Raw genomic sequence first — 104419 nt, forward strand, 5'->3', positions numbered from 1 at the left:
GTGGTACTGTTGGGTCTCTGTAAATAATGTTATAAAGAGTTCGGTCTAGACCTGCTCTATTTGAAAAGTGTCCTGAGATAACTTCTGTTATGAATTGGCGCTATACAAATAAAATTGAATTGAATTGAACTTCCACCACAGAGGTTATGATTTTGCCCATTTTGAAATAAAAAGGAACAAAAATACATTCTTTACCAATGACTACTTTTATAATCGTTTATAACATTCAGTTACAAATGAGAAAAATTCAGCTACATGTTTATTTACAAAATTGCTTTTCCACTTCTACGTAACATCCAAGCAGCAGCAGAGTGAAAACTGACACTGACATAGATAAGTGGTGTAAATATTTGATAAAAATAAAAAAACATTTTAGGCAAGGTTTCTCAAAAACAAAGCACATTGCAATTCTGTAATATTTGGAATCAGCCAGTTCGCAAAAGTTTGCCTTGAAAAATAAACACACGACTCTGGTGCAGGAGAAGGCTTATGATGACATATACTATGGATAACGATGGCTTAATGTTTTGTAATGTGTATTAAATGTGTAGCGTAAATGTTCAAGATCCTAGATAAGACATCGGGTCCAGTGTAGGAAGAACCTATAAATACTGTATAAGGCAGAAAGATACACACAAAAACAACTTTTTGCTCGTCACATCTTGATTTTCAATTACAGCTGTGTGCTCAGTAGATGGTGCTGCTCATCTCTGGAGATTGAAGGGTCCCTGTCTTCCCCCATGTTCATTTCAAAACAATAAAAAACAAACAAACCTTGACGCCACAGAGATATGTGACATTTTGTTTTAGAAATTGAGATAAGCCCACAACCACAGATTTATGTTTTTTTTATTCAATAGATGCAAATAAGCTGTCAACTGCAGCACAGTGTCTACTCACAAATATCATAACTGAATCACCCTAATAAAATATTAGAGATGTGAAAAGCTGTGTTGAATTAGAACCAGATGGAAAAACAGTCTGCAGAGTATTCATATACAGCCGAGCATAAACAGCACACTTTGCATATGATGCCAGCATATTACATAACAAGTAGACAATTGAGTTGCAGAGGTCTTTTCTACAGGATTGGCACTCTGGCGGCTTAATGATTAAGGATCCTCAAATCACACATCATACACTCGAGACATCCACATCTTATTTTAAACAGGGACTTCAGAAAAAACACCCAGCATTCACTCGGCCCTAGATAAACTCTTTTCATTCTGTGGCGAAACATAAAAAAATACATTTATATGCACTGTAGTGCACATCAAAAGGAAGGCTTTTTAGCTTTGTTGTCATTTTGTTATTTTTCATTTTAAGAAAAGCAAACCAAAAACCATAAGCGGTAAGTTTCTATTTTAATTAATTTCTTCCACTGACGGCACAGCGACACTCGGATACAAAAATTGCTGATGTGTACTTTGTTAAGAAACACTTGAAGGATGCCATCTAGCTCACTAAAGAGAGACAGGCAACATTTGGGGCTGCCTTGCTGTCCCACAGCTGCTGAACGCAGTCAAATCTGTCAGCCAGAATTAAAGTGCTCAAGTTTAATGATTCATTGTGACTCATAAAACAGTTTGTGAATCAACATACCGGTGTGTGTGTTTGTGTGTGTGTGTGTGTGTGGTGAGCTCTTCAGGAATGTGTATGCCTGCATCAGTGTATTAACAAAGCTTCTGTTTTAGCGGAGTGTGCAGGGGACAGTATGAGAGTCATGTAACCGGGAAAGGTGGGTGAGGTTCAGGGGTTGTGGCTGGGTTGTGGCTCAGTACTGGACTCTACTGTGGCCTCGCCATCGTGATGCATTTGGCTGAGCTGTTTGACAAGGCTCTCGAGTTGAGGGTTGCCCCCAAACTCCCTGATGAGGCGGTAGGCCTCCACCTCCAGGTCCCGCAGAGTCTGACGAGTGTAGGCAAACGAGCCAACCTTCTCCAGGTAGTCCACACAGTATCGTTTGATGTCCATGTTCTCTGTGCGCTGCCTCAGGATGTTCTGCACCTGGGTGCTCTCTGGCCGCGACCATATGGCATGAATGGTGGGGAAAGAGAACTTGCCCTCGGTTAGATCCTCACAGAAGCTCTTGTTCTCGCTGTACTCGCGAGAGCTGAGGTTGGCGTAGTCATCGCGGATCTGGAAGAAGAGGCCCAGTGTGTCCAGCAGTGGTTTTAAGTCCTGTTTCCAATCTGAGAAGAGCTGCATCAGACCCACAGCCAGGCCAAAGAGCCCTCCAGTTTTCTGCAGCACCATGTTGCGGTACTCCTGCTCAGTGGGACAGGTGTATGTGTCCCTCCAGTGGATGTCCAGGCCCTGACCGCGATGCAGCTCTAGCAGCTGCCGGGTAAACACTCGTACAGCCTCGGGGTGCTCCAGGGTCAGAACCTTTTCCAACCCTAAGAAGTAGACGTAGTTGGCTGAGTTGATGACTGAGGGGATGCCGTAGATGCTGTGGGTCACAGGGAAGCCTCGCCGCAGCTTGGAGTTGTCTTCGATGTCATCTATGAGCAAGCTGGCATTATGCAGCATCTCAGTCACCTCGATGATCACCTGACAATGACACAAACAATACATAGTTTGTTTTGCTGTAGACTAACGTTCAGTAACTGTTACAATGATGCTCATGCTGAGAGAACTTTCTCTAACCTTACTCTACTCTTCTTGACTAGTAACACAGACAGTGACAGGTTCTCAGGAGCGCTGTTTGAATTATGCATTACAAATTGTATACAGTAGAGGGTGCCATGTCTACACTCTTGCCTGCATTGCTCCACTAGTGAGAGTCTTCATCAGCAGACAAAATAGATGTTGCTGAGACAAACCAGGCAGTCAGCCAGAAGGAATGAGGAGTTCAGCAAAGACACTCCAGACTGGAGAGGTTTCAGATTCAGAGATTGATAAGACTGCTGTCCATTTGATCTGGTCTGCTCTAAAACTCAGATGTTCTGACCAAGAGCGAGAAACAGTGGCTTTAAGAGATTAGAGGAGATGTAGTCACATGGTTGAGCAGCTATATCTGACACTACAAGGCTCAGCACATTTTCACTTCAGTATTTAACCTCCGACATAGATGAGGAGTATGGTGACTAACTCCAACAGCGTTACAGTATGACCCTGTCAACATTCAGACACATGCACTGCTGTGGTGAGTCATGTGGACGATGGATAAAATCTTTAGATTCTTTCATCAAGATGAGGCAGCACACAGATACTGTGCTTGCTTAAGCAAATAATTGCAGTAGTCATTTATCAGTGGAACACATAGTAAACATCCCTCGGGCAGATCCTCAACATGATAACCAAAAAGGACTTTGTTTCAGGTCCATGTTTGACACAAAACTTTAAGTTACTTGCGTAACCCTGGTTCTCAAAGTAGTGAGATATCACTACCCTTAAATAGCTTGTGCTATGATACAGCATCTTTATAAATAAGCACCTCTAGCTTTGCCTCAGCAAGAAGGGCCCAGGATGTAGCCAGGCCACGGGTAGCAATCAAGAAAGAGAGCCTAACTTTGTCCATATTTTTGATTGTCCATATGGATATTATCCCAGGATACAAAGAGTTGGACACTCCGAAACCCCTTAGTTCAGTCAATATAGATGTGCAAGGCACGAACAGGACACATCATTTGCCACCGCTGTTCTTCACAAGAAGAACAAGGCATTGAAGAGAATGCCATAAGGTCAATGGGAGAGCATTACCCAACCACCTTGGACACAAAGGCAGGGTTAGCCTTAAGCAGGTACACCTTACCCCGCAGAAAAGGCTTTTTGTACGTCAATCAAGTCCAAAATCAAACCAACAGGACACTAAAAAGAGCAGTGCAATTATACATTCCACAGTGACCATCAACCTCCCTCCGCCATGATGTCTTCAGTCTGAGGCAGGCCACCCAGCGCTTGGCTTGCTAGCATCATCAGAGACTCTTCACAGTTAATACAGGCACAGTGCCTGTATTAACCACAGCCTTCGATGACCAACCAGAGGCAGCACGAGCAGACCTGTTGTGTGTCCTTACTTGAGATTCCATTTCCACAAATGCAGAGTTGAGCCCCAGAGTTAAATGCTCCACTGCTCATGGGCGTCGCTCACGTGGCGAGCCCATCACTCCACCATCTCTCTCCCTGTTGCATGTCCACAAGTGCCATGAAGTGTGTATTTCAGCCTGTGTGTGTGAATAAAAGAGTGAAAAGAATTTCCCCAATAGGGGATTAATAAAGTCTCTCTCTCTCTCTCTCTCTCTCTCTCTCTCTCTCTCTCTCTCTCTCTCTCTCTCTCTCTCTCTCTCTCTCTCTCTCTCTCTCTCTCTCTCTCTCTCTCTCTCTCTCTCTCTCTCTCTCTCTCTCTCTCTCTCTCTCAGCGCCCGGCAACAGATGTTAAGCTAGCCAGCTGACGGGTTGAGATATGCTCCAAAGCAAGAAGTGTTTGAATGATGCTGCGTCATAGTGCAAGCTATTTAAGGACAAGTGATTCTGCCCGGCGCAGATGTCGCAATCACCAGCCATTCAGGATTGCTGCAATGAGATACATGCTTCTGAAGAATACGCAGGGAGGCATATCCCATAGTAAAACACTGAAACAAATGATGTTTGTATGGGACTGGGGACCACAAAGAGGCTCAGTGGGTCCGGCAGATGATCGAGGCTGAGTCAGTTGGGCAGTTTATCCACCAAACACAACCTTTCTTTTTGCAAGGTCCCAACACTCGCTCTCCTGCAACCTGAGTGAACCTTACACGAGAGGCAAGTTGAGGGTAAATGAACACACACATGAACAAGACAATGGAACATTACTTGGCCAAAAACATACTCAAGGATTCAAAGGTTCATTGCAAAAAGAGTGTGGTCTTTGTGAATTCAAATTCCCTGTCAAGATAAAGGAAAAAGGGCACAAAAATCACATCAACAACAGCCTCAGCCTCAACAGCAGCTATCAAACCCCAAACACAAGCACCAACAATTTTCAAGTGTTGGACTTCGAGTGTCTCCAAGGAATCCAACTAGACAGGCTGTTGCTGTGAAATACTGTAGTGCTGAAAGCCCTCACAGCTCCACAACACTTCATTGATTATCACCAGAGGTTACTTACTCAGAAACTCACTTTTTGTCAAAGCCATAACCAGTGGTCCATTATCAATGCACACTATTTCACAACAAAGGAGTACACTGAGTCCAATATATTGAGGGGAAATAACTCTGAAGTTGCCAAGTAAGATATGTGCTCACATAAACTTGTCTAACTAGAGGGACTACAGTTGACACCTGAGTCAGACTGCAGGACTGTAAGTCTGGCCAAGCTTTTAACATATTCATCCCACACAATGACACACCACACCTACTGGATTGTGTCATTCAGAAATGTTCTCTCATTCATTTAGAAAATACTCACAAAGCCAGAGTATAATCTTTATGCAGGATTCATGCTGTTTTTTTGTTAATCATAGTGTTTGTTGATGCCGTTTCCCTCCTGTTTTATATTGTTTATTTTTAAAAAGAAAGAAATAAGATAACCTGTAGTTTATGCCCACCTGAGGACATTACTATTGTTATAATGAGAAGAAATAATAGTTCTGACTTTGACAGGAAGCCTATCAAACGATTGGCTTAAGAACTGAAAATATATTCTTATTTTTATTGACTTATAATTTATCAGCTATAAATTCATTATCAGAATAATATATAATACAAGTTTCCCCACCGTCAACCAATAATTCAATCTGCCTCAAACTGACATGAATATGGTATCAGTGTAAGAGGTGTTTACAAATTGAGCAGGTGCAGGTGCATTTAATACCCAATGCAATAGGTTAGCTCAATTCATTGTTGTCTGTAATATGCATGTTGTATTATACATTATTCTTTGTATTGTGATTTACTATGATGTGCAATAAAGTTGATTATTATTAAACATTGACAGGAAGAGAAAAAAAGACCGAGAACAAGAGAAAGCCAGTCAGCTGAAGGTTACAAAGCAACTGGTGTGTACAGAGGGAATTTCCCAAACCTCAACAACCTGTGCTGTACTACACTGTAGAGACGCACATATGGGGTCTTGATAAAAAATTCATTGGCAAATGAGTGAGACAGTGTGCCACAGTCACTGCCTCTATCTATCTGAAGGCACGGTTGTTTCCATGGCGGCGACTTCTTGGCAGCAGTGTGCTAATGATGACGAGAGGACTCTGCATGATGGGTTCAGCAGGAGTTTACAGAGCCGCTATCCAGAGAGAGCGAAGAGGGGAGGGGGGAGACAGAGGGAGTCAAAGGGGGAGATAGTGCTTTGATATGTGTGGTAAATTTAAACCTCACCTACCCGCTGTACCAAAACAAGGAAGTCTGAAGTGGAACTATCAGGAGAACAAATGTAGATTCGGTTACAATCTGAATGTAAATGTCGGCCATATGAACTGACAACTAATTCACATCAAAAACTGATCAGTCAAACTCTAAGGTAACATGTCAGTGAAGCCTCAAGGAGCAGATGTGCTCCTGAAGTGAAAACATCAGCCCTTCAGTCAACAGACGTAGCGTGTAATGTGAAAATAATCAAAAATGCCACACTGAATGTTGAGTCGTTCCTTTTATTCATTTTGGATCTGAATTCATTCATTTGAAGACATGCAGCCCACTGTAAGAGTAGTAGTGTGAAAACTGTGATTAAATATATCTCCACTGATACAAAGTGTGAGATGGATGCTGTAGCAGGAGGAGGGCTGACATAACAGGATTGATCTATAATATTCAATAATTCCTCAGACGAGACTGACAACTTTATTACTTGTTCACACACATGCACCCAGGGCTGAAACTAGTCATCACATCGGGGGGTGACTTTTATTATGCACTGGAAGATGAAATGACCACAGGAAACAGTGCGACCTCTGAGGTTTGCTGCAGGAGGAGGATTCCTGTATTTGGGAAGGATTTATAAAACATTCAGGACAAAGGAAGACCTGTTGAACAGCAAACCTAATGAGACCTGACAGACTCCGCATTCTGCAATGTGAAAGGCATGTAGATTCAGGAAAACACTGATTGGTCTCCATATCTTCATCACTGGACACAGGACCAGTGTTCAGCCACAACAATGCTAATGCTATCAGTATAATAAGGTCAATGGCCTGATCTCCCTAAGTGGACAGTGGGGAGGGTCCTGTTCAATAAAACCAATCATTCTTAAATGGCTAATTTGATATTATCTGAGAAGAAGCATGAATGCCAACAAGCCTGCTATCTGTATGTGTGACTCAATATGCCATCCAACCAGGCAAGCCAAGAATATGTAACACTGTAATGGATGAGTGGAGGTGTACGCTTGCCTGGGAAGCTGTCTGTGACTTGAATCATGCTAATCCTTTGCTCACAGAGGTGATCAGGGGCACAAGGAGCTAAAAAAGAAGCAGTCTCTCACTGGAGATTAATGTGGATGCAGTATGTCTTAAAATGCATAAACAAACAATCCCTAAATTCTGCCAAATATTCGTTTCTTTAGATATATCATCTGGAATATACTGTATAGTAAAACAATTATCTACCATTATGACCCATTTTCATTCAAAAAGCATAAACTAACACCGATGTCAAGGCTTTCTTTACGGATATACAGGGCTGCCTGCCATCATCCTCCACTGTAGCACCATTTATTCCATTTTTATCATGCATACAAAAAACAGAATATTCTGGTAGCTCGCCCTATCATATTCCGGGAAACCCCTTGATTATAAACTACAGCTATTACAACTGTGCTCAGAATCAATTTGGTTCCTTTTTCCATCCAACTTTGAAGAGAGAGAGAGAGATAAATCTAATGTGACTAGGGGGAAAACACAATGCTTTAGAGTTTTGGAATCATACTGATTGGCTTTTTTCAGACTCTGTAGAGGAATATTAAAAGGAGGTAAGACAGCAGATGACAAATCTGCCTAACTTGGCAAGGGTGAGTAATCAAGAGAAAAAAGCTGAACTTGAGGTGGTCGTCTGAGTACTAGTTAGAAGGGTTGGTTGTCACATGACCAGCATGCACAGAAACACACTGAACTGAACGTGAGCACCATAACAAGAAACCGTTATGAATGATACCGTGAAGTGGATTCAGTACACATTATTTGCACAGTCAAAACTAACTAAAGTCATTCTTTTAGGTATGGACACCGTCAAAACAATTGACTACAGTTAAAAACCATGATGACTGAAGCTGGAAGCAAGCTGCAACTCTATGCATGATTTAAAAGCAGAAGTGGGAGAGGATGGAAAACCTATTATCTGGCAAAGATCCTCTTTTACATCAAAATGTTATTAATCTTCATGGAAATGCTAAAAATATAGTTTTAGTACGCAGGTTCCCATCCTCTTGGATTCATGAAAACTTAATTTGAAAGCTTTTGATGTCTGTATTATGTTTCAGTTGAAGAGCACATAATTTTTGCGGTATTGTAGCCATCAATAGCTCGTTAGCTGGCATTGTTCTACTTTCTTTTAAACATAATTTTGAGATGTTTGTTTAATATTGATGTGCCACCACTGAGCGATTTGAAAGCTCTGAAATGAAACAGTAGCTGTAACAAAGTGCCTTTTGAAAAGGAAGAATAGAGAGCAAGACAGTTCAAGTTTGAATGATAATGATTTAGGAAGCACAATACAATCAGTCATTATTTAGACAATAGGCAGGTATTTTTACATATTTCATTTATTCAAGGCTGCATTTGTTCCTCCATTATTCTTTATTTTTATATATTATCAAAGGGTTAAAACAAGCTCTGCTGTGCTGTTCTGGAGGTAGTAACTGTAGTCTTAACCCCTGCTGTTCCTTAAAGTGACACATTCACCAGAGCTACACCAGATCCTTTTTGATCGCTCCACAAAATGTGTGATGTGGGCGGAAATCCAAAGGTCTGGAAACAGGGTAATGGACTGTGCCTCTGAGCAGCCAAACCTCGAAATAATCTCTTATAAAAACAGTTAATCGATGGACTATATGTAACGTAGACGAGGTCCATAATAGCGACAACCCCACAACGAATTACTGTATCACAGCTTTTTGCTCTTGTGGCTTCTCATTTTAGTTTTAGGCCCCACAACTTAACTATGTGGTTTGGTTTCACTTCGGTTTTAAACTCATTTGCAACAGCTCCGATAAACTCAGCGTACCTCAAACAAATGTAACAACTGGCTGATGAAGAGAGACGAACATTCAGCAAAATTAAGATCCAGATATTTTTCTCAACAGCTGATGGAGGCCAAACAAAAACTAAAACGACTAAATACTGGGTCTAGACTTTTATAATGTTGGTCTGTGTCTGCTAGATGTTTAACTAAACAACTGTCTTCTACCAATCAACTTGTTTTAGAGTTCATCTGCCCAAATGGTATCTTAAAATTGCTTAACGTAGCTGTAGCATCTGGGCTATACTTTACTTTTTAAAAGTCCAGTGTGTAACATTTAGGAGGATTTATTGGCAGAAATGGAATACAATATACATAATATGCATGTATTCTTGGAAATAAGAATAGTTACCAAAGAATAATGACAGATCTCGCTGGTTGCCTTCCATACAGACCGCCATGTATCTAGAGTAGCCCAGATTGGACAAACCAAACACAGACTCTAGATGGAGCCACATTATTCGGGCCTTTTGCGGCCACCGTAGTTCCTCATTTGCACTTGGAAATGGAGGATGAAGCAAGTGAGCTGCGATCTTCAACTCCACCGCAAGATGCCACTAACTTCTACACACGACACCTTTAAAAAAGTGACTAAACACATTATCTACATGGGAAACAAAATGTATCCGACTGTATTTTTCACCCGGATCAGGCAAATATTGAAAAGGGGTAACTGTTCTGTTTTTAAACCGTTGCTACACCTTTTTCATTTCATTCCACTTGATCCCCAGCTGCATTAACAACCTCCTGTAATAAATCATGGATGCTCAAGGCTCTACACCCAACTTTACATTTATATTCAGTTAGGAACAACTCAACTGACAGAACACTCTGGTTGCATTACAAAATAAATTGCCTTTCCGGAACAAGCAAAGCATCATTTCACCTTCGTGGATCCGTCATCAACAATAAACCTCTGAATGTTGAGAGAATAGAAATGGCTGATTTCTCACCTGCAGTTTGTCCTCTGGAACATTAAGCCAGTGGTTAAATGCTTGGGATAGTTTAGTCCTCACTTGCTTTCCTGAGGAGAGAGTGGAAAACAAATGTTCAGTTGTTTTAATAGTCAAAAGACATATGTGTTGTAGTACGAAAAGGAAAAGAAACAAGATAACCTGTAATTGCACCCTTCACAATGACTGCACAATGTTACAAATCAGCAGCACATTCTACGTTTAAAAAAAAAAAAAAAAAAAAAATGAGGTCTTACTGCTCAGGCTTTGCTGACATGAGTATTTTTAGTCCTTATGTTGCAAATATTGTGAAAGCACATTTTGTTGAGGTGTATAGTAACACAGCTGGTGGGTGGGAACTACACATTGCCAGAGAAGCTGAACTTTAAAAAAGGATTATATTGTTTTAGAACCCATTTGTCATAATTTCAGTCAATATAAAAGATAAACATGACACGGATCTTACCCTCACTGTTGCTCTGCAGGGAAAAGCTTTACAACAACACATCAAATGAGACCAAAAAATAATATTTCTAACTAACTGAGACTTTCTTAGGACTTAGGTCATATTTACTAAAATAAAGTTCTGGCATTAGGTCAGTCACTGACAAAAAGTGACCAGTCAAAACTGAAGAAACAAATAAAGTCTGTCTCCTAAACAGCAGTGAGTGAGTGATCAGTCAATATAAATTAAACTCAACAAAGCCGGGATGTTAAACATGCACACAACTCTGCACAGTTTGCTGTCTTCTGTGTTATTTCTCAAACTGTCCCATTTTATTACCATTTGGAGTCATCAATGAATGTAAAAGACAGCCTCAAAATATGAGTACAAGACATCATAAGACATTAAATCTGTTCATGTTCAAACTGAACAAAACATCTTTAACACAGTGAGACCATATGCTGCTGCCAAAATACAGATTGGAAATTTAAGTAGCATATGAGTCAGTTGTCATGATTGTGCTCTAAATGCAAAACAAAGTAAAACAAAATGTTACAATGGATTAATTTAATCTGCTTTAAGAAATTGAATATAATATTCACAATATGTTTTCATTAGTGTATAATCACCTGAATATAGAAACATTTTCATTTGTTTTTATCTACTTTTAATCTTTTAGCAATCATGTCCTCTGTTTGTACACTAGAGCCTTTTATCGCATTCATAATTTTAGGACATTTTGCTGAAGCTAAGGTCCAATGTGACTCACACGTGAGCGGGTCAGGGCTCAGTGTAGCTCAAGGACTCATCAGCGGTATACGAGGCTTCTGATGACCTTTTCACCAGCACGTCTCCACCTCTTCCACCACCCTACAGTCACTGACATGGAAAAAGACTCACCTGGCAGCTGCAACAAGTACTTGTATGGTTCCAGCAGAATTCGCTCAGAGGCGGCTTGTGAGTCACTGTCCATTGCCTAAGGTTTACACAAGTCTCTATAAAAAAAGGACAGAGAACAGTAAGTACGTGAGGAAAACCAAAATGCAGTTGTTGAAGAAGTCGCCATTTTTAAAAGATTAAAAAGCATTTCTATGTAATCCGATTACAATCAATCCAATACACTTTTTTGTCAAATTAAGCAAATATCTGCTAACTTTCCGCTCTGTATTTGTGCTGAAAATAAACAAACACTGTAAATGAAAAACAAACAAAGCTGACCGAGCCACACAACACTAAACAGGGAAGGCTAAATTACTTAATGTACATTCAGCTTACTTTCTAGCTTGCCAAGATATGTTGTTGTTGTAATGTTAGCAGCAGGAGTGTATCGCTGTCTGGAGCTGGTGTGCTGAAACTGAGACAGCAGCAACTGCAGCAACAGTTTACGAGGCCACAACACAGCTAACGTCAGTGACATTACTTGTTGTTTGCACTATATCATGGCGTTTGATTTCTCCAGAATGGCTTACCCCACTCTCTCCAAAAAGAGATGACTTCTTCAGAGATTAGATTATTTAAGAGATTCTGATCTGGTGTAGCAGCGGTTTCAAGCCACAAAAGTCTGTCATGCCTTACATCTGCGGTTGATTGAGAGCTGGCTGATATTACCGAGCTCTGAAAGTTAAAAGGCTTTGTGAAAGTCCACAATCACTCTAAAAACAAAAACAAAAGCAGTGAGGTGTATAATTCTAATTGGTTATATCCTGCGGTGTGTTCATGTTAGATGACTTGTATCAGTTATTTCCCAGCACCGGGCTTAAAGCTGACTCTTAACTGGCAGGTTGGGGAACCGGTGAACTGTAGTTGAAGAAATTGCAGAGAGCAATCTGTTGGCATGACAAGATCAGCGTCAGACTTGAAGACTGACATCAGATGCATAACTGCACAATCATACATGGGAACTGTGTGGGTATCGTTTGTGAGTGACACTTGCAGGTCTTTTGTAATGATACATTTCTAGGACTTTTCAAGCAATTTTCAAAGAAAAACATTTTAAAATGAAGGGCCAATAATTCACACAAATGAATGTAGCACAGTACTATACAAGGCTTGAATGGTTTGCCATAATTAGATGGCAGTAGAAATTTTACAGACACTGAGAATAGGGCTGGGCGATATAGCTGAAAAATGTATCACCATTTTTTTTTTTAATATCGATAATCATTGATAATTTGTAATTGCTTTGAATTTAACCATTTTATTTATCAAGGCACACAAATGAACAACTAACATCTTGCATAAAAAACTAAAAACACTTTATAAACTATATTGATTTTCTGGGTTTGCTGCAAAGACTTAACACAGTCCGGAAATCAGTACAACCCCCATCCCCCGCTATGAAGTACTATACCGTCTGACTGAAGATAGTGAAGCTTGGTCCAGTCAACGGGATGTATAACAGTTGCATCATAGCTTAGAGTACTGATCTGGTAGGCTAAATCCAAGCACTTTTAAAAAGATCTTTTCAGGTACTTTTCTGACCCTCTCTAACCCTACTTTAAATAAGCAAATAACTGAGATGCAGAAAATGCAAAAACTAATACGCCGTTTGTAAAGTTTTACATTAAAAATGAAAGGTTTCGACAAATCGGATTAAATATTTTCATGATGTAATGCACTGTGTCCCAGATGCATGTGTGCAGAGCCATGAAATCCCCGAGTGCAAGGTGACACACTGATCACATGGACAAGTTAAAACAATCACATTACTGTTGAATCACTCAAACTGCTCACGTGTGACGTAGCAATAAAAACAGAAAAACTAATCTGTCTGTGACGGATTGTGATCCTCACCAAAAAAAATTTATTCTTACACAAGATTGGCAGTTCAGGTTTAATTTAATTTTTTTTAAAAAGCCCAGACTACACAAGACGCATCCGGTCACATCATATAGATCTATAAGCCAGTATATTATTTATATATATATATATAAAATTCAGTTCAAGAGGGAAAACATTCACTGCTGCTCCGCTTGTGAAGTCAATGCACAGCCTCACAGCTACTCATTATAAATTACATTATCAGACCGCCACAACATTTTATATCAAATAACACAATGATGCATTCCATTTCCCCCGAGAGACGGCACAATATTATATTAGGGAAGAGCGGCTCTTCTTCGTCAGGTAATATTATTTACCGCGTCATCGTTGCTTTTGAGAAGTTGACATCCGAGCTGCGAGACTTTCAGCTCTCCACCGAACGCTAGAGCCGACCATATGAGCCATATAGGAGTTGCTAGTTTTATAGGTACAAATTCAATCTAACACAGACCTGGTATAGACCTTTCTCACAGCAGCCAGTTGGATATGAAATAATAGGGTAAACACAGGTGTCACCAATGATACTAATTAAGGTTTGGTTCTATTAAGGTCAAATAGAGTCAGGGTGCTGCTGTTGTGCATATTGGCTCACTGGAGAGGCTCTGATACTCTAAATGATACAGGAAACCTAATTAGTATCATTCTTAACAACTGTGTTTACCCTACTATTTCATGTCAAAATGGCTGCTGTGAGAAAGGTCTATAAACTTGATAAACTGGTAATTCAGTGTACAGTAAAATTCCACAATTTAAACTGCACACTTGACATTATAAGTGGAAAACAAATACATAATACACATTTTTATCCTCATCTCTTCTGCAGCAAGTGCAGCCATTTCTCAGTTCAACTGTATCTATTCCATATTTACACACTCTGAAATGTTAATGATTTTGACATTCAACCAAACAGCAAGACACACCAAGATCCCTCTAATGCCACTGGCAGGTAGTGGCCCACCGGAGAGAAGTGTGCATGGTTTGTTGTTACGACATGTCAGCAGCCGTAAATCTGTTTTAGGATGTTACTGAGAAAGCAAGCAAGTATTGTTTTTCATTCATTTAACTTTTGCCACGGAGGTTATGATCTTTCCCATTTAAATAAAAACCCTAAACACTATTTTTTTTAAAGAGCAGCAGAGTGACAACTGACACTGACATAGTTAAGTTGCAGAAAATATTAAAATACCAATAAAAAAGAGTCACAATTGTGAAAATAACTTAATATTTGCCACAGGAATGACACTCCTAGTGGAGGGAAGTCAGTCCCATGAAATCTATAATCAGAACGGCATCAATAGAAACACAATCTGCTGGATTTCATGATTAATTAAACAGAATCGAACTAAAAGACTATAAAATGGACAAATTAAGATTCATGGACGGTTACTGCTTGTGACATCGAACATGTGGCGGATGTGAGTTAGTGATTCATGCAGCCCGAGTCAGACCTTCAGCTCAGGGCAGGGGGCGGGCTCAGGGCCTGATGGAGTAATTAACATGATACCTTTCCACAAATAAAATCAATATAAGAGTTTCAGTAGCAGGTAGGAGAGGAAATTCAGTGAGTGAGTTAGTGGAGATTGTGACAAGGGCTTAGGGGATGGGACAGTGTACAATATTTACACACTTAATTCCAACTGAATCGTGAATATGTTCAAGATTTGTAGGTCAGGTAGGTGTAATGTTATTTTATGATGCATTTGAGCTTTATACAAGCCTGATATTGCACCTGCACATCACAATATCGATAATATTTCGATTAATTGCGCAGCCCTGTTTGTGACTCCTTTGAATGGGTCACTGGCACATCACTACCTGCTACTTACCAGTGAAACTAGGAGGATTTTGCTCCTGCTGGAGGGTGCAAAAACCCAAAATAGAAAATATAGAGAAGTGTTCATGTTGGCATTAAACTTCCTTACCTTAAAACAACTTAAACAGAAATATTAATGAATGGAAAAATCACACTGAGCCCAAACTACATATACAAAACAAAAAAAACAGCTGTGACACAGTTTTGCTCCAGCCCCCGCCCCCCCCTGTGCTCTTAACTCCACCCACCTTGGCTGCTGTCTGTCAGTCCGCTGATTGCCGGTCTTGTAGTCCTGTTAGCCACACACTGCTAGTTAGCCAGCGTTAGCAAGCTGACAATCTCTACTCTACCGCCGCTGAGTGTTTCTCTCTCTCTTTCTCAGAGTTAAAACTTCCACTTCAACGCTGGTCGACTGAGGCCACAGCCACAGTGTCATATGATCTTTAGGTTCCCTGTGTTTCTGGCCACTTCACCACATGCTATGCTACGCTAGTTCCGCTACCAGCATGCACTCTGCTTCACAAGACAAACTGGTGATGAGCTACCTATATATGTTTCGGTTCCGTTACTGCGCAGGCGCACAGTAGGTGGGGATTTTTTTTTTTTTTTTAATTTGTTTTTTTTTTAACTTTATTAAACGTCTTTAATTAAAAACAATCACACAATCAATGGACGTTATACCTAACAATTAATCAAAGCAGCTTATATTAACAGGATGTTTTTTTAAAATATAAGCTACATTAAATTAACTTTAAATGGGGTTTAATCAAGATATAACTTAAATAAATATTTTATTATTATTTATAAGTGCCAAAAAGCCTATAAGCAAAATATAATTTAAAAAATAAAATAAAAAATAATAAATTGAACGTCTTTATTTTACGTAAAATGTACGTTGGGAATGTAACATGGGCGCCTCAGTTACGTTGCCACAGTTACGTTGCTACATTTCCCGGTTAAAGCTTCCGACACGTCACCGCGCTGTCGGGACACTCTGTAATACATATCGAACGCACAACGCGTTCCAAATCTGGGAGTTGTAGTTTTTTTACAGCGTGTTTTTATCCCCCCCCCCCTTTATCTCTCTCTGTATTGTGAAAGCCACCCAGTAGGATTACTCCATACACCTTACCATGGATATTTTTCTCCCGCATCAGCCAATCACAGGCTGCTAAGGCGGGTCCCCTTCGCGGTGCCAGCCAATAGGCGACCGAGATGCGAAAGAGGCGGGCTTTAAACCGCCCGTCAATCACTCTCAGGAGGCGGAGGGGAGGGGAGGGGAGTAGAGAGGGGGGGGGGGCTGAGCGGATCACAGAAAGAGCTAGGCTAGAGGAGCTACTCAACAAGGCAAACAGCAGCGCGCTGCGAAAACGACTTTTCCCCATCCGCATCCAGCACCGACCGGCGGCCAACGGACGATTTAAAACCGGTCAGATTCCTCACATAAATGTTCCAATGGATTACTAATACACTTTCGTCGAAAAGCAGAAGTGTTTCTCAACTTGACAGCATAGGTGAGCCTGCTTTTGTTCGGCCAAAGCCATCGCTATTTTGAACATTTCTTTTTTTTTTTTTTTTTTTGTGTGTGTGTGTGTTACCAGCCTTGCTTGCTTCCCCCTTGCTTTGCTAACCAAGCCAACCTTGACGTTAGGTTAACTTGTGAACTAATAATGCTGCGCTGTGTTCAAGATGGGGGGGTTGGATTTTATGGAATGAATGAATTAGGGACGACTGGGACAGTAACACACACACACACACACACAAAAAAAAAAAAAAAAAAAAAGCTGACGGTCGAGAATAGAGGAGGAGGAGAAAAAAAAAAAACTTGGGTCAGCTCGATAACAAAGTTATGCTGTAGCCAGCCGAATTAAGCTGATGAGCACGGTGAAAGGTTATGCTACTCCGCGGGGGTTGAATAGTTTCGGGGGGCCAGGCTTTTCGGACAAGCCACCGGGAGTGTTGTGTTTGTTGAGCGGAGGAATCCTCGGAGAGATTTTTTTTTTCTCTCCCTCTCTCCTCTGGTCGTCGAGCAGCGGCTGTCATGGTTGTTCCCTCATAAGCCGTCAAAAGTGAGTCCTTTTTTTCCAACCGTTGGCGACCTGCGTTAGCTCGAGCTCGCTGCGGTTGATGTGATTTGTGCGACCAACGGCTAAAATTTTTTTTTATTTTTATTTAAAAACAAAAAACAGGTATTGGTTTGTCCTTTTTTTTTTTTGTGCTACCTCACTCCCCGGTCGACTTGCACCCGAGTGTAGGTTTTTTTTTGGGAGCTAACCGAGTAACGTTTATCAAGGAAGTCGCCCGTTTTAATCAGTTGTGGCTGTATTAGCAGATGCGAGGTGGACTATTTTCCCACTGCTATACGGTGGTGGTGGTTGGAAGGGGGGAGAGAGAAAGAAAGAGAGACAAGAAGGGGGGAGACTTGTGTTATTCTCAATGCTGCGTGTGCGTGACTAGTATTTTGCACTATTTCCGTAACTCACCACAAACTGACCGGGCAGGAATCGTTTACCGGAGAGGTTTAAATGGACTCGACACGGCTGAAGCTGTGTGTGTATGTGTACATTATTGTGTTTTAGTGGTGGTCAGTCACTCACTTGCAAGCGGCTTGGTCTAACGCAAATTGTCTGGGGCGCGGATGACATTGTATCCTCCGCGACCAAAGAGCCCCAGCACAAATGAGGGCTGCGACCTTGGCTTGCGCTATAACAATAATAATAATGATAATATAAAACAATAATGATGTTGTAGGTGTTTAAATGCGATGCGTTTACAAGTCTTGACCTTGTTTCTTTGTCAGGAGCTAACCTCACTCTGAGAAAAATGCCAGACCGAGTCGATATGGAGAAACATTATGTGAAGAAAAGAAAGTGACTTTTTATTTAAATAGGGCCGCACAGCCGAGTCTCACTTTGTGTAACTTACAGCTGTTATTGCGACACAGCTTTTTTTATTTTCTTATTTTAATGTGACATTTCTGCCAAAGGTCTGCTTCGGTAGCGGTGTTGTCTGCCCCCATAAGCTGTGTTATTATCGGTCTATTTTTTTTAATATAATTTGCTGTCGAGTGTACTCTGCGCAGAGAGAGAGAGAGAGAGAGGCGCACCGAGACAAGGGAGAGAAGCGAAAATGAAAATGAACGGTGTCGGGGTAGTTTTTCCTCTAAAACCCCAGAGATTGGTGTCGGAGGGAGACTGGCTCTGGCAGGGGCAGGTGAATTGCGGCCACCGTTTCCCGCATTTTCCAGTGTTTGTGAGCTGAAGTGTTCTCCTTTTTTTTTTTTTTAGCCGACTGTCAGCTACAGAAATGGCGTCATCCTCTGCTGTAGTGTTGGTATAGTCAGTGCAGTGCAGACAGCAGGCACACAGCCACGCTGCCGTGCTCAGAAAGAACCGAGCACCGTGCTGCTTTTACTGTATCTATCACTTCACCCTTTAAAACCCATTTATCCGTGCATTTGTGCAGACAGGAGGAGGAGGAGGAGGAGGTCGCCTCTCCACCCCTGCGACTAGTTACTTTGTGTTTGCTCGCCCTTCGTAGCCACAAGCCAAGTCTGGGCTGCTGACTGACTACACACAGCACACTGGGCATTACATAAACGGCTTACAGGGCTCTGCGAATGAGAGTGATCAGCCTGCCACGGTTTTACTTATTTGTTTGGTATAAAAGCCCGAGATGCACATATATTATTTAGCGTATTGCATTAGTTAGGATTAATTTAAGCAAATGCACCTTTTTAAACTTTTTTTCTTAAATCAATCACACGAGTCTCCCACCCTCCTGAACCCTACAATTTCATGTGCAGATGTGTTTTTTTTTCTAAGCTGTGTAAAGTGTGCTGTCTACCGCCCAGTCTTCATGGCATCCAGCAGTAAAGCAGAATAAGTGATGTCATCATAACACAACCGTGTCTTGTTGTGGCAGACTGAAGTTGGCACTGTCTGTAATGCCTAACAGCTTCTCCAACCTCTGTTTTCAGCCTCTGATTCGTTGCACTGGTCACCCAGAGGACTCATAGAGAGATGAAGGTAATGTTCATTCATTTTTCTTGCGTGTGTTTTAATGCCACGGGGGAAACTCAATTAGATCACTGCTACTTCTGCATCAACAGTCTTGGCTCAATTTAGTTTAAGTCCTGTATAAACACGTCTCAACCAGGCACATCAAACATAAAATGTTAAATGTAATATCAATATTTTAAATGCATGGCCTCATCCTTTTGTTCTCATGAATATAGCGGGTGTGAACTTTTGCTAAATGTCAATTTTGGTCTTGTTCAAACACAGCAAGGCCAAGTGTCTTGGACATAAGCCAAAGTAATATATTTATTTGATAAGCATGATATTGAGTTTCCAGTGGCTTCAGCTGCATTTGCAAACACAAATTGGGATCTGTTATTTTGATGTTATGCTTTGTATTACAATGTTATTGAATTACATGCTGAGATAGGGCCTGGACATGTAGAGATGTATGTGGATGTAACATTCAATTGCTTTCATAGTGAGTGTCTAACCAAAATCAATGCTGACACTATTGGTGCATAATAAGAAACGAATAACAGAATAAATGAGCTGAGGAATTTAGAGAATATTTAAAAACCTCTGGTATTGGTTTTTTCCCCAGCTCTTTTCAATCTCAGTCACAACTGTCATTGTTTGGGAACTAGGCTGTGATGCAAGCTATTTCATCTTTCATATTTTCAATGGATCTGATTTGTGGCTGTTGTTATGCCTGCCGGCTGTTGTGTCTTAGCTTGTCATTTGTTGCCATGCGAGCCATCACAACATAATCCAACCCGCAGAGGTGTTTCCCTTTTAAATTAATTGGTTGGACATACGGAAACTTTAGCAAGAGTCTGGATGTTTACTTACATCTTATGTGGCACACGTAATATGAAGTGTAACAGGATGATGGGCAAAGAATAAAGAAAGTAGAAGGTGTGAGCACTTTGATTGGCTTTGCAACTGGAGAGTTAGTGGTGGACAATTTAAAATCTGCTCTAGTGATTATTTGTAGTCACTTTGTACCTAATTAAGGTTTCTTATTGTGGTTAATCAAACTATACCACCATCCTCTAATAGACATGTTAGCAGTCTATCAAAGTATCCAATTAAACTGAAACCTAAAGCATCAGGTTATATATATGAAAATAGTTACCAGCACAAATGTTTTTGTTTGCATTATTATTAAGGCCTCGTATGGGAGATGAGGAAAATTATTTTGTCCGGGTACAAAGGTTTACATTTTTATCGTCAGCAACCATCTCTGCTGCCTGCATTCATACTTGTCCCACCAGTAATGCTGACTTGAACTGCATCATGATTTGTGGTTATGTAATGAATTGTTTTTGTCAGAGGAAGACAATGGGTTTCCGATTGTCATGACTAGAAACTCACTCCAGTGAACAGGGAGCATCTTGGCACAGATGATCTAGAAACAAAAAGGGGTTAGCACCTAATTTACTCCTTAGGCGAGCTTTGCTGCTTAAAAAAAAAAAAAAAAAAGTGTCTCCTGGAGTAAAGCTTTAATATGTGAGCGTTCATTTAACTGTTGCCGTTAGTGCTCATGACCATGTTGCAGTTATTACTCTCTCCAGCTGGATAGCAGTAGGCTGTTATTAGGTGATTATTATGCTTACACTTTTTTACTTTCACAACTGCTGACAGGAGTGATGTTTCCACATTGACATTTTCTGGTTAATGTTGCAGCATTAGTTGTTTTCATAGCGCTCTGAGTCATCTGGCTCTGCTGACGCTTGAGGAGTGCTCACTTATTTTACTGCTCTCTATAGTAGGAGCATCTGCTCCATGCCTAAACTGTAAATTGCTCTGTAACTAGGACAACTTTTCATTATGCTCGCTTAGCATTTCATGTCACTTTGGCTTATGGTCTGCAGCCTTTCTTCATCAGCTGCAGACACTGCTGTAACACGGTGTTCTGGATAAAAGTCCTTTAACAGTAGACATCCCAAAAGAGGACTAATGTGTAATGCAATTGTTTGAATTCTCAATTCATTTAATCTTTAAAAATCTTGTAAATTCCTTAAACGGGATTTTGGTAGTTGTACTCGGCTATTGCACTTTGTCTGTGACCTTAATAACCTAGACAAGATGTAATAAAAACGTTCAAGCATCAATAGCAGTGATGCGAGCACATGCTAAATATTTAACTTCAGATTTAAGCACTGTCTCGTAATGGCCACGGCCACGCCATCTATACACTCCCGTCAACTCATTAATAACTTAATGGTGTAGTCTACATGCTTGTAACTGTGTATGTTGTTAGGACAGCGGCGCTTCTAAAAAAATGCCCCAGACTTTACCTTTTACACTACAACAACCAAAACTCTTGCACACTTTCACTTTCACTCACTCAGTATATGTAGTATATGTAGTTTAGTTGACTTGTCCTGAGACGTTCTACTCAGCCTGTTTATAACGAGAAATAACTCCGCTTGAACTCGAGACTTCGTGTGACATAAAGCATACGTTACAAACTGAAGGCATTTAGGAGGCCGGGTAGGTCTAATGAAAGATGCTATTGATGCATTATGGGAAATGTAGGATTCAGTCTTTTTAGAGCCTGACCTATGCGAGAGAGTGAAACCTTAAAATTTGACCATTCTGTTTCAAATCTGTCTCTTGTGAGTCACGCAGCTTTGTGGAAGCACAATACTAAATTGCTGGGTTACTGCAATTGGCAGTCCAAAGTTGTTCTATTGTGTGAGAACAGTAACCATTCAGACAGATCGAAGCTGTTAGTAAGACATTTACTGTACTGTGGGAGTGAAAAGTCCAGTTATTCCTGCATGTAGATGAGTTAACAGCATGTGACGCTGTTGTGATACGGTACATACTGAAGCATTTGGGAAAAGACCCTTCAGCAGGTCAGGTGCAGTAGGTTGAAGGTGTCCCTGCTTGGCAAGTATTGAAACACCCACTGAGGCCAAATACGAGACTGCTACTACTCATTCAGATGGCTTATGCAAAAATGGGCTATTTGCATTTTGAGTTTGAGATACTTTAGAGTTCACATGTTTGGTAAGTGGTCAGGACATGTGTTGCTTTAAGAGTATAAGCATCAGTAATTCCTCAAAAGTGGTATAAAAGCTGCTGTCAGGTTTCTATATTCAAATGCAGAGTTGTTGTTTTTTTAAATGTTTAAAGTTTATTTAGTGTGTATGTGAAGCTGCAGGTGGAGTAGACTTATAGGACTGCTCAAAATTGTAGGGAATAAGTCCGTAAACAAAATATATTAAGATTGTTATTTTATTCTAGTTTAGGGCTGCCATGGCATTGCCAAGGCAACTCCTGCTGAAGCACCAGTCACTGGAATTGTGGTGACTCTGGTTTGGACAAAGAGGTGATTCACAGCAGGATTATTGTACGTGTGAGCTTGGCAGAGACTGAGCTTAATTCTTTCCTGCATGACTCTTGCATGTTCCTTTGTTTGGCCTACAAGCCTATTCATTACAGCACAATATAATGGGTCAAAAACAATTGTTCATAATATTACAGTAACGCCGCTTAGTGTCTGAATGGTATGTTTAAAAAGTGCAGTTTATACAGACAATCAATATGCTAAAATCTAGTTAACTTGATTTAACTAAGACCTCTGTTATGATTTCCTGTTTCCACCACCCTCACCTGATGCAAAGGCTGAATATAAACCAGCTTATGAGCCTAACATCATCTTGCACTGTTGTGTAACACGAAACATACCAACATACCGTAGTGACACATTCATCCTAACAATAATTTCTGCCTTGAGAGGTGCACAGTCTAGAGTAAATTCAGGGCAGTGGCAACAGTGGTGACCTAAAAACTCAGGTTGTCTTTTAAAATTAAAAATGCAGTGCCAGTGAGGTGAATCGTTGGTGTGAAAAGAAGGCACAAACTGAAACTCTGATCTGAAGTGGAAGTCACACACACACGATAATATAATTTGATCTCCAATGCCTGAACAGGAAATTCACAAGAAACAATTAGATGATGCACTCATGCACACGGTTGGTGGATGATGGTGGGAAGGTTGACATCAAGGTGTAGATGGAAGCGAGCTTTGCCTTTTTATTTCAGTTATATGTACATCATATCTGAGTTACACTAATAAGTAGTTATTGGCAGCAATAAGTACTGTTGCAAGTAAAAGCCCTGTATTCAAAATATCACTTGAGTACATGTATGTATTTTCAGAAAAATGTACTTAAAGTATTAAAAATAAAATAATATAAATGTATTTTAATATGTAATTAATTTGTTAGTACTGATGCTTAAAATAAATGTAATAAACACCTTTCTAAGTAAATGTTGCAGCAGCAAATTCTAACTAGTTTCTATACCCTTATAGTATAGAAACTATCAATATTCAATAATATTATATTCTATTTTATGAATTGATCATGTATTTTGTGTATAAAATCTTTTAATTAGACCTCTTCTCGGCCAGTGTCTGTGTTGGTGTGTACAAATGGTGCTTGATAAACACATTCCTAAGCCTCCTTTACTTATTTTTGTTGTAACTTACTTTTAGTCAGTTGAAATCATGTAATTCTCAGCACAGCTCCACCAAACTTACACTTGACTAGACTTGTCTAATCTGCCAGAGTAATTGAAAACACCCATGTGAGTGCAGAGCGCATTTCATTTGCAAAGTAATAGCAATAGCTATCAAGTAAATGTAGTAGAATTTAAAAAAAAAAAAAAAAAGAAAGCACAACATTCCCCTCTAAAATGTAGTAAAGTAGAAATACATAATGTTGCATAACATGGAAATACTAAAGCCCTTATTAGACATTTTGTGTTGATTCTGTTGGCTCCTGTGGATAAAAGTAGTAGTGTTTCTACCAACTCGTTTAATTGATTTCAATGGGAATCCGACGCTGTGGCAGGCATTAGGAGCAACTACATAAAAACATATAAATAGCCAATCTTCTCACTGGTGGTCTTGTTTGTTTATGTAGGTCAGTATTGAATTGAGACTGTTTCATAACCAGTTTTAAAAACTCCATGTAGTATGTTTAGGTAAATTGTACTACATTCAACCACTGGTTATAAGTCTGTAATAATGTGAATGGAGTAGTTGACATTTCCAGTAAGGCTTGTGTTGAAAATATGGGTCCGTCAGTCTTGGATTCAGTGTAGAAAAATTGTCCTGCACTCCACACCAAAGGGGGGATTTAATGGGTCTGCTGCAGATAATCTTGAAATAATTATCTGAGCAATCATCGGCTGTAAACTGTGGACAAAATGGAGCTAGAATAATTGACTCCTCCACTAACGCGTCTCCAAACACAAGACTCCTCGTGACAACATCGTCACTATTGGCTGACCCTGCAAAGTCGCAGGTAGAAGTTCAATAAAGGTGAACTTTGACACTTGTCTGTAACACATGGTGCACATTGAAGGTGACAGATCTTCAGAGACCGGTGTGAGTGTGGGACAGTCTCACAAGTACAGCAGTGGTCTGTTGAGCAAATGACCAGGGATTCATTGAGCCCCTCCCTGATGACTGACACCATATGTAAATGAAAGTCCACAGTTTACACGTATCACTCCACAACTGTGCCACCAGTATTTATATTTTTTTGCAGCTTTTAGCTTTTGATAGCTGCCAGGAAGCTTCTTTTTACTGAGTTGTAGAATGAAAATGCTACAGTCACTCAGGCTGTCCGAGAAATGCACTATAAGCAGCAGCAGCCTTTTTTTCAACCGGCGCTCTGTGGAGTTGGCTGTTAAATTTTTCATGACCTGAGAGTCTTTATTGAGCAGAAACTGATCTCATTCTGCTGTTGCCAGTGTCACTCCAGTATATTTTGTTTTTTTCCCAAAGCTGGAGCGATTTTAAAGCTCTGACTTAATGTAGCATCAATGCCTGTTTTACTAGAAAGGCTTAAACACTGAGTAGACTTGAGATCACTCGTAATCAGTGAGGTGCTAGGTGTTTAAATATCTGTGTGATTCAACAGCCAGGACAGAAGTAATTTATGACCAGTAACACTGGTGCACCATCACCTCTAGGATTTGTTTTAGATGGTTCCTTTGTGGACTGAAAAAAGCTTTTATGGGAGGAATAAATTTAAGTTGTTATCCAATGTGATATCTGTGCTTGTCTGAAAATAATCCGGGTAGATCATCCTGATAATTACTACCTGTAAATGCCTTTCCTAGTTGTGAGTGGTATTTTAAGTTTAACTACACACACTCAATTCTGCCAGCTCGCTCCTTCTCAGCAAATTAAAAAAAATACATGTCGGCTGTGTCGTAGCTAAGCTAATGGCTCAGAGAGACTAACTCTCTTAAGTGTGTGTGTGTGTGGGTGTCTGTGGGGGGGCATGTCACTGCGTGGGATCAAGGTAGAGATTGCAGAGCGGTGTAGGGTTGGGCGACATGTTTGAAATCTTCCCACCGTCAGTCCAACAGTCTGCCATTGCTGATATATTCGCCCATGCGTGCGTGCCTCCTTGTAACTGTATTTCTTAATTCACTGCAGCTGGATGTGAAAATACACTGGCTCTACAGCTGTTTTTCCTCTCACTCGTTCTTTGGCTCAGCGTCTGTAATGCGCTGAGCGGAGGCAGACCATTAAATTAGCAAAACAAAATGACAAAAATGTGCTTAAAAAACAGCAGATATGTTGTCCAATAGCCCACTATGGTGCTTTTATAGTCATCTAAAACACAAAGTCTGTATCATTGCATCTAAATAGAAAAATACTAAATAGCGGGCTAGCAAAAACTAGCACAAACTCCTCAATCAGTATACATCTGAAAATGAGTGCAGCTGTCTTACAGACTCCTACAGGAGGTGGGCCACCCTCCATTCAGTGTTAATAGCCTTTTTATATATATATATATATATAATATAAATGTCACGACGTAAAATCGCCCCAAAAGGTCGACTTTATGTCAGCATTGGCCTCAGAAGGTTAAGGATGATTTAAAACTGTAGATGCTGTACTGAGACACTTTCAATATGAATTTTTCATAAACGAGAATGTCAATATTAACACCAGCACTGATAGACTCATTACCTCATATTATATTATTTAATTTACAGCTCGACAAACATGTTTAAGTGCAGAGTACCTCTTTAAGTAAAGTCAAACTACAGTAGTTTTTCGAGCAGTTTAGGTTTGTTTCTTTCCATCCCAGCCACAGGTGCGTTCTGTCGCTCCGTGCCAAGTCACATTTGTAGTTGTTTAATCAAGCACACGTTCCTGGAGAGTATTTTCCACATCAGCGGCTCTAGGTGAATAGCCAGAGAGCTGTTCTTGATTGTACCCACTGCTATTACCATTACGTTGACTTTTTGCATGCAGAAGCTGAAGTGGCGCTTGAGGCTCATGATAAATACTACTCTTTTTTTTTTTTTTTTATGAAAGCATCTCAGATGAGAGCGGCTCTTGTGTGGTGTGTAGCGTTTTAGCTCATTTTAACTTGGTGAGAGGATGTTACACCTCCTGAAGGCGCAGGAATTCCGCCTCTCTGAGCTTAGTCATCTTGATTGGTTGATCTTCTGAGCGGGGGAAATGTTGTCTGCCGTTCAGCACTGGCAGGAGCGATGAAATTAAAGAAAAGGAGTCAGTGTTTTTTTTTCTCCAGACAGCTGAAGGCTAAACGGCAATCTTATCCAAGGAATGGAATTTTCTTTCATAGTTTTAACTGGAAGCAGGGGGGCGGGGCATTATTAGTGGAAACAACAAACTGTCCTCTATTTATTTTTTTGGCATGTGAGCATGACAAATGTAGATCTGCCCTCAGTAGTCTGTTTATCACCCCTGCCTTGTTAAGTTGGCAGCCACAGCTGTCAAGCTGCCCTCTCTGACTCAGTAGTCTGACTCTTCCTCTAAGAAGAAGAAAGGAGCAGGCTTAGTGCAAAGGGAGCAAAAGGAGACAAGTATTAGTATGACAGAGAAGCTTGAACAGCACACAGTAGCAGTCCAGCTTTGTGTTGCAGCCACGACTGACAAAAGGGTTGGTTAGCTAGTGGAAATGGCCTCTGCGTCATATAAACCTGGTGTTGGCAAGGGCAGCTGGTGCTGAGGCCAGACTGCACTAAAGACTAATGAGGTGTTTATCGGAGAGGTGGGGAGGCTGAAGTGCACTGGACTCTGCCCCTGAATCCCATCTGTCAGAATCCCAGAGACATTGGAGAAGAGGCAACTTGTCCTGGCTTGACTGTGACAGGCTCATGGCCCTCTTAACACAGATGATGTAATTTGTCCATCTGTTAGCTAACGTGTTTCTGTCATTTTCTTTCTATTTGCAGGCAGTTTCAGTTAGTTTTTGATGGATGATTGATGGTGTTTGATTTATTATTCAGGGCTGTTGCGGTGAAGGAATTTCCCCTGCTGTGATTTAGAGTGGCTCAACAGCGCGGTACGAAGCATTACTGCCATTTTTGTTATTTTTGCAAATTACTTTGTGAGGGGTACAACAGGATAATGTTTAATTTCAGTACCTGCTTGTACTAATCACCTGCATCCTGCCTCCTGGGTTTGTGACCCTGTTAACTGGCGACTTTCCGCTGAATGAAGTCACCAGTTAGTTAACATTTGGCTGAAAGTTGCCAGTTAACAAGGTCACTCATTAAACCGAAACACTGGTGAGCCGCGGGACGGAGAATTGGGATAATTAGTGGACCAGTTGGCATTTTCTACTAAAAAGACTGCTGGTGTTTTCAGCTAAGAGTTTTTCCAGAGTGAGTGAGTATTGTAATCTCTGGCTGTGAATTGAGGGGTACTGGGTAGCATTTCAGACTCTCTGGCTGCCTTTCTGTCTTAAAATAACAAATACTGAACGTGACCTGATGATGTGACACCACATATTATCATTTATTAGGAATTATTATTTTTGCAATTTCTAAAAAATGTGTTTGTCCTTCAATTGCACGTTTGCATCCTAGACATGCATTAGCACTATTTTTAACCTCAGTTCATTGAAAACCTCCTTCAGTAAGAGTTTTGTGTACAAAGACTCTTAATAGCACAAGATTAAAAAAAACCTAGTGTAATTTTTAAAAGACTACTTCTAAGCTGAAATAATTATTTTTCATTACAGTTGGCAAGCCACTCATTTTATTATAAGTACTCTATCTTTTTCTATCCTTTTGATATCAGTCAGGTTGTTCTGCATGATAATGTCACGTTAATGTCACGTTAATGTCACACCATGTTTGAATGCAAAGGGGGTGTTCTCTAGTCAGGTAACCAGTCTACTGATAATCTTCAGTTAATATCTCATAAATCAGTGTGTGGTCCACAAGTCCAGACATGTTTTAGCTGTCTGCCAGATAAGATAATGAAGAATTTAGCCTCAGGTCACAAATAGATTAATAAGGGATATTAAAACTCACGTTCATTTCAGTGGATTTTTCAAATCATATTGCTGTTTTACCTGTTACTCCGATTTCATGTGTATGAGCAGCATTTGTGCAGCTTCTGACTCTTGATTGAACAAAATACACAAGTTCAAAGGCAGTATTCAACCCATGCTAGAAGAGATGTGGTGCACCTGCACAACGTTGCTGAAATAGAGGCACAGCAGCTGTTTTTCTTTGTTTTTTCTCCCCCAAAGCTGCTGTGCTCACTTCTGCTAAAGCAGTCTGTCAATGTGGAAGTCCTCTATAAAACGTGTCATGGTACTCAAGGGTTTTGGTGGAACAGGTTCAAGTGCTCACACGAAGGCTGTAGGTAATTTTTAACGCCCGGTGAGCCCAAAACAAAGGATCTGTCTTGTATCAGGATTTATAATTTGATAAAAACCAGTTACCACAAAATTCCTAAAGAAATGTCAACCTGCAAACAGTTAACAGACATTAAAGGTCTCTAACTCACAGATGTGGACTTTAAACATTTAAACAAAAGTATGTGCCACAGAGGACTGCAGCAGCTGGTTTCAGTGATTAGATCCTACACTAGTGCCGTAGTTTTTAGTTGGAATGGCAACCTGTACCCTAGTTGCCCTCCCGGTGGTAACAATGAACAGCTGTTGTGATCTTAGTCACAGACCCTTAGATTTATGTATTTGATTTGTATTAAATTGTGTAAGAAAACAAAGATGAAAGGAAAGAAATTGGAGTTGAGCCTTACACATAAATAACTTGTAGTATGGAATTTAATATGCATAACTGGGTTGGAGAAATGTATTTTGCTAAGTGAATCATGTTTCTGTGGTGGTAGGGAGCTTGTTCAGTCGAAGTATTAGTATACTTTATTCATAAAAGAAGAAGGTGTGTTTTCTTGTTCAAAGTACTGCCAAAAAAAGGTACATTCGTTGTTTTGCACTTGAGTCCGAACCTGCTGTCAGAAGTGTTGTTCAAGAGCATATATGACATGCTGCAATTGGTCTTGATGTGTCCTGTCAGCAGGAAGTGTGGCCCACTTTGGGTCTTATTCTGGAAAGATGTCTAAATATACTACTGTTAGGTTAGGCCTTTTCCCCGAGCCTTAGTGAAACACCCTCAGTAAATTCATCTCTTACACTACACGAACCACAAACACCATCTGATCTGCCCTCATCCACACACAGAAAGTCTGTTTTCTCTGTGTACTCTACCCTCCGCAAATCTGTTCTTGAGGGGGGAAAAAAAAAGGTTTGATAAACATCCAATGATGACACAAGATGGTGCTATGTGTTTCGGATAGCTTCTTCTTTGTAGTCATCAAAGCAGTAGTGAAGTGGCCTTTTTGTTTGCTCCCTCAGAGGCTTGTTTTCCAATACCCAGAGCAGATGGTATGTGTTTTCCATGGATGAATCACTGAGCCGGGTGGGTTTTCACATAGCTGGCCTAGACTATGTGAAGCTTGTATGCGTGTCCTCCTGGCTTAGCTGTGAGAATACACCTGTGTCAGTGAGCTATATATATAAAAAAGGCTTTGAATTCACGGGTTTCTTGTTTTGTTTTTTCCCCTCAGACTCTGGAGGAGCCCCCCTACTTGACAGTAGGGACGGATGTGAGTGCCAAGTACAGAGGGGCTTTCTGTGAGGCCAAGATTAAGACTGCCAAGAGGCTAGTCAAGGCCAAGGTAAGTCACATTTCAAAAGTGCTCATGATCCAAAATTAAAAATGTATTGTCTGTCTGTGTCTGCGTGTGAAGTGGAATGCAGCAGGGCTAGGGTCTCTTGTCTTTGTGTGAACGGGCTGCAATCGAGATCACTCACCGCTCGGCTTTAATGTACGTCCAGCAGCTAGATTGAAGATTTAAAAAGACATTGTCCAAAAACATCCCTTGTTGTTGGGACGATTATATTGATTCTGAGGAATGTGCATTTAAATTATTGCTTGTTTCTGATGTTGCCAAAAAACTCCAGCTGTGCTGCTTACATGCTAGAGCTCTACCACCTGGTTGAGGTTGTTAGTACTGCTCATACAGTTGAAACGCTGATCAGGGGCCCCAGCTGTGACAGATGCAGGGTCTGGCCTAGCCCACCAGGTACCCATCACGTCCTCAGGCATCTCTCTCGCCCGCGGTTTGCACACGTTTTTGTGGCGGGGAACGGTGCGACTGCCATTTCCCCGTTGGTTTAATGCCTTGCTGATGAAGGCATTGCATGATGCTTGTACTACAGTATCTCATTTCCCAGTGGGGCTGGAGCATCTGGATAATACAATAGAGACAGATCGCTTGTCTCTCGTTCTGCGAGAGTGTGTGGGAGGAACAAAGATTGGATGCTGGGTTTTTTTTTTTTTACTGTGTCAATGCACTGTAGTTCCCCTGTAGAGACAAAAGAGCAGCGACGTTCTGCCATTCTAGCACAAATCATCAAATGACGTGCCTTTTTGTCTTATGAACGGGGACAAATAACATGACTAAGTAGACCATGTGACGTTCTCAGTTTAAATATTGTGGACTAAAATGAAGCTAATAGGACGGTCTCAGCTCATAAATTAATTACCATTCTAATTGGCTGAGTGTGGGGTTTGTTTTTGGGTTGCTATAATGTGAATGTGAGCTCTGTTACACAAACGTTGAAACATGGCAATTATTCGGTGGTTGTTGTGAGTCTGAATATTCCTCTGTAATGAATTCCTCTTTAGCTCTTTGGTTCATTAATCTCTGTCTGCTTGTTTAACAAAGTCGATGGTTGCAACATATGGCGCTGGTGTCTTGTGAGTGATTTTTAAAACCCAAGGAAAGATCGGTGTGACATTCTTATTTATTTTGACGATCTGTACTAGAAGACCTGCAAAAAGTCAATTAGCACCATGTCAGTATCACTCACTGTGACATGTTCAGCACACATATGATCAGTCACGACTAACCTTATGGCACAGTAACAAGTTCTGTGTCCAAATGCTGCGTAATGGGTTCCACGTGCTGCGTGTTTATAGTTAATTTCTCAAGATTTCACAACAGAATGCAAATAAAAGTCTCTCTCAAAGAAAAAATGTATTTACTTTTTTCAAAATCAGGTCTCTGCTTGATTATAAAAAACATATTTCCTGATTATGATAAAGAGGAAATGTTTAAGCTTGTCCTGTTTGTAGTGTTTGTGGGGAGCAGATTGCCACTCATTGATGTTTCAGGGTACTTTGGGAGCTAGCTTACTCTGAGAGAAAGCTGTTGCTTTTCAAAAAATCTAGTCAAAAAACAGCGTACTCATATGAATTGAACCCATGTAACCTAATCGCAAACTGACATTACGTCTTAAAATGTATCTGTCAGTTTCTGACGGCTCTGCTGCATGAGGTTACGTTAATTGCATTTAGCTGTGGCACAAAACACTAATTAGAGGCAGTGTTAATGCAAACAAAGTCAATAGAAAGGCATGTACGGAGGTGAAGAGATGCAGATTTACAAGGACTCAAATTGCGATGGTGCATACGCCGGAGAAGTGTTTTAATTAGAGTAGAAACATGTACGTATTCTGAGACGAGGCACATTGATCAGCATCACTGTAAATGTGCCACTGTTGGCCAAATATTCAACTGGTGTTCCTTGGCCAAATGTTAAATTGTCCATTAAAATAACAATCAAACGGGCAACTTGTAAAATCAGAACAGCAGAAGGTTTATTAATGTGAAGAGACAGGAGAGAGAGAGGAGAGATGGTCCGGAGGAAATTGAGTGAATCAGCTGGTGCTGTTAAGTTTGATCTTTTTTGCTGTTTATGGCTAAAAGACAAAGAGTACACCTCTGCAATCCAATTATTTTCTTGAGTAAATCAAAATCAAAGTTCACTTCACATTGCTGTATCAAGGGAAATTAGTATAGTTAAACATCCTGCAGCTCAGCAACATTGTAGGCTTATTGGAAGAAAGAATTTAGTAATATAATGCGCTGCAACCTCCCGATATATCTGTTCACATCACATACATTTTCTAGACTAAGGCTGTATTTTATCAGAAATATGCTGTAATATCTTAATCCAATATTTGTTGTTAGGTCTAAGTGGTTGTACAGTTTGTGTGTACAGTTACAGACCGCTGTTGAACCACCATGCAGGGAACCAAGCTCACAGTTGTCAGGATAGTTATGTGTTGTTGACGCTCTCTAGCTGTGGCTTTGGACAGCCAGAGTCGCCCCCCTTCTGTCTGTGGAGAGAGATTCCTTTATTCCACCAGGCAACAATGTTATTATCTCCATAACTGATAAAATGCTGCCTCAGAAAGCTTTTTTTTTAATTTTATGAACTGACAATTCAACTGAATCTTACAGTGTATATTTCTTCATTCATTGTCTTGATTGGCCTTCACAGTGAGACTTTGATTGCCGTTTCTGCTGCTGTTATATGTGAATTTGTTACCTTGTTTTCTGAGACGAGTGGCGGTGGGCGGTGGGGGTTGATTCTAAACTAATTCACAGTCAATAACAGCTAAACCAGTTTTCCATTAATTTCCCTTAGGAAACAGAGAAGGAAGCGCTCAAGTATTTTTGCTATATAAAGCAGGGAGGGGCATTTGTAATACTAAACAGATTCTGTGCTTCTGGCAGCTTCGACACTTTTCACACGTGCTCCCTGGAAAATATGCGACAGTGAATGGGTGCGTGCGTGCATGCGCGTGTGTGTGTGTGTGTGCGCGTGTCTTGTGGTCTCTTCTGTCACTCAGTGTTGCCAGGTTGCCATGCAGATGCAAGATTACCACAGCGTGATCAGATTATGATCTTCCGTGGCTCACTTAGGGGAGGCTGCAAATGCAGAGAAGGGGGGGATGGTCAGGTAGTGTTGCCCTAACATTCACAACAGAAAGCCACCACAGTTGGCTCCAACAGATGCAGCGCAGTTGCCAACTGTGGGGGTCAGTCGCTCAGCGATGCCAGAAATGAGTCAGTATAGTATTAAATATTCACACATTCGCTGCTTGCCTAATGACACCAATGACAAGTCTTTACTAGTATGTTAGCTCAGCTGATTTTAAAGCAACAAACCGGTCTCATTGCCAGATACTGAAAGAAAGAGTCCATCACTGTGATCAGTGTATGGCAGTTATAAAGTCCAGCTGCGTTAGTAGGGGCTTGCTGTCTCTGTGAAGTGGAAGATTGATGTGGCCTGGTCAGACCTTTGGGGAATTGTTTGTTTGTCCTCGTTACTGATTGTCCTCCCATGTTGCCTCCCACCTTCTCCAGGTGACCTTTAAACCAGATCTGTCCACTGCTGAGGTTCATGATGAAAACATCAAAGGACCTCTAAAGGTAAGGCAGGAAAAGATGGAGGAGAATGTCCTTTAGTCAGCTTGGAACATTGTCATAACACACTTAGGCATTGATTACCCTTGATTACTTTTGTGTCCTTTGTTTTTTGCTCAGGCTACAAGACTTTAGTGAATGTAGAAAAAGCACAAGAGAATCAGTCAATGAAGCATCGCCTTTGCAATTTAATTTTAAGTCAATTACGTTTCTTGTAGCAGCAATATGGTTGCCTCGTTACTTTAAAACACATCATTAGATTTATCATTAGCAGCATATTAGGATGCCAAATAACAGCAGTGTGTCCGTCCCACAGGTGGGTGCTGTTGTGGAGGTGAAGAATCAGGATGGCGTCTACCAGGAGGCCACAATCAATAAGTTGACTGATGCTAGTATATATACTGTTGGTAAGTCAATAACAAGCCGTCTGCTTTCCCTCCCTCTTGTGCTCTCCCTGCAGCTACCTTGTAAAAAACATGTTTGTGTACTATGGAAATTCCAATGGGTTTTCCGGGTGTGAATTTGCCTTTCCCTAAGCAGTGCGTTTAAAGTTGTTGCAAGAACAAGTCGATTCCTAACAGAAGTCAGAGAATTAGGTGATTTCTTACACTGTATGGCTAAACTTTACATACATTATATTGCAATGTAAATATATTCCAAAACATTGTCCAGTCTGAAGCAACTAATGATGTATTTTTTGCTTGCAATTTGTAACTGCAAAGTCTGTCAAGAGTACACACTTACAGTGTTGGATAATCCAAAGTATACAGAGTATAGACTGCTGCTCAGATCTGTAGTCTCTCTGCAGTTGCTCGTCACTTAAGAGTGCCCATGGGGTTTTCTGTATCTCGAAACACTCTCTAACTTGGCACCATTTCATTCTTTTCATTCATCAGTGAGAAAACAAAAACACGAGTCAAGAGTAATGAACAACGACTAATGGAATTTAAGGATTTATGCATCTGGGTTTATCTGTGAGGCTGACGTGGCTGTTCAAAGTGAAAAGAAGATTGCTTGAGTTCTTTTAATATGATTTACATACTGTATAGATGATTATAATATTTAGTGTTATTTGATATGGATGCTTATTGTAAAAGTCAGATTTGAAATCAGTTAATACATCTCTTTTATTTTACCATTTGCTCCAATCTCTGTCTAGCAAAGGGTCCTTGAAGCTCTAATAACACTGTGAGCTGAAAGCGACTCAGTCACTGCCTGCTGGATGATCTATTTAAGCCTCTAAAGACGAACATAAGTTGTTTTTACATATCACAAGTGAAGCAGACATTTTGTAACTGAGACGGGAGTTTATTTGTGCTTAAGTGTGTGTGTTGTTAGACTCCTGGCCTACATAGAGCAGCCTAATAGTTTGACTCTCATCTCTGCAGTGTTTGACGATGGCGACGAGAAGACCCTGAGGCGTTCCTCTCTCTGCCTGAAAGGAGCGCGTCACTTTGCAGAGAGCGAGGCGAGTACTGTGCTGTCCTGCAGTTTTATACCAGCCTCATCTCTCAGCTTCCTCAGCAAAACCTCATTTCATAGTTTTTATTTTCTTTTTAAATGTTGTTTTATTTAATCACCAGCAATCTCACATCTCTGCTCACAGTGTTTAAATTAAAACTCTGCTCAAGAATGGTCCCATATTGGCATTTGCAGATGTGAAATATTTCCAGGAAATTCCTCCATTTGTAACTGATTAAAATCCCTTGAAGAAGTATACAAGATGAATCTTTTTGTCACCGCATTTATTGTCGGAGAAGGTGGCACTGAGCTGATGTTTGTCTCCTCTGCAGACACTCGACAGACTCCCTCTCACCAACCCCGAACACTTCGGCACACCTGTCATCGGCAAGAAGGGCAACCGCGGCCGACGATCAAATCCAATGTAAGTATCATCCTCCGCCGCTGTACATCCTCCGCCGCTGTACATCCTACAGGGCTCGTATCAAACTTAATATATCACACGTCTGTGATGCTGGTGGGGAGGGATTTTCTATACCAATCCACAGTCATCAGCAACAGGCTCACCCGTTCTGAGGGTGCTGACAGCAGTTGAAATGAAAGATTTACTCTCATCTCCATCCTCTCATAAAGAGCCCCTGAGGCCTGGAAGAGGAGAGCCTGCTCGCCTCCTCCAGCTCCTTAATCAAGCCGGGCTCCTCTGCGTGCGTGCATGCATGCTGGAGAGGCAGTGTGAGCACCGGCATTGGTCTGCTGAATATCATGTCTTTCTTACACTCCTTTGTCTCAAATGTTTCAGTGGGTGTTTTATGCTCTGATGTGCCTTCTCCTGGGAGACTGCAGAGTTTTCATCAGGGAATAGGAACTGCTGAGGGCTTTTTGGCGCTGGATATAATTGTGGCTCCTCTCTGTTATAAAGAGGACACACTCTGCTACCAAATCTCATTTTCTGACACCCTTTGCTAATGGCAGTGAGGGAAAAGTCAATATTACTCTAAACATTGATGCAATATTGACTTGGAACGGTTCCAGCTGCACATTGGCACCTTAGACCTTCCTGTGCACTAATAGTGTCTTAAATATTGAGTTACAAGGTTTGACAATACAGTAGAGATTGAGATTACTGGGGGGAAAATTCAGCTACATCACTTGTTTTCACAGACGGTGTAATTTCCTCTTCTGTCAATGGAATAGTTTGACATTTCGGGACATGCGCTTATTTGCTTTCTTGCTAGGAGTTAGATGAGAATATTGATACCTCTCTATGAGCTTAATATGAAACTAGAGCCAGGAGGTGATTAGCTTAGCTTAGTATAAAGACTGGAAACAGGGTTAACAGCTAGCCTGTCCAAAGGTAAAGAAATCCACTGACCATGGATGTATCTTCTTTGTTCCACTCTGAGCCTTCCAGGGAACCAGCAGAAAGTTACTCCAGGAGGTCACCGCTCCCGGCTAAGAAATAGTCTGGCGGATAACCACCAGTTGAACCACATTGTGCAGTGTTACACAAGGATTGTGTTACCTTTGGACAGAGTCAGGCTTGCCGTTTCCTCTTGTTTCCTGTCTTTAGGCTAAGCTAAGCTAACCGGCTGCTGACTCTAGCTTCCTATTTAGCACACAGACACGAAAGTGGTAATTACCTTCTCAGATAAGTTGCTGCAAGAAAGCGAAAAAGCGTATTTCCCCTAATTTCAAACTTTTCCTTCAATTTACTGTCTTAAAAGAAAGGCAAACAATTCCCAGCTACAATATTCATTATATGTGTAGCAAACTATTTCCTACATGAATTACAGTCTCTTGTTCATTGATTCACAGCGTAGTAGTTGTTGTTGTTGTTGTTGTTGTTGTTGTAGTAGCAGCCTGGCTGATTTACTGCTCTTGAGTTGTGCCAGACTCTGTGTGTGTGTGTGTGTGTGTGTGTATGTATGTACATAGAGTTGTGCTCAGAGCAGACCTAGTGAGGCATAAAAAGAGGACGGAGGATCTGTTTGCCTGCTGGTACTTCTAGCATGATCACTCAAGAGACATGGCTGCCTGTCATGCTGGTTGCAGTCAGGGCTTCATCCCGAGCATTAGTATGACTGTCAGACAGCAGAGAATGAGCCGGCTCGTCAATACGCTGATCCTAATGAGTGAGCTCATCAGTAGAGCGGGCCCTATGTTTCGCTGTGCTACATAATGATAACACCAGAAAGTTTGTGGAGGGTTTTGTTGTGCTATGGATTGTTAGTCTGAGACTTTTTGATGTTTTCTAGCTGAACAGCAGTTAAATGAAAAGATGATTGGTTAGCAGAAATGCTCTGCCTGGCTGTATTGAGATAGACCAGCTCACGCTATTTATTTCCCTAGCCCGTTTACATATATAGCATGGATTTAATGTGAAATGCCAGTATCTATGAGCACCCAGAATATTTAGAATTTTTTTCTACAGCATTGCTACACTGAGATTTGTTGTCCCTGTTGTTGGAGAATATATTTTAATGACATCCATCCATCCAACTATGAACTATGAGTCACTTGGCTTCATACATTATTCTGAAACCGAGAAGTTTTAAATATTTTTACTAAGGCTGCAACTAGCAGTTATTTGTCTTGTTGAACTGGTTAATACTGAAGCCCAAAGGTGATTTTTAAATCACATTAAAACAAAGAAATGCAGCAAATCCTCACAACTGAAAAGCTGTAACTAGGGAATGGTTGTCACTTTTGCTTACAAAATTACTAAGCAATTGAATATAGACTTTGTTCAGCTCTACGTTTTCACATAGTACTAGTTTGCTGTTTTAAATTCAACTGAATTTACCAGATGTAATAAATGTAAAATAATGTATTCAAAAACATCTCACTGTACCTTTCAGACATTCAGTCTGTAAACTGTCCTTTTTCTCCCTTTTTCACAGTCAAGAAGAAGAGTTGTCTTCATCCTCCAGTGAAGAAGAGGAGAGCGATCAGCGGCAGAATGAGGATCTGTTTGGCAAAGTGGTGTGTGTGGAGGGTGTCACCACCGGGGACAAAAAGAAGACCACGTGGTATCCTGCTCTGGTGAGCTCATAGTCTCCCTTCCTTCACTGCTCTCTGCTCCGTCACTGTGAACAAACCACGCTGCTGGTCTCCCAGTACACTCACAGCATTGTGTCATTTCATCTAAACGCCTGCTTGCGTTAGCATTCACCCACCATGAAATGTAGGGCATATGTTGTTGCAGTTAGCTGATTTCTATAAATAACCAAACTTCTTACAGTAGCTGCCTGACTGCTGTAGTTTGAAGAATTTCATAAGGCTAAACTCTTATTTTGGAGGGAAAAGATATGACTTGTTCTCCCTGCTGTGTGCAACAACGCAGCACAAACACTGGTTTGATGTTTTCAGTCTTTTCCAGTCAATTTCTTTCCACCCACCCTTAACTCTGAACCACCGTTCGCGTACAGTGCAATGGTGACAGGCGTTGTTTGTTTATGTAAGTGTTACAAGTAGAACTGGGAGGACGGGAGAGGGTGGGGAAAGCTGTCCCTTTAAATGTGAAGTCAGCAGGGCCCCACCTCCAGCGTTTGTTGTTCTTGGCTTGCTGTCGACTGAGCTCCATGCCGCCTCCTTCTGACAGCCCAGAGAACTACATTACACAGTAGCTTGTCATTGTTTACACTGTGACCGTATGGCAGAGGGGTGGAGCAGTACACTGGTAGATGTCTCATGCAACAGATGATACATTACTGTAACAAACTGTGTGCTCTGAACTGGCCTGGTAAAATAAAAGTCAAATGAAACAGGACACCGTGTTTGAGCTGGATACTTTCATTTGCACATTTGCAGAACAGCATATGTGTCAAAAAGGGAAATGGTATCTCAGAGCAAACATGAGTCATGGTGTTCAAGTTAAAGCATCCACCCTGCAAGTGTGTGTGCTGTTTATACAGAGAGAGCAGGAACAGAGTCCTGGTGGAAATCAAATCTGTATAACGGCAGTGCTGCCTCCTCTAGGTTAGACCCTGGCACTGAAACAACTCCCACAGTTGTGCTCCTCAACTCCAGTACACAGCAGCAGCACATGCTGCTTGTGGGCGCGCTCCCCTCACGCATCGCTCCTCATCTACTCTCGCTTGTGTGTCTTAGTTTCGTAGACAGCACATTTTGCAATCCATCAGCGTGGCCTTTTGCTGAAACTACTTTAGTCATTGACTCGTACTCTGACACCCCCCTCCCCTCTTCCACTTTACTGCCTCTCTCACTCACACACACACACACACTCACACACTCACACACACACGGTACCACTTTGTCTGACCTCTTGACTGTCTCTTGTTTCTGTGCAACAAGGTTATCTCTCCAGACTGCCATGAAGACGTGACTATGAAGAAGGACAACATCTTCGTCCGATCTTTCAAGGATGGAAAATTGTGAGTCATCACTAATGTGCTGAAAACCACTTTTGCACCACGTGTCAACTAGGGCTGCACTAATTACCAGTAGATAATAATTTACATTTTCATTGTCAATTAATACATAAATTATGTTTTCAACTAAGGCAAAATAGCTAAGAGATATTTAATTGTGTTAAGTGAAACCCAAGCAATCTTTTGAAAAGCTGTGATAAACAAATGATTGGCATTTTCACTTGATAAATTATCTAAAATGTTCTTGATTAATTTTCTCTGTTAATCAACTAATCTAGTGCTAGTGTAAAACGCCCCAATAAGGAGTCTTTGAATAAGTCTTTTAATGGGATATATGTGCAGTGAAGAAGCACATCCTCTGCTTTATACATGCAAATATTTCAAATAATATTGGTACTTTATTGTGCTTTTTCTTTCCTTTTTTATATGTTTTCATTAAATATGTATTGTAATGCGGTTTGAACTTCGTACTCATGACAAATCTCCGTCTTATCTTTCAATTTGAAGGAGGTCTGACAGATGACATTTCTATCTCTTGACTAATTAATTGTGTGAGTTTGAAAAAAAAGGAATCAAAATGTCAATGATACATCGTTTGTAGCTGTAGAAGAATACAACCTCAGATGTTGTGATCTCTCAACAAGAGTTCAGACTCTATGTGCCTTCCCTGGCAGTGCTGGGTTGTTATTTTATTTGTCCTAAGGCTGTAAGTTACTGTTGCGCTAAGGTAGTGTAGCTTCCCTGCAGCCTGCCCTCGGCGTGAAAACCACACAGCCAGATTGTTTTGTCTGTGGCAAAGAGAGGAATAAGTCCTGTCAGGAGTCTGCACTCAGCTGGTGGTTTGTTGCTGCAGTCTCTCCGTATGTGGGTTAAAACACGGCCCACACTCCCCATAAATTAATCTGGTGTTGTTCGCTGTTCCAACGTCAAGTTTTCTGTCTGTTTGAATTCCAATGATGACAGAACAGCGTTGTATCTGCATTCCTTAATGGATACCCTGTGTAACTCATTAGCATGACCCTTAATCTGCAGCAAAAGAAGCGTGAAAAGTCCTTTTTATCGCTTGTATTTCGGCTAATAGTCAGGTGAAGGGTAGAGGTGATGAGAGGGATAAGATAAGGGATGATAAATCGGAGAAGAACTGGAAGTCATACACTTGTGAAGTATTTCCTGTCTGTGCTCTGATGGCTTTTTGTTACAAATTGTATTGCTCTGTAGCAGTTTTCCTTTCTGTTCTGGAGCAATTTGATTTCACTCATTGAAATCAGCGTAGTGTATCCAGGGCTGGATGCAAGAAATAATAATGCAAGAAGTCGGAAAATCTATATCATTGTTAATGAGATTTTCAGGTTTGTTTTCCTCTGATTCTTTTGCTTTTGTGTGGGTAGAATAACAATGAAAAAAAGTGTCAAATCATTTCTGTTACACATGTGTGATGCATCAGTCTGATCCACCAGGGATGCCTCTTCTATATTATGTTAGTTTGATCTATTGCAGGTTTTGCAGGTAGTTAATACATTTTCTAAAACAGAACAAAGCTTTTTAACAGAGTTTACCATATATACTCAACTTTATAGGACCTTTAATACAAACATGCAGCCTGAAAGAGCTTCACTTAGCAAATTAAAACAATGCATAAAACCAGGATGAACCACCATGAATAAAATTGTGCAAGGAAAAAAATGAATACAATAAAAACAATAAAATGTAAAACTTCATAAAAATAACCAAACAAAAACTGAAAATTAACATTACTAACATTACTAAAGTAAAAGCCAGATTAAAAAGATTTAAAATATAAGATATAATCATTTAAATATTTCACATGTACCGACACCAGTTTCATACGGTCTATAACCTCACGTCTGTAGTTTCCTTTTGCCCTTTTTGTGCATATGTTGTTTTAAAGTTTTCCATTCTATTATAACACGCACCCTCCACTTGTCGTTGTTTGTTATTGTGCTTTTTATCATTTTTCGTCAGCCTCTTTTCGTCCATTATTGCAGAGTTATTCTAACTTTCTGCTCCCTGTGTGATTTGTTTTTTGAAGAGGGGTCACATCCATAAGCCATGTGACCTCTCTCCGGTGCAGTGCCGGGGTCAGTGTGTTCACTTTCCTCTGGAGAGTTTGTTATTGTTCGTGATAACCGTTGAACGTGCCTTTCAAAAACAATGGCTTGTGGAAAACATTTCTTTTTTTTTTTCTTTTTCTTTTTTTTTTTTTTTTTTAGGGAAAGCAAGGTCACATCCAGAGGAGAGACAGGAGTTTTTTTAGGGAGTGGTTGTTCTTATTTAGTTAAATCTGGTTACTGTAGTAACAATGGAAACAGCAGCTATTTCTATATTTTTCATGTTTGGCCAGTTTGCACAGTTGTCTGTGTGATTGATGTGCACAGAAAAAGACATTTTAATCACTGTGAGAAGGTCTTTAACTGAGACTCTCGCTACCAGCTAAACAGAACAAAAACTGGGTGTCCGTGTCATATTTAGAGCTGAAAAAATGAGTCAGTTAATCAACAGAAAATTAATCAACAGCAATGTTGACAATTAATCACTTGAATCAAAATGCAAAAACATTTGCTTGTAATGGCTCTTTAAATGCCATAATTGTCTGCTTTCCTCTGTTTTATACCATTGTAAATTGAATATATTACAGTTTTGCACTGTTCATTAGGCCTATTTTCAGCTTGGGCTTTAATTGTGATTTCCCTTTTCACAATTCTCTGACATTTTTCACACAAAACAATCAATTGGTAAAATTATCTGAAGATTAATCTATAATGACAGTAATCAGTAAGTCATGAGAATATACTGTGTATGGATATATATCTATTGCATGAGGTGGACATTTGTTGTACACGAGTGAAATATCTTGACAACTATTTAGGTTGTTTGTGTTGTTTGATGTTTGTTATGAAATGTGCTGCTTATATTTAAACTCTAGAGGATAAATTCCAATCACTTCTGTGATGTCCCTTTACTTTGATTTATGACCAAATAACTAAACCGAATGACACATCCAAAAGCAAGCATGCTAATACACTAAACTAAGATGATGAACACGGTATACATTATACCTGCTGTTAGCACGCTGTTAGCTTTTCTCTCAAAGCACTGTGTCTAAGTACAGCCTCACTGAGCTGCTTGCATGGTTGTAGGCTCTTATTCTTGTTTATCTGTTTAACTAGTGTCAATGAAGAACAATCTTTGCACATTGGTATACAGAGTACGTAGGAGAACCAGTGCCATTATAATAACATGTATAGTTATCTACTGGAAATGTCCTTAAACCGAGGTGTTTCTGTATTTTTTTAGCCGCAGTATACTGTTTTTCTTCACTCCATGACCAATCTAGTGATTGGATCAGCTCAGCTGCCTACAGATACCACAGCAAATCGTCTCTCTGGCACACTCGCCAAGTCTCTGACTGCTTTCAGCTCACAAGCTCCGCGGATCCATCTACCTGCCAAATCACCAACACCAACAGTGTCCAGCTGCTGTAGAGGTGTTGTAAGAAAGTAGGCTGAGAAGGCATGTCTGCTCAGGTTTTGAGGTTGTTACTGTTGAACTCAAGAGTGCAGTGTTTTGATGAGCAAGACTTCAGGGTGGCTATTCTTTGCTGTTTCACATTTTTAGCATCCTTGATTTGTTTGGGGAAAACAAAAATCTGCTTAGATTTTGGTCGGCTTACTACTTTCCTGGTTCCAATCCCATAGTAGAGCTGAGCCTTGATGTAGTAACACAGTACTGTCCACACTACGTCACTTCTGTGCACAAATTAATAAGAGTTGCTGTGTTTTGCAGTTACACGGTGCTGCGGAAGGACGTCCGCGAGATGAACAGCGATTGTCCTCCAAAAGCCGATGCAGGTCTCAAACCAGGTGAGTTTAAAGTAAAGCATCCATGAGGTGAATATCACAGAACTGGTGCATAGCGCGTACCTAACCCCTGACATCTGCGGGCTGGTCTGTGTGTCGACACACTTGGCAGAAAATCGCTCTCAGAGTGGGTTGCAGCGAGACAGACTGAAGAAAGAGAAGTTTTGTTTTTGTTCTGTGGAATGCAGCGGCGGAGAGCTCCTGTCACTGTCGAGTCTATTTTTATTTGAAGTCCTCACCAGGCTTTTTATATAGTGCCCCTGTTTTTCTGCTGCAGAGCTCTCGCTCTTTCATAATTACAGTTAGGAAACAGCTTTGTATTACACCAGTCTTGGTATTCACAGGTGGTTGACTCACAACTGGGATATTTTCCCGCATTAGAAAGGCGTAAAACAAGCATCTGCCAGGGTGGTTAGATGCTACTTAAACCCACCTGTGACATTGTGGCTGAATGCTTCTGCTGCTCTGCGTCACTGCAAATACTCCTGACAGATTTTCATGCTGTTTTCTTCCATGGCTGCCTCTCTTCATGTTTATGTCAAAATGTCTTTTTATGCTGTCCTATTTCTGTATATGGGTCTATTATTCTCAGCGTTAACATAGCAATAACAGTTGTATAAACAGTTTTTGTCAATATTGATTGTCAGTTATAGCATTTTGCTTGAAGGTGCTCTGGTTTCATTCAGTTTGGATTGCTTCAATGCTGGCCTTACACATACACATATACAGACACACCCAGCATCCTCGTACCCTACAAACACCCAGAGACCGATGTTATGAGGTTTAAATCAAAGAAGGAAAGTCTTACATTTAGAACATTGGCCTAGCTTTTCTATTGATTTTTCATGTACATGGTGTAAAGAACAAAGATCTGTTTATGTCTTATCTCTGTTTATTTAGCATGAAATTTGTTCTATCTCTACAAAGTGATTTAGCTCGAGTTTTGCAAGCTCTGTTTGCTAGATTACAGCTGCAGGGAATGATAGGCAGCCCTTATTGGACGTGGTTAATGTGCGATATTACTCACTCTGTGTGTGTTTGACAGCACTGGACGCGGCCTTGGAGTTCCAGCAGCAGTACGTTGTGCCCAGCACCTGGAAGACAGAGGTGAAAGAAGAAAGCTCTAGCAGCGAGGACGACGATGAGGATGAAGAGGAAGAGCAGGAAGAAGATGCCAGCGGCGAGGAGGAGGAGGTAAAGGCAAAACCCTGCACAGGCTCTTATCTCCACAACCTCGAAGTTTAAAAAAAATAAAAAGATCCTCAAACTGTCTTTGTTTCCTGTCCGCAGGAGGAAGTGGAGCCGTTCCCAGAGGAGCGGGAGAATTTTCTGCAGCAGCTGTACAAGTTCATGGAGGACAGAGGTGAGCCCAGAGTGCAAATAAAAATTATGTTTACTGGGTTTCTTCAAAACACACTTTTCTTTTTAAATGCAGTCACTAGGGCTTAGCTTTTTTTAAAGGTTCATGTGTATTTTCATCACTTTTGTCCTTTTACAACAAAAAATATTTCTATATGAGTGGCTGCTTTTTCACATTCTTTGGTAATTAAAATGTTCTGACAACATGTAACTAAATACTGTACTTGAGTACAAATTTGATACATTTACTTTACTTTTGTTTGTCTACTCCACTACATTTAAGAGGGCAATATAACTCCACTACATTTATTTGACAGTTTTAGTTCTTGATACTTTTCAGATGAAGATTTTACAGAGAAATGTATAATCAGCATAAAAAAAAGTGGATTAAACAAAGGTAGAAAAGTATGAAACATGTATCAGATTAGCTCCACCTCTACCAACAGTAAAATGCTACTTACAAATTAATGCATCAGTATTAAAAATCCAATAATGTATAAAAGTATAACACCCACAGAGACCACTGCATTGTGGATATGTTTACTTTTGATACATTATACTAATAACATGAACTTTTCTTTAATTTCCTACCATTAAATCCAGGCAGTCTCATGCTGCACAAGCCGTTTTCAGCAGATTAACGTAACTGCGTTTCTCCTCTTCAGGAACTCCCATCAACAAACGACCTGTTCTGGGCTACAGGAACCTGAACTTGTTCAAGCTCTACAGGCTGGTGCACAAACTGGGAGGCTTTGACAACGTGAGTGCCGCTTTAACAGCAACTCCTCTCAGTGTAGTTTGACTTTGGTCACACTTGTCTCGTTTGATGCCGACTGAGTCTGAATGTGTCTTCCTCTGTGTCCATGTCTGAGCAGATTGAAAGCGGCTCCATTTGGAAACAAGTCTATCAGGATCTGGGAATCCCAGTGCTCAACTCAGCCGCTGGCTACAACGTCAAATGTGCTTACCGCAAGTACGTACACAGCTCCTCAAAGCTTTTAACTGAGCAGATGCAGCTTTTGTTTGTATAGTTTTTCACTGAGACTGACAGTGCAGTGTGTACTTACTTTTTTTTTTATGTCCATCTGGATGTCAAGAATAAATTAAGCTTCTATCTTTGCAAGACTAGCTTTTAGCAGTGCCTGTTGTGATAAAATGTGTAAATCTTTGAGAGGCGTTGTAAAATTAGAATTTGGGTTTTTCTGGATATGTTTTACGAGCAATGTTTTATCATCCAGGTACTTGTATGGATTTGAGGAATACTGCACCTCCACCGCCATCACCTTTAGAATGGACCTCCCTTTGAAGCAGGCTCCCAAGGGGGAGGTGAAGTCTGAGGGGGAGGCTGGAGGAACAACTGCCACATCCTCCACCTCTGAAGAGCAGAAAGTCCAAATGGATGCAGAACCTTGTAATGTGCAGCCTGTAGCCTGCAAGGTGAATTCTCCTAGATGCTGTTTGATTAAAGTCTTTGTCCTTTTTTTATTATGTTAGGTATACATCCATTAAATTCTCCTGTGTTTGTTATAATAAAAGCATCCTTCTCTTACAGGACGAGAAACCTGATTTGACCAGAAACAAAATGGAGCCCGAACCATCAAAAACTGAGGGAAAAGACAGCGGAAATGACGACGACGATGAAGACGATGGACCCCTCAAGGGAGACGCAGATGAGGGCTCGTCAACGGCTCGCCTCGGCTCGGAGGACGTGAAGCAGGAGTGCGACGAGGAGCAGGAGAGCAAGGACAACTCTGGGTAGGTGGTCTGAAAGGATGGTCCCTCCACCAGGGCGGTAAACAAAAATCCTCATGGCACAAACAAAGGCTCCATGCAGGGCTCCTGCATGGTGAAACTGTGTTAGTGATATCCAATCTGACTTTCAAAACATACAAACTTTAAAAGTTTCTCCAGACAAAAGGACCTGAGGCATTCACTTTCCTTGGTGGCAGTAAAAACCTAAAAGACCAATAGCAGATGAGGACCCTTCTGACCTTAATGACACTAATTCCCAGTATACCCACAATCCACCTCAATCCTGCTAACCAGAGAGAGGAAAGCTCTCCTCTTTCTCTCTTCTAACTAAGCTCTTACCCACTGCCCTCTGTGCTATTATTATTTCTCGTGGCTTAGTCGGCATCAGCTGGCAGAGACATCTTAGAGCACCAAGCCTGACTGCTACCTTTCACCTGGCATGTCATGCTGTGCTCTCTGTCTCTGTCTCTCTCTCTCTCTCTCTCTCTCTCTGTCAGTCTCTCTCTCTCTCTCTCTCTCTCTCGCTCTCTGTTTGTCTCTCTCTGTCTGTCTCTCTCTTTCACTCTGGCTGGGATTGTTTGACCGTGGCCAGCCTCACTCACTCAGTGCACACAACATGGCTGTGCTCATCTTGATTTCTGCCCTTTCCTGATCTCTTATCTCTCTCTCTCTCTCTCTCTCTCTCTCTCTCTCTCTCTCTCTCTCCCTCTCTCTCATTTTTTTGGCTTTTCGATGTTCAGCTTTATTAAATGTTCCATGTGTGTGAGTGTTGTCACTGATGCATTAGCACACTAGATGCAAGACAGTGCTTTCGATGCAGAAACCCTTTAAGAGGAAAAAGTAACTTCCAGTGTTGAAAAAAGCATGTTCTGGGTAGTTGTGTGGTTTGGCTTCAGCTAGATGCCTTTCCCCTGTTGTTTCCTGCCTAGAGCATTTACATCAGTGCTCTCTGTCTAGTTTAGACCTGTGTTTGTTCCAGTTGACACACGAGGTTGTTTGGGTGACTGGGGACAGGCTAGAAAACAAAAACAGTCTTCATGCTTTGTGTACTGCAGTTTTTCTGGGATTGCAAAATTGCCCAACTTTAGGATGTTCTGATCATTAATTGTTGCTCCCAGTATCCCTCTCTCTGTAGTTTTTATCACCCGTGGCCTTTGGCACACTACAGTATGATCATGCTGATTACCATCATACATGGACTTTGTGTCAATCTGGAGGTTCTCTGATCCTTTGGCTTTGTCAGGATCAGTGGTCCTCGCAGCAGATTATGTGGTAGTGTGAGGGTTTACACATTCACACAGCAGACAACCCGCAGGCTTGATCTGATCTGAGCTTTCCTGATGATATCAAAACCTGTTTGGTGTTTACAACCCGTAATCTGGATGGGACCTGTGGTGTGTGTGTGCGTGTGTGTGTGGATCACATTTTCATTCCAGCAGCAGAGACTGCGTGTAGCTAATAAGAGCTAGTTTACATTGAGCTTAAATGGGCAAAATAGTGTTTTAATTTATATAAATGAGAGCAATAACTTCTATAGAGGGCAACTCCTGTTTTACTGTGATTGTTAAGTAACTGCTTAAGTACTGTTTACCTTTTTAACTTTATTTCCTAATGACGCCTACTCAACTACTCCATTGTAAATGTGCAGCCAACTTGGAATGACTTTTTCAGTGCCTAATAATAATAATAATAATAATAATAATAATAATAATAATACACTTTGACTGAAGCTGAATTGTGTAGATTTTGAGGAAATTAGAAGTCCAGACATAAGTGATGCTTTTGCATAATTTCTTTAGGGCTGCAACTAATGATTTTTGTTTTTCTCTTACCAGCTATTTTTTTGATTAATCAATTAACCAATTGGTCTTTAAAATGTCCATCAGATGCCTCTTTTGGTCCAAATAACAGCCCAAACCCCCCAAATATTCCATTTGCTTTAATGTAATAGTTAAAATTTGTAAATTTTCACATTTGAGAAGCTATAAACAAATGTGTCTTGAAAGAATATTTAAACTTGCTTAAAAATGATTTTCTGTCACTTGACTCACTGATTAGACTAATTGTTGCAGCTCTAAATGTGTCGGTGTTTCTCAGTGTTACCCTATCTGTGCATGTTTGTGTTTCGTGACTGTATTTATCACAGAGGGGTGGAAAAGGTCTATGAGATTGATTGTGTGCAATCTGTTTTTTAAGATCATTTGGCACTTGAAGTCTAGTGTGTCCCCAATCTTAGGGTGGTAACAGTTGTCACACCACGGCACGAGGAAGTGCATCTTCTCCATTATGGTTTGCTGAGAATTAGCTGTCATCATGAGGCACATGCTCGGAGCAGCTAGGCATGAGAGGGATTGTGTGGAGTACTGTGTTGTAGCTGCACTTCGTGGCAGCAGACCAAATTGGATGTGGTAGTCGTGCTTCCTCCCAACGCTGTAGTCTCGCTTTAAGTTGCTGTGCTGCCTGCCAAGTTGTGCTTTGCCGTGCTAACCTGCCCCTGTGGCCCCTGTGGCCCCTGCGCCTAAACCACTTACTGGCATTCCTGCACCACCCGTATACCCTCCAGCTTCGACATCTCCTGACTGTTTCCCACTAGCTCCTCCTTGTGGCTGCTTTGTTTCTTACAGCCTGTGTGTGAATGAGAATCCCAAGTATGTTGTTGTGTGTGGATATAGGGTTAGATAGCCTAACAGTAGTGTTATTTCCCATGCAAGATGATTGATTTTTGCCATGAAAGAATGATGTTTTATTTACTGAAACACTCCATGTACTGTTCTTTGACTGGCTTACTGTAAATGATTCAGTTGTTAATACTGCAGTTTGCTGTAGGTTACACTGGACTAGAGTTAAGGCAGGGCAAAAATGGGAAGTTTATGATTCTTTATAGGTAAGGGCGTAGTGTTGTAATGGGACATGGAAGGCAAGGGTGGAGCAAATTAATTAGAAAACAGGCTTCCTAGCAGCAGGCAGTGAGTTGGTTGGGTGGGCGGGTGTGGGTGGGGTTCTGTGGTGTTCAATGGGGCAGCCTAGGGCCAGGAAGTGCTGAACTGTTTTTCTTGCAGGGATGACAGCAGTCAGGAGGGGGAGGAAGGGGAGGAGTTTGAGTGTTACCCCCCGGGGATGAAGGTGCAGGTGAGGTATGGGCGAGGCCGCAATCTGAAGACGTACGAGGCCACTGTGAAAGAGGCAGACGTGGAGGGGGGAGAGGTGCTCTACCTGGTGCACTACTGTGGCTGGAACGTCAGGTAAGACAGGACCTGGGGAGAAATCACCTAACGTCTATATTCACCCTAAAAAAAAAAAAAAAAAGAAAAAAAAAGACATCTCTTAACTTTCAATTCAGCTCAAGGGATCACCACTACATGGGTATCCCCGCAGCAGTAACAGATACATCCCTTCCTCACAATTCTGCTTCACCTGATCCAGTCCCATGGTCAGCACTCTGATTATGGAGAACACTGGGCCATCTAGTGGCAGAAAAAGAATTGAGTTTTGGGTCGCTGTGGATCAATCCTCAGCTCCCCTCACTCAGTTCTGTCTGAATCCCCTGTCTGTCTGTCCCCCAGCTGTCTGTCTCTCAACAAAATCTACAGACAGGCTGAATTTGAACCAATTTTAACCCAATCAGTGGTTTTGGTTAAACAATTCTTTAAATCCTACAATATGATATTTTAAACATGAGCTACACTTTGGATCTCTGAAAGGCCAACCAAGATGCTGCTACACTCACCTCTACCTCTCAACCCTCTCCCCCCTCCCCAGTGGGTCAGGGTTAATGCAGTGTTAAGTAGAGTGTTAGGGTACCATGACACAGAGGTTAACTAGTGCAATCAGCATTTCATTGTCTCAATGTTGTTGTGTGGTCCTCTAGCACTCTATTAAAGACAGTGGGGTGTTCTCTGCATTGTGTCTGTCGTGTGCGATGTCGTGAAACTTTTCATTTTCCTCATACGACCCAAGTAGCACCCTTGGTACTGTTGGAACTTTGTTGAATATGATTTGTGTGGTGGTCGGTGTTAATATTGTTTCTTTCTTCATCGTAAAGGTTTGTCTTTTTCCACATAATACCATGGGATTTCTTCCTTTGCTGTTGAGGCTTATTTTGTCACAGCAACATGTTGGGGTCAGACAGTAGAGGTGTCTGTGTGGTGGGTGGTGTGAGAGGATATTTCTCAGCTCCTTTCAAAAATCTGAATGATGAAATTGTCTCTTGTCTTTGTACTTGATTTTTAGATATGATGAATGGATCAAAGCAGACAAGATTGTGCGCCCCGCCAATAAGAACGTACCAAAAATAAAGCACCGCAAAAAAATAAAGGTACGAGTTTGGAGAGTGGTAACTTTTCAACTTCAAGCTGGTTTGATGTCATGAAGTGAATGACTGACTGACTGACTGTGTTGAATTCTGACAGAACAAAGCGGAGAGGGAGCGAGACAGATTGGAGAGGCTCAATGACAGAGAAGTCCTCGGCCCTTCATCCAACACTAACCGAGTCCCACGCTCCAAGTGTGGCCTGGATGTCTTTCCCAAGATGGACGAGGGTGAGGACAAAGGGACTCAGCAGTCTCCAGTCAAGTCTATAGAAATTACTTCTATCCTCAATGGCCTGCAAGGTAGCAACACTCATTAGCCTGTAGCCTTCATGCACACTTACAGCAGATCAGGACTGTTTGACTCTGAAGTGGTGTATTTATGCCTGTTGATATCCTGCTGAAACTAACAGAACTTCTCTCCCGTTTGCCTCAGCCTCTGAGATGTCCACAGACGAAAGTGAGCATGAGGATGAGGAGGGAGAGCATAATGAAGAGGATCGACCAGGTTGCAGAGGCAGCCCCAGAAAGGCCCCACCAGAGCCCCCGCAAACATCCGAGCGCTGGGAGAGCGGGACCTCTCCTGAAGGATCCAAACCTTCTCCCGTCTCAGGAAAAACCCAGGATTTAGTCAGCGCAGAGAGTGCCGATGTCGGGAAGCGCAGAAGCCAACCAGAGTTAGAGGGAGAAGCGAGCACCCGGAAGAGGAAATCTGAGGGCGCAGCAGAGAGGACCCCGAAAGGCCAATCCAAAGCGAAGACCAGAAACACCAGGAGTGCGGACTGGTTGCCTGGAGGCTCTCCCAGAAAGCTGGAGGAGAGAGCGGCTGGTCCTGGGGAGGAGAGGGGGGCCTCGTCTAGCAGCAGTTCAGATGACGAAGGTGCAGCACTGCCCGAGACCCAGGCGGAGGAAAGTGAGCGAAGCCGGCCAAAAACCAAAGGTTCCCCTTCCAAGAAGTACAACGGGATGAAGGAGAAGACCAAAGGTGGCAGACAAGCTGGGTTCTGGGAGATTCCTGAAAAGAGAGCCAAAATGTCCGGGAATGCAGAGGAGAGGCCAGCTGTCCGCTCTAAAGGCCAAAAGGATGTGTGGTCCAGCATCCAGGCCCAGTGGCCGAAGAAGACTCTCAAAGAGCTGTTCTCTGACTCGGACACAGAGGCCGCCAATTCTCCTCCTCCACCTGTACCTTCATGTCTGGAGGAGCCGAGTGCCGAACAGGATGCTGGGCCCGAGGACGAAGCCTCAGAGGAGCAGATGGAGAACGACAAACTACAGGAGTTTCCAAGCAGCGGCAGTAACTCTGTACTCAACACACCACCAACAACGCCTGAGTCCCCCTCAGGAGGAGGCAGTGCTGTGGAGGACTCTGGTCAGGCGCAGCCTTCCTCCCCGCCACCGTCCATACCCCCTGCCTTGCCTTCAGAGCCGGTTTCTGACACTCTTCCCCCAGGACCCATACAGGAGGAAGTGGCAGGCGGGCGCAGTGAGACGGACAGCAGCACGGTGGAAGTAGAGAGTCTGGGTGGGGAGCTGCAAGACCTCCCTCAGGATGAGGGGGCAGGTTCCCCCTCAAAGGTGTTTGACGTCAGCCTCTCCTGCAACAGCAGCAGCAGCTGCAGCCTAGAGCTGAGCAGCAGCAGCCAACAGGAGAGTGAGCAGAAGTCCAAAGGTACAAATAACATCCAATCTACTACACCAGGTCTTGTGAATGTTTTTAAAATATATTTTTTTAAGATGGATACTAAAGACACGCTGACAACTCATTTCACAGTCTGCCTGTTCCCTCACCATCTTCTTGCGTTTTCTTTGTAGCGTCTGCAAGTCAGAAGCGGCAGAAAGAATCACAGTCAGGTGGAGCCTCAAAGAAACACAAGCCAAACCGCAAGAGCCTAGGTGTGCCTCCCAAAAAGAATAGGAAAACAGGTAAGACGAGCTGTAGATAGAATTGCTGACATCCTACTAGCCAATACTTTAATCAGCCGTAGAATTTCTGTTTCATATTTACCTGTTTCCTGATGTTAAATTACAGATTTCAGGTGGGAAAAATAAAATGGTTTTTGCTTCATTGTTGTCGTTTTTTTTTCTCCTCCAGCCAACAGCAGTGACAGTGAGGACCAGTCTGTTGTTGATGGCACTGCCAAATCAACTGCCTCTAAGAACAGCGCATCAGACGTGAAGGCTGCCACTTTGCCCAAGTGTCACGGGAGATCTCCCCCTTCGAGCCATAAGTACCACAAACAGGGTGACGCCGACCACACCCAGCACCGAGACAACCACGGAAGATCGCCACGTGTGTACAAGTGGAGCTTCCAGATGTGTAAGTGTCACACATTTGTTGTAACTAATCTGTTATTCCTCAGGGTAACTTAGCAACTATTCATTTTATTTAGTTTAGTTTTATATACATTGATGACAACAGTATACACCTGTGTCTGTTCCTTATTTACCCTAAAATCCTAAAATGCATTATTTGCGTTCCACTTAGCTGACCTGGAAAAGATGAACAGTCTGGAGAGGATTTCGTTTCTTCAGGAGAAGCTTCAGGACATCAGGAACCACTACCTCTCCCTCAAGTCTGAGGTGGCCTCTATTGACAGACGACGAAAACGCATGAAGAAGAAGGAACGTGAAAGTGAGTCACTGATGACCACGATTGGATTTCACCAGCTATTCTTAAATCCATTGTCAAGTTTGTGTGTAAAGTAGGGGTGCGCAATTAATAGCAATACAAAGGGTCTTTCATGTTTTTCATAAGTTTCATGGTCAACGTAGTTTCTCCTTAACACTTCACAGCCCGTTCTCATTCCCAGGTTATCAAATACAGACGTGAGCGGTGTCCTAAATCCTACAAACTAAATCTGTTTGCACCATTAAAAGATAATAAATAACTTAATAACGTGTGAATAGTTAGGAAAGTAAATATCCGTAGCGCTGTCCAATCAAAAGCAATTAACTATGTAAACAGTAAGTCACAATAGAGTGAAAGTGAAGTTTTAGAAAAGGAAAGAGTTTATATTAGATGAAATGCTTACTGTTTGTAATTTCAGGTATTACTTTGTTGTATTTGTGTAACAGAGGCACCTGATAGTTACTGGGTGTAAATATTTACTAGCAACTATTCACTACGTTCTCTAGATGGATAGATTGATTCTATCAAGAAGAACTAGTTTGTGTGGAGCAACGCATTTTATTTTAGTGATGTGTAAATCTCCACTTCCTTAAGATTGAACTTGGTCCCACTCCAGGAGTCTACTGTATGTTGTCTCCGCCTACCTGCTGATCATAACCTCCTCCTGTTTCTCTTCTAAAGGCACCGTTGCTGCTTCCTCTTCATCCTCCTCCTCCTCCTCCTCACCGTCCTCAAGCTCACTGACTGCGGCAGTCATGCTGACACTGGCCGACCCGCCGGTGTCATCCTCATCCTCCTCTTCTCAGAACTCTGGGGTATCAGTGGAGTGCAGGTGACAGGACGAACCAGCGACAAAGCCACCGCACTAAGCACTTAACCAGCACCCTGGGGTCACCGCCCCCCATTCCCTTCCAATAGGACGGACGAGTCAACCTACATACTGTAACTACTGGGGCACAAAAACCAGACCAGAGACAAAAAAGAAACAAGCACTATTTTCTATTGACAACTGTTTCCTTGGCAAGCTAACGGCACTTAAGTGCACTTTTATGAAGATTGCGTAGGGGGGGGGGATGAAATTTGTCAAAACAAAATATATAAAATTGTCTTTTGCGCACTCCTTAATTGAACATTTTTAAGAGTTGTTTTTGCAAGCAATAATTGTTTCCATTTGATAAAGTCGTACTGGTAAGAGATGATTTCCTTTGAAGACCCCCCCCCTTGTGCTCTGTCCTCATAGCTCAACATGGTACAGCCTGTGCTCGCCATGCTTATTGTGGGGAATTCAGAGGAACACTGCCACATTGGCATTAAAGGGCGTAGGAAATGTAACTTTGCCACGTTTCTCTGTCCACCCTCATTAAAAAAAAGGCCTTCATGTGGTTAAACCTCAAGTGGTTGACGATTGCTCTCGTCAGTACAGACATGTGGTCCTGTACATGTTTGTATTGAGTCATATAGGTGTTGATGGATAGGGTTTCAGACCATGGTAGGTCCGCTGACAACCTCAGTGGATGAATATGGAATGATACTGTAGTGCCTTTTTTGTTCTTTTCCTTGGGGCACTTTTGAGGAAGGACAGCACTTTTTTTCCTGATCCTCTCAAATCAGAGGGTCAGCTGGAATAATGTGTCCCTTACAAAAGACTGAAGAATGCTGTATGAGTGAGCAAGGCGGTGAAGGGCTGACAGATAATAATGGTTTTTATCAGTGTGTGGTAATATTTAAGAAGTATAATTGTAAAAGCAGAACTCTTATACTGGATCACCTGTAATCTACTACTGAATACTCATCCAGCTTGGGTATAACTGTTGAGTGTGGCGGTATATAAAAATGTGCAATGATGGAGGAGTTGAATCCAGTGGTCGCATTACTTCAGTTCATCAGCCTTTTAAAAGCCCATCTGCTTTATTTTATTATGTTTTCATCACCCATTTACTGCCCCCAGACCCAAATCTTCACTGAAGATTTGATGACGCACATCTGCGCAACTGGATCAAGTTAACTTGAAGGCAGCCATATATACTGTCTGTATTTGCAGCATGTACTCAGTACTACAGAACACATAAATTAAGCTGAATCCCACATTTGCAGTGTTTCAAAACAACATGAAGTTATTTAATTAAATATATTTTTTGCTTCATTACATAAAGCAACGCATATTTTTTTTTTTTGGCATTTCTTTCTATTTTTTTTTTTTACTCATGATCAATAATGACATGCCAGCTTCCTCTCATACTCATCCCTACCAAAAAATGTTTGGTTCTGTTTCCTGTACTATGACCAGATTAAAGGTAAAGATATTGTAAATGTGCATTTATATCATAAAGTGACGTATGTGTATACATTTCTGAAGACATCTCCAGTGTTTCCTTTGTACAGACCCCCTTACTGTATGATAACCTGAAGTTACATTTTGTTTGGCACTTGTATGTAATTGTATGCTTTTGTTATACATTTGTATATTGAGAAGTGTTTTGAGTCAAGCTATTTAATATCTTGCACTGTTAATAACATGTACTTTTCTGTACAGACAGTTTTACGGTTTTAACTGTAGTTCGAGTGTAAATACTGAGGGTTACAGCATGTTTGTTCTGCCCCTTTCGTCCTCATTCTTGTGTAGGAACAGATTTATTTTGAGTTCATTTATGTTGTTTTGTTCGGCCTCTTTCATCAGTTTCTATAGTTCTTTTTATTTTTCCTTTCTTCCATTTTTTTTTTTTTTTTGTTGTTGTTTTTTTTAAATTTTTATTTCATTTTTTGCTTTAATTTGTATTCTGTTTTGTTTTTCTATAGCTTGTGCTTGTAAGAGAAGAATGGTGGTTTTGGGTGCGGCTGAACTATTTTCCGACCTGTACATGGCCTGAAGCTGAAGCTGTATGAACCTGTATATGGACAAATGGATCATAGATTAAGAGAAAGTAATGGAGCTTATTGAAAAAAATGCTAAATAGTATTTATTAGGCTCATCTGATGATGGTCATTGTGTAATTTATTGTAAAAATGTAAGCAAAGCAGAAGCCTCTGTTTGAAATAAATGCCATAGTTTGTGAAGTATTCAGTGTGTCTCTTGCCATCATTGGTAGAAAGTAAATTTTACTTAAGTACAAAGTATTTCTTTTTTATTATACTTTATACTACAGGAAAGCAATTTACCTTTTTATTTATTATTTATTTGACAAATGTATGTACAAGAAAGTTAAATTAAGAAGTTATTTTGCAGATTTCTACATATAAAATTTATAAACTTTTCAAATACGATTCATTGAACTACCCAACAGTATATACCAAGTGAACTATACAACTTAAAGTAATTAAAATGATGTCCATCTTATGTTATGGCACTTAAATGCTGCTTACACATTAAAGCATTGTGCATTAATAACTACTTTATAAGTGCATTTCACACCATCTTAGGGACCCTGAAGTAACACTGAACTGGAGCTCCTTTAATCCTGTTTCTCTCCTCTCTGGACGTACATGACCACTGCAGGTTATTCTGGGTTGTTTTAGGCTTATTTCTACATCACCAAACAAAGTATTACACAGGCACATTCAACGTCTACTGATGAGCAGCGACAGAGGATAAAACGTTTCAGCTTTTAGCTAATGATGCAGTTATTTTATTGTATGAGTGGGGACGTATTTGGTCATATTTACTGGTAAATAATGTAATTGTTACTATATTAATACACAAGCCTGAGGACTCATTGATTAATAAGGTAACTGTAAAGTTACATTTAATACAAATGGGGACTATTTGCAGGATTACAATTTTAAAATAAATAAATAAACAACAATATACTAACACTTCTCGAGTTTCACCGCTCTGGTCTGAACAAAAAGACATTTTACAGTTGTTACAGGTCATTGTGAAATAAAGTGAAATAAATGCTCTCACTGGGTGGAACTTTTACCATAATTTAGTTTTTAAAGCTGAAAGAGGAACATCACTACAGTCTATGGGCTACTGCCTGAATTTGTTTAATGATAAACACGTTTTTCCTTTTTTTATTTAGCAAGTTTTCATTTGTTAGCAACTCCACTAGCTGCAGCTGTTCATCTTGTTGTTCCCCTTTCTGCTTTAAAGACAATATTGTGATAAAATAAAAAACATTTCTTTTCACTAGAGGTCATGATAATTCATTGTTAACTGTAAGATTAGTTTTAGTTCGGTTTCTCTTTATTTTACAACATTTTAATCCTGTTTATAATCCCCATTTTTACTAAATCTAACTGTAATCTGTTTACATCTTTTTGTCTGTAACTGTAATCCATTACTCTCCCAGCCTGTGTACTAATATAATAACATGTAAAAGCTTAAATACAGACAATAAATATACATAATAATTTATCTATTTAAATAAATTAATAAAAAGATGTACAGTTTTGCAACAACTAACAAAAATAAATGTTTAACAGCTTTAAAGTGGATCCAATATTTACGGAAGCGAAGCGTGCGTCGTCGACGTTACGTCTTACGTCACGCTTTACGCACTCCCTTAGTGGCGTGCTAGCTCCGGAGCTAGTGAATAGTTTCAGATATGATCAGCGGCAGGACGACGGCGGTGGTTGTCGGGGTGTGCGGAGCCGTGTTCGTCGCGTATTGTATTTATTTCGACAGGAAGCGGCGGAGTGACCCTCGCTTCAAGGAGAAACTACGTGAACGTAAGTGTTTCTGAGCTAATAACGTGATGAGGTCGAGGGAGAAGACACGCTGTTAGCTAACAGCTCAACTTCCGACCATGTGTTCACCAGCAGACCGTCTAACACACTCTCTCTCTCTCACAGGTAGGAGGAAACAAAATGCTTCTTCCGATAAGTCTGGACTGGCAAAGGTAGGGCGGCTGTGGAGTGAGGATTTAATGTAGTTTTGAGGTCTACGTGTTTCGTTTCTGACATTTTATGTTTTTGGGTCTTTTGACTTTGAAGCTGCCTGATCTGAAGGACGCGGAAGCTGTGCAGAAATTCTTCCTGGAGGAAATTCAACTGGGAGAGGAGCTCCTGGCGCAAGGTTAGTCACATGTCTGTTCATTGTTTTATTCAGACATAAAATGTGTAAGTGCATGGTACACAGTTTTATTTACTTTCAGGCAGTAAGAGCACGACTGGGCCTTCTTTCCCCCTTTTTAAAATGTCTGCAGCATCCTTAATAAACCCCCTGGTTGCCGTTTGTGGTCTCTGGGACAAGAAAGGGTGCAAGATCAACCTTAGAATCATCCAAAGCTGAGAGTTTAGTGTCAGTAGCTCTCGGTTATTTCACCTCTAAGACAGAAACAGTACAAAGAACTGGTTTAATTTCCTGTGTAAAGGTTTCTAGTGTCAGCAGTGCAAAGAATATAAACATTTTAATACCAGCATGTTACCGACTGAAGGCTTTTCTTGGTCCCACAAACATTTTAAAAAAACAAAATATTTTAAAATAGTTGTATAAAAGTATTTCAAAGGACCAGTGTGTAGTATTTAGTGGCATCTAGTGGTGTAGCTGCAGATTGCAGCTCCGTCGCCTCACCCTCAGTTTCACCAAAGTGTGAAAGAGAAGCTACGGTGGCAGCTGAACACACAAAATGTGAATGCCCCCACTCAGAGCCAGTGTTTGGTTTTCTGTTAATAGATCCTCCTAAATGTTACACACTGGAGCTTTAAGTGTTCAGAGAGAGAGATGTGTTTATATGTATGGATATCGCCCTGCACTAGTACAAAGTTTTCAATAGGTCAATCAATTGTTTCCGATCACTTTTCACAATCTTTAACCAACTTGCACATTTTTCCCAGGTGAGTTTGAGAAAGGTGTGGACCACCTGACCAATGCGATTGCGGTATGCGGTCAACCTCAGCAGCTGCTCCAGGTGCTCCAGCAGACGCTGCCGCCTCCAGTCTTCCAAATGCTGCTCACAAAACTGCCCACCATCAGCCAGGTGAGGAATTTCCCCTTCGTCCCCCATTTTAAAATGTCCGTGTGGTCGGCGTCATCGTGCAAGCATCCTTAATAAACCCCCTGGTTGCCGTTTGTGGTCTCTGGGACAAGAAAGGGTGCGAGATCAACCTTAGAATCATCCAAAGCTGAGAGTTTAGTGTCAGTAGCTCTCGGTTATTTCACCTCTAAGACAGAAACGTTACAAAGAACTGGTTGTTTCCTGTGTAAAGGTTTATAAAAGTTCAGCTGTTCTATAATTGGCGCCATACACTTCTTGGCGAAACGTCCTTTTTTAAAAAACATTTTCTTCTGTTTTTCAGCGAATCATCAGCGCTCAGTCTTTAACAGAAGATGACGTCGAATGAATGAATGTGTGTGTGTGATGGAAATCAGACACTGGTGTTTGTGCACTGTTTTGGTGTGTGTGATTATGCCAGAGCTCAACCTTTGGACATGAGATGACGATAACTCCCCCCTCTCCCCTCTGTCGTGGCACTCCGAGGTTAAAGAGCTTCCTCAAGGTTACGTTTCTGGGAAATGTTAAATCACATTCCAACCTTCTCTTCCACCGGATCCCGTGTTTTTTATCTGTAACTATATTTATTTCCCATAAAAGTAATTGTGTGTGTGTGGAGGGGGGTGCTGATATGTTATGCACTAAATGGAAAAAAAAACCAAGCGTATGTAAATGATTTGTTACATATTGCTGTGCAGTTGATTTACATGTGAAATGTGTGTACGAGTGCCTACACTAAACAGAACTTGTTTGTAGAATATTGTTTTCTGAATTATTTTTTTTGGTTACGTGTTATTTTTATATTCCAGTTTCTCATATCTGGATGTATTTTTGTGTGTAAAATCCTTAAAATAAATCATGAAAACACATTTTTGAGTTTCTGAGTTTCCATTTGCCAGTAGATGGCAGTAGCAATGCACAGGAGAAAATACCAACCTTTACAGTTTTGAGATGTTTGCAGTCAATCTAGAGGGTCGTTTTAATGAATGGAAAGTATTATGTGCATAAATCAAGGATAAATATTCCTCCATTTAAAAATATATAATACAGAAAAAAGGAAAGTTGTTCAGGAACGAAAGGAATGTAATTAAATATAATGGGACTACATTACTAGAATCCACACCTTCTAGGTATGTTTTATTTAAAAAAACAAAAGCTCGACCCTGGATGTGTTAACAAATCTTTGACGCTGGTTAATAAAATACAGCTGCTGCTAGAACAAGGATGAATTGCCATCTTGACAGTACAGTATTTCTATTTCCAGCCAGCATGGCGAGACATACTGTACAAGGTTGTGAGTACATTGACGTCTTCATTGTGAATGGCTTTATTGTGTGCGTGCAGGAGAGCGAAAGTGGAGCAGCTCGTAGGGGAAGGGTTGGAAGTGTGTCTCTTGGAAGACAAATAGAGCTGTAATTATTTTTATCCCTGTCTGCAGCTGTTTTTCTAAGGGCTCTGGCCAGAGCAGCCTCGGTCCTCGAGGTTGCCAGGAAACGAGAGCTGGGGGAAAATAGTTTTTCTACATTAGGAATGAAAAATGAAAATTGAACGACGGCCCAGAAATGTCGAGTGAAGACTAAATGGTAGACAGTGTTCCATTTTCCATGAACTCATGTGCTCACGCTGCAGTCTTCTCATCAGCACTCCTGCTATTTTGCCATTTGGTGGAAAAGGAGAAGCCTGTCAAGAGGCCTGCAGAGTCGTCTGGCTGGGCCCTGAGAGTGTGTGTGTGTGTGTGTGTGTGTATATGTGTGCAGAAGAAGTGACTCGTTGTTAATCTGTCCTTTGGGGAGGCAGAGGAGAGAAATAACAGACTGTGTTGGTGGTCACGCTGGAGCTGTGGTCTGCCACTGGCGCTGGGGGTAGGAACAGGTTCAGACCCCGTCCACATAGTGTACCACTGGCCTGCTTCTCCTGTAAATAAACATGCAGCTGCTGGCCACGTCCTCCTGCAGCCTGGAGAGAGCTGAAGGGTCACTGAAGGATACCAGACCAGTGCTGCCTGCTCTGAAAGCATCATAAAGTAAACCGAGTGAAACAGACCTTGACACGAGGCCATGCCACTGGTCCAGGATGACACAGCAAATCTTATGTTTTTATCTAAAAACAGAGCCTGCACTGCATCCTCAACCCTGACCTGATTATTAGTGTAATCAATGAGGCGTTTGTGTTATTTCTTTTGACTTAATGTCACTATTCTGACTGCATTCCTGCTCTATTTGAGTCTGTATGACTGGATTATGAGTCAGCTCTTCATATCTGATGAAGCAGACGGGGGAAAGAGAAGGGAAAATATAGAAACTCCCTTTTCTTGTGCAGTAGGGGGAACTGTTGCTCCAGGGCAGTGTTTGCTCACTTCTATGGTGTTTCCAATGAAGGACAACTGAATGGAGGGAGCTTGAGAGCACAACAGTTCCAGTTGACAGCAATAACAATGGCTGCGCCTGCAGCACAGAGACCATGTGCTCGGGAGGGGTAATTTTTTTTTTAACAGTTTGTAATGCTTTCTTCTAATGAGCTCACGTTGACAGATGCACCGTGTTCTTTCATTACAGGTGCAGAAATATAAACTGTTACTGAAGCACCATTTAAAATCCCAGGATTAGACAGACAGGCTCTAACCAGCTAGGACCAAAGCAGTCTGACTGCCATTGTGATTTGTTTGCATGGATTCCAATCATATATCAAACGTTGTATTGGGAATATTATAATCACTTGAGCTCCACAACTCATTACTGGAAATCCTGTCAGCAAATTATCCACAGCAGTAATTACCTTTCCTGTGCTATTCCAGTTTAGGAGTTTGAATGTCAAAGCTTGATTACGGCTCTGCATACTGAGGGCCATACATACACAGATTGGGTATCTGTAGGAGCAGCTGTGTTTGTGAGTTTAAGGTAGCCAGAAATAACTCTGTTGTATGCGGTTGCTATGGCAGCTTCACGTAGCTCTGCACACTCTCTGCTGCACCGGTCCACATTCGAGCGTTACCACTGAGCAGTAGCCTCCGAGGGAGGTATTTTCTGCCCGTAGCTTGCTGATCACTGACTGTTAGGTGGAGGCGCCCACAGAGGCCCGGAGTCCTCCTGCGTCTGTGTTTTGGAACATGTTTTCCCACTGATGCTTAGAGTCACACTGTCTGTGCCCTGATGCTGATGTCATGGCTGTGGTGCCGGAGTCTGCAGCCTACTGTACGTTGTCATGGAGAGAGGGCAGGCAGGGGAGAAATATGAGACATGTCCAGGCTGTGCCAGCAGCTATAATAAAGACTGCTGCTCTCTGCTGCACTGCCACTTGTGTGCACAGCAGCAACACAGTATATTAATTACCCAGCGCCTTCTCTGTGTCATTCAGTGAGGGAGAAGAAGGAGAAACATTTTCCAAGGCATGTCCTTAAAATAAAGCAGCACTGTACGTGCTCAGAGTATTAACTTCCACACAGATGACCCATTTTTCCATCTCAAAGGGTCTGAGGATGGGTGGAAAAAAAGAGAGGGGGGGAGTGAAGCGGGAGGGGAGGCAGCATTGGGGCCAATCACGTGAATTTAAAGCAGGCTACAAATCCTGGCGGATTTCTCTTCCTCTGTGTGGCAATGCCTTACTGTCATCTGTTTTTCCATTTCTCTGCTGCTCTCCCTGTGGTAATTTAACTTCTTCTGCTGCCCTTCCTCCATGTGTAGTCCCAGCCTGTCTATTCAGCCCTGTTGTTTACATTCCCGGTGTGTGTGTGAGCTGCAGGGTGTGGACAGCCCCCCCGGCGCCCCAACCACCCTGACTGCTTCTCTCTAATGTCATCCTGCCTCCCCACCACCACCACCACCCTGCCCCCCCTGAGCCTTCACCTATCTCCTCATCACTAGATCCCTGATAAGGCGGAAATTCAATAGCACCACTCTGCCTGAGAGAAGTAAGTGCATCACATGACCTGTGAATTCCTGTTTACGTCGGGTGGCTTTCATTTTTCGGTCTGAATTAGTCTTGGAGCGGAATGCGTCATGGAGGGAGACAAAGGAGATAACAGCAGCAGAGATATATGGGAGAAAAATTCTATATCGCTCCACATCGATTCTCATCCTGTCATCTGTCATCAGCATTATCTGAGCAATCTAGGCTAGTAGTGGAACTAGAAGAGGGAAGTGACATATACACTGAACAGGAGGGTGAGGAAAGGGTTAACTAAGCAGACTGTGTGCACAGTTATTCCCCCCCCCCCCCCTCTCTCTCTCTCTCTCTCTCTCTCTCTCTGATCTGCCTTCCTGTCTCACAGTGCAGTGCAGTGGCTTTGAAAATCATGAGAGAGTCAGACAGGCTTGTTTTGCATACTGTAGGTCTCCTGCATTGACTTGTAGCAAATCCCTGCCCTCGGGAGGCATGTCAGAGGGGATTAATGGGAGGGCTGGGGCCTCACAGAGTTTCCCATTGTCGCAGCCCAGCCCTGCGCTGTATTTTCATCCCGCAGAGTGAGAAAAGAGCGAGCAGGTGGGGTGGTGCTGGTGGAGGGAGGGTTGAGCTTGTGTGTGTGTGTGTGTGTGTGTGTGTCAGTGTATGGGGGAGAGGGGGAGGTTATACAGTGGTGTTATTTCCCTCTGCCCTGATTCTTTTGAGCTGAGCTGAAGGGAGGGGAGGAGAGTGTAAATAATGTATTTGGAGCGGCGGGGTAGAGGGAGCTGGAGCTTGACCGAGCTAAGAACAGGGAAGGGTTGAGTGGCCATGCTGCTGCACAGGAAGCTGGGGGCTGGAGTGGGGGCGGCGTGGGTGCAAGGAGGCACGGGAGGGCGGGGGGAGCAGAGGAGGAACTGTACGAGCTACAACAACCCTGCTGTGGTGCTCTGGGGAATGTGGGGCCTCCACAAGAATGTAGCAATCCTCCACTTCCGCTGTATCCTCAGTTTTACCGAGACAAATAGTTTGCTGCTGCACACTTCCATTAATAATGCAATATTAACAATAATGTGCTAATGTAAAGTGCTATTTCACAACAGGCCTGGAGGCTGGTAGGGATTCAAATGGTGTCTCAGGAAGAACAAAGCTTGTAAACTGGAAACCAGTCTTCCAGTTGCAGAAGAGTCAGATTCAGTCTTGGACTAATCTCCACTTAACCTTTCATAAGTCATTTTCTTTAGTGAGATATTTCTGAGAATTCTATGAGAGGATTGACACCACTCATTTCTGTAGCTACAGCCATAACACAGTGACGCAAACTTCCCCCACCCATACAGAATTTACCGTTTGTGTTTATTGTGTTCAGGAAGTTGCGATGACAACAATTATTGCATTCAACCAATAATGAATAAATTCTGCGTGACCCACTTACAGCAACTTTTCCGATCTTTATTTAACCACTCACTGTAGTTTCCCCCCGTTGAGCCATACATCACCAAACTCCTCCTGTCCAAACAGTGCGATTGTTGGCTTACACACACAGTTTTTCACTTTCTCCTGCAATTTAATTAGAATTTTAGACCGCAACATTCCCAAAAAAACACCCAGTGAAATCCTGGAGGGACTGTCTGATAGCGTCTTTCAATTGGCTTTTTATTGCACCACCTCTAAAATTGCATTCTGGCTGAACCCACCCACCTGTTGTATCTTACTGTTTACAAAAACTAAAGAGTAAAAATTAAAGTTTTTCTGGAGTTTGTGTGCAGAACTATTTTTTGACCGGTGAAGTGTCCGTTTCCATATTGATTTTCCGTTGGACTTGAGCTAGCTGGCGAGCAGTTTCCAGGCTTTACGCTTATGTAAAGCTAACTGCTGCTGGTCGAAGCTTCATGTTTGGCATACAGACATGAAAGCGGTATTGATCTTCTCACGTAACTTTCAGAAAGATGGAAAATAATATAATATTTTCCCCAAATGTCAAAATATTCCTTTAAGGCTCCCCTCTCTCAGTTTGAGCGTGATGAAACAGTTCACTCGCACCATTAAACCGCCACCGTCTTTATTTCTCTCCTTATCTCTCCGTGTCGTTCTCTTCTCACTCTCCCTTGGCATTCCGGCGCCTTTCTTTCTCCCACACCTGCTTTGTTTTATGGCAACGATAAAGGGACCTTAACCTTGAAACATGATAGAGCAACTCCCAACTCCCACAACTACAATCATCTAAAAAATAGGAAAAAATAGATTTCTCTGGCACTCCTTTACACACAATGTAACCTTGGTGTAACTTTTGTATTTTATCATATTTTCTTGGGCTCGCACAACTCTGTTGCCGTATCACCCTGTTTTGCTCGGCAGCTACAACCCACTCGTTCACCCGGGAACTACAAAGTGGGTTTGACGCCTTGCATCTTGTGTAACCACGGTCTTTGAAGACTTTGGCTTTGAGCTCTGTGTCTCATCAATTCCCTACGCAAAGCTAAATTTGAATCTGAGGCGAGCACATAAGGGGGTAGCTTATCTGCCCCACTCGTTTAATGTTATTCATTCATGCACACTATTTTTATGACAGGCTTTGCATGCAGAACTATTTTACATGTTTTGTTGTTTATGTAACCATCTTCAGTCTGCATATGGATGCTCGTATGTGTGAATGCTTAGAGATGACGGTACAGCAACTTTTTACACTTTACACGAGGGACAGAAAGCACTGGTTGCTTTTGTAGGATGCATTGGGGCCCCCTCATACTTTAAAGGCATAGTTTGTTATGTTCTGCATGAAAGCTGCCAGAGAGGGAGAGAAAAGTCCATCTGATCACGAGCCTGGCCAGTTGTGGGTCTTTCTGGGTCATGCTTTGATGTTAATTCACATCTCAACGGGAGGGAGAGCAGAAGGCAGAAAATAGAGTGACACAGATATCCCCCCATTTCCAGTCAACGAGGGAGCCGCACCATAAAGTGAGTGGTACTTATCGCAGCAAATTCCTGACTTATTTGTCATCTGGGGCCCTGGATTTGTCACATCAAATCTGCTTTTCTCAATGAACTGGGGAGGGAGATTACAGGCTCATACTCTGTGAGATAATAACGGCAAGTCGGGCTTTGACTCTCAAATGAAAGTCCTCAAGAGGGTGACACGGAGAATAGAGGCCACGTCGTACGCCGCATCTGATTCTCACGCTACGACTGAAGCTCTTTTTTGTGTCCTTCTGGAAATATGGTTTTCTTCTACCCCCCACCCCCCTACCCATTTGAAATACCGGTCAGCCTTGCAATTGTTCGGAGAACCTAAGCTGCAGAGCCACGCCACTCTTTCCTATCCTTCAGCTTTTCACTCGCCGCCAAATCCTCTTCAAGGCTGAGATGATCCACCATGCAGCTGAATTCACCATCAATATAAGATGAGAGCAGTAGCTGAAGGAACCAGTTGTTATTCTGTTCTCTCTGTCTGATCGACTTACATGCAATTCATTGAACTGTTCTCACAATTTCTCCCCATTTTATCTTATATTTCAGCCCTCAGCAGTGATTTGGTTCGATTCTAGTTGTCTCCTCCACACACTGTTGATTTATGTCAGCATAGTGCCATGTAACTGCACAGTAACACATCCCCAGTTTGCTTTGAGATTCAGCCGAGTTCCATGAATATCCTCCATCTGACCTATTTTACACTAAAGCCTTGATCTCCCTCCATGTTTGTTTGGAGTCTATTTGCAGCTACTGTGATGATTTGATATTATTGCCTAAGATATGAGTGACTTGTTATGTTTGTTTTCAAACCACGGTACTACTTTCATTAGCATATAAAAGGCTTTTTTAAAAATATCCTTATCTGGTTTGAGGTGTTTCTCTCCATAAATTATTTCACAGGGTAGGGGAGTCAATCAGACAGATAAGTTTCATTTAGTTTCCCCCAGAAAGCCTGCATTCCTGGACTTGATTTGAATTTAATGGACTTGTAGATGATTAATGAATCAATTATTGGATACAGCATCTGATGTCTGGGCGGCTGCAGCGGCGACACTGACAGCTTTTCAAATTGAAAGAAACACAATCGTTGTGGAGACTCGCATGCTGCCAACTCAATGTACTCCTGTAATTATAAATGCATGAAATAATTAACAAACAACTCCACTGCGAGGCTGTTACACGTCGGGTCATTTAGGGTCAGCAGGGACGGGTGGAGAGTGGAGCTTGCGGATGATTGCACTCTGCCTGATAAGGACGGCAACGCAGATTGAGTTAATCTTGGAGCGAGAAATGCACTGTGGGCTTTTAGTCCAGATGACGCTAAGTATGAGGCCTCACATAGCTCAGTGAAAGCACCCTCTTCTCCCCCCACCATCACCATCCACACCCTCTCAAACCCCCCCCCGCTCCATTCTTCCAGAGGGACGGCTTGTTGACATCCATTAGGAGGAGGTTTCCCAGCATTGAGCCAGGCCAGGAAAGAGGACTAATGATGTAATTCCCTGAGAGATGACATTAAAATGTCAAAGTGCTGCGGCTGACATCATCCATTTAGCACACATTTTCCAATAATATACATTTGTCTTCCTCTTTTTTTCCTTCTCTCAGCTTTCCTTCCTAGAAACTGGAGCTCCCCACCCATCCCACTGCCTGCAGGCTCTACTTAGGTGTGCAGCCACATGACTGAGGACAGCCTGAAATAAGGGGGGATATCATCAAAGCGTGTCTTCCCCTGCAGCTATAAATGCCCTGCTCCAGAAAGCAATGTTTTGAACAGGCTATGTGTGTCGCATTACATTCACCCCCCCTTTTTTTAAGCCTCAGCTAATGCTAATTCATCTTGTCTATACAACAAAGACCCTCACGCCCTCATTCCTCCACCTCTTTCACGATTCCTACCACATGTAGGAATGGCCTCTGGGTGATTTGAGGTTAGCTTTCCTTCTGAAAATGTGAAATCTGATGTGATTTTGATTGTCTTAAGATGTGTGACAGAATGAAGAGAGCTCCTCGTACAAATTGTATTTTCAACCTGCTTTCACGCCGCGGCCCTGTGCCTTTCACGCCGGTCAACGAACATGCTGTTTTTCCGAGAAAATATAGAATCTGAATGATATTTCTACGAGGGAGACTTGACAGCTCTCTATTCTTCAGCCCAGTGAGTGGGCAGGCTTAGACGTCAATAATAGATGCTTGAAGGCAGAGTAAGTAGACGTGAACTGGAAGCAGAGAAGGAGGGCTGCGCCTCACTTAATAATGAATCAATTGATCCCCCTGCAGATGATGGATCAGGTTGCTATGACGACAGATGCAGTGTTACCCAGAGCATGGAAAAGGAGGTTTGTTTCCCAAGCCGCACAATCAAGGCTGTGAGTGGATCTTGGCTTTTAAATGTATGGATGTGACCAATAAAAAGGAGGTGAAAACATAAAATATTGAGAGGCGGATTAATGCAGCCAGAGAGGATTTTCTCCAACGAGGAATCAGAAATCCATCACATTATGTTGTACAATTCGAAATCTGTTTTTCTCTTTTGGACACAGATGTAAAAACGCTGCATGTGCATGAGATTATATTGGCAATCATTCCCACACTGATTAATCTGGGCGTTCCTCCTGATGGATGTTATAGCAATGAATTTTTCTTTTTGTGTGTGTGTGTGTGTGTGTGGTGCACGTAGCGCTGGCTTCCAAAAAACCAACATGTTTACCGTGTCTGCATGTGTGCGTTCTGTTGCCGTGGCAACGCGGCTGATGCTGGGTCCAGCTGGGACCACGTTGCCAAGTAACAGCTGAGTTATGAGAGTGGAGGAGAGGAGCGTGGGCGTTGGGAGGGGAGGGGAGGGGAGGTGGGGGGGGAGGCAGGCGGGGGAGAGGGTGAAGGGAGCGCAGCGGATACGAGGGCTTCTACAAAGAGAGCGAGCAACAAAGACTGGAAGCATGAAGGGGGGAAAATATCTCTGAGGGTAAAAATAAATAAATAAAGAAAAGGCGTTTATTTGGGTTAGAGCTCTGGATTGAAAAATATGGTTTTTTTCATCTCTCCCTGCGCCTTCCTGCCAGAGAATATTAATACTTGGGTGCATCACAAAGCATCTCTACTCTCTGGAAATAGACAAACAAAATAAGCCGTGCCAGCAAACAGAAGTGATGTGCTTCATACTAAACAGCAGCCGGGAAACTCTGATAATTCCTTTCATGAACACAAAATTGGAAGTAATGAGTGCAGTGCTGTGTGTGCAGAGACCTGGCCGCACTGACCCTGCTTCTAACATGACTACACAGAGGGCTCGCTGCCTGTAATGACTCACAAGCAGGCAGAAATATCGGAAAGAGTCCAGCTCCAAAAGCCCTCGGCTGTAAATGATCATGTGTCCTTGTAGTCCAGGAGGCTCAGGCAGTGGCGCTGCAAGCGAATGACCCGTTGTTGAGTCAGCACCGGTTTAGCATACAGACAGGGAAGGTTACACTGAACTCACTCCTGAGTGTTAATGGTTCTACTGTGGAAATACGGCCTGTAATCCATTAATGAGTTAATGGTTTGTGATAACAGCAGCTGGTCTTGTTTTTCAGCTGCCATCGGGATTCTTTCAAACACAGGTTACACCCACAGAATCAAACGGATGACGATATGTTCTTAATATGCATGTACTCCTCTGACCTGCTCACTCACACAGATGCTCCCATGAATCATCTGGACCCAACCTTAAATCTGCCTCTGCCTCCGCCTCCTTCCTCATAATCACAACATGATTATGCAGTTTTGCTTTCATATCGGTATTGTCTCGGGGTTCTGGCTCAAATCCTTTTGTTCGTGCTCATTAGGAACACATTTTTCTGTCTTCCGCCGGCTGAGCAGTCTGATTTGTCGCCATGGAAACTGATCATGAAGTGCCTTGGTGCTACATTTGGGACTAATTGTCACCCCCAAACAAACACGCACGCTCTTAGACTCGCACTCGCCACTGAAATCACTGTATTTGTCGCTCTCTTTGTTATAATATTCTCATGCTCCAGTACTTCTCAACAATGAACCCCCGACACAAAGGCCCCCGAAAATCCTGCACAAGAGTGAGTGAAATAGCTGAAAACAACAAACTCCACAAAACAAAACAGCTATTGAAGTTCCTGGAGCTGTTCCCAAGCCACTTGATCCGAATATGCTTGATGAATTTTCAGCCTGGGAAATGTGAAATTTGACGCTCGGTGCACGGCTGACACATTCAGTCCTCTGCTAAAGGTTGCGCTAAGTGACATGTCAAAGATCAGAGGACACCGTGTTCGTCCAGTTCGTGCAGTTCAGGAATTACAGACAGGGCAAACCAGAAAAACAAAAACAATAGAGCCAACGTGGCCCCATCTTTATATAACAGAGCTTGTGCCTGTGGCGATTGTGCAATGCAGTGCAGTTGTCTGGGCTGATGTAAACAGAGCCTTAGTGCCTCTGGAGGCTCAGCCATGTGCCTTGATGCAGCAGTTATGGGCACATGCCCTACTTTCATAAATCAGAGATGGAAAAAAAAAGGAAACAGCGTGAGGGTAGAGGAGGGGGGGGGGGGATGCCGAGTGAGCAGGAGAGGGAGGGAGAAAGAGAGTTTTAGAGGGAAAGAGGTGGTGGGGGGGGGCGGGGGGTGCTGAACAAGGCTCATATTGATGTTCCAAACACAGCTGCAGGCGTCAGCTGACTAGCTGGCCTGGAAGCAGCCCCAAGCTCTGCCTCCTGCCTTTATCAGCTTACACTGTGACCTTTCTCTCTCTACTGGAATAGATCCCCCCACCCTTAAACCTAGCCCCCCCGCCATATCTGGCCGTTTACCACGCACTGTCCACACAGCCCGGATGAGCCCGGACCCTGTCTGTCCTCTGTGACATCTGACTTCTGCAAGGGTTTTTTGTATCTGCATGCCTCCAGAAACGCTGGCTCTCTTTTCGGCGCATCAGCACTTTCGTTTGTCTCACATGGCTCGGTTTTCAAGCCTCGCCCCGCGCTCTTACACAACTCACCATGAAGTCACTTTTACTCCTCACGTCCACACCCGATGGCGGAGGATAAAGAGAGAGTGGTGATGAAGGGCTGTTACTTGGCAAATACATGTCAATTCAGCAGGATTGTTAGGCAATGTGCAGTGTTCCTCGAAACAAAGACAGAGACAAGGATTTGGATGCCATGCTTAAGCTGACATCTCAGGTTTGGACATATTAAGTGAACCTGAAGTTAGCAACAGTTCGGGGTGAGTTTGAAGAAGCAGCTGTCGTCGAGTCTCTCCCTAAGGGGCAGTAATCAGCAGAGGTAACTGTCAATCACAGGTCTGCAGGCCTCATGGGCTTTTTCTCAGAAAGACGCCCCCACCATGCACACACACACACACAGCACACCTCCCCTTGATGACGCTCTTCAAGTGTTACTGGATAGTGTTTCTATGGGAGCTGTCCACCCACACACATACAGCAGCGCCTCCCTCACCTCCCCTCCCAACTGTTTGCAGGAAACACTCATCCTTCTCTGGAGATGTCGCTCGCGGCGGCTCATGCACTCATAAATCCTGGACTTCTTTCTGGGAAATGAAGGGCTTGAAAGATACATACATACACACGCTGAGAGTGAGGAAGAGAGGGGGGGCACAAAACACAGCTTGCCAAGTATATCTCCAATGCCTTTTTGACAGTGAAGAGGTTGGATAGAGTGTCTGCCTCCTGTGGGAGGCAAATAAGGAGCATATTCTGCGCTTCCCCGGTTACAATGTGAGAATCGGAGACACTGCGGTGTCTAGGCAGACCTCAGCGATACCAAAAACATCACAGGAATGAAAAGTGTTTGGCGGTGGAGGACAAAGAGGGACGGACGGAGGGAGCAAATAAAAGGGAAGGCGAGAGAAAGAATAGAAGCGTTTAAAGGCAACCATTGCCGGCTTCAAATGTCAGTCAGCTCCCGGTTAGACAATGGAACACAGCTGTTGCTAAGCTTTGAACTGCAGCTGCCTCTCTTTTGTTGGCACTATTTGTGTGTACATGTGGTCACGGGTTGTGTTTGAACATGGAGCTGCTATAAAGTATTATAGGAAGATTAGTGTGTACAATATTCCAATGCAAAAGGGTGGATCGAGGTCACGGGGAGTTGCAGAGAGACACATGAGTAGGTGGCGAGTATGTCAGATGTTCCTGATTTAGAAACCCTCAAGCAAGAGGCAGAGAAGAGGAGGGGTGGGGTGGCAAAGAGTCTGCAGTGCTCAGTCTGGAGTGGGCTGTAATGGTTTGGGGTTGAGGGTCAAAGAGGGGGAGGGAGATGAAGGACATGGCTGCCAAGGACATCTCACTCACTAAGAAAAAATTCTCATCTGATTGAGGGTTGAGAGACGAATCTGGAAATGAAATTAGATTGCTTTCCATGGCGGGTTCGTGACTGAGGCGGCCGCAGTGTCCGCCACGCCTGAAAACTCCTTCAAGTGCCTCATTATCAGTGTCATCTGCGGATCATCGGAGAACATCTCATCCTCATCTCGGCGGCTTTTTGATCATCCTGCAGACAATGTGCCATTAGGCCAGGGCTGATTTTCTAAAGCTCAATTACTCAAGAGGAGACTCATTAGCATATCAGAAAGCGCAGGCGTGACTCTGCAAATAAAAGAACACATTAGATCCCCCCCCCCCCCCACACACACAATATGTTTCAATTATTCATATAATGTAAGAGTGAGCAGATAGTACAAAATCGCACCTGGATTTGCATTCAGCTGAGGAAATTAACATTTTCTGAGCTTGCACTCGAGACACAACAGCTCCTATTTTGGAAGTTTTACTCGAGCCGGTGGCGTGAGTGCGTTCGCCTGCTTTGTCGCACACGGACGATTAAGCGGCCTGACAATGCGCCTTAGCGTCAATATGACTTAAATGTCACTTTTCACGCTACACCATTTTGTCATAGTAGTTAAGAGTGCCACCCTGGGTGCCTAGTCAGCGCCTGCTCAACTACACAAGGCAGGGCTCCTCAATTATTCATAAGAGGGAAAACATGTGGTTTCACTTTGCATGTGTGTGTGTGTGGGGGGGGGGGACAGATGACAGCATTCCGCAGAAATGATGCTTCTTGTTCTGGCATTTAGGGGTGATGAAATAGCATGCAGCTCAACAATGAAAATGTCAGTCAGCGCCATTCATCCTAAAAGCGCCATCGCCAGCCATCACCATCCACCCTGATGATAAATGAAGGGACCTCAGCCCGCGTGGAGCAGATGAGTCAGCAGTATGTTACAGGAATTTGGATGGAGGAAGAGCAGCCAGAATATCGACTCTCCTGTTTTTGATCGTTGCGTGCAGTGAGGTTAAAAAATGAGGCATTGTAAACTTCAGCTGGAGCAGAGAGGGAGTTTCCCTGAATAATATATCAGCCCTTTGATTCAACCTCTACCTTACTATTTTTTTGCATGCATGAGTAAATTCCTATGCGTGCTCGTCTGCGCGACTGCCTGCTGCAGTGCAGGGCTCTGCGTCGCTGTTGTACATAAAGAATGTGTGAATATGTGTGTGTGTGTGTGTGTGTGTGTCAGCCACTGACTTTGTGTTCATTCCACAGTAAATTGATCTGGCTGCTCACTAGACTGGATGGAAAAGGGCCCGGGGCGAGAAGTGCACACTCCATCAGCAGATGGGAGAGCCCACTGTGTTGCCATCACAAGGCATTCCTCCTCACTGGGCATGCTCAGTGGGCCACGCCCCACACACCACCACCCCCTTTCCTCCCAGGGCCTGTTTGAACCAGTCAGTCTGAGGTGGCGGCAGTGCTCTCTCTTCTTGTTTCTCATCTGACCTTCAAAGCCAGGCATGGGGACAGTAGGTTGACAGGGGAGGAAGGGAGGAGGGGTGTTTTTCTAGAAGCTCTTTGGGTAGCAGGTCTGATATGTCACTCATTATTTCCACTCTGTGCTTTGGCTGTGTCACAGCCCTCTGAAAGGCATGCAACAACCCAGTGCATTTTGCACGCATAGCCAGCAGAGGCTTCACAATGGTTTTGCTATCAAGAGGAGATAAAATGAATTTCACCCAATCTGTCAACATCAGCTTGTACTATCAACTCCTGGTTGTTTGATTATAAACTAACAGCTGATAAGAAATCTCTTAAATATGTATATCTTCTTGACTTTCTTAAAAAAAACACACAAATATATAAGCCGATTTTTTTTTAAAAAAAGGGGAACTTGTGTAACGTTTACCCAAACGGGTGAAATACAGAGAAGTGAAATCATCGTGTGACTGTATGCTTCACTTACGTAATACGCAAGTTGTTCAACTTTATCCAAATAAAACTGAAAATTTTATCACTTTAACTGAAGTCTCACATATTACGCTTGAATAAGAAGTGTGCAATTAGAGGTGCAATCCTTTTCTGAAAAGGTGTAAAAAAAAAAAAAAATACACAAGCTTCACAGCAGCAGGATCTCATTCACACTACTACACCTAGACACACCAATTAAGATTAAAACACAGACGATATGTAAACATATAAAGCTATAAAAAAAAAAAACCCTGCAGGGACACAATGAATATTATATGATCACAGTTTATGAGTGGCATCATTATGTGGTCTTCTCTACTGTTACCATACAAACACACTTCATTATTACTATCACTGCACACTGTCTGCTGACAATGCAGAGGACTGAATCACACGCTGAATTCCTTCATGAGTCACATGGCAGAAAGATCTTTTTTTTTTTTTTTCACTCGAGTCTAAATCCCTCAGGCTTTTACACGTTCTCTCTTTGTCTTGCCACCACATTCTGCTTGTCTCTGGTCCTTCCGCCTTTGTTCGCTACCCTCCCTGACTCGCACGGCCGGCTTCCTGTTTATGTCAGCCGAGCATCAAGCCAATCAGCTGTGAAGGCTGTGATCCTCCTCGTAGCTATTTACTACCCTGTGGTCTGTTTAAAAAAAGACTGAAAGCAAGCTAAGCTTGGTTGCAGGCTGCTGAGTAAGCAGACACGCAAAGCTCCAATCAGAGTCCACAACTGACCTATATACATCTGCCCTCCTGCTTATGAAACTGTGTGTGTGTGTGCCTGTGTATTTTTACTTTCTGAAATGTGCGGCTGCTCACTTGGTGAAGTGTTCATTTATTTGCTTATCGTGTTTCTCACAGCGCAGCAGGATCTGCACGCTGACATTTTTTGTTGCCGCTGAGGGCTGGAATGTGCTGCTTTGCAAGTTTTGAAGATAACAAAGCAGCGGCTGCGTGTAAACTTTGGATGAGGTCACGGTCCGCCAACACAGCGTGCTGTGACATGAGAGGGGATTTTGTTCTGGATTCTCCCTTGGTGGTGTCATACCTTTGCACTGTTTTTTCTGTCGACTTGTTTGCTCGGTGCACATTTCAGATTGCAGGTTATCAAAACTGCAAGGCTTAGCTAACATATGTTATTATATGGTTGGAGTAAAGTGCAGACTGCATTTGAAAACAACAAGAATAGTATACGTAGAGAGGCCTGTTCACGAGTCTGGCCAGTGCCAGCTTTCTCTTTGAGTTCACAGCGTACTATAAATCTGTTAGACAGGGAGAAAATATAATCAGGGCTTTGCCGGGGCATTTGAGTTCACTGCAGGCATTACATGAGTACTAATGCCTGATTCAACACTGGCTCTGGAAAACATGCCTGACATTCAATGTTTACACCCCTCAATGAAAGCTGCTAGTCAGACAGTCTGATGGCTCGGCCTGGAATTAGATTCAGGAAGTCATGAGATTTCCAGGTGGCTTGGCTTTCCTCGAATTGTTAAGCAGGGATTTTTCAAAGCGTTGCCAACACACATTAAACTGACACCCTTCTGTAAAGAATTACACCGATACGTGTGCAGTGCTTAGCGCACATGGCAACGTCTAAATCCAAGAAACAAACACGGAACGCTGTTTAAAAAATCCAGCCCCACTGAGCGCATAAATAAATAAACCTCCTCACAAATTCTGTTACTCTACATTTGAAAAAGAGAAAGAAAAAAAAATACAACTGAGTGAAAACAGCGGAGGAACATTTGAGCACTTGGACCTTTTCAGAGAGAAAAGAGGCTCCCCGGTGCCATCATTTGATACACAGAAAATGCATGAATAATGAATCTGTGCTGAACTCCTGCTGAACCTTCTGCACCAGCACCGAGCCAGAGATCAGCACATGGCATCCAACACACACACACACGCACCCAGTGACCTCTGCAAAGCTCCAAACATGCGAGGCAATCTGCTGTAGAGTATTGTGTCTGCTGTGTGAATCATTACACTGTGCTGCACCTGGCTGCACTTAGAGAGAGAGGACTTTTCCTTTGATAAACCTGCCGACCGTTGGGAGGTGGCGGAGGACGTGGCCAGCCAAAGTGGAAAGATAAATACAAACTGACGACCAACCGGTGCAGGAGCGGTTAAAGCTCCCGCCCTTTTGGCAACTGAAATGTGTGTGTGTGTGTGTGTGTGTGTGAGTGATTCAATGTTTAACCCTTGTGTCAACAGCGAGTATGTGTCACAACAGCATTCCTGTGAGGCACTCGTCTTGTGACAGAGTGGTTTCATAATGTGAGCACTGCTCTGACCCTCATGCATTGTTTTGCGGCAGGAGGAAGGAGCTTTGTCTTGGTGTAGGATGACTTTGTAGCCTGACAAGTTTCATGTCCCAGCATGTGGTTTGTTAATGTGCACAGTTAACTAGTTCAAACAGCAAACACAGCACCCTGTTTACCCAGAATAAGCCTCTCTCTCTCTCTTTCTCTCTCTCTCTTCTTCCTCCCCACTGTAAATGGTTAACTTGGCAAGGATCATGTGAGAGCTGGAAAGCTTTTGGCAGTTACATGGGAGGTGAACTTTGCTCGTCTTGTTGTTAGGCAACCGCATTTTTTGATCAGGGCGATTTTATCATGTGAGGAGAGACGAGAGAGAGAGCGGAACACGTCACACCGCCTCAGGAAGGAAGACAGAAATGAGTTCTCTGCAAAGATGTTTCTTGATGAGCAAAGTAGATAATGTACATGTGAAAATAAAAGTGTCGAAAAGAGGCAGGGTGGTGTGTTGTCCTTCAGGGCAACCCTGGGAGTAGCCAGACTTGTCAGTCAGTGTGAAACCATTTCCGCTTCAAGCCTGTCTGGCTCCTCCCTCCCATTGTGTGGCAACGTGGTGTAGGTGAACTTTATCCCTCTTTGTTGAGTGAGTGAGAGAGAGAGAGAGAGCGAGCTCTCAAATGATTTGCATAGAGGAAGGTCAAGTTACACATCTGTGTGCCTGCTGAACAATGCAGATCCCATCAGCTAACGTAAGGAGGGGGAGAAGTAATCACAACCTTTCATATGTTAAAACAGTTTGAAACCTGCCCAAACCTGTATGTTCACTGTGTAACAACAACCCCAATATACACCCAGTGTTACATTACCATCACAAACTAGAATCACACAGATAACAATCCACCACTCCCAGCTCGACCTGCCCTTTGGACGGGCAGGTTTTCTGCAAACAAATGGTGCAAGACGGCTCTCTATCAGCAGCGAGCTTGTAGTCGTTACAAATTTGCACAATACAAACATGCGGGTTCATATCACCTTGGGTTTATCAGGCTTCTTCAAGGGCACTGAACTTTCCCACAGCGCTCTGTCCTTTTCTGTCCCTTTGGGACTTTGCTGTTGCGTCAAGGCTCTGCTATTCATTCCGTGTACTTCCCACAGTATTATTGTACCACTGCAGCGGAGCATGTTGTGGTGACTATGACTAAACTATCCACCATGTGCCTGTTAGGAATAATGACTGTGTGTATGACAACATCTATCATTGTCTTTGTTGCAAAACGAGTTTGTCATAGATGAAGTTCAAGTTGAGGTAAGGTAATCTTAAGTTCCTAAATAAAGGTTGTCATCACTTTCGTTTTGGTACAAAACAATAAGGACTGAGAGTATTTATTAATTACTGGGTCTTACTTGGGCCATCACTCTTATGAGTAATAACATTTCCATTCATTGAATTCTTTCAACCACAAAAAAATATGTTGCAGATTCAATGTTATATTTATTTTTATTCGTGGTTTCTCTGGGACTGCCCGTTATTCCGAAATCTCAAAAGTCCCAAAATGTCCCACTGGACCGAAAGCCCATTTTTCGACGGCCCGTTATTCCCAAAACAAATTCCCATTACTCCAAAGGCCTGTTTCTCCAAAAAAAAAACACTTTCCCTGTAGTTGTTTACCCTTAAAGGTCCATTCATGAGGATCTATTGGCAGAACCCGAATACAATATTTCATAGGTATGTTTTCATTAGTGGATACTGTTCAAACACTGACTCTAGATAGGGACGTTTTGCGGCCATCATCGTTTCTCCTTCATGCTTGAAAGGAAGGGGAGAAGCGACAGTTGCGATCTGCAATTACACTGCTTGATGCCACTAAATCGACACACTGGACCTTTGTGTATTTGGACGTGCTGGAAAGGAGGAAATTGTTGGTGGTTAACGTTGTGAAAAAGGTGGCAGTTTGGTTAGTTCTAGGAAAAGATAATGGTTTGGATTAAAATAAGTAGCATTATATAAGTATTTTTTACAGGCGTCAGATTAACAGACTGCACAGCCTCACTGAAGTGACAAGCTAACTTTATTGTAAGGTACGAAGTGGCATTTTACCTTTAAATAGAATAATTTCTTACATCAGTGACATTTAATCCAAAATGCTTCTTCCCATAACTTCTTAGATTATTAGTATATTAGTGTGTTGTTATGATTATATGTTCAGCATGGTTCACTGTTTTTCTACATTTTATGTTAGTAAAGTTAACAACGCAGTGGAAATATTGTTGACTGTAATTCATACTGATCCTAGTTTGATCATTGACTGTGAAGAGGGGAGTGGATTTCCTTGGCATGAAAAAGTTTGGGAAGCCGTTGCTTAACTTGCTTATACGGCAGCAGAGCATACAATGAGTAAGGCAGATAGCGCATTTTAGGAATTTTGGAGTACGACAATAAGAGTGCGACTTTCATTTTTACCTTCTGATAAATGTTTGACTTGTTCACAGCATGTCTTACTGCTCTTTGTCACATCTCTTTTTTGAGTATATCATCACAACAGATATAATTAATTACCAAAAGTATGACAATAAGACACACATTTGTAATAAACTCTCTGTGAAGTCACAAACACACGGCTGTACTTGGCATTCCAGCTCCATTTTCTATTTCAGCTCCTCTCGGCGAGCTGTTCTCTGAGGCAAGGCTTTGAAGTGGATGAGGGAGGCGAGGCATCGTGTGCCCAGATGCCCAGACACTGTGGTTTTAAGGGGGCTTTATCACACAGACAGGGGGGACAGCAATCATCTCCTGCCCTCCCATCTTTCACCGTGGCGGGAGGCTGAATGTGACAACCAATGCTCCCCAGCTGCTCAGCGGCCAGAGTCCGCAAAACCACAGGCGGATAATGAATGCCACACCATCGTGACAACTTGCACTTTTATGGAAAGGGGAGGAAGGACAACTCTGGCACAGACACTAACGGCATATGATGAAACATCCACCATAAACCAGACAATCAAAGAGAGGGCATTGAAGCATCCGAGGAATCCAGGACGGGAACCTCGGCTGATTTATGACCACTACAAAAATAAGGGGGCTGTTTCCAAGTAAATGTGTTTAAAAAAAAAAAAGAAATATCACTTTCCAAATGTAACCACAACATCTGTAAACGATGCGTTACAGTTGCATTTATCCATGATCTTCCCTACTTTCCTGATCTGAATAAGCCACACGCTATCTATGAACAATTTCCCCCAACATTTAGAGACTTGAGGTTTTCCAATTGGGTCAGTATTTTCTATTCTTGGCTTGTCCTTCCTCTCGCAGTCACGATATTTTGTATTCTATACATCACAGAAATGTTTCAATACACCCTTTTGCTTTCAAGGCAAACATTACTAGAAAAGGAGTAGCTTTGATCTTCTTCCAATAGCAACCCTGAAATATCTTCTAAATAAAAGGCGATATAAATATGCATGTTCACTCATATTTGTATGTATTATTCACCAGGGTTTTATGCAACTGTTTGGCTGAATTAATATATGCAAAAGAGTAAATGCAAATCACTTGGGGTTTTTTTTAACCAAATGGCAGAAAAGGACAAGAGCAATGTGAAAAAGATGCCCGCACTTGAATATACGACATCCCGAGTGCTGTGCTGCGCCGGGGATGTCAGAGTCCATTTTCTAGCGAGGCTGCTCAGAAATAGACAGGAGCTCCACTAATAAATAAGCCTACTTTGGGAAAGTTTTATTTTGGCTCAGAGGAGGAGGTTACATAACACATGAAATACTCCTTCTTTCCTTTTGGCTCAACCAGAAAAAAAACTAACCTTTGTCAAGATAAGTTGCTATGTGTCCAAATATAAACGTTCCTGTAACACATATAAACACACACGCAAGCTTCACACGCCTGCTGCACATACATATTCATACTACTGTACGCACTACAAAGATCCTTGTAATGAAGCCGGATGTGTCAAGTCTCTCTGGAGTTTGTTTGAGGATCAGTCGGGGCGTAAGAACAAACCAGCTGTACAGAAACTAATGCAGTGTTTCTGTAGGAGTGGCTGTGGACGATACTGTCCTTCAGGGAATTATAAATATATGTGTGTGTGAATGCAGCAGAATGACATTTTGAAAATTTTGGCTGAGTTGGTCACAAAGCTGGAATGACTGCATGGCCTCAGTACAGCATGCTAAACATAACAACTATGAGTCAGGCGTGAAGCAGCCTTTTAAGGGCAATAAGTAAGAAGCCACTTATATGTGCAGGTTATGTTACTCATTCTGATAGCAGCTTATTAACTGGACCACCTAAGCTGAAGGAGTTCAAACTATGTGAAACTATGCTGATTCGGCTACAAGAGGCCAGGGAAAGTTTGTTTACATCAATGTCTGGTTGTGACTGAAAATGTCTGGGGGGGGGGGGGTTTCCAGTGGACAGGAAATTATGTCGTCAGCTCACAATGCATGCATGCTTACTTAAGCGCAGCATTACAGAAGCAGAGTTGAGGTCTTTCTGTTCCTGGTTGCCAAAATTAAACCTACACTTCCGCCTACTGAAACTACCTTCTGTTTTTAAAAATGGATGTGAAAACAACGCTCATTTACATTTTTCTGTGGGGATTGTTTCCTCCACTTTCCCCTCCCAGGCCCTTTTTGCTATTTACTGACTCGTCTGTCCCCTGACAAGCCCGGCAGATTAAGGGGATATGTTACCATCTTGTTTTTTTTCTAAATGGTTACACATGTGGCACATCTGGGTCCAAGCCTGACTCATTACTCACTTTTTTATGTTCCATTCTCTGCAGCCATGGCAACTGCTGCATGTTTGGCAGAAAGCTTTTGAAGGCAGTGGAAAAAGAGAGAGAGAGAGAGCCTAGGGAGGGAGCATAAAGGGAGAGCAAGAGACAGGGAGGGAGGGAGCGAGCAAGCTCTCAGTAGTTGGCCTACATCCAGTGTAATCATGCCATGGAGCCGAAATGAGGCCTTTGGCAGCACACCAGGTTTCTGAGAACAAAGATGTGAGCTTCTAATGTTGGCGGTGGGGCCTGCTTGGCATCCTTTGCCATTTCCCAGCAGCCCTTGCCTTGGCCGACCGCCAGCCCTCCCCACCCCCACCCCCACTGCAACTGCAAAGAGGATCAGAATAAAGAGAGAGACTTGTTTTTCACTCGCCTCTTGCTCTGGCCCAATGACATCACCTCTGCAGCCTCCAGCCCCCAGATTCCAGCCGCCCAGCACATTTTTCCCTTTCGCCGTCGACCCTCCATTTTATTTGAATTCCACCATTTTATACCTATATCAAAACAGACTTCCTTAAGGAATGCCTGCTTTTGTTTTTGTGTGTGTTCCCGTGCATATGCTGCACATCATTCCTCTACAACCAGGAGAGAAGCCGTTCGGAGAATCAATAAAAAATGTAAAAAAAAAAACAAAAAAAAAAAAAAAACAGGAGGCAGCTAATACGACAGACGGATGCTTTGACATTATCTTTCAAGTCTCCCTAAATTGTATCTATGGTCTAATCCTGGCTGTGCAAATCTGTGGCTAAAAATAGCACCGTAAACAGGATATATATGGTAGTTGGGGTACTGTGATAATCTCCATGGTTACCTCTCCCTGCTACAGACACAGGAACTCTGTGCAGCATGTTAGTCTTTACATTCACTCTCCTGACATTTTCCAACCTCTGCCACTCTGTGCAGCTATTAATCTACAAGGCAGGTCGCACACACAACAGCTGCTTAGCTTCAGTAATATGTCCTCTCAGTGTCCTGTTATAACCTCCTTTTATGTCTGCGCAACATGTTACAGTTTAGTTGAATGCCCACCTCAGCAGTTGTGCTGAAAAAGGGTTATATAACACGAATGTTGTTCTCATGGAGGAGAGAAAAACAGTGAGAAAACATCCAGTGAGCTGTGTGTGTGTGTGTGTGTGTGTGTGTGTGTGTGCTCTTGCTTAGGCAGAACAAAACTTCAGAGAGAATTTGTAATGATTCGCTTCCATGAATAAAAGATGGCCAATATAAAATTTAACAGGCTCAGGAAAAGCGATAGAACAAAAATAACGTCATCTTGTCGGGGCCTGCGATGCTGTCACATGCTGGGTATTCCCCTGGCCGTCACCTACCTCTCACTCTTTATTTAGCTGCTTCATGTCTCAATTTACATACCGCTTTAAAAAAAAAAAAAAAAAGTACAAGACGTTACACGTACACTTACTCCATCTGGGTTTTTAGTGGTCATACACAACGGCTGTCATCCGGGTCACACTGTGGTGATTTTGCTGTATACATGGTTCATACTGCCAATCAGAGCCATCTGTGCATGTCTGGCTTTTCCTCTCAGACCTTTTTTTGTCGCCTCTGTACAAATTCCCCCCCCCTCTCTCTGCAGCCACAGTTTTTTTTTTTTTTTTTTAATCAATGGATCTTCCTATAATAGATTCGGGGTCATTTAGGATTTAATTGAATCTCAGCATGCCTCCGTCTTGCATAACAGTGTGTAGCTATTTGCTTGCACAAACATCGACTGAGTGGAAAGTAAAAGGATCAAAGCATTAGGCAACTGTTTCCCACCAATCTTATGGAAAAGAATTTGTTTATTTTTTGCCACTCAATAACAACAGTCATTTCCTAACTGTGTCATAAAAGCCTTACCAACACTTCCTAGTGTTGTTCACCCAACATGGGCCGAGATCTGAGTGAAAGCAGAGAAGGGAAACGAGTGTCCTAAAGGGAATATTATTGTGTTGCAATGTTAGGTGTGCTCATTCACATGTTGCAGAGAAACAATAATAAAAAAAAAGAATCATACAGCAACTGCACTACAATTATATGTGATTGGTGGCAACACATCAACTTGCCTTATTTAGTCTATGGAAGCCCTTTGAAGAGACGCCTCATGCCACAGTGCGTGATCGCGGCCGCAGGCGGGAGGCCAAGTGGCCTGATGTCCCCGTAGATGGGTGAGGCGGATGAGGGTACGTGACTAAACATCTTGCTTCCTCTTTCCAAACGTCACATGGACTTGCACAAACATATCCTGCTTTGTGTCTGCAGGTTACAGACGCATTGCCTCACCCCAAAGCCCCGAGGCTAAGCTGCAACGAGTTGGAATGAGCCCAGATGAGTGTGCGAGGGAGGAATCTGAACTACTGGGACATTTACTCCAGTTCAAAACCTACACACTTTCTACTTCAGGGGGATTTTTTTGGCTGGGTTTTTGGCGTATGACTTTGTTTTATAATAGTTTGTTTTCCCTACACATCATATGTTAAACATTGAGCAGAATAGTGTAAGTCAATAATCTTGTGGTACAAATACTTCCTTTATCTTCTCAGCTTGATGGTTAACTTTAAAAAAAAAAATAAAAAAAAGTCTGAATGGCTGATTCACTCCAGTGTAATTTCATTTAGTGGTGGCAGGTCTGGATGACTGACTGTTCTGTGCACTAGAATAAAATGTGGGCTGAGCTATATTCATGCTGTAACCCCCGATCCATTCAAGTTTACAACACACTGGCTGGAAATCCCCACCTCATGACAGAGCTTCCTGGTTACTGGCTAATGGAGCCGCCTTTTTTCTCTTTCTTTTTCTATCAACACAGGCAGGAAAATAGTATCTAAAAAAAATAAAAAAGAACCCAGTCAGTGCTTGTTAATTCATACTGAGCTGTAGAGAGAGGAAAAAACAACCTAAAATATTACCTATAAATTATATTTAGCTATATAACTGCTGCACAACAAGATGTTCTGTGTATTTTTTCTATTGTTTAATTTAAAAATAAATAGTAGTACTAGTTTTGTTTTTCAAGTCTCGACCCACCTCATTCACTGCACAGCAGTAGTAGTAGCAGCTCATGGCGTCGAGGCGCTGTGCATTGAGAAAAACAAGCTGCAGCGAGCGTTTTTCAGCCTGAACCGGATAATGCTCTGAATTTAGGACAAAGCAGCAGTCAACCGGAGGAGCAGGCGACTCTCTCTCTCTCTCTCTTTCTCTCTCTCTTTATTATCGCCTGGCGGTCTGCTGCTAACATACAGCCCCACCACCACCTCCTTTAAAAAAAATAAAAATAAATATCGGTGCAGGCAAGGCTGGTATTGTCAGAGCCATGTTTCTTCTGCAGGTTTGATAATAATAATAATAATAATAATAATAGGAGCAGTGGGTTATTCTCTTGCAGTCAGTCAGGAGGCGGTGAAGCTGAACTGGGTGCAGTTTTTTTTTTTTTTTTGGCAGAGGTTCAAGTGATTAAATTAAAAAAATATATATATATAAATATATATTTTAAAAAAAAGGAGTGAGTGACAGAGGCTGCAGTAAACCGAGGGAGGAGGAGGAAGGTGGTGGTGATGGAGGGGAGGAGGTGAGGAGGAGGGGGGGGAGGAGGAGGAGGAGGAGGAGGAGGGGGTCTGTCGAAGAAATCAAGTCAATAGAAACTGAAGTGGAAGCAGGCGTTTAGAGGTCCGTGGTGACGTCACTGGTCCACATTGAGCCAGTAGTAGAGAGTCAGTGGAGATAGATAGAGGAGCGCCGTAGTAAAGTACACACCGACATGAACTTCTCCCTCTAAAAACTTCAACGTTTTTGCTGCTCTTTAAAAAAAAAAAAACCAACAACCTACTCTGGGAGAAAGAAAAAGAGTTGATATATATATTTTTGGTTTTTTTGCTTCCATCCGAGGGGGGAAACTTATCTTTTTGTTGGCTTTTTTTTTTTTTTTTTTTTTTTTTTGGGGGGTTTTTTATACCATTTTATAATTTATATATATATATCGAGCAAAAAGAAAAAAAGAAAAAGGAGCTTCGGAAGGGATAAAAAGGCGAAGGGAGAGAAGAAGGCACATTTTTTGGGGGTTTTCTTTTTTCTGGAGGGGGGAAGACGACGAGCGATATGTCCTCCGCGGCGGTCGCTGCTTCTTCCAGGAGGCAGTCGTGTTATTTATGCGACTTGCCCCGCATGCCGTGGGCCATGATCTGGGATTTTACCGAGCCCGTCTGCAGGGGATGTGTCAACTACGAAGGAGCAGACCGCATTGAGTTTGTCATCGAGACGGCCCGGCAGCTCAAGAGGGCGCACGGGTTTCAGGAAGGCAGGTCTCCCGGCCCGGTGAAGTCGCAGCTCTCCGGGAAGGAGATCCAGGCGATCAACCACGCTGCAGCGGGAGACCCGGGCTCCCGGCCGCCGCAGCCGCTGGACCGCTACCCGCTCTCCTCCGACCGCCCGCCCAGGCTGGGTCCAGAGTATCAGTCTGGAAGGCAGGCGAACGGCATCCCCGTCCCCAATGGATTTCCTAAGCCTGACGAGCCCCCGGAGCTGAACCGCCAGAGCCCCAACCCGCGCAGGAATAGCACGGTCCCCCCGAATCTAGTGCCTTTGGTTAACGGGAACATGGCCCAGGGGCATGCCAATGGCAGAACGGGACAGATAGGGCTTCCCTCCGCACTGGCCGGCGGTAGCCCCGCCGACCTGGGCAAGAGACCCGCCTCGGTCTCCAGCACCGAGCACGACAGAGAGGTGAAGGAGAAGCACAGACCGGATAGTCTCACGCCGGAGATCTCCGAGAGCCACAAAAGCAGGGACGCGGAGTGGATGAACAAGGGCAAAACCGTGAGGGACCTGATGGCTCTGCACACTTTCGACAACAGGTTCAAGAAGGACCATGGGGCCATGCCACCAAGGGTTATGAGCTACGATGCCAGCGCCACGGCTTCCAAGTCAGGTAAGCATCCAGTAGAGGAAGGTTTAAACTCAAATTCAAGAGTGTTTGGTTCATTTTGTGCACATTTTATGTCCCCTTTGTTGACCCATTCCCAGACAGGAAAGGGTTAATAATGAGGAAATGATAAATACAGCAGCATGTGTGCAAAAAATAAATAATAATAATAATAATAATTTGTTTTTATTAGTATTTGCTGTGTTTGTTGTTATTGTTTGTTTGCTCTGTGGTGCAGCGTGGAACAGCAAAAAAAAAAGAAGAAATGTGCATGTCTCCATTCCAGTGTAATTGTTGATCCTTGTCTGAGCTGTGCAACTCAACTATTCTGTTTAACCCTTTCCCACCTCCAGACAGAGGAAAACACCCCCGGAACATGAAGAGAAAAGCATCGCCTGAACCAGAGGGAGAGGGGACAGTTGCCAAGCTCAATGGAGAAGGACAGCAGTGGTTGCCACCACCTACTGACGGACTGAAATTGCCTCCAGTTCCCCCGCCAAGCTTCGCCTCTCCCCCTTCCACAATATCCCCCCACTCCCGCACCACCCCACCTGAGGCTGCCCAGAACGGCCAGTCCCCCATGGCTGCACTCATCATGGCGGCAGACAATGCAGGTGGGAACAGCTCTCCTAAGGACGCCAACCAAGTCCACTCCACCACCCGCAGGAACAGCAGCAGCCCCCTGTCCCCGTCCTCCATGAATCAGAGGAGGGTGGGGCCGAGAGATGTGTCTGGCGCAGGTACTCCCCACGTGGGGGGCATGGACCAAGTGCACCCCCAAAGCATTCCGGACTCCTCGGTACCCGGCAGCATACCCCTGTGCTGCACGCTGTGCCACGAGCGTTTGGAGGACACACACTTTGTTCAGTGCCCGTCTGTGCCCTCTCACAAGTTCTGCTTCCCGTGCTCGAGGGACAGCATAAAGCAGCAAGGTGCCACGGGTGAAGTGTACTGTCCCAGTAGAGAGAAATGTCCCCTGGTTGGCTCGAACGTACCATGGGCTTTCATGCAAGGAGAAATCGCCACCATCCTTGCAGGAGATGTCAAAGTAAAAAAGGAGAGGGACCCTTGATTTTGTTTTGAACACTTCTTTGGGGAAGGGGAAGCAGAAATATGAGTATAAATATATAAATATCACATACATACCATTCAAACAAACTAACGGACTTGTACATATTGGACCCAAGGGAAGAGTATACTTCGTAAACATGGTTGTATAATTTTTGATTTTTGAATACATTGTGTTTCTATATTTTTGAAGATAAAGGTATGTACTCATTATAATGGACTACGTTCCTCTTTGTTGATGTTTAACAAAATTCTTGATGTACTTCTAGGTCTGGTGGCAGTTCCTGTTTAACGTAGAATGTGACTAATGCTACTCTACGAGCACTTGGCAAAACTGAAATGCTTTTAGCTGTACTTGTATGCACTTGTTTAAAAATTGCCAAATACAATTTCTGATCTTGTATGAACTTATTGTCTGAGCTTGCTTCATTTGAGTGACTAAGTTACACGGGACTGTGGACAGATGATGAGATAGGGCTCTGTGCTCTGATACGCAGGCTTGTTGTGACGGCTCAGGAGACTTGATTTACGCTGCACAACATAAGTAGGCTACTGTTTCACGCTGCAGGACGGCAGCTCTTCTGCACACATGCCTTCTTTTCTTTGTTTTTTCGTGATTCATGGAGGAGAGAAAAAAAAACAAAAAACACAGACACATTGTCCCAAATTTGCTCCAGTTTGTGCATCACTGTAACTGATTGCAGCGTACAGAAAGAGGTGCCAAGTCATGTTCAGTTAGCTGGAATCTGTTGAGTCAGTAATGTGAGAAAGTGCATGATTGTCAACGTGATATCCTAGTCAAAGCACGTTGTGTAACCACAATTTAGGACTTTTATTGAAATTAACCTCCTCTGAATAACACTATTAGCTTATCTACTGGCGCAACATGTTTCCAAATGGTGTCTTATAGCCTTTTATAAAGGTTTTTTATTGCAGACAAACCTGTTATTCTCAAACAACCAATACTTTTGATTCACTAAGCAGCTGATAAATCACAAATTATGAATAAAAAAATACCTCCAAGCATGAGTTAGGTGCAGCAACAGCCCCCTTTTACTTTTACTACTAGTTTTTTAGCATTGTCTGTGCTACATTGTGCCAAACTAATATACACTGCCACTGATACTACTACATTCTTCCACATGCTTTAGAACAGATTTCTGCCTCAGTATGCAATGTGTGCTCTTTCAGAGTAAACAAATAGCCCTGTTGCCTGCTGCCTCACATACCAACCTCGGTCTGTATCTCTTCAGATGCAAATGTAATTGTTGCAGATTGATGGCAGCACAGCCATAAAAAAAACAGCAATTCTGTCTCCGTCATGGCGAATAGGCAGCCAGACTCGTCTGTACAAAGCAACGAGCGGCTTATGGGGTCGTTATGTGACAAACTGCAGTTTCTGTGTCTGCAGAAAGAAAAGCAAGCTTTGAGACAGCTTTTGCTCCCTCAGACAAAGAAATGTCACTCCCATGTAGCTGACGCTGCACCAAGCGGACACTGACATGGAGATTAATATCTAGCAGAGAGGGAGACTTGGTGTAGTAGGCAGTTGCGTAATTATTTGAGGCATAATCTGCTTCCTGCTCATGTTTTATCGAGCTGTCAGTGCAGCATCCAAAGCAGCAGATTGTTTTTATTTTGGTAATTAAATGCCAACAGACGGCTCCAATGTTGCTTTCTTGTGCTTTAGTTCATTTGGTGAATCTGTTCATCAACTGGGGATTTATTGACCTCACTGCACTGACAGACGTGTTCTAAATGTATTTTGGTAGGCACCTCACCGTCTTAACGGGGATTACCCACTCTTTAATAGGCTGCATGGTGTCCTGATTAACTGATTGATTCATATTGTTGAATGAAAACATAGCCTTTGCCACCCCAGTGTTTAGCCAACTAACTAAGAAGGGCACGGATAATTATCGTCCCCTAATTGAGAGAGCACTAAAAAGGGACAAAAATGAACTCTCAGCAAAACATTTAGAGCAACAGCTTTTTACTATGTGATCTGAGGTCTGAGCAGCTTTTGACCGACAGAAACCTGTTTTTCATGGTCACGCATTTCGAAGACAGCTGTTTGTTTATAGTCCTTTTCCGTTCTTTGGAAAGTTATCTTATCAGTTGGACTTTAAACGCAGCACAGTTTGATAAAGGGCAACACTTTTCTGTGCTCACCAACAACACACCCACTCCATATTGCAACTTCTCAGTTTTTATTTTCCTTTATTAGTCGGCACTTTGACCTACTTGTTCCTTATGACAGTGTGCTGGGAGCCAAATTGAAATTGCCCCATCTGGGAATACGTCAAACAAAGCCAACCTATCAACAGGCCCGAAGTATGACGCAACGAGAAACAAAAGAACATTTCTTTGTCACCATAAAGATTTATCGCAATACCTGTTTGTTCAGTGCTGACTAAAATAGCATGCAGCATATCTAATACAGTGATAATGTGTCCCTGGAAGTGGCTCTGTCATAACACAGTGCTCTGGTGTTGCATAGTTACCAGTGAAATCGGTTCTCGGCAGATGCTCCAGTGCAGCCTGTCGGTTCATATGCAGGAGGGGAACATTATGGAGTGATTTCAGTAAACAACCAGCATGCAAAGGACAAGGTCATGCAGAGTTGATGGCATTAAGTGCAGCTTTAATTTTTATGATTATATGTATTTTTTTGTTTATACTACTACTCCAGTGAAACATCTCCTCTGTTTTCAGTATAATCACGCAGGAGCCATTTATGGTTAATGACTCACAGGCTTTCATTTTGTTTACTTATGAGAACCCTTCAGGGATTTTTAATGTTTAAGCTCCTGCTTATGAGACAAACATTGTTTGACTTTGATGTGCTCTTATCCTGGAAGCTTTTTTTTATGAAAAGCCTAGTAAGACGTCTGAGGCTGAGCCAGGTGGGGTCCAGGTGAAACTGATATCACCTCGGGCAAAGATTAATGTTGATTCCTCCTCCTTCCGCTGCTTTATGATAGTAGCTTTTGTCTTAAGCAACAGTACAGTTTGCCTTACAGTGCATGTAGTCTGCAGTAGAGTAGATGCTCCAGCTGTGAAACATCTCTGCAACCCAGACGTTCTTTATCAGGCTGCTGCGACTCATAGCTTAATCAATGGTCATAAAATCCCTCATTGGCTGTTTGATTGATTTACTTGACACGGTCTTGTTAATCAAGCTAAGTGAAAGGCCATAACAGATAGTCTGCTGCCTCCCCGCCTCTCCTTTTAATGGTTAACTAAACTGTAGGCTGGTATGCAGTGTTACACAAAGATGCTGGTGTGATAGTAAAGCTGTAACTGGGTTGGTCAGAGTTCATATTTGTTGTCTTTGGAGCATGTGCTGCGTTTTCTCTTGCACTTTCCTGATCAGATAAGCATGTGTTTTATTTGTTCTGGTTCAGTTACGCTGCCTTAATATTGATAATATGAATGACTACTCCAGTAGTCTATACATTTACATTTAGAAAGAGCAGATAACACTAATGCTGACAACATCTACGCTGAAGATCACTATAAATTCTAATCCTTAGGCATTTATTTTTACATTAAAATGTTGAATATGGTCCAGTGGGTGGGTGGAGGGAGGGAAGGCCTGCGTGGGAGACAGTAAAGTACTCCATGTAGCCAGCTGTTTCACTAATGAATCTATGTTTAGCACAATAAATCAAAAGGCATGCTCGTGCTGCTGTAATCCCCTGAAAGCGAGCAGAGACAGGGACGCGCCAAAAGGAGAATCTGGTCCACATTTCTCCGCTCCCAGTATAACTGATCCGCTTGGTTAATTTTAGACCTGTCAGGGAAAACAAGGTCACAGCAAATGCTGTATCGAGGACACGCTCGGATCTGCCTTTTTTTCTTTTCATCAATCAAAGTTTCCCTTTGGAGTTGGGCTCGGGCTCCTGCGAGACTAGTAATGACGGTTTCTCTTCTCAGCACTGGGGGAGAAGCTGGAGCTCCAACCAGCAATTAGGAGGAGCACGGCTGAATCCGCAGGATGTGTAAAATTTCCCTTCTGATTCTTGGCTCGGTCTACAGAAGGGGGTTTTTCACATCTGACTGGCCTGTTTACCATGAAGGCCTGCAAAGTTAAGATGATTACAATGCCGAGTGCCAAATCTGTGTTCTCTCAGACTGGTATGAGACCCAAGTGCTGCAGAAGGCGAATTGTTTGGTGTTTTTTCTGTGAGTTCAGTGAGTTTCAGTCTTTTTTTGTAAAGCAGTTCAGCTACTTTCTGTGTATCAGTCTTTTAGAGGTCACACAAACAGAATGCATATTTTATATTCTTTAAAGATATTTTCACTTTGCCTCTGCATTTCTTTACACACACCATCATCATACTTTGTGAACCTAATTTTCCATTTTTTTCTTGCGATCTAAGATCTGTGTCTCTTTTTTCTCTCTATCCTCCCATTTCCCTGTGACTGGTGGTTACGCTCACACTCTCGATATTCCTGTATTCCTTCTTTCTGCTGTGGTGTTGCTGTGAGTCAAGTCTGTGAAATGGAAATGAGGACTCTCTCGCTCTCTCTCGCTCTCAGCCTCCCTCTCTTTCCAGACATCAAAACGAGGCTATGCCTCCAATGTTTTTCTCAGATCTTGGAGTGCTGCCAAATCTTATAAGTGGAGCAGAGAGGGAGGGAGGGAGGGAGAGAGCGAGCAGAATGCAGAGGAAGGAGAGGGGGCGCAGGACGAAAAAGATGAAAGGAGAGAGGATGAAAAATGAACAAGGGAAAGAGGCGACGTGAGAGATGAGGACAAAGCATGGGACTGATCCAAGAGCATTTGGGCTTTTTCTCATATTATAGCCGAGCCCAGCACAATCCCTCCTTTTTCTGCTGAGCAACTACTCCTTGCTCCTGGCTCAGGATCAGCTGATAAGATGGCGTGCTGCTACTGTGCCAAATGAAAAATAGGAGGCGAGAGAGGGGAGTGTTATCTCCTGCAATCGAGACTATTCGGTGCATAACAATATGGCTGTAGAATATAGCCTGCGAGGGGCTCTAAATTTACTCCATTTGTGAAATTTGTAATGTAAAAATACCCCAGCAGATTTGAACAGCTACAGAGATCCATTTGAAAACAAAAGTCATAACTTCCCTTTTTCTCCGGCTGAGCTCTACCTTCCAGACATATATTTTGGGCGTCTGGGAGGGGCATGCCAGTCCCAATAGTAAGATGCTTGTTGCCACCTCTGACATGCGGAGCTAAAGTTAGATTTAGCTCTCAATACGAGCTGTGCTGAAAGTAAACATGTGAGCAGCTAGCATCGGCTTTGCTCTAGAAGGATCCTCAGCCAGCTGCTCCGCTGTAGACTAGCAAATCACAATTACAGTTCATCAACATGCAGTGTGTATTCTGGAAGACAGTGAGCCAGACCTTTTCAAAAACACTGATGCAATCACAGTGATTGACTGTCTGCTGCTGTCTCTCTCTGTATGGCTGGTGAACGGGCTTTTTGGCTGAGCTGTCAGCTTTGTGGTGGCTGTGGCGTGTGTGTGTAAAGGCATAGGGGGGTAGCAGGTGACTGTCTGTCCCTCTTCACCCCCGAGGTGCTTGTTTAGTCAGCTGAGAGCCTGGATTCAAATGGATGTGATGGCTTGTGAGGGCCATCTGTGCGCAGCCTTTTAAGCTGAATAACGACACAAAGCCCATGTAGGGAAGCGCACAATGTGCCTGAAATCACGATACGGAGGTTGAGCAGATCGTTTCAAATAATGGGGCTGGTGCGGAGATTCATGTTAAGATCAAATGGGAAACATAACAGCTGCAGTGATGTGATGTAGTAAAATGTTTTAGCTGACCATCCGAATGCAAACTGTCTTTGCTTTGCTGGTCTGTGAAGGGCCCGATGAGGGCTGGTGGGCTGATGAATGGCTCGGTTTCTGGGGTGTGTCAGCAGATCTGTGGTGATGTATTATGGGATGCTCATTTCCTCCTGTCCCTGTCTGCTCTTTGCTTGCTCGCTCCTCCGTAGGGCCTCGGCCACGGACAATTATCGCCAGTTCAAGCTGGGACACAGCGCTCAGTGTCTGCATGCAACGAAATCAGCTGCCTCCACCACAACCACACAATTAAACTTTCACTGTCGTTTTGCCAAACAAAGCGCCACAAAAAATGTCTGAGACAACTTTTTATGTGCTGCATAAATCCAGGATCCCTGAGAGATCCTCAGTGTATTGTACATCACCTTTCATCTCCTTGAAGGCATACAGTTGTCAGAAGATAAGAACAAGTCTTAGATATTCTGTCACTTTTGTTTTTATCTGGGAATACGACGTGTGTACATGCCCACATACACATAAGCGCAGGCACGCTAATACCCATCCACAACCTTCGCTGTAGTTTCTTTGTATGTTACATAACTGTGAGTGGGAGCTATTTCTCCTCTGAGTGCTAATGTTGTTGTCAATCAAGGCTTTATAGTGGCAGCCACTGCACAATCTCTGCAGAGGCAGAATAAAGCTTTTATCGCCTTTGTTCCCGCTCCCTTGCCAGTCAAAATGTTCCATTCTCTTGCTTTTACCTCCACCTCTTGTTCCTCCCTCTCTTTGTGTCTGCCGCTTGTTGGAAATCATTTTTCTCGAGAAGTGTTTACGTTGTCTCCCGGCCATGGAACATTTGAGTTTGGAGTTAAGGAGCGAGAGGGGGTCAGGTCAACGGAGAGAACAAGCAGGGCCTGTGTTTGACAGGTGTATGCTATTATTGGAGCCGGCAACTTCAAGTGTATTACACAACTGTGTCGCTCGGACAGGTTTATTTAGACCGCGAGCAGAGCCTTCGGAGTATCTGATAACTCTGGCAGAGCATGTCACAACAGGTGTCGGGGTGGGTTGGGGGGGTGGGGATAATGGTACAGTAAATAAGAGAAGGGGTTTTTATAGCTCAAGGTTGATCTCAAATTTGGAGCGCTCGGAGAAAGCATTCCCAAATTTAATTCCGCGGTACTGGCACAAGGGCGATCCAGTTGGTTGGATCCAACAAAAGCACACTTGTATTTAGCCATCATCAAATAAAGTATGCTAATGACGGGTTGTGCTTGATATACTGTATACATGTCTGCTGCTCTGTAATGATATAATCACAGAGCAGAAACAGCAGCCACTCCCCTCCCTTGTCCTCCTCTTTGGCTGGAATGTGCAGGGGGAGAAAAATGATCCAATGTCATCCGGAGTGATGGAAGCTTCTCTGTTGAGCCAGAGGGATATGTTCAGTGGAGGGGGATGAGGAGGAGGAGAGGAAGGGGAGGGAGGGTGGCGGATATTTCTGGTTGAGTGTGAGTTTGAGTAAGTCCGGGCACCAAGCCAAGCATGCCGATGGACGGGAAGGGAGGGGCCGGAGGTTTTGTAGGGAGAGAGAAGAGAGATAGAAACCTATTTGGGCTGGCGCACTGTCAGCTTCACTAGCACACAGCTGCTTCTGGAAAATTCTGCACCCTGCCCTACTAAACCACCAGGCATGACATGAATAACAAGAATGGCCTAGCCGTCAACAGCGGATACTTTTTCTTTTGACGTGGGCCTAACAGACTGGTACAAATGCCCTGGCCTTGCACATAGTGGAAAAATCAACAATGAGGGGGACACCGGGGCACAATGTGGAAATGAAATCCCGGGTTTAGAAGGCTTTGTCTGGACAAGGACGCAGTTGACACAGACCCTGAGGGCTTTGGAAAAGGGCTGTGTAACAAAATGCCAACTGATGTGTTTTGATGGGGTTACTCGTTCACCAGCCAGTCACTAATTGGAGAGTAAGAACCCACTTAATTGCTTCCAGTCAGCATGGAGCTCTTGCAGATTTCCTTCCCGAGCCGCATGTGTCATGTATACCCTCATCCAAAGACAGTGGAAGAAAGCCCAAGCTTAAAAAAGGCACGTACTAGCTGGTATGCCTTGCTATGTTTCCAACATGGCCAGTCACCACTTGTCTTGGTCTAAGTACAGCCTTACCGGCAGTGTGTGAGTGTTGCTCTGCAGATGAGATAATGCTAGCTTTTATCCGTCCATGAGGTTGTTAGCCATGCACAATCCTCCCTGGTGTTGACATTTCCCTGCCCAACCTGTCTGAACACATAGGGCCATGGAGGCTCCTCTCAGGCTGTCTGTATCCACGGCCGATAAAGAGGTGAGTCACCCGCTCATCTATCCCGCTCTATCCCTCTGCCTGGCAATACTCTTACCCTTAACCCCCCTGTCATCCTCGTCCACAAGGCCTTATGTGTACATCCAGCACATGGTGGATTGTATGAATAGCAGCGACCGCGTGGCTCGCCGCTGACACCTGACATTTTCATGCCCCAGCAAGCCGCTGATACATTTGGCGCTTGGCACGCATTCTTCTCCCGGGTTTATCCATCTGTTGAAGTAGAACCCAACCCCCCCACCCCACCCCCAGTCACTACTATGTTCTTGTAACATAACACGAGGCTCGCCTTTCCCTCTATTCATCTTAACATGTGAGCACGGCATGGCACAGACTTCGCCCCTCCCTCCTGCATGTTTTTCTCTGGCTCTGGCTCTGGCTCCCTCCCCGTTGTGCTTTCTTTCTTTTCCTTCACACACACACACACTACACAATCCACCCAAGTCATTAGTCTTCAGACCGGCATTCAGCTGGTCTCAGAAACCCACCAAGATGGAGAACAAAAAAGTGAGATGGGAATTGCATGAAGCTGGAGTGATAGTGCTGGCAAAAGACAGAATGTGAGATTGTGTGCAGGCAGGGGGCTTCCTGGCTGCCTGCCAACTTCCAGCAGCAGCACTGCAGCATGTCAATATGTCCGTTGCCAAGGAAACAAGGAGAGCACACACAGCAACACAGTCCCTACAAGGCCTCCGAGTTACACCCTTTTCTTTTGAATTTAAAATGCTCAATAAAATTGTGATGCTCTCCTGTCCAGCGTGGAACATCACTGGGAGGGTCTGATGCACACAGAGGTCATATTAAACCCTCTCAGATCTTCAGCCAACCATTAGGAGTCGCTAGTAGTGCAACAACATGGATATGATCCCTGACTGGCTTCCCACAGATGAACACAGACAATTCACTGCAACAAATGCACAAAAATACAGTAAGATCCAAGGTGGTGATGCATTTGTTTATGGGCAGATACTGTCCATATCCAGGAGATTACAAACTGGATCTTTGACATTTTTAATTTTTGTATGATATAATATGTTATAATATGGTGTAATATGATTTAATATGTTATAATATGATATAATATAATATGGTATAATGTGATATAATATGGTATAATACGATATGATATACAGATCTGGATACAGATCCATAAACTTGTATAATTTTGGATCTTTAAGGATACAGGTCCTTTTTGTCTGTATCACTACTGGGGATTGATCTGGGGTCTTTTCAATGGTGGCCTAAAATGTTTCAGCACTTAATTTGGATTAATCCATGAATCCAGATTTACAGCTACTATGGCGCAATGTTATTCTCGGTGTTCACTGATCAATCAGAATCAATAAATGTTGTTTTATTCTTTAAACATTTACCTTTTTGTGGTTCCAAATATGTCCTTTATGTACTTTTGCAGGCTGTGAATCTCTGTGTCCTCACTACACTTGTTATCAGGTTGGTGATAGTACCCTGCAGCAAACAGCCTGGCTGTGAGTTATTACTGGCAGGGGTATACTCCTCCATCAGGCATTGTGAAAGAATGACCTCAGATACATCAGGCAGTGCAGTGGCTCTGTTGCAAAGTCACAACTTGCAACATAAGTCATGCATTTTAGTCTGTTGAGCCACAAAGTGCCATAGCAACCTAATCAGTCTGTCTCAAGCTGTGACCTTGATCAGAACTACACTCTCTATCTCCTTGCAGACACTGTCATGCTTTTTTTCATGTAATAGTGATAAAGTAAAATATATATATCTCAGTGTTTCCTTTGTGCTGTGATACAATCTGTCACTCTAGAACAGCCTGTGTTGTACTCAGGCATATATTTTGTAAAGCTGTCTAAACTGACCTCAGCAAGAAAATGCCACCCTGTTATCTCTCTACTTGTTCTCAGCTCTTTCTGTATTGTGGCTTTTTATTAATAAGCCATGATTTACATATTAATCAATGAATACAAGCTGAATTAAACTATGTATTATGCTCAAATGTTTGAACATAAGCCCTTAAATGCCATAATGAACGTATTATTAACAGTCCAGTAAGCCAATGATAGCCTGATTACAACACAATGACGGACACATTTCCATACGTACATATTACAGTGTCGTTTTCATTGGGGTGAATATTTGTGTGTAGTTGAAGGACAGCTAAAGGACAGATCTGTCAGCCACACCTAGCCTGGCACTCTTATCCAAGTCTGGCTCCGTCTGTGCTCGTATCACTGGAGGGGAAAGGGGGTGTGCCAACTATAGCGCCTTAGTACTTTTCAGAACTCTATCTGTGCCTGTGAGTGGTCTAACAGCTGCTGCTGCAGTGTCTGAGCTTGCTCGGGGATGCAGATGAAAGTGCTGATGTGTCCTGTTATTTTGGGTTGTGTGGTGCCCTGGAGGCCAAGGAATTTTTGGAGGAGACCGGGCAAGATTGTTGGGGGGCTGTAACGGGGGGGCAGGTTGTGGGGGTGGGGCCGTGCCCAGAGGGGATCTTAGCTGAGTGTTTCTCCCAGAATGCAATGTGACCCTCATTGCCACATGGCGCTGTGGGAATCCTGAGGGCGTGTGGAATTGCTGACAGTACCAGGCTGAGCGATGGGCACAGACATGAGCTCAAAGATGGACGTCTCTGATGATTGGCGGTATTTCTGGATGTCTTTTGTACTTGAAGGGAGGGGCTGCTGATGGCCTGTCATGCAGTAAGTTTAACACAATGTTTGATCCAAACGACACTTTGTCTTGAGTTTCAAAGGCATTTCGCGACAATGAGAACTAAACAAACTCACCTCAAAGTCCAATTTGTAGTCCGATTCGCCCCCATGAACTTCCAACATGGGGGAGAAGCCCTTAAAGTGCTACATTTCCATGACAACCACACAAACTTCTGATGAATATCGTGTGATATGTTTGAAAGCTACTAACTAGCTACTTTGTGGACCTGGAGGTGAGGTGGTTTTGTTAATCTGTGAAGCTTTGTTGATATCAAGAAAGAGTTTAATAGTAGTCTTTTTTTATCATATTAACAATAGTATGCTCATATACTCTATTTATATTATGTATTATATCTATATTATGTCACAGTAATGTGAGGAGGATTCACAAGCACAACAATTTAATACTATGTTTCTATTAATGTAATGTATGACATGATAAACGACATAAAATCAGATTCACGAGTCGAGAGATTCAGACGACTTTTTATTATTAAGCTCTCATTCAGAAAGATATAAAAAAATAACCATATATATACAAGTACCAAAATATACAATAAAAACTAACAATGACAGTATAAAAAAGGCTGAATGTACTGCTGGTAATAGTGGCAATAAAGATGAACCTTAATTCCCTGGTTAATTAGGAACGTTAAAGACCTTTTGTGCACCAAACCCTGTGGAGTTTTCTTGTAAAAACAAACAAAAGTTATATTTACACTCAGTGTTATTTACCTAAATGCTTTGTGTGTATCTTTGGGCTCTAACAAACGTAACAAACAAACTCAAACAAACACAAAATAGCTGAGTGCTACCAGTAGTCTTAAATTCTTAAGTCTTAAGTGTCCCCAACCTGTTCCCTGCTTAAAGTGAGCACTACATCACCGTCAATACTATCTAGGGATAAGTGGGTACACCATTATCTGCATCCGATCAACAAACTAAACTAAATTATCTGTATTCTTATCTGTACTGGACGTGGGGGTGCTTAAGCCAGAAGTGGGCAGGACTAATCGCAAGTTGCTTATTTAAGACTGTTGCAGTTACAGAATTGAGCTTCAGAGAAACATTTTGATCACAAGAGTAAGAGAACACATATCTACATAGTCCCTTTTTTAATAAAAGTTGCTATATATACGGGTACGGACATTGACATATTGACTCGTTTGGTACATTATCTGTACCGGATTCAGCTGAGTACTCGCTTAATAACATCAATAAAAAACTATCTTTAAGAAACGTTGTAATTCTCTCCTTAGATTTCTTGATGACAATAGCCAAACAGCTTAGCAGCAGAGGAATGTAGTCTTTTACTGCTGTTGCTGTAGTCTCTATTATTGACTTGTAATTTTGGTGATGCATGAATTTTAACTCCCTCTACTTAATCTAACTCACTCTGCATCTGCTAGAAAGCCCCGCTGCATAACAGCAGCTGCTACATGACTGAAATGTTAATGTCAGACATCATACTAGCATTAACTCTCTCTGCTGGCTCTAAATGTTATCATAGATCTTTGCACAGACATTACGCTCCCATTTCCATTCAACTCACACGTGGTAGTAATATTACAGCCCATTGCTGGGGCTTGGGCGCGCGTGAGAGAAAGATGCCATGTCATTTACTTAATTACACGTCCCCTGCGGCTCACACCTTGAAAACTGCCTGATTTATTTGGTTGCCACTTACTGAAAACCATCCAGGATTCCCAGCGTCGTCTCGTCCTGTACTTCATCAGAGAAGCCTCGTCCATGTACAATATGCCACTATATTAATTAAGAGGGATACTTGCAGATTGCTCCATAAATCATTTTCCCTCACATTTTCATGCTTGGTCTAACATTGCAATTTGCATCTTGTTCCCCTCATAACAGTGTACACCTTTTGTGAAGAGGCAGGAAGACAGAAGACTTCTGAAGGCAACAGGATCATTGTCATGTAATCCTCAGAGGAGTTTGACAATAACCTTAGCAGGATGGATAACTGTGCTGACTCACTGATGTTGTTATCCTCGACATCTGGGACATTAAAGAGGCACTTATGCCGGGCTGAAAATGAAAGTCATAAATGCAAATTCTTGCTTCTAACTAAATCCCAAAGAGTCACTTGACATTATTTCCACAGCAGGCCTTTATAGGATTTACTGATCAATTTTTTAATTTAATTTCTGCACTGATAAAATGCATTAGAGTCCTGTGGAGTACTGTGGAATTATTTTATAGCAACTTCGAGAGAGGAAATCAATTCCTCTCTTTTTTATAGAGCCTCCTTGATCTATACGGAAAGAAGGATATGTGACTCTGTTTGAATATGTGCGTGTTAAGCGCATTATGCATTGTGATTTTAGCAGACCTCACTGGGAGATACAGCCTAATTTTCCTCCTTCAATCAGATGACAAAGCTTTCGCTGCCAGTTCTCCGGTTACAATATTGCTTATTATATTATGTGTCAACATTGGTTCAATTCTTCGCAGATCTGAATCACGTGACCGCATGTAGACAAAGGCCTGAATCAGACTGCTTTGTTATTTTAGCCGCTCATGTGATCAGTACTCACCACCAAAGAGCCACTCTCCGCCCTCAACACCAAAGAGCCACTCTCCGCCCTCAACCCCCCCCAATCCTCCGCAGACCGACACAGAGAGAGTCTGTTACCAGAGAAACAAAGGTCAGTGTACTGTGTCGTCACATTTTCAACTCACAGGACGAATCTTGAAAAAGAAAAAAGGGCCGCAAACAAACATCCTTTGTTTTCACTAAAACAAGACGGCGTTTGTTATTGCACTCTGGGCTCTGATGTCATCGTCATGGTTCATCCTCTCTGTGACCTCTGGGCTGATGATTCTCAAATAGCTTCACCAATTAGAGCATTGATTTTGCTTCTTTGTCACACCCACGCACCCTCCAACCTCGCACAAACACAAACATGCATGTGTTCATCCGATATCATAAAAATAGATCAGTGAGTTCACTGTTCTCTGAATCTGGTCTTTTTCCCAGTGGGAAGCTGTGCTACATAAACTCTCTGCTTGCTGGAGCTGCACAAAACTCTATGACCTGTGCTATATTGTCTGACTGCCATCATTATCTGAGGCAGAAGAGCGGCTGGGAGACATAAAAACTGATTATATTGCAAGAAAATACTTTGACATTTTACAGTTAACTCTTAAAATAGAAGTATGCCTGAAAGAGTGAAAACAACTCTTTCACACAAGAAACTAAACTCCTAATGCAGCCGACCTTTGATGATGTAAGTGATGTAATCCTCGTGATAGATGCATCAGGCTTTGGCCTTGGGCCGCTCTGAAATGTTCTACTCCCCGAAGGCCTAGCAGGCTAAATGGGCCAAAGCATTCCCCATCAATACACGACCAAGCTACGTGCCGGATCACCTCAACTGGTGCAATTAATCTTGGCCTTGTAACAAGTTGACAAGCTTTTATCCAAACAGCAAACAAAACAGCCTGACGACGATGGCGGGGGCCAGATGTTAATTTGGCTGTAGCTCTGCAGCTATCATCCTAATAAGCGATGTTGCACACCGCCTTTACCTGAGATTAAAAATTCAAACGCAGCGTGATCAAAGTGGGATTACTCCGCTAAGCTCGCTGTAACAAAAGAAGAGGTGGAATATGAACATTGAGAAAATGATGTATTTTCACCCTCTTCAGCAATGCTTGTTAATGTGATTTATACTGGAAAAGATGTTGTTTTTTTTTAGTTGACCTTATTACCACGCTACTCAGGTTTAATTTACATAACACTCAAGGTTAAAGCTACCTGAAAGATGGATGTAACATTCACAGCATACAACTGGCATTTCTTTTCTTAAAGGATTAGTTTGACATTTTGGGAAATACACTTATTCACTTTCTTTCCTCCAGTTAGTTGAGCAAATGGATACACCCTCTCATGTCTGTAAATATGAAGCTACCACTAAAGTTTGCTCAGCATTAAACATAACAAAAAATAAAATAGAAAACTCTTTAAAGAAAGGTAAAAACTCTTCAGAACTCTGAAGTTCACTACTTACATGTTGTATCTTGTTTGTTTAATCTGTAAGCGTAAAATAAGGTTTTTAAAGGACCAGGTTGCAACTAACTGAACACAGCTCGCATCAGTATTTGACCACCTGGGAATGAGAACAGGCTGTGAAGAGTGTAAGAGAAACTGCAGTGGCCACAAAAAACACAAAAGTCCTTATGTACAGCCACTGTTTGGTTTGTTCGTTCTTGGCTACCATAGAAACATGTGAGTTCAACATGGTAACAAAAACACAACAATTCATATTGTATCATATACTAATGAAAACATACCTATGAATATTATATTCTATTTCTGATAGATCATCCTAAATGGACTATCAACTGAGACTTACTGGGGAGGCAGGCTAGCAGTTTCCCTCTGCTTCCAGTCTTTATGCTAAGCTAAGCTAAGACTCCGGCATCATAATTAAGGTATAGATATGAGAGTGGAATCAATCTCCTCAACTAGCTCTTGGTAAAAAAGTGACAAAGTGCATTTATTGTATTGTAAGTACAATAAAAGTCAGTAATAAAAGTCCGGCTCCTTGACACAAACTGCAAGTATTGCAGTAAAAAGTAAGTAGACATATTGAAAAGGTGTTCAGATAAATGTTCTACCTGACACAGTGCTGCTGATGAGCAAAGGAGCTACAGCTGGACATCCGTGGATAACAGTGGCAGATGTATCTGACATGTCTTAAAATATATCTTCACTTCAGCAAAGTCGAGCCAAGTCAGCCCAAGGATTGCAGGAAGTAGGCTGTGCCATTTTAAGTAACCCTTCCAGTTTTATGTAAATCAGATTTTAAAATTAGCTCCCACAATGAGCTGCCGTCTGACTGGAGGTTGGTCCATGACCTGCTTTGAATACAATACACAATGCAACGCAAGGGAGGTTAAGAATTACATAATTGTGCATTGTTTCCTGGATTAATACTATGTTTTGAACTCGTTAAAATGTGATTTGCCATAATGGGTGCCACGTCAACTGCATAATCAGCTGAGCACACCATGATTCAAGAGATTACATAACCTCTATATTTCATGAGACTTCATTGGTGTTGCATCATTCTTGTGAGTGTTTACAGGAGGCGTGTAGCTGTGAGTCAGCACAGAGGAACGGCGGCGAAAGTCAGTGTGAGGCCAAGGTCAGATTATACAAGGTGATGTTTGAAGGAAAGAGTTAACGTCATCAGTTCGGTATGGTCTGATAAATTCCTAATGGGTAACTCAGGTTAGTTTTGACTGGAACCTTTAATGGGGCTTTTACTATGTAGCTTTGTTCTCCCTGTCAGGAAGATAGCTATGTTGATTTGCTAAATTTGACTTTGTGTACTGGTAATAAATTGCAAACAGGTGAGAAATAATAGCCTGTATACAACCGGCATTAAGAGAGCCTGATAATATCCCCACAAGCAATCTGATGGCCTCTATTATGTAAATAAAATACAAACCACAGAGAGCATAAAAGATCCCCAGTGGTCATCAGACGGTGCTGGAGGCTAAAGTCCAGCTCGGTCTAGACTGAGGGGCTGATACACAGAGCTACACATTAAGCTTAAGTGGTTGTCAGATTTTCTGTGTCACAAAGGACTGTTTTACTCCCCAACTGGGAATTATGTCATTAGATCACATTTGCCCAATTAATGCAAACCAGTGTTATTTATTGACAAAACAGTCTTTGTCAGTAAATATAATGCGTGGAGGACAAGTGTGTCTAGTGAAGCCAATGCTGAAGTGTCTTAAACATGCATTCTATGTAATGGCTATCCATTGGTTGCAAAAAAAAAGAAAAGTCTGATAGTATGGAATCTTATGTAGAAAGGACCATACTTCTCACTTGATTTACTAGCTCAGT

General features: G+C 42.5%; 4 protein-coding genes, 1 long non-coding RNA gene and 2 other non-coding genes across 9 annotated transcripts; 6 read left to right on the top strand and 1 right to left on the bottom strand.

The window, feature by feature from the left end:
• Nucleotides 1-831: 831 nt before the first annotated feature.
• ggps1 (geranylgeranyl diphosphate synthase 1) lies at nt 832-15735 on the bottom strand. The gene is made up of 4 exons (XM_051429195.1): nt 15448-15735; nt 11464-11558; nt 10119-10189; nt 832-2553 (listed from the first exon to the last, which is right to left on the bottom strand). The coding sequence occupies exons 2-4, from the start codon at nt 11534-11536 to the stop codon at nt 1750-1752; spliced, it is 948 nt and encodes a 315-aa protein (XP_051285155.1). The 5' UTR covers nt 11537-11558; nt 15448-15735; the 3' UTR covers nt 832-1749.
• Nucleotides 15736-16511: 776 nt separating this feature from the next.
• arid4b (AT-rich interaction domain 4B) lies at nt 16512-56663 on the top strand. Of its 3 annotated transcripts, none has more exons than XM_051429130.1 (24): nt 16512-16713; nt 19179-19227; nt 30116-30226; nt 33769-33834; nt 34145-34235; nt 35217-35296; nt 35622-35713; nt 38190-38331; nt 39604-39683; nt 43485-43561; nt 44604-44752; nt 44849-44921; nt 45583-45677; nt 45793-45890; nt 46156-46354; nt 46470-46672; nt 49729-49911; nt 50900-50984; nt 51079-51280; nt 51414-52646; nt 52790-52900; nt 53070-53294; nt 53463-53609; nt 54288-56663. In XM_051429130.1, the coding sequence occupies exons 2-24, from the start codon at nt 19222-19224 to the stop codon at nt 54440-54442; spliced, it is 3903 nt and encodes a 1300-aa protein (XP_051285090.1). In that variant the 5' UTR covers nt 16512-16713; nt 19179-19221; the 3' UTR covers nt 54443-56663. The 3 variants fall into 3 exon arrangements, with proteins under 3 accessions (XP_051285090.1, XP_051285100.1, XP_051285108.1); XM_051429140.1 differs by having other exon boundaries at nt 51079-51208; XM_051429148.1 differs by lacking the exon at nt 49729-49911.
• A 1443-nt stretch (nt 56664-58106) lies between these two features.
• On the top strand, nt 58107-60408 carry tomm20a (translocase of outer mitochondrial membrane 20). The gene is made up of 5 exons (XM_051429207.1): nt 58107-58274; nt 58398-58444; nt 58539-58620; nt 59382-59524; nt 59844-60408. Exons 1-5 carry the CDS (start codon nt 58151-58153, stop codon nt 59886-59888), a joined length of 441 nt encoding a protein of 146 aa, XP_051285167.1. The 5' UTR covers nt 58107-58150; the 3' UTR covers nt 59889-60408.
• On the top strand, nt 58748-58882 carry LOC127352484 (small nucleolar RNA SNORA14). Its single transcript, XR_007881096.1, has one exon. It is a non-coding gene; the product is annotated as a small nucleolar RNA SNORA14 (small nucleolar RNA).
• On the top strand, nt 59585-59719 carry LOC127352485 (small nucleolar RNA SNORA14). The gene has a single exon (XR_007881097.1). It is a non-coding gene; the product is annotated as a small nucleolar RNA SNORA14 (small nucleolar RNA).
• Nucleotides 60409-77953: 17545 nt separating the features above from the next.
• Nucleotides 77954-80390, top strand: LOC127379539 (uncharacterized). The gene is made up of 2 exons (XR_007888331.1): nt 77954-78226; nt 79576-80390. It is a non-coding gene; the product is annotated as an uncharacterized LOC127379539 (long non-coding RNA).
• Nucleotides 80391-85333: 4943 nt separating this feature from the next.
• irf2bp2a (interferon regulatory factor 2 binding protein 2a) lies at nt 85334-88100 on the top strand. The gene is made up of 2 exons (XM_051429159.1): nt 85334-86631; nt 86979-88100. Exons 1-2 carry the CDS (start codon nt 85803-85805, stop codon nt 87695-87697), a joined length of 1548 nt encoding a protein of 515 aa, XP_051285119.1. The 5' UTR covers nt 85334-85802; the 3' UTR covers nt 87698-88100.
• Nucleotides 88101-104419: the final 16319 nt, after the last annotated feature.

This window comes from Dicentrarchus labrax, unplaced genomic scaffold, assembly GCF_905237075.1.
Source record: "Dicentrarchus labrax unplaced genomic scaffold, dlabrax2021, whole genome shotgun sequence".
NCBI classification, from domain to species: domain Eukaryota; kingdom Metazoa; phylum Chordata; class Actinopteri; family Moronidae; genus Dicentrarchus; species Dicentrarchus labrax.

Bases quoted from the DNA above. Each gene is read 5' to 3' on its own strand.
- ggps1 (XM_051429195.1), bottom strand. From the start codon at position 11,536: ATGGACAGTGACTCACAAGCCGCCTCTGAGCGAATTCTGCTGGAACCA. The intron at 10,190-11,463 runs GTGAGTCTTTTT...CTCTCTCCTCAG, and splicing joins GTACTTGTTGCAGCTGCCAG to GAAAGCAAGTGAGGACTAAA. The intron at 2,554-10,118 runs GTGAGAAATCAG...TGTCATTGTCAG, and splicing joins TTCCAGAGGACAAACTGCAG to GTGATCATCGAGGTGACTGA.
- arid4b (XM_051429130.1), top strand. The intron at 49,912-50,899 runs GTAAGACAGGAC...CTTGATTTTTAG, and splicing joins TACTGTGGCTGGAACGTCAG to ATATGATGAATGGATCAAAG. The intron at 53,295-53,462 runs GTAAGTGTCACA...CGTTCCACTTAG, and splicing joins CAAGTGGAGCTTCCAGATGT to CTGACCTGGAAAAGATGAAC.
- tomm20a (XM_051429207.1), top strand. From the start codon at position 58,151: ATGATCAGCGGCAGGACGACGGCGGTGGTTGTCGGGGTGTGCGGAGCC. The intron at 58,275-58,397 runs GTAAGTGTTTCT...TCTCTCTCACAG, and splicing joins CAAGGAGAAACTACGTGAAC to GTAGGAGGAAACAAAATGCT. The intron at 59,525-59,843 runs GTGAGGAATTTC...TCTGTTTTTCAG, and splicing joins AACTGCCCACCATCAGCCAG to CGAATCATCAGCGCTCAGTC.
- irf2bp2a (XM_051429159.1), top strand. From the start codon at position 85,803: ATGTCCTCCGCGGCGGTCGCTGCTTCTTCCAGGAGGCAGTCGTGTTAT. The intron at 86,632-86,978 runs GTAAGCATCCAG...TCCCACCTCCAG, and splicing joins CGCCACGGCTTCCAAGTCAG to ACAGAGGAAAACACCCCCGG.